Source organism: Oncorhynchus nerka, linkage group LG10, assembly GCF_034236695.1.
Source record: "Oncorhynchus nerka isolate Pitt River linkage group LG10, Oner_Uvic_2.0, whole genome shotgun sequence".
NCBI lineage: Eukaryota > Metazoa > Chordata > Actinopteri > Salmoniformes > Salmonidae > Oncorhynchus > Oncorhynchus nerka.
This window is the reverse complement of record NC_088405.1, coordinates 88,995,665-89,139,843: the sequence shown is the minus strand read 5'-3', so window position 1 is coordinate 89,139,843 and position 144,179 is coordinate 88,995,665. Positions and strand designations below refer to the sequence as shown.

The following is a 144,179-nucleotide window of genomic DNA, read 5'->3' as shown; positions in this document are numbered from 1 at the left end:
ATGGTGCCAGGTTTCCTCCAGACGTGACACTTGAGATTCAGGCCAAAGAGGTCAAAGAGCTTCCAAAGAGCTTCATCAGACCAGAGAACCTTGACAGGTGTGTGCCTTTCCAAATCATGTCCAATCAATAGAATTTACCACAGGTGGACTCCAATCAAGTTGTAGAAACATCTAAAGGATGATCAATGGAAACAGGATGCACCTGACCTCAATTTCGTGTCTCATAGCAAAGGGTCAGAATACTTATGTACATTTTAATTTAAAAAAAATATACATTTACTTAAGATTTCTAAAAACCTGTTTTCGCTTTGTCATTATGGGGTATTGTGTGTAAATTGCTGAGGATTTTTCTGTAACATATCAAAAATGTGGAAAAAGTCAAGGGGTCTGAATGCTTTCCGAAGGCGCTGTATATATTGTTAAATTGACCATGTTAAATTATCATTGTAATTGCACACACGTTGATGTCAGACATGCACCTACACCAATGCTCTGTTGCTAATGACTGGGATGAATGCAGGAGCAGTTTTCAGGAGCAGGTCAAGGCACCCTGTTTTTGACTGATGACAGATACAAGGGCCTATACGTGATAGGCCTATCTGGCTTATATGATTATGATGGTCATAATGCTTCTTGACAGTGTCATAAAGTGTATTTTCCTGTAGGTGTCATAACCAGCCATAAAATAAGACAATATATGTCAACACAGGTGTAAATAAATGGGTCATGACAGTGTTATGACCGTATTATGACAGGTTATGAGAAGTTATGTCAGCTGTTATGACATATTATGACAAGGTTATGACCGTGTAAAAATGTGTTATGACACTGGATGTCAAGGAAAAGTGTTACCTAGAAACGACTATTGTTTAATTGATACAATATTACGGCAATAACATATTGAGAATTCAGACTGTGGACACTATACTTTCCTTGTATTATTCAACAGGCAAAAGGCCAATGAGAATTTAGAATGGAGAGTGGTCCTAACTGCACAAACAGATGTGCTTCCTCCTTCTGTTCCCTGGGAGAGTTCAATGGTTCTAAGAGCACAGTGCTTTCCGGTGACAATGGCACTATGGTGACTGCATAATAGGCTATTCCGTTTTTCAAATGAGGTTTTACCGGTAACTGAATATAGAATGGATCTAATATAACTGTAATATTCATGAAATAATCTGCTACTGTAGCCTTCCCCCATTTCAACCCATGATTCTCTGTTTAATTTCTAGGGAATACGATCTTGCACACAGGATGCAACTCAATTAGAGGGAGTGGCTGACCAAGCACTTTATAATAACAACCTGTAATGAAGTATTTATAATGGATTAATAAATCGTCTATTCATAATTTATTCATCATTACTCATGCCAAATATTTTCAGGCTCCTGAGGGGGAATATGTTTTGTCGTGCCCTCTTCACGACTTTCTTGGTGTGCTTGTTAGTTTGTTGGACACCAAGGAACATGAAGCTCTCAACCTGCTCACCTGCAGCCCGGTCGATGAGAATGGGGGCGTGCTCAGTCATCGTTTTCCTGTAGTCCACAATCATCTCCTTTGTCTTGATCACATTGAGGGAGAGGTTGTTGTCCTGGCACCACACGGCCAGGTCTCTGACCTCCTCCCTATAGGCTGTCTCGTTGTTGTCAGGCCTACCACTGTTGTGTCATCGGCAAAATGAATGATGATGTTGGAGTCGTGCCTGGCCATGCAGTCATCAGTGAACAGGGAGTACAGGAGGGGGCTGAGCACGCACCCCTAAGGGGCCCCTGTGTTGAGGATCAGCAGGGCAGATGTGTTGTTACATACCCTTACCACCTGGGGATAGCCCGTCAGGAACTTCAGGATCCAGTTGCAGAGGGAGGTGTTTAGTCCCAGGGTCCTTAGCTTATTGATGAGCATTGAGGGCACTATGGTGTTGAACACTGTGCTGTAGTCAATGAATAGCATTCTCACATAAGTGTTCCTTTTGTACCGGTGGGAAAGTGCAGTGTGGAGTGCAATAGAGATTGCATCATATGTGGATCTGTTTGGGCAGTAAGCAAATTGGAGTGGGTCTAGGGTTTGATGTGAGCCATGACGAGCCTTTCAAAGCACTTCATGGCTACAGACGTGAATGTTATGGGTCGGTAGTCATTTAGGCAGGTTACCTAAGTGTTCTTGGGCGCAGGCACTATGGTGGTCTGCTTAAAACATGTTGGTATTACAGACTCGGACAGGGAGAGGTTGAACTTGCCAGTTGGTCATGCTCGCAGTACACATCCTAGTAATCCATCTAGCCCTGCTGCCTTGTGAATGTTGACCTGTTTAAAGGTCTTACTCACATTGTCTGTGGAGAGCGTGATCACACAGTCTTCCGGAACAGCTGGTGCTCTCATGCATGTTACAGTGCCATTTGCATCGAAGCAAGCATGGAAGTAGTTTACTCATCTGGTAGGCTCGTGTCACTGGGCAGCTCTCGGCTGTGCTTCCCTTTGTCGTCTGTAATGATTTGCCAGCTCTGCCACATCAACGAGCGTCAGAGCCGGTGTAGTATGATTCGATCTTAGTCCTGTACTGACGCTTTGCCTGTTTGATGGTTCGTCGCAGGGCATAGCGGGATTTCTTATAAGCTTCTGGGTTAGAGACCCGCTCCTTGAAAGCGGCAGCTCTACCCTTTAGCTCAGTGCGGATGTTGACTGTAATCCACTGCTTCTGGTTGGGGTATGTACGTAATGCTACTGCGGGGATGACGTCATCGATGCACTTACTGATGAAGCCAATGACTGATGTGGTGTACTCCTCAATGCCATCGGAGGAATCCCAGAACATATTCCAGTCTGTGCTAGCAAAACAGTCCTGTAGTTTAGCATCTCCTTCATCTGACCACTTTTTTATTGATCTAGTCACTGGTGCTTCCTGCTTTAATTTTAGCTTGTAAGCAGGAATCCGGGGGATAGAATTATGGTCAGATTTGCCAAATGGAGGGTGAGGGAGAGCTTTGTATGCGTCTCTGTGTATGGAGTAAAGGTGGTCCAATTTTTTTCCCCCTCTGGTTGGACATTTAACATGCTGATAGAAATTTGGTAAAACTGATTTAAGTTTTACCAAATTTTCTCTAGTGGATTTCTATTCCTTCATTATCCTTCAGTATTTGATTTTATTATGGATCCCCATTAGTTCCAGCCAAGGCAGCAGCTACTCTTCCTGGGGATCAGAAAAAGGAAGACGTTATATACAATCAAAAAAATATTACAATACATTTCACAACAAATTTCACAAATCATTAAGTGTGTAAAGTGTTACCAACAATTACTAGTGATATGTGACTGAGGTATAAATGTTACTCCAGTTGTTGTTACTCCAGAAATGTCAAAGACTCCAGTCACCCATGTCCTAGACTGTTCTCTCTGCTACTCCACGGCAAGTAGTACCGTAGCGCCAAGTCTAGGTCCAAAAGGCTCCTTAACAGCTTCTACCCCCAAGCCATAAGATTTTTTATTTTATTTAACCTTTATTTAACTAGGCAAGTCAGTTAAGAACAAATTCTTATTTTCAATTACAGCCTATGAACAGTGGGTTAACTGTCTTGTTCAGGGGCAGAACAACTGATTTTAATATTGTCAGCTCGGGGTTTCGATCTTGCAACTTTTCAGTTACTTGTCCAACGATCTAACCACTCTAACCACCTGCTGCCCCAATTGCTGAACAATTAATCAAATGTCCACCCGGACTATTTATATTCACCCCCCTGTTGTATTCGGCGCATGTGACAAATAAAAGTTGATTTGATTTGCAGGTAAAAAAATCTTACATGTATAACCTTTACATGCTTCCAGTATTTCAGGCTATTTTCACATTTAGCTTTGTTCGGAATAACTTTTACTGAGCCTTTAAAACTTCTTCGGGATAGGGTGCAGCATTTTCACTTTTGGATAAATAGCGTGTCCAAATTCAACCTCCTGCTACTCATCCCCAGAATATAAGATATGCATATCATTATTATATTTGGATAGTAACCACTCTGAAGTTTCTAAAACTGTTTGAATAATGTCTGTGAGTATAACAGAACTTATGTAGCAGGCAAAACCCCTCAAACCATTCAGATTTTTTTTTTGAGGTCACTGTCTATTCAACGAGGTTTCATTGGGAAACCTGATTTATAAGGGACTTGTTTGCAGTTTCTACCATTTCCACTGGATGTCACCAGTCTTTAGAAATTGGTAGAGGTTATTCCTTTGTGTAATGAAGAAGTACGGCCATCTTGAACAAGTGTCACATCATGTGTACTGTTTGATAGTTGCGCAAGACCAGAAAGCATGCTTGAGCTTGTTGTCTTCCTGTATTGAACACAGATCATCCCGTCTTCAATTTTATCGATTATTTACGTTCATAAATACCTAAAGTTGTATTACAAAAGTAGTTTGAAATGTTTTGGTAAAGTTTACAGGTAACTTTTGAGATATTTTGTAGTGACATGGTCAAGTTGGAACCAGTGTTTTTCTAGACCAAACACACAAAATAAATTGACATTTTGGACGGAATTAATCGAACAAAAGGACCATTTGGATGTTTATGGGACATATTGGAGTGCCAACATAAGAAGCTTATCAAAGGTAAGACATGATTTATATTTTATTTCTGTGTTTTGTGTCGCGCCTGCAGAGTTGAAATATGCTACTCTCTCATTGTTTACTGTTGTGCTATCATCAGATAATAGCATCTTATGCTTTCGCCAAAAAGCCTTTTTGAAATCTGACAAGTTGGCTGGATTCACAACGAGTGTAGATTTAATTTGGAATCTTACATGTGTGATTTGATGAAAGTTAGATTTTTATAGTATTTTATTTGAATTTGGCGCTCTGCATTTTCCCTGGCTATTGGCCTGTCCCAGAGAGGTTTTAACCCCTAACTCTTCTAAACCCAACCGTAACCTTAGCAAGCAGGTGCTTATCTACAGATAGCCTGTTGATAGTATGACCATCTCTAGAGCTTCTACAGATGGACTATCCAAATAAAGTGTGACCTATTTGCTTCCTTATCACTATAGACTGCTCTAATGAGTGACTGCAATCCACACCTTGGTTTAGGTAGAAAAGTCACTGGCAAGAAAGGCTTATGTTAGCATTTTCAGATGAATAAACATTACTCAGCATAGAGTGTGTCTGAAATTACACATCACACACTATTACTAGTGTGAATGTTTTTGAATAAAATTGTCAATATATTTTCTTAAATATCCTCTGTATTGTGTGCCTATTGTTTAACCATTGATGTTCTAGGGGCCATTTTGAGATGGAGCATCAGGTTCTGTTGGAATGTCTACCAATGGCATATCCATCTTTTTGTGAGAAATTACACTCGTCGTACATCTCATTCAAAAATCATGAACATTAATATGGAGTTTGTCCCGCTTTGCTGCCATGACAGCCTCCAATCTTTTGGGAAGGCTTTCCACTAGAAGTTGTAACATTGCTGGGGGGACTTGCTTCCATTCAGCCACAAGAGCATTAGTGAGGTCGGGCACTGATGTTGGGCTATTAGGCTTGACTCGCAGTCAGCGTTCCAATTCATCCCAAAGGTGTTCAATGGGGTTGAAGTCAGGACTCTGTGCAGGCCAGTCAAGTTCTTCCACACCGACAAACCATTTCTGTATGAACCTCACTTTGTACACGGGGGCATTGTCATACTGAAATAGGAAAGGGCCTTCCCCAAACTGTTGCCACAAAGTTGGAATTACAGAATCATCTAGAATGTCATTGTCTGCTGTAGAGTTATGATTTAACCTTCACTGGAACTAAGGGGCCTAGCCCGAACCATGAAAAACAACCCCAGACCATTATTCATCCTCATCCAAACTTTACAGTTGGCACTATGCATTGGGGCCATTCTACTGCCAATGTTTGTCTATGGAGATTACATGGATGTGTGCTTGATTTTATACATCTGTCAGCAATGGGTATGGCTGAAATAGCCAAATGCACTAATTTGAAGGGGTGTCCACATACTTTTGAATATGTGGTGTAGTTATAAAGTATAAAGAGCCCTCTTTCGATGAGGTCACATAAAAATAATTAACTAATGATTGGTAAAAGGTTTATAAGGTCCTATATAAACACCTTATGAAGGAATTATTTAAATGCTTTAAAAGTTGTTTATAAATGTGTAAATAACTAGCTTACTAACATTAACAGATGTGGGAGTAATGATTAATAAATTATGAATAAACTATTTATTAATCGATTAAATAAATGCTTTATTACAAGGTGTTGATATAAAGTCCTACCCTGTTATTCTCTCGGCTCTCACCACTCAGCTGGTGGAGGTCAGCTTACTGTTGTCTTTATACAAATGTAGATAACCTGTGACATTATTCCATAGTGAAATTAAACCCAGATTATAAAAACTGAATATTAATAAGGTTTATGTGGATTTCAGCTTGATGGTGATTTGGTGTCACGTACAAAGGGACAGAGTGTACGACCCTGGCTAAAACCTCTATTACAGTATACCTCCTGCCACTCCCACCCCTCCTCTCCAGGTCATCCACCTCTATTTCCATCTCTCTCCCCTCCATCCCCTCTACCTGGCTCGTCGTGACCTCTTGACACCTACGGCTGAAACTGGCTGAAACCTTTTGATCTGTGAGAGGCTGGACCATACCTCATTTCATCACAACTCCAGCTGTTCAGTATTACAGTGCATTTGGAAAGTATTCAGACCCCTTGACTTTTTCCACATTTTGTTACGTTACAGACTTTTTCTAAAATGGATTCAATTAACCTTTTTCTTCAGCAATCTACACACAATAATAATGAGAAAGTGAAAACAGGTTTTTAGACATTTTTGCAAATGTATAAAGAATAAATAAATATTTATTTGCTATGAGACTAAAAATGTAGCTCAGATACATCCTTGAGCTGTATCTACAACTTTATTGAATTTTTAAATGGAAGATTTTGGAACCACCAAGACCCTTCCTAGAGCTGGTCACTCAGCCAAACTGAGAAATCTGGGGAGAGGTATTTCAGACAAGATATTTCAGTTTTTCATTTTTGAAATACATTTGCAAAAACAAATTCACATATTTGTCATTATGGGGTATTGTGTGTAGATTTTAGAATAAAGCTGTAACGTAACAAAATGTGGAAACAGTCTGAAAACTTTACCAAGGCACCATATATCCCTCAATGTTGTGTATTAACTCTTACACTGTCTGGGGGAAAACACACTCAATCTTTAAGGGTAGATTCTTGGAACTAGAGCAAAGCATGTTTTAGGACAGTATGTTGATCTTTCAAATACATATGAGCAGGCATGGAATTTGCCCTAACATGGGCTTTATCTGCTTTATATCTTATATGACAGTGTTCTCAACACAGCACACACCCTCTTCACACACCCTCTATGGATGGACATCCCCACGGGCTAGCTGTCACAACATTACAGGATGATTTAAATTATATATTCAATGTCCTTTGTGGTTTTTCTACCGAGAAAATGTTTCTTGAGGTTTCCAAATTCGTCGCACTTTATAGCTCCGATTGGGACTGATGGGAGAACGACAACTGTGTCTTCATCACAGATGGGCTGGCTTTCACCCACACTGCAAGTGTCAAAATCCATTCCCATCTACTGTGTCTGGCCACAGAACTAAATAAATACCACTCAGTGCTCTATGTGAAGTATGCCACGTTGTGTGATTTATTGAGAGAGAAAGAGAGAACATTGTATGGAAACTGAAAGCACTCTGTTATACCTTTGTGTGGTATTTGTGAAGAAGATTTCCACGGTTGTTGGAGATGATTTATTTTCTCTGAGTGCTATCAGATGTATGATTTCACCCTACCTCTGGAAGCAATGAACCCTCGACATGCAGCACTCTTGGGGCCCGAGGATAACAATTTCTGATGCAGAAATCAATACTCCTTTCTCTAACGGAGGCTCTTCAGTGTTGCAGCACTCATGTGACATCCACCATCCCATTAGTTTGAAATAAAATATTGGCATTGCAATTCGTGTGAAAGGAGTCCACAAAACTACACTAGCTCATTAAATGTGTAGGCACATTCTCTCATGTCTCTCTCAGTCTCTGAGCGTAATGGTCTTTATAGTGCACAGTACACTGATGTTGTCAATGCATGGTGGTATTCACAGTGGTTTTAACTCTCCTATAGCTACCTATACAGCAGCAGCGTCAGTAGCAATAGAGAGACTCTTCCTTGATTAGGATTCTGCCAACTAAACCAATCAACTATGGTTTTGGCTACTGTGAGGATTAGGTGTTTTAATCGCACAAGAGCCCTATATTACGAATCTGGTTTTCAAGTGTCAAGTTTAAATGTCAAGTGCACAAGTACAGTGAAATGCCTTTCTTTACAGCTCTAAACCCAACAATGCAGTAATCAATATCAATGTAACACTAAAAATAACACAAGGTAGAACAAAAACACAGAATAAATAGAAATAAGAAGAACACAAGTAAGTAAGAAGCTATACTGTATATATACAGGCTCAGTTCCAATACCATAAGGTGCAGGGATACTGCGGAGGTAGAGGTAGATATGTATAGGGGTAAGCATACTATATATAGGCTTAGTTCCAATACCACAAGGTGCAGGGATACTGGAGTGGTAGAGGTAGATATGTATATAAGATAGTGTAGATATGTAAGATGACTAGGCATCTGGATGTATGATAAACAGAGTAGCAGCAGCGTAAATGAAGATTGTACTTGAGTGTGTGCGTGTGTTTAAAGTCAGTACAATGTTTATGCATGTTATGTGTGTGTTGGAGTGTCAGTGTGCGTGAGTGTGTCAAGTCCTGTGAAATAAATACAAGGGTCAACTCAGATAGTCCGTGTAGCAATTTTGTTAGCTATTTAGCAGTCTTATGGCTTGGAGATAGAAGCTGTTCAGGAACCTGTTGGTGTCAGACTTGATGTACTGTTTCTGCGGTGCTGATGCCATTCCAAGCAGTGATGCAACCAGTCAAGATGTTCTCAATGGTGCAGCTGTAGAACTTTTTGAGGATTTGAGAGCTCATGCCAAACTTTTTTAACCTCCTGAGGGGGGAAGAGGTGTTTGAGTTACCGAGGTAACTTTGGTCAACTCTGAGTTCAACTCCCAAGTGGTGCAGCGGTCTAAGGCACTGCATCTCAGTGCTAGAGGCTGTATCACATTTGGCCATGATTGGGAGTCCCGTAAGGTAGTGCACAATTGGCCCAGTGTCATCCGGTGTAGGCCGACATTGTAAATAAAAATGTGTTCTTAACTGACTTGCCTAGTTAAATAAATAAAAACTTGGGATAACTAATACCCAGTGGTGTAGTGGTGCCTGGAGAAGTAGGTATACTCTAATTTTGCAAATGTTTTTCCAAATGGCCTGAAGGAAAGGTGCCCTGTGTGAAAAATGCTGTTTTTATAATGTTTGAGTTGTCCTATAGGTTTTTTAAAAAGTTTTGACTCTCTCAAAAAATGTTGGTCTGGAAGAAAATATATATATATATATATTTTGGGGAGTTTGTAGTTGCCCTTTAATTCAATTGTGTACCTAGTAAGATACATTTGGATAGCAGTGTTTCTGTACTACAATGTAGGCCTACAGTGTAATGGCAGAGTTTGTAAAACAAATGCCATCCTGATTGATAGAAATCATCATGATATCATTGTCAATTGTCAATATTTAACTGGCTTTTTGGAAAGTCTTTAGAAATGTTAATTCCAACAGTGCATGATGACTGAAATGCACATAGTAAAGATTCAACCAAGACTTAAGTTCGGTGTAAAATAGTAAATATTGACTAATTCTCAGAGAGTTTTGAATTGTCAAGAGGAGTTAAACAAGGTTGTCCACTGTCACCATATCTATTCGTTATGGCCATCGAAATGCTAGCTGTTAAAATCAGATCAAATAATAACATTAGAGGATTAGAAATACAAGTCTTAAAAACAAAAATGTCCATGTATGCCGATGAATCAAGTTTTACATTAGGACCACAAGCTAGATCCCTGCAATGTCTCATTGAAGATCTAGATAACCTTTCTGTACTCTGAACTAACACCTAATTATGATAAGTGTACAATATTACGTATTGGATCTTTAAAAAAGACTACTTTTACACTACCCTGCAGTTTACCTATAAAATGAGCTGACGGTGAAGTAGACATACAGTACTTGGTATACATATCACAAATTATATAAATGAGCTCTCCTCAATGAATTTCAATAGAAAACTTAGACAAGATCCTGCAACCATGGAGAGGTAAATACCTGTCTATTTACGGAAAACTTGCCCTGATTAACTCCTTAGTCATATCTCAGTTTACTCACTTACTTATGGTGCTGCCTACTCCCGCTGATTCGTTTGTCAAATCATATGAGCAAAAAATATTTCGCTTTATCTGGTAAACCAGACAAGACAAAGTGTGCCTACTGTATCTATATAATGAATATGAATTGAGTAGGTTGACATTATTAAATATAAAAGCACTAAACCTCTCTCTACAAGCTTCACTCATCCAAACGTTTTACTTGAGAGACCTGTATGTCACGACTTCCACCGAAGGTGGCTCCTCTCCCTGTTCGGGCGGCGCTCGGAGGTTGTCGTCAGCGGACTACTAGCTGGCATCTTATCCCTTTTCCTTTTCTGTTTGGTTTTGTCTGTCTTGTGTTCACCTGTGTCTAGTTTAGTTCATCAGTGGGGTATTTAATCTACCCGCTAGGTTTTGTCTGTCTTGTGTTCACCTGTGTCTAGTTTAGTTCATCAGTGGGGTATTTAATCTACCCGCTAGGTTTTGTCTGTCTTGTGTTCACCTGTGTCTAGTTTAGTTCATCAGTGGGGTATTTAATCTACCCGCTAGGTTTTGTCTGTCTTGTGTTCACCTGTGTCTAGTTTAGTTCATCAGTGGGGTATTTAATCTACCCGCTAGGTTTTGTCTGTCTTGTGTTCACCTGTGTCTAGTTTAGTTCATCAGTGGGGTATTTCATCTACCCGCTAGGTTTTGTCTGTCTTGTGTTCACCTGTGTCTAGTTTAGTTCATCAGTGGGGTATTTAATCTACCCGCTAGGTTTTGTCTGTCTTGTGTTCACCTGTGTCTAGTTTAGTTCATCAGTGGGGTATTTAATCTACCCGCTAGGTTTTGTCTGTCTTGTGTTCACCTGTGTCTAGTTTAGTTCATCAGTGGGGTATTTAATCTACCCGCTAGGTTTTGTCTGTCTTGTGTTCACCTGTGTCTAGTTTAGTTCATCAGTGGGGTATTTAATCTACCCGCTAGGTTTTGTCTGTCTTGTGTTCACCTGTGTCTAGTTTAGTTCATCAGTGGGGTATTTCATCTACCCGCTAGGTTTTGTCTGTCTTGTGTTCACCTGTGTCTAGTTTAGTTCATCAGTGGGGTATTTAATCTACCCGCTAGGTTTTGTCTGTCTTGTGTTCACCTGTGTCTAGTTTAGTTCATCAGTGGGGTATTTAATCTACCCGCTAGGTTTTGTCTGTCTTGTGTTCACCTGTGTCTAGTTTAGTTCATCAGTGGGGTATTTAATCTACCCGCTAGGTTTTGTCTGTCTTGTGTTCACCTGTGTCTAGTTTAGTTCATCAGTGGGGTATTTAATCTACCCGCTAGGTTTTGTCTGTCTTGTGTTCACCTGTGTCTAGTTTAGTTCATCAGTGGGGTATTTAATCTACCCGCTAGGTTTTGTCTGTCTTGTGTTCACCTGTGTCTAGTTTAGTTCATCAGTGGGGTATTTCATCTACCCGCTAGGTTTTGTCTGTCTTGTGTTCACCTGTGTCTAGTTTAGTTAATCAGTGGGGTATTTCATCTACCCGCTAGGTTTTGTCTGTCTTGTGTTCACCTGTGTCTAGTTTAGTTAATCAGTGGGGTATTTCATCTACCCGCTAGGTTTTGTCTGTCTTGTGTTCACCTGTGTCTAGTTTAGTTCATCAGTGGGGTATTTAATCTACCCGCTAGGTTTTGTCTGTCTTGTGTTCACCTGTGTCTAGTTTAGTTCATCAGTGGGGTATTTAATCTACCCGCTAGGTTTTGTCTGTCTTGTGTTCACCTGTGTCTAGTTTAGTTCATCAGTGGGGTATTTAATCTACCCGCTAGGTTTTGTCTGTCTTGTGTTCACCTGTGTCTAGTTTAGTTCATCAGTGGGGTATTTCATCTACCCGCTAGGTTTTGTCTGTCTTGTGTTCACCTGTGTCTAGTTTAGTTCATCAGTGGGGTATTTAATCTACCCGCTAGGTTTTGTCTGTCTTGTGTTCACCTGTGTCTAGTTTAGTTCATCAGTGGGGTATTTAATCTACCCGCTAGGTTTTGTCTGTCTTGTGTTCACCTGTGTCTAGTTTAGTTCATCAGTGGGGTATTTCATCTACCCGCTAGGTTTTGTCTGTCTTGTGTTCACCTGTGTCTAGTTTAGTTCATCAGTGGGGTATTTCATCTACCCGCTAGGTTTTGTCTGTCTTGTGTTCACCTGTGTCTAGTTTAGTTCATCAGTGGGGTATTTCATCTACCCGCTAGGTTTTGTCTGTCTTGTGTTCACCTGTGTCTAGTTTAGTTCATCAGTGGGGTATTTCATCTACCCGCTAGGTTTTGTCTGTCTTGTGTTCACCTGTGTCTAGTTTAGTTCATCAGTGGGGTATTTCATCTACCCGCTAGGTTTTGTCTGTCTTGTGTTCACCTGTGTCTAGTTTAGTTCATCAGTGGGGTATTTCATCTACCCGCTAGGTTTTGTCTGTCTTGTGTTCACCTGTGTCTAGTTTAGTTCATCAGTGGGGTATTTCATCTACCCGCTAGGTTTTGTCTGTCTTGTGTTCACCTGTGTCTAGTTTAGTTCATCAGTGGGGTATTTCATCTACCCGCTAGGTTTTGTCTGTCTTGTGTTCACCTGTGTCTAGTTTAGTTCATCAGTGGGGTATTTCATCTACCCGCTAGGTTTTGTCTGTCTTGTGTTCACCTGTGTCTAGTTTAGTTCATCAGTGGGGTATTTCATCTACCCGCTAGGTTTTGTCTGTCTTGTGTTCACCTGTGTCTAGTTTAGTTCATCAGTGGGGTATTTCATCTACCCGCTAGGTTTTGTCTGTCTTGTGTTCACCTGTGTCTAGTTTAGTTCATCAGTGGGGTATTTCATCTACCCGCTAGGTTTTGTCTGTCTTGTGTTCACCTGTGTCTAGTTTAGTTCATCAGTGGGGTATTTCATCTACCCGCTAGGTTTTGTCTGTCTTGTGTTCACCTGTGTCTAGTTTAGTTCATCAGTGGGGTATTTCATCTACCCGCTAGGTTTTGTCTGTCTTGTGTTCACCTGTGTCTAGTTTAGTTCATCAGTGGGGTATTTCATCTACCCGCTAGGTTTTGTCTAGGTTTTGTCTGTCTTGTGTTCACCTGTGTCTAGTTTAGTTCATCAGTGGGGTATTTCATCTACCCGCTAGGTTTTGTCTGTCTTGTGTTCACCTGTGTCTAGTTTAGTTCATCAGTGGGGTATTTCATCTACCCGCTAGGTTTTGTCTGTCTTGTGTTCACCTGTGTCTAGTTTAGTTCATCAGTGGGGTATTTCATCTACCCGCTAGGTTTTGTCTGTCTTGTGTTCACCTGTGTCTAGTTTAGTTCATCAGTGGGGTATTTCATCTACCCGCTAGGTTTTGTCTGTCTTGTGTTCACCTGTGTCTAGTTTAGTTCATCAGTGGGGTATTTCATCTACCCGCTAGGTTTTGTCTGTCTTGTGTTCACCTGTGTCTAGTTTAGTTCATCAGTGGGGTATTTCATCTACCCGCTAGGTTTTGTCTGTCTTGTGTTCACCTGTGTCTAGTTTAGTTCATCAGTGGGGTATTTCATCTACCCGCTAGGTTTTGTCTGTCTTGTGTTCACCTGTGTCTAGTTTAGTTCATCAGTGGGGTATTTCATCTACCCGCTAGGTTTTGTCTGTCTTGTGTTCACCTGTGTCTAGTTTAGTTCATCAGTGGGGTATTTCATCTACCCGCTAGGTTTTGTCTGTCTTGTGTTCACCTGTGTCTAGTTTAGTTCATCAGTGGGGTATTTCATCTACCCGCTAGGTTTTGTCTGTCTTGTGTTCACCTGTGTCTAGTTTAGTTCATCAGTGGGGTATTTCATCTACCCGCTAGGTTTTGTCTGTCTTGTGTTCACCTGTGTCTAGTTTAGTTCATCAGTGGGGTATTTCATCTACCCGCTAGGTTTTGTCTGTCTTGTGTTCACCTGTGTCTAGTTTAGTTCATCAGTGGGGTATTTAATCTACCCGCTAGGTTTTGTCTGTCTTGTGTTCACCTGTGTCTAGTTTAGTTCATCAGTGGGGTATTTCATCTACCCGCTAGGTTTTGTCTGTCTTGTGTTCACCTGTGTCTAGTTTAGTTCATCAGTGGGGTATTTAATCTACCCGCTAGGTTTTGTCTGTCTTGTGTTCACCTGTGTCTAGTTTAGTTCATCAGTGGGGTATTTAATCTACCCGCTAGGTTTTGTCTGTCTTGTGTTCACCTGTGTCTAGTTTAGTTCATCAGTGGGGTTTTAATCTACCCGCTAGGTTTTGTCTGTCTTGTGTTCACCTGTGTCTAGTTTAGTTCATCAGTGGGGTATTTAATCTACCCGCTAGGTTTTGTCTGTCTTGTGTTCACCTGTGTCTAGTTTAGTTCATCAGTGGGGTATTTAATCTACCCGCTAGGTTTTGTCTAGTTTAGTTCATCAGTGGGGTATTTCATCTACCCGCTAGGTTTTGTCTGTCTTGTGTTCACCTGTGTCTAGTTTAGTTCATCAGTGGGGTATTTCATCTACCCGCTAGGTTTTGTCTGTCTTGTGTTCACCTGTGTCTAGTTTAGTTCATCAGTGGGGTATTTAATCTACCCGCTAGGTTTTGTCTGTCTTGTGTTCACCTGTGTCTAGTTTAGTTCATCAGTGGGGTATTTCATCTACCCGCTAGGTTTTGTCTGTCTTGTGTTCACCTGTGTCTAGTTTAGTTCATCAGTGGGGTATTTCATCTACCCGCTAGGTTTTGTGCGGGATTGTTTGTATTACTGTCGTTGGCTTGGGTTGCGTTTTTTTACTGTTTAGCAGGTGTATTTTCAAGGGACGGTTTGGCCCGCACGTTAGTTTAGCAGAGGAATGTTTCCTCCGTTTTGTTTACTAGACTGTGTTCTTGTGGCTACGTTTGTGGTCCTGTACCTGTTGTGTTGGTGGACAGTAATAAAACGCCCTTCTTGGATATTCTTGCTCTCCTGCGCCAGACTACACACCCACCTCTCCTACGGAGATTCTGACACTGTATTTATGGGAAAGGGTATTTTGTTTTTAAATTATATTGTAAATTGGAATGGTAGAGTTATGTATTGCATGGAGTTATCAGAATTGCATGGGAAGGTCTGCTCAATCCTAGATTACAACCAATTGATTACAGCATTACCCCAAAAATGGAGGAGGCAGGTGGCAGCAGGAGGAGGTAGGGAACTGGTCTGTCTGCCCAATATAAAGTATCAAAACTGTCAGAGGAATATAATAACATAAATAGGAAAGTTTCATTGGAGAACCAGGATGTTGACAGCTCTGCCATACAGATTGCAAAATATATGGAAAGAGATTGTTGATGTACCGATTCCATGGTACAGGGTGTATGAGTTGATATATAAAACGACGCAAGATTCAAGACTTCGTGCTTTTCAGCTAAAATTATTACATAGAATTCTTGCCACCAACAAAATGTTGAATATTTGGGGCATAAAAACATTGCAGCTCTGCAGATTTTGTTGCAAGAATACAGAATCAATAGACCATTAGTTTTGGTATTGCCCTCAGGTAGCCTGTTTCTGGTCTCAGGTTCAGGAATGGCTGAAAATGCATAACATTGATCTAAAATTGACCCTAGAAATAGTACTGTTGAGAGATCTAATCTAATCTTGGAGGGCTGGTGGCCTGGCGGTTGGGAGCTTGGGCCAGTGGCCGATGGATCGCTGGTTCGGGTCCCAGTTTTTGACCTTGTGGGAGATCTGTCGACGTCCCCTTGAGCAGCCCTGGTTGCTTCTGTGTGTCACTCTGGATGTCTGTTTGATGACTAATAGTTGTTCAATAAAAAAAAGTTTTAAATACCTGCCCACTGGGCACAGACCAACATCTAGCTTTGATTTACATTTGGTTGAGTTGTCAACTCATGTGAAATTAACAACAAATGTCACGATGTCATTTGATTTAGTCCAAACCCTAACCCGGATGACGCAGTGCCAATTGTGCGCCGCCCTATGGGCAAACAAATTTATTGAAATTTAAATGCAGAAATGTCTAATTTACATACGTTTTCACACCCCTGAGTAAATACTTTGTAGAAGCACCTTTGGCAGCGATTACAGCTGTGAGTCTTTCTGGGTAAGTCTCTAAGAGCTTTCCACAACTGGATTATGCAACATTTGCCCATATTGTTTTACAAAAATCTTCAAGCTCTGTCAAATTCTTTGTTGATCAATGCTAGACAACCATTTTCACATCTTGCCATAGATTTTCAAGTAGATTTAAGTCAAAACTGTAAATCTGTCACTCAGGAACATTCACTGTCTTCTTGGTAAGAAGGTCCAGTGTAGATTTGGCCTTGTGTTTAAGTCTATTGTCCTGCTGAAAGGTGAATTAATTTCCCAGTGTCTGGTGGAAAGCAACCAGGTTTTTCTCTAGGACTTTGCCTGTGCTTAGCTCCATTACATTATTTTTTTTTATCCTGAAAAACTCCCCAGTCCTTAACATGATGCAGCCACCACTCTGCTTGAAAATATGGAGAGTGGTACTCAGTAATGTCTTGTATTGGATTTGCCCCAAACATAACACTTTAAATTCAGGACAAAATGTTAATTGCTTTGCCACATTTTTTGCAGTATTAGTGCCATGTTGCAAACAGGATGCATGTTTTGGAATATTTGTTTTCTGTACAGGCCTATTTTTTTCAATCTGTCATTTAGTTAGTATTGTGGAGTAACTACAATAATGTTGAGCCATTTTCAGTTTTCTCCTATCCCAGCCATTAAACTCTGTTAACTGTTTAACTGTTTTAAAGTCACCTTTGGCCTCATGGTGAAATCCCTGAGTGGGTTCCTTTCTTTCCACCTACTGAGTTAGGAAGGACACATGTATCTGTGTAGTGACTGGGTGTATCGATGCACCATCCAAAGTGTAATTAATAACTTCACCATGGTCAAAGGGATATTCAATGTCTGCTTTGCTGGGCATTGGAAGACTTCCCTAGTTTTTGTGGCTGAATCTCTGTTTGAAATTCACTACTCTGCTGAGGAACCTTACAGATAACTAACTGTATGTCATTCAAAAAGGATGTTAAACATTATTATTGGACACATATTGAGTCCATGAAACTTATTTTGTATCTTGTTAAGCAATTATTTTCTCCTGAAATTATTTAGACTGACTCAAGACATTTCAGCTTTTCATTTAGAATTCATAAATATATATATATATATATATATATATATATATATATATATATATATATATATATATATATCAGGCTATAACAGAACAATGTGGAAAAGTCTAGGGGTGTGAATACTTTCTGAAGGCACTGTATATACTGTACCATTCAAAAGTTTGGACACACCTACTCATTCAAGTGTTTTTCATTATTTTGACTATTTTCTAAGCAGACATAGAATAATGGACATCAAAACTATGAAAGCTTTGCACACTCTTGCCATTCTCTCAACCAGCTTCATGCGGTAGTCACCTAGAATGCATTTCAATGAACAGGTGTGCCTTGTTAAAAGTTCATTTGTGGAATTTCTTTCCATAATGCGTTTGAACAAATCAGCTGTGTTGTGACAAGGTAGGGGGGGTATACAGAAGATAGCCCTATTTGGTTAAAGACCAAGTCTATATTATGTCAAGACCAACTCAAATAAGAAAAGAGATCAGTCAGTCAATCCGGAAAATTTCAAGAATTTTGAACGTTTCTTCAAGTGCAGTGGCAAAAACCATCAAGCGCTATGATGAAACTGGCACTCATGAGGACAGCCACAGGAAAGAAAGACCCAGAATTACCTCTGCTGCAGAAGATACATTCATTGAAGTTACCAGCCTCAGAAATTGCAGCCCAAATAAATGCGTATGTGTGCAAAGCTGTCATCAAGGTAAAGGGTGGGTGGCTACTTTGAGGAATCTCAAATATAAAATCTATTTTGATTTGTTTAACACTTTTTTGGTTACTACATGATTCCATATGTGTTATTTCATAGTTTTGATGTCTTCACTATTATTCTACAATGTAGAAAATAGTAAAAATAAAGAAAAACCCTTGAATGAGTAGGTGCGTCCTAACTTTTTGACTGGTACTGTATATATATATATATATACTGTGCATATACAGTATAACCATTTCGTCAGGTTTGTGTCACCAGGTGTTCGAACAAGCCTCAGCAACAATGATTAGATGTGTGAAATTGTCACCTCCATTGTTTCCCTCTGATGTCTTTACAATACAATGCCAAGAAACCAAACTCTGCCTGTCCCGGACCCTGAGCCTGCCTGCCGTTCTGTTCCTTTGTCCCACCTCCAGATTATTGACCTCTGCCTACCCTGACCCTGAGCCTGCCTGCCTTGACCTGTCGTTTGTCTGCCCCTGGTGCTACAATAAACATTGTTACTTCACACTGTCTGCACTTGGATCTTACCTTGATTCGTGATAAATTAGGCAAGTCAGTTAAGAACAAATTCTTATTTACAATGACGGCCTACCCCGGCCAAACCCTCAATTCTGCTTATATCACAATGTACCACAATAAACATAAAAGTTCAAATACAGAGACCATTGAATGCTTTTGAAGTGACAGGTTGACGGGAAATCTGCATCTCTGCTACGCTGTATCAGCACCATGGACAGCGCCCTACTCACTAAAGCAAGGCTCTTTTGACAATGAAAATATAAGTCATTGTTCCATTCCATTCCTTAGGCAGTGGCAGACTTATTTGTTTAATAATACATACATTGCTGTTATATTGCCTTCCTTCTCTGCTCGAGGCCACCCGATATGCGCTATTACAGCGGTTGTGAGAAACGGATTGGTTTCTGTTTTCTTCCTTCAAATTCGGTCCTAGCTTTTGAACGGTTGGGGCTATTAGCTATTACAACATGCCTGAAAGCTATGACTGTCAGAAACATGTATATTTCCCTCTACTACACTCACAAGCGGCACAGGACACATTAGAAGGAACTGTGACAAAAACGCCATAAAACTGAGAAGGCATAAGTTTCAACTGAGGGAGCAATGCCCCCTTTTTCCCCCTCGTGGTTCTGGGCTCGGGTGACACAATGATTCTGCCTATGACCCCCCCCCCCCCCCTCTATTCAGCTATCAATTCAGAAAACAGTCACTGTCAGTATAATTAATGCCAGTAGGCTTGAAATTAAAGGAGCTTGGATTTTACTCAGTGGAAAAATTAGAATGTAGAATGTCTATGTATAATTGTCTCTGTTCTGTTGCTTCCTTGCTGCCTGTGAATGGTTTCACACCAACAAAATGAAACTATCAGTGTTTTCAATTCATCAATTACAATGCTATATGTAACTTGCTACATCACATTGTCATACAAAGGTGCCATAAATAACTATATACAGGTTTCAGTATAAATGAGCCCTTGTGTGGTGTTCATGTTTTTGTTATTCACCCAAAGTTCACAGGTCTGATGGACCCACAACATTATTGGGTTGTTAAAACAATACAGCCATAACAATTTATGTAAAAATACTTCATACTTAGATGTTTACTGATATCAATTACAAGCAATATAGACAGCATACATGGTTAATATTTGACATTTACCTCTGCAAGATCACATTTATCAATTAAAGCGCTATTAGTTTATTTTATTTTATATATATTATCAAATGTTATCTTTGAAAACAAAAATCGATTATAATCAAGACATGGGTGCAATAAATCATGTTCATCTTGAACAAATATAAATGAAACAACGTTTTCCTCACCTCTGATGTTTATTGCTTGAACTGAACAAATTGGAAGGACACATTTTACATAGAGGATGAGCCCCATTGAACACAAATTAAGGCTGGTTTACACCACATGAGGGACAGAATTTTGCTGTGTGTGTTGAAAATGTATTTCTTGCACTTGATGCATGTGTACTGTGTCTTGCTACCCTTTTTGGGTCCACACACATCGCACAACTTCTTCTTGTTGCTACCGGCTACAATCTAGAATGAGGAAAACACTAAGTTCAGGAATTTTACTAACAATTCAATTCAATTCAAGGGCTTTATTGGCATGGGAAACATGTGTTAACATTGCCAAAGCAAGTGAGGTAGACAACATACAAAGTGAATATATAAGGTGAAAAACAACAAAAATGAACAGTAAACATTACACATACAGAAGTTTCAAAACATCTCACTCACATGTATAGTTACAGGAGGCCAAGGTAGGAGAGTCAGACACACACACACATGCAACAACATCACTCACACTTACTTCCGGTATTGGAGCTGTTGGTTCTGTGGGTCTCTCTCCAAAAAACACGTCTTCCCTCCAAATTAGTGCAGTCCAGAATGATTTTCTGGATGGTGTCTGAGATTAACATTTCAAAAGAAGACTTTATGTCCTGTACATGAGTAACCGCCATCCGTGTCGGCCCTGGTTGCATCCTTATCACATTGGCAGCCAATTTGTGGTGGCTCATTCCTTGGGCAAGAAGACCATTCAATTTCACAATTTTTTGACATCCATATTTCTCCTCCTGCAGGCTGCTGATGAGCTGGTTGCTGACGGGGGCTGGTTGCTGACGGGCTGGTCCTGGGGCTGGCTGCTGACAGGCTGGTCCTGGGGCTGGCTGCTGGCTGACGGACTGGTCCTGGGGCTGGCTGATGATGGGCTGGTCCTGGGGCTGGCTGCTGACGGACTGTTCCTGGGGCTGGCTGATGATGGGCTGGTCCTGGGGCTGGCTGATGATGGGCTGGTCCTGGGGCTGGCTGCTGATGGGCTGGTCCTGGGGCTGGCTGCTGATGGGCTGGTCCTGGGGCTGGCTGCTGACGGACTGGTCCTGGGGCTGGTTGCTGATGGGCTGGTCCTGGGGCTGGCTGATGATGGGCTGGTCCTGGGGTTGGCTGCTGATGGGCTGGTCCTGGGGCTGGCTGCTGACGGGCTGGTCCTGGGGCTGGCTGCTGACGGGCTGGTCCTGGGGCTGGCTGCTGATGGGCTGGTCCTGGGGCTGGCTGCTGACGGGCTGGTCCTGGGGCTGGCTGCTGATGGGCTGGTCCTGGGGCTGGCTGCTGATGGGCTGGTCCTGGGGCTGGCTGAGGGTCAATCTCATCCTCTTCTTCTAACTCACTGTCAGACTCCGAATTGACAGAGACCTGATCCTCATATTTGGAAAATTCTTAATTTTTCGCTCCTTCCACAATTTCTCCTACACAAACACTTTTCCACAATTTTATTACCCTCAAGTCCAGTGGCCTTGAACACCACATATGTTATGTAAATGTTTAGGGGGGTGCACAGTGCGCACTCAATGAAAATGTGTTCTTTTACATGTTCTTCACAGAAAAGGCCAATGAGTGTCAGGTTGAAAAAAGTATTAATTGTGTCATTTTTCTTTTAGTAAACATTGAAAATGGGTCCCACAAACCTGAACACCCCACAAGGGTGTGTTGTTTAGAGCAAGATATCCATTCAGTTATGATGTGGGGAGCAAATGGGACAATTTCATTGTCAGCGAATTCACATGGCTGTGAACAGACGTATCCATTTTGGTAGGTTTATACTGCCCTCTAATGTTGTAACTTTTAATAACTCAAAAGGAAAAACACTACTTCCAATGACAATGTTTTATTGTGGAGGGCTAATTATTTTATAAATAATTATTTATAATCTAATTGGCCCTTCATGATAAATAATTAAGTGAAACTAGAAAAGGTATATTTTCTGATTAAAGTCGCCTTAGATCTATATGGCTAGTAAACACACACCAGTGAGGAGATTTGATTAAGATGGCCCAGCTTTTTCTGGGGTGTAGATCAGCTTTAATATTGCAGATATGTTTTGGGTTGTATCAATTTAATTTTAATTAAATTGAATGCATAATTTCCAAAATCCCCCTTTTTTTTACCCTTACCACCCCTCCCATGATTAGAGTAAACTAACGGACAACAATACACCTACTGCTACTTACAGCTATTTTCACACATTTGTAAGGTACATGTAGTTAAATGATTATACATATATTCCTAATTTCCCCTTTCTTCAAGTGCTGAATTTTCACCCACAGTGACCAATTCACCATTCATTCTGATCTCCAACACTCCGATGTTCACAGATGATCCCATCTTTCTTGGTATAATACCATTTTGCTATTTCCTTTTGCAATACATCCCTTTTGTAATACACATATCTACTGATATTGCCCTAAAACTAAATACTTTGCCTATTAGTATAATAATATTTCTCATTGACTGATCGTGGGTTTTCAGATCCTCTAACAATCCGGTTTGCAGGTCCATCTGAACCCTTATATTATGACATAACATCCATTCCTGGACCTTAATTTCTTCTTTAAGTAACTGCCTCTTTCAATTTTGTTGCAGAGTTGCAATGATTTGGTTATAAATTTGTGTTGAGCATTCACCTCCAAGCCATAGGAGCAGTGGCGACCCGTCATTCAGGGCAGGTGGGGCAGAGGCACACCTGTTTTGAGCCCTGCCTGTTTAGCAATATATATATGTATGTACACAGTACCAGTCAAAAGTTTGGACACACCTACTCATTCATTCTACATTGTAGAATAATAGTGAAGACATCAAAACTTTGAAAAAACACATATGGAATCATGTACCAACAAAAAAAGTGTTCAACAAATTCTTCAAAGTAGCCACCCTTTGCCTTGATGAAATATTTACACACTCTTGGCATTCTCTCAACCAGCATCATGAGGTAGTCACCTGGAATGCATTTCAAGTAACAGATGTGCCTTGTTAAAAATGTATTTGTGGAATTTCTTTCCTTCTTAATGCGTTTGAGCCAATCAGTTGTGTTGTTTCAAGGTAAGGGTGGTATACAGAAGATAGCCCTGTTTGGTAAAAGACCAAGTCCATATTATGGCAAGAACAGCTCAAATAAGCAAAGAGAAACGACAGTCCATCATTACTTTAAGACATGAAAGTCAGTCAATACGTAAAAGTTCATGAACTTTGAAAGATGGTTGCAAAAACCATCAAGCCTATAATGAAACTGGCTCTCATGAGGACCGCCACAGGAAAGTTTGACCCAGAGTTACCTCTGCTGCAGAGGATAAATTCATTAGAGTTAACTGCACCTCAGATTACAGCCCAAATAAATGCTTTACTGTTTTCAAGTAAAAGAAACATCTCAACATCAACTGTTTAGAGACTGAGTGAATAAGGCCTTCATGGTCGAATTAACGCATAATTTATATATAAATGCCTGGATTACGTTAATTTTGTTGAATCTCTTATACAATGGGTTAAAGCTATGTAGAACAACCCCAGGTGTAAAATAGTAAATAATGAAAGTATTGAGCTTTTAAGAAGAGTAAAACAAGGTTGCACGTTGTCTCCATATCTATTTATTATGGCCATTGAAATGCTAACTATTACAATAAGATCCAACGAGAACATCAAAGGGGTTAGAAATCCAGGGGATAAAAACAAAAATGTTAATGTATGCTGATGACTCTATTTTTTTCTTAAGTCCGCAATCTGGATCCCTGCACAGTCTCATTGAAGATCTAGATCACTTTTCTAGCCTCTCTGGACTAAAACCTAATTATGATAAGTGTACCATATTACGTATTGGATTGTTAAAAGACATAGTGTTTACACTATCTTGTAGTTTACCAATAAAATGGGTGGATGGTGAAGTAGACATACTTGGTATTAATATCTCAAAAAACATCAATTCATTTACCACAATTCATTTCAATAGAAAGTTTGCAAAAATAGATACAATTCTGAAACCATGGAGAGGTTAAAACTATTTATGGAAAAATCACATTGATTAACTCTTTGGTCCTATCACGGTTTATTTACTTACTAATGGCATTGCCTACTCCAGACAACTCTTTATTTTAAATCATATGAGCAAAAAATATTTGGAATGCTAATCCAGAGAAAATTAAGCGTGCCTATTAATATAATGAATATGAGTTTGGGGGGGATAAAATTATTAAATATTATATCTTTAAACCTCTCACTAATAGCTTCACTCATACATGAGTTTTACTTAAAACCAAAATGGTTCTCCAGTAGAGTCCGTTGTTCAAAAACAGCTTTTTGCCTTTATACAGAGTACAACTTCTCATTTCCGACTAATTGACAATGACATTTTGTTTAAAGTATCACCCTTTCTTAAACAAGCCATTCAAAGCTGGTTACAATTTCTGTTTTATCCTCCAGAAAAGATAGAACAAATATTACAACAAATATTATGGGTAAAATCAAATATACTGATTAATAAAAATACATTCCTTATGGCTTTTTTTAATGGTATTGTATTTTTTAATGATATTGTGAATAGAAACGGTAGAGTTATGTTGCATATGCAGCTATCAAAAATATATGGGAATGTCTGCTCAACCAAACTTCTATCCAACTGAACTGCAGAATTACCACACAAAAAAATGGAGAAGGCAAGTGGAAGAGGGAGAAGGTAAGGAGCTTGTTTGTCTTCCATATATTAAAGGCACACATTGTCCGAAAAGAATTGGCATAAATAAAAAAATATACCAGTTTAATTTGAGTACAAAGATGTTGACAGCTGTGCCGTACAGGTTGCAAAATAAATGCAAAGAGATTTTCGATGGAACTGATTCCATGGCACATGGTTTATGAATTACAAAAAACAACACTTGATTCAACACTTCAAGTTTTTCAATTTAAATTATTATACAAAATTATTGCCACCAACAGACGGCTATATACAGTATATGGGGCATACAAAAATCTCAGCTCTGTAGATTTTGCTACGAAGAGACAGAATCACTAGATAATTTATTCTGATTTTGTCCCTATGTAGCTTGTTTCTGGTCACAGGTTCAGGAAAGCTTAACAATATCACAACATTCACTTAAAATTAACCTTACAAATAGCAGTGCTGGGTGATTTGGAAAGCCATAGTCAGTCAATAAATAATATAATAATACTTGTCGGAAAGGTTTTCAACTTTGACTCACAATCTGTGGATACTATACGATTAGAAAGGTTCAAAATGTATGTAAAACATCACAGCACAATTGAAAAATATACGGCACATGGAAACCAAACAAGGGTGGTCTATTGTGATAGTTGGGATGGGCTGAGCGTGGCTGAGGGGTAGGATTTATCTATTTATTTATACCTTTATTTAACCAGGCAAGTCAGTTAAGAACAAATTCTTATTTTCAATGACTGCCTAGGAACAGTGAGTTAACTGCCTGTTCAGGGGCAGAAGGAAAGATTTGTACCTTGTAGGCTCAGGGATTTGAACTTGCAACCTTTCGGTTGCTAGTCCAATGCTCTAACCACTAGGCTACGGAGCTTCTCTACAGAAATGCATTATTGTTATGTGATTGCTGTATAGAAAAGTTCCATATATGTAAAATGTGTATGTAAAATGTGTATGTAAAATGTGTGTGTAAAATGTGTGTGTAAAATGTGTATGTAAAATGTGTGTCAAATGTGTATGTAAAATGTGTATGTAAAATGTGTATGTAAAATGTATGTATATGTAGCAGAAAAGCTGTAAAAAGCTAAAAAGATGTGTCCTCTGAAGAGGATGGGTTAATATATATATTTTTAAAGTGTATGTTGTGTAGTAAACTGTTAGTACCCCATGTGCCTCTACCCTAATAAGTTGGTCCCTTGCCCCCTCATAACGTAGCCTACTGTTCTGACTTGCTTGTGCACAGGTAGCCTATAGCCTGTTTTAGAGAAATGTCATCAAATACTGTAAGAGCTTTCATTATCTGTTTATATGCCCCTTTTATTTATCCTATGGTTGTGACATGGTGTATAGGGAGAACACTGTAAGAACGGCCCATGTTCTGAATTCTGTCACTGTACTGTACATTTCAAAAGTGCTGAACAAATAGTTATATTGACTAGTCCGTCTTAGCTCGCTCATCAATGTATTAATCAAAATTACGTATTGCCTCTTAACCGCTCATCATTCCCTTATGCCATAGATTGTACAACTCAATTGTAGTAGAAACCATCTTTGTTTAAGCAAGTCAGCCATATTAGCTAGGCTTTTTTTAAAGACAGTAAATGAGGCTGAAGGAACTGTTTCGCTGCCAGACAAGGCTCCGCTGATAGCCAGGTGTAGCTGTGGTGAGGATTCACTTCATGGTGCTGAAAAGAAAGCTCTGCTCTGCTTTATGTAGGGCCTAGCAGTTTGTGGGAAATGTTTGTCATCGTTATAGTGCAATTAATGTATTGTGGCTTTGCTGGTATGCATAAGAAAAATGTTGGGTAGGCCCCGCCAAGATTTACATGATAAAATTGCCACTGATGCTTGCATATGCTCAATTACAGTATACAGCTTAAAATATTGTCAATCTACACAATCTAAGATGTGAGAAGTGTAGTGAGCCCTGTGCAGGTGTGCATTGTGTTGTTTTTTTCAGTATGCAATGCACACAACTACCTGAGTATACATGATGTATGCTTGATTGTTTAGTTAGTGGCCCAAACCTGACTCATCACTCTGAACAAGTGGTCACTTTGACCCTGGCCAATGGTAACCTGACTCATCACTTAGAACAAGAGGTCACTCTGACCCTGGCCAATGGTAACCTGACCCATCACTCAGAACAAGAGGTCACTCTGACCCTGGACAATGGTGACCTGACCTCTGATCTGGCCAGTCTCCATATCCCAGACTGTTGTCTCCACTTGCTTCAAGGTGTCCACCATTGTTCCTGTATCCAAGAAAGAGAAGGTAACTGAACTAAATGACTCTCGCCCCGTAGCATTCACTTCTGTCATCATGAAGTGATTTGAGAGGCTAGTTTAGGACCATATCACCTCCACCTTATCCTACACCCTAGATGACTACAATTCGCAAACCGCCCCAACAGATCCATGGACGATGCAATCGCCATTGCACTGTACACTGCCCTATCCCAACTGGACAAGAGAAGTACCTATGTAACAATGCTGTTCATCGACTACAGCTCAGCCTTGAACATCAACGTAGGGGCAGCAGGTAGCCTAGTGGTTAGAACGTTGGACTAGTAACCGAAAGGTTAAAGCTGACAAGGTAAAAAATATGTTGTTCTGCCCGTGAACAAGGCAGTTAACCCACTGTTCCTAGGCTGTCATTGAAAATAAGAATTTGTTCTTAACTGACTTGCCTAGTTAAAGCTCATCACTGAACCCCTCTCTGTGCAAATGTGTCCTTGACTTCCTGATGGGTCGACCCCAAGTGGTGTTGGTAGGCAACAACACCTCTGCCATGCTGATCCTCAACAGGGGGGCCCCACGGAAGTGTGTGCTCAGCCCCTTCTTGTACTCTCTGTTCATCCATGACTGCGTATCCACGCATGTCTCCAACTCAATCATTAAGTTCTCTGATGAGACAACAGTGTTAGGCCTGATTCCCAACAATGATGAGAAAGCCTACAGGGAGGAGGTGAGAGCCCTGACAGAAGTGGTACAAGGAAAATAACCTCACCCTCAACATCAACAAAATGAAGGAGATGATCGTGGACTACAGTAGACAGCAGAGAGCACATCCACATCGACGAGGCCGCAGTCGAGAGGGTCTAATGCTGGTAACTGACCTCTGGACCTGGCCAGTGGTAACTGACCTCTGACCTTGATTAGTGGTAACTGACCTCTGACCCTGGTTAGTGATAACGTGAGCCTGTGGACCTCCTTCCTTCTCTCAGATGGATAAAGAGGATCAGGTGAGGAAGATAAAGTCGGGCACAACGAGGATCTGGTGTCCCTGCTGGGTCACTTCCTTAAGAAGAGGGAGCTGGAGGACTGGATCCACACCAAGTTCAAAGAGATCAACTCCACCAGGGAGAAACTGGCCAAGCTCAAGTGAGTGCTTCTGTCACACACGGCCCGATTAACATCTGCACTCAGTCTGGTTGTGTTGTTGCAATACGGAGCTGCTGAAGTGTGTATGTGACTGTAATGTGCTTGCAGTAAATAGCTTGCGTTGGAGAGCAGAATACGCCATTGAGCCACTGTGCTGCAGAGATCAGAAGGAAGGAGCAGCAACTGTCCACCTACGAGGAAAATATGTTCAATGTGTGTGGCAGTCAGAACTTCCAGCGGGATCAAGCTACAGGACGACCTGGAGAAGACCTCCAAGCAGATAGGTACCACGAAATATGAGGTTTCATTTATACCTGAGGTATTGTAGCTTTCTTTGATGAAATCGATCTCCTGGGCCAGTGGAATTCAAACTTTTTCAGCGGGGACCACATTTTTTCCACCAGAATGTCTGGGGACCTGATAAGGAAATGTGTTTTAATAAATTATTAGAATGTTACAGTCCTGAAACCATAGGTCTGATACCATGTGATTGTTTGAAATTAATTTGAATCATTAGATTATTATAATACATGTGTGTAAGTGTTAGACTCATTCAATGAATATATTATAATACTGTGTGTGGTTTTAGTCAGAATCAACGTTTGGGAACAATGTGTTTTGAAAACAGACTATCTGTCTGAGCCAGATCCGGGGAGACCTTGGCTGGGACACTGAGAACTTCCCAGTCCCAGGTCTCTCCTTATCTTAGGGGAGGGTAGGAAGACACTATTCTCACGTACTCCCCTAGGCTCTATTGGCGGGCGGATTTAATGGTTGGTGTGGAAGTATGTGTGTCGCTATAAATTGAAGGTCCTGTACTGTACACGTCAGAACGTTCCCGTGAATAAACATTTAACCTCTTCAGTCGACCCTCTACTTTTTTGAACATTCTGTTAAAAATCGCGCAACATTTCAGCGCCCTGCTACTCATGCCAGGAATATAGTAAATGCATTTGCTTAGTCTGTGTGGATAGAAAACACTCAGACGTTTAAAAAACTGGTTAAATCACTGCTGTGGCTTTACCAGAACGGCATTTACATCGAAAAGCACAGGAAAAACTGATCACTGAAAATGGGGAAAATATATCCATGCGCTACTTGAACCCATTGATAAACGTGAACCACAATTAATTGCAGTACCTACAGCTTCCACAGGGTGTCTTGTCATTTCCCATCGAGTTTTTTCTTGGTCAAACACATACAGGACACCGTATCTAATCCGGTCTAGGACCGGAAATTTTCGTTGAGTTTCTAGCCGGACATTTTTCCAGACGGACAGCTAATGATCTTTACATCGCCTCCTGATGAATTTTATCGCTTATTAACGTTTACTAATACCTAAAGTTGCATTACAAACGTATTTCGAAGTGTTTTGTGAAAGTTTATCGTCGACTTTTTGAATTTTAAAAAATGACGTTACGTTTTGAAACGATGTTTTTTTCGTTTATCACACAGTCTACATATAACGATATCTAGGCTTTATATGGACCGATTTAATCGAAATAAAGACCCAAATAGTGTTTATGGGACATCTAGGAGTGCCAACAAAGAAGATGGTGAAAGGTAATGAATGTTTTCTATTTTATTGTGCGGTTTGTGTAACGCCGAAATGCTAATTATTTTGTTTACGTCCCCTGTGGGTCTTTTGGGGTGTTGCATGCTATCAGATAATAGCTTCTCATGCTTTCGCCGAAAAACATTTTAAAAATCTGACTTGTTGCCTGGATTCACAACGAGTGTAGCTTTAATTCGATACCCTGCATGTGTATTTTAATGAACTTTTGAGTTTTAACTAATACTATTAGCATTTAGCGTAGCGCATTTGCATTTCCAGAGCTCTAGTTGGGACGCAAGCGTCCAGAGTAGAAGCAACAGTAACTTTGGTAGACTGGGCCTCTGTCTGTTTTCGTTTCTATCAGTATCTTACATATCCTGATATAACAGACTGAGGGTAACATAATTTAATTGATAAATGAACAGGAGTATAGAATTCTCCTGACTGGACCCCATTTGTTTCTCAAGAATTTCTCTCAACCTCACCCCAAATCTAATGGCGCAACCTGTAAGGAATTGCTACTTCGTATGCAGGTGACTAACTTACTGCTAATTACATGGCTACAACTCACAGTAAAGCCTGTGGGGTCCCCTACAGGATAGCTCCCACATTACACACATAATCTCCTTTGTAACCGAACACTGTGTGCCCGAAGAAGATTCTACGATGACGGACAGACAACTGAGCCAATGGCGGAAGACTACAGACTACAACCAGCTGAACCAATCCGAAGATCCGATCTTCCTAGAGTCAACCTACTTCCTGTGACGTATATAAGGGCTGTGCTGACTGTTTACTCTCTCTTTTCCTGCTGTTCCGCCTGAACTAACGGAAGAGCCGTAATTACGCTGTACTACATATTTTCACTCTGAATAAACTGTTTACTTGTCATAAAATTTACCACTTAGTCTGAATCGATCCTTGACCCCCCACATCTACATATCCAATTGCCAACAAACCTCAAAATCAGTACATTTTGATTTTATATCAAACAACCTTCAATACATTACATTTTCATAAATACATTTACTCAAAATAATGTTTTTCAAATTATCTTTCTCAAAAACATTTATTGTCCCATACAATAATCTGTACTCTTAATTCTTTGTTCCTAAAAAAACAACTCCAACTTTGCATACCACTGCCTGGGCTGTGCACTACTGATAACCTGTGAGGTGTTTGTTGCTGGCAGTGGTGATATTTTTTGTAGAGTGTTTTTAGTCTGATCTGTTTTGAATAATGTCTGAGAAACTATTAACCTTATTTGTGTTTGCCCCTCTATGAGTGTGTGCTCAGCCATGTTGGAGGGTGACACGGCCGTGTGCACTCACAGAGGGTTTTCCCTGCTGCCCCGTGTGCCAGTGCATCTTCCCAGCGAGCAGGAACTGAAGATGAAGGAGAGGAGGAAGGATGACATGATGGCTCAAACCTGTCAGGTCAAAATGGATCAGGGAGTAATTCAGGTGCATTGTGTCATTGGAGATAATGGGCTGCAGTGGTGTAAAATACTCAAGTAAAAATACTTTGAAGTACTACTTAAGTAGTTCTTTAGGGTACCTGTACTTTACTATTTATATTTTTGACGACTTTTACTTTTACTCCACTACATTCCTAAAGAAAATAATGTACTTTTTACTCCTTACATTTTCCATGACACCCAAAAGTACTCATTACATTTTGAATGCTTAGCAGGACATAAACATGGTCTAATTCACACACTTATCAAGAGAACATCCCTGGTCATCCCTACTGCCTCTGATCTGGTGGACTCACTAAACACAACTGCTTAGTTTGTCAATTATGTCTGAGTGTTGATCTGTGCCCCTGGCTATCCGTAAATTTTAAAAACAAGACAATCGTGGTTTGCTTAATATTTGACAATTTTACTTTTTATACCTAAGTACGTTTAAAACCAAATACTTTTAGACTTTTATTCATGTAGTACTTTACTGGGTGACTTTCACTTTTACTTGAGTAATAAAAAATAAAAAAAAGTAATCTTTACTTTTCCTCAAGATTGAAAATTGGGTACTTTTTCGACCACTATTGTAATAGGTTGCAATTATAGTTTCCTTACACTAGATGGTAGTGGATGCTCGACTCACAAAGGGGCGACATGCTGCTCAGGCACCCATTGCACATAACCTGTAAGAGAGGGCCCGCTCTGCTACTAAAAACCATGTGATATGTCATTTTGTATGGCTTGTCGCTGTTTTAGTGGAGCAAAAATAACTGCTGTTGTTGCGGTCTGCTTCAATTGTCCTGCTTCACTGCTCATAGCCCTTTCTCTTAACCCTCTCTCCATATAAGGCATATTCTACTCTCTTCTCAGTTGATCTACATGAGTAGCAAACCCTGGTACTGTTCTCTGGTAACCACCAGGCAGTCTATTGCTGAGCTGCAGGAAAAGGAGCTTCCTGAGCTGAGGAACCGGCTACAGAAGGTGAACCGGAACATGGAGAGGCTGAAAGGGGATGTGGAGGAGCAGGAAACCCTGCTGTCCACACTGATGTCAGAGGAGGACACAGCCAAGACCTGCCTGCGGGACATCTCCTTCATGGACAGATATCAGGTCAGACCACACAATACAGTACACAACATAACACTGCTAGTGTGGTCTTCTTTCTTCATGTGGAGAAGAAGATAGCCCAGCAGGCTGCCAAGGTAATGGACCTGAGCCGCACCATCCAGCAGGTCAACCAGGAGAAACAGGAGACCCAGCACCGACTTGCTCAGTACGACCTGCCTGACTCTAATATTACTTTGATGTTACACTGAGGCATCCTCAGCTAGACCTTTTTACCAACTGTAAAATGTCCGATTGGAGTCTGGTCATTCATGTACATATTACATCTATGATGGCATGCTTAAAACCTCTTAAGGATACACTCCTTTTTTTAAATGTTCTCCTAAAATGACATACCCAAATTGAACTGACTGTAGCTCAGGACATGCATATTCTTGATACCATTTCAAAGGAAACACTTTCAAGTTTGTGGAAATGTGAAATTAATGTAGGAGAATATAACACAATAGATCTGGTAAAAGATAATACAAAGAAAAAACCAACCTTTTCTTGTATTTTATTTGTACCATTATCTTTGAAATGCAAGAGAAATGCCATAATGTATTATTCCAGCCCGGGGCAGTTCCGATTTTGGCCACTAGATGGCAGCAGTGTATGTGAATAGTTGTAGACTGATCCAATGCACCATTGTATTGCTGTTCCAAATTTTGTATAAAGACTGCCTGATGTATGTCCCCATCAGGTGAGAAGTATCTGGTTCTGATGAAGAGGCAGAAGCAAGACAGACAGGCAGACAGGCCAGCGTCTGGGACAGGCAGACAGGCCAGTCCTGCCATGGCCCTTGGCCTCAGCCCAGTGGGAAGGGTTGCGGGACTCATCTCTCTCCAGTCCGCAGAGGAAGTCAGACCCGCAGCCTAGCCTGGGAAAGAGGGCAGAGAAGATGACCCCGTGACATGGTGTGGAGGAAGCCCCAGCAATACTGTCAGAGCCAACCAAACAGGAACACAAGCCGGAGGTGGGTTTCGACTATGATCAGTTTTGACATTTTCAGTGGCTGCAAAAGTATTCACCCCCCTTGGCATTTTTCCTATTCTGTTGCCTTACAACCTGGAATTAAAATATTTTTTGGAGTGGTTTGTATCACTTGATTTACACAACATGCCTACCTCTTTGAAGATGTAAAATATGTTTTATTGTGAAATAAACAAGAAATAAGGCAAAAAAAAACTGAAAACTTGAGCGTGCATAACTATTCACCTCCTCAAAGTCAATACTTTGTAGAGCCACCTTTTGCAGCAATTACAGCTGTAAGTCTCTTGGGGTATGTCCCTATAAGCTTGGCACATCTAGCCACTGGGATTTTTGCCCATTCTTCAATGTAAAACTGCTCCAGCTCCTTCAAGTTGGATGGGTTCTGCTGGTGTAGAGCAATCATTAAGTCATACCACAGATTCTCAATAGGATTGAGGTCTGGGCTTTGACTAGGCCACTCCAAGACATTTAAGCAATAAGGCCAGAGGAGGTGTGGTATATGGCCAATATACCACGGCTAAGGGTTGTTCTTGTTTTTATTTTATTTATTTCACCTTTATTTAACCAGGTAGGCTAGTTGAGAACACGTTCTCATTTACAACTGCAACCTGGCCAAGATAAAGCAAAGCAGTGCGACACAAACAACAACACAGAGTTACACATGGAATAAACAAATGGAGAGTCAATAACACAATAGAAAAAATCTATATACAGTGTGTGCAAATGAGGTAAGATTAGGAAGGTAGGGCATTAAATAGGCCGAAGTGGCTAAGTAATTACAATTTAGAAATTAAACACCGGAGTCATAGAAGATTAATGTGCAAGTAGAGATACTGGGGTGCAAAGGAGCAAAAAAAACAAATGGGGATGAGGTAGTTGGAGAGAGGTTTTGTATCTAGAGACATCATTTAAACCAGGTGAGGTCACCGCGTGTGTGGGAGGTGAAACAAAAGGGCTAGCTAAGGCATATTGAGCAGGGCTGGAGTCTACAGTGAAATAAGACAATAATCACTAACCAAAACAGCAATGGACAAGACATTGATATTAGGGAGGGACATGTGTAGCCGAGTGATCATAGGGACCAGTGGGAAGCTAAGCGAGCTGGAGACACGGCAATTCAGACAGTTAGCAGGCTGTCTAGCAGGGGCTAGCAGGCTAGCAGAAGGGCCTTAGGGGGTAGTTCCAGGCTCACTGGTGCTTGCTTTGGGACAGAGACGTTAGCCAAGGGGTAGCCACTCGGATAGCAGCTAGCTAGCTGCGATGATGCAGGTGAAAGTTTCAGAGCTTGTGGTAGGAAACCGGAGATGTGGAGAAAAAGCAGTCCGGTATGCTCTGGGTTGAATCGTGCTATGCAGACTGGCAGGATTTGACCGGGCTAGGGTGAGCTTATGACTGCTAGCAGTGGCTAACTGACTACTAGCTAGTAGCTAGTTAGCTGGCTAGCTTCTGTTGGAGGTTCTGGTTCTAAAGTACAGAAAATAGCAGATCCATACCACATTGGGTGAGGCGGATTGCAGGAGAGTATTGTTGAAACTGAGGTTATAAATATAAAAATGCTAATTCTGCCGTAGTGCTAATGGAGAACTGCATATGGAGGACTAATGGAGAACTGCATATGGAGGACTAATGGAGGACTGCATATGGAGGACTAATGGAGGACTGCATATGGAGGACTAATGGAGGACTGCATATGGAGGACTAATGGAGAACTGCATATGGAGGACTGCATATGGAGGACTAATGGAGAACTGCATATGGAGGACTAATGGAGGACTAATGGAGGACTGCATATGGAGGACTAATGGAGGACTGCATATGGAGGACTAATGGAGAACTGCATATGGAGGACTAATGGAGGACTGCATATGGAGGACTAATGGAGGACTGCATATGGAGGACTAATGGAGGACTGAATATGGAGGACTAATGGAGGACTGCATATGGAGGACTAATGGAGAACTGCATATGGAGGACTAATGGAGAACTGCATATGGAGGACTAATGGAGAACTGCATATGGAGGACTAATGGAGGACTGCATATGGAGGACTAATGGAGAACTGCATATGGAGGACTAATGGAGGACTGCATATGGAGGACTAATGGAGAACTGCATATGGAGGACTAATGGAGGACTGCATATGGAGGACTAATGGAGAACTGCATATGGAGGACTAATGGAGAACTGCATATGGAGGACTAATGGAGAACTGCATATGGAGGACTAATGGAGAACTGCATATGGAGGACTAATGGAGAACTGCATATGGAGGACTAATTGAGAACTGCATATGGAGGACTAATGGAGAACTGCATATGGAGGACTAATGGAGGACTGCATATGGAGGACTAATGGAGAACCGCATTTAGTCTGAAAAAAAGTGTTCTTCCAGTCACTGGAACACTTCATTTCGATTGTCTACCTACCATGTCTCAATCACGTCAATGTTATTACTCTTTATATTTTAATGCATCACTTCTAATCACCTTTTCATTCCCTCCGTTCCAGATAAATAGCATCGAAGAACGAATGAAAAGCAAGACAGGTTTTGAAAGGGAGCTTATCAGATCCACAGAAGAGGGCAAGGATGACTACAGAGGTAAATATTGGTTCTGTTTGTTTTTCATCCTCATAAGCATTATCTTAATGTCTTTTGACACACGTTTGTCATGTGCTGTTTCTATTCAAGCAAAAAAGAAGGAGAGCTCCAACATGGCATTTCCTGTCTAAAGTTCTGCTCATCTGGCAACACTTGGTTTCAACACTTAATCTGATAAAGGAAACGGAAGGAACTGTACTTGCTGGTCTTACCAATAGTTTAGACATCAATGCCTGGATGTGACACTCTCACCTAAACTCACTATTCATTCTTGTGGGCGAATCATCCTACCACAACATTTCCAGTGTTTGACGTATCTGATTCTCTGCCTTCCCCTTCAAGATAATAATTGAATTTACAAGTTTACTTTATTTCAATAACTTTTCTATTTCACAACTACTGCATACTTTTGGTTTGTGAAATTGCAACAATACCTAGCAACAGGTGATTAGGCTACAAACATACAGTTCTTTCAGAAAGTATTCCTACACCTTGATTTATTCCACAATTTGTTGTTTTACAGTTTGAATTCAAAATGGATGAAATATATTTTACTCTCACCCATCTACACACAATACCCCATTATGGCAAAGTGAAAACATATTTTTAGAACATTTTTTATTAAAAATGCACACCTGCATTCTGAAATATTTGCATATTATTATTTAGAAAATACTTCAAGCTCTCCCATGTTGATTGTTGACCATTGCGATACAACCATTTTCACGTCTTGCCATAGATCTTCAAGTAGATTTAAATCAAAACTGTAACTAGGCCACTCAGGAACATTCAATGTCTTTGGTAAGCAACTCCAGTGTATATTTGGCCTTGTGTTTTAGGTTATTGTCCTGCTGAAAGACGAATTAGTCAAATCAAATCAAATTTTATTTGTCACATACACATGGTTAGCAGATGTTAATGCGAGTGTAGCGAAATGCTTGTGCTTCTAGTTCCGACAATACAGTAATAACCAACGAGTAATCTAACCTAACAATTCCACAACTACTACCTTATACACACAAGTGTAAAGGGAAGAAGAATATGTACAGTACATAAAGATATATGAATGAGTGATGGTACAGAACGGCATAGGCAAGATGCAGTAGATGATATAGAGTACAGTATATACGTGAGAAGAGTAATGTAGGGTATGTAAACATTATATAAAGTGGCATTGTTTAAAGTGTCTAGTGATACATTTTTTACATCAATTTTTCCAATATTAAAGTGGCTGGAGTTGAGTCAGTATGTTGGCAGCAGCCACTCAATGTTAGTGGTGGCTGTTTAACAGTCTGATGGCCTTGAGATAGAAGCTGTTTTTCAGTCTCTCGGTCCCTGCTTTGATGCTCCTGTTCTGACCTCGCCTTCTGGATGGTAGTGGGGTGAACAGGCAGTGGCTCGGGTGGTTGTTGTCCTTGATGATCTTTATGGCCATCCTGTGACATCGGGTGCTGTAGGTGTCCTGGAGGGCAGGTAGTTTGCCCCCGGTGATGCGTTGTGCAAGTGTCTGTTTGAAAGCAGACTTATAGCTGTTTGCTTATAGTTGTATTCCATATATTTTTATCCTAAAAAACTCCCTAGTCCTTGCCGATGACAAGTAGGCTTTGGCAGTTGTTAGAGGAAATGATGGTTGAAATGACTAATTATGTATACATTCCAATCAGAACTGACTAGTCCAAATGCTATAATGTACTGTACATATGAATTTTCTCTCTTGCTCCCATTCCCAATTGTATATAATGTAGTCATGAGTTTAGTAACAATGAAGGTCTGTTCCTTAGTTCATTCATTTGTACAATCTCCAGGTGGCAGGAACGGCCTATCTCCAGACTGTCTAGAATGCTGATTTATACTGACTGACCTTGACTTCAGGCATAGAGCGAAGGCTCGAGAGCTAGAGGGCCTCTCTACTGGTGAACGTTTAGAAAACGCTGACGTCATTTTCAGTTTATAACCTGTGGAAATATGTGTATGTGGTAGTACTCTCTTGAATTAAACGCTGTTACCTGGCTTTTAAGACTGGTCTCGATCTACTTCATGCATAATTAATGAATTACAAATCATTAATGAAATAGAAAGAGTGCGAATTTGGTTTTGGCTACCAAACATATAGGAATTTAAAATTCCACTAACAGCAGTATACCGTATATACCATACACCAGGATATTTGGAAATAGCCACCGTATGGTTTTTCAATAGATTTTAATATTTGTAGCTATTTATTAAGTAAATACCTGCAGTCAACTTTTGCAATGCGTTAGAATATAAAGCAGATTGCGTTCTTCATTTCAGCCTTCATGGAAATTTGATATTACTTATGCTAATTTTCTTAGCATTCTGATCATGTTCTTTGGCACCCCCTTGTGTACTAAGCCAGTAATACCGTAAATCCCAGGGTGAGAGAAGGACCGTATGAAAATCTGGATACCACCCAAAGCTAATTGTATTTATTTTAATGTTAATGTTTTACCTTTATTTAACTAGGCAAATCAGTTAAGAACAAATTCTTATTTTCAATTATGGCCTAGGAACAGTGGGTTAACTGCCTTGTTCAGGGGCAGAACGACAGATTTTTACGTTGTCAGCTCAGGTATTTGATCTTGCAACCTTCCGGTTACTAGTCCAACGCTCTAACCACTAGACTACCTGCTGCCACAATGACAAGCTAATGACAAGCATACCCATAACAAGATGCAGCCATCACCATGCTTGAACATGTTAAGAGCAGTACTCAGTGATGTGTTGTGTTGGATTTGCCCCAAACATAACGGTTTGTATTCAGGAAAAAAGTAAATTTCTTAGCCATTTTTTTATGCAGTTTTACTGAAGCGTCTTGTTGCAAACAGGATACATGTTTTGGAATATTTTTATTCTGTACAGGCTTCCTTATTTTCACTCTGTCATTTAGGTTACTATTGTGGAGTAATTACAATGTTATTGATCCATCCTCAGTTTTCTACTATCACAACCATTAAACTCTGTAACTGTTTTAAAATCACCATTGGCCTCATGGTGAAATCCCTGAGCATTTTCCTTCCTCTACAGCAGTGGTCCCCAAACTCTTTATAGTCCCGTACCCCTTCAAACATTCAACCTCCAGCTGCGTACCCCCTCTAGCACCAGGGTCAGCACACTCTCAAATGTTGTTTTTTGCTATCATTGTAAGCCTGCCACACACACACTATACAATACATTTATTAAACATAAGAATGAGTGTGAGTTTTTGCCACAACCCGACTCATGGGAAGTGATAAAGAGCTCCTATAGGACCAGGACACAAATAATAATATAATAATAATCAATCATTTTGCTCTTTACTTGTTCATCGAAAATTGTGAATAACTCACCACAGGTTAATGAGAAAGGGTGTGCTTGAAAGGATGCACATAACTCTGCAATGTTGGTTGTATTGGAGAGACTCTCCGTCTTAAATCATTTTCCACACATGCTAGTTTTAGAGTTTAGGTTTAGGTTTACATGCTAGTGAGGGCAGAGAATCCACTCTCACATTGGTACGTGGTTGCAAAGGGCATCGGTGTCTTAACAGTGCAATTTGCCAAAGCAGGATACTTTGAGCGCAGCCCAATTCAGAAATCTGGCAGTGGCTTCTGATAAAATTCAATTTTCACAGAACCGCTTGTTGCAATTTCGATGAGGCTCTCTTGTTCAGAAATTGATAAGTGGACTGGAGGCAGAGCATGAAAGGGATAATGAATCCAGTTGTTTGTGTCATCCGTTTCAGGAAAGTACCTGCGTAATTGCGCACCCAACTCAGGTGCTTCGCTATGTCACATTTAACGTTGTCCGTAAGCTTGAGTTCATTTGCACACAAATCATACAATGATGGAAAGACCTGTGTGTTGTCCTTGTTAATGCAGACAGAGAAGAGCTCCAACTTCTTAATCATAGACTCAATGTTGTCCCACACATTGAATATAGTTGCGGAGAGTCCCGGTAATCCTAGATTCAGATCATTCAGGCGAGAGAAAAACATCACCCAGACAGGCCAGTCGTGTGAGAAACTCGTCATCATGCAAGCGGTCAGACAAGTGAAAATGATGGTCAGTAAAGAAAATTTTAAGCTTGTCTCTCAATTTTTAAAAATGTGTCAATACTTTGCTCCTTGATAACCAGCACACTTCTGTATGTTGTAAAAGTGTTACATGGTCACTGCCCATATCATTGCATAGTGCAGAAAATACACGAGAGTTCAGGGGCCTTGCTTTTAAAAAAGTTAACCATTTTCACTGTAGTGTCCAAAAGGTCTTTCAAGCTGTCAAGCATTCCCTTGGCATCAAGAGCCTCTCGGTGGATGCTGCAGTGTACCCAAGTGGCGTTGGGAGCAACTGCTTGCACGTGCGTTCCCACTCCACTATGTCTCTCTGTTATGGATATTGAAACATCAGTACAGATACCAACATATCTTGACCACCAAAGTCCATTTTATGTCACAAAGCTGTCCAGTACTTTAAAAATATCCTCTCCTGTTGTCCTGGTTTCCAGTGGTTTGCAGAACAGGATGTCTTCCTTAATTGACCACCCATAAACGTAACGGACATATACCATGAGCTGTGTCAGGTGCGCCACGTCTGTTGACTCATCCAGCTGTAACGCATAGAATTTAGTGGCTTGTATGCGAAGCAATAATAGTTTCAAAACTTCTCCTGCCATGTCACTGATGCGTTGTGAAAGTGTTGTTTGATGAAGGCATTGTCTGTATTGTTTTTTGGGGCATTTTCCCCCAGCATTGTCCCAGCCATGTCGACGGCAGCAGGAAGATTTAAGTCCTCCACAATAGTGTGGGGCTTGCCTGTCCTAGCCACTCGGTAGCTCACCTTATAAGACGCTTCTAGCCCCTTCTTATTAAACATATCTGTTGCTGTTAAATCAAATCAAATGTATTTATAAAGCCCTTCGTACATCCGCTGATATCTCAAAGTGCTGTACAGAAACCCAGCCTAAAATCCTAAACAGCAAGCAATGCAGGTGTTGAAGCACGTTGGCTAGGAAAAACTCCCTAGACAGGTCAAAACCTAGGAAGAAACCTAGAGAGGAACCAGGCTATGAGGGGTGGCCAGTCCTCTTCTGGCTGTGCCGGGTGGAGATTATAACAGAACATGGCCAAGAAATTCAAATGTTCATAAATGACCAGCATGGTCAAATCATAGTTCTGGGACAGGTAGCACATCCGGTGAACAGGTCAGGATTCCATAGCCGCAGGCAGAACAGTTGAAACAGGAGCAGCAGCAAGGCCAGGTGGACTGGGGACAGCAAGGAGTCATCCTTCCAGGTAGTCCTGAGGCATGGTCCTAGGGCTCAGGTCCTCCGAGAGAAAGAAAGAGAGAAAGAGAGAATTAGAGAGAGCATACTTAAATTCACACAGGACACCGGATAAGACAGGAGAACTCCAGATATAACAAACTGACCCTAGCCCCCCGACACATAAACTACTGCAACATAAATACTGGAGGCTGAGACAGGAGGGGTCAGGAGACACTGTGGCCCCATCCGATGATACCCCCGGACAGGGCCAAACAGGAAGGATATAACCGCACCCACTTTGCCAAAGCACAGCCCCCACACCACTAGAGGGATATCTTCAACCACCGACTTACTATCCTGAGACAAGTCCGAGTATGGCCCACGGCACGAATCCAGGAAGATCACGTCAGTGACTCAAACCACTCAAGTGGCGCATTACATAATATCCTAGTCAATGTGTATTTGTGAGGGGTATTCGTTAGAAGAATGTCCAATAGCGTTGATTTGTTAGATTCTCTGGTCTTGTAGGCGCATTAATTAATTGCTCGGGATTCAGAGAGTCACACAGTTCTTTAAAAGAGTCCGATTCAGATGTAAGCATGTCCCAGTTCAAATGTCCTAAAATAATGAATTCAGAGTCATTTAGGTTGTGCAGGACATCAGAAAAAGAGTTTAGTGCGTCTCCCGAAGCCGAGGGCGGTCTGTAGCAGCCGACTACAGTGATGTGGGAGTCCTTATATACGTTCAATTTAACCGCAAGCAATCCAAAATGTTTGGCTTTGGTAATTGAAAGAATTTCAGAGGAGTTCAACTTTGATTTCACATAAATTGCAATCCCTTCTTCTTTACTCATCCAATCCGGTCTAAAAAACTGTGTACCCATCAATAGAAATCGAGTTATTTGACAGATTTCTTTAGCCAAGTTTCTGATAAAACCATGATGTCTGTATTTGTCGTATCTGCCCAAATTGTAAACATGTCTATTTTTGGAAATAGACTTCTGACATTAACATGCAAGAGGCCAAAGCCTGTTATGTTTTTTAAATCCTAGGGAGTCAGTAGAGATTGCATGGTATCTACCGGCCCAGGGTTTGGTCCCACATTACCAGAGATCAACAATAAAAGCATAACAATGTGTCTCAGTTGCCCAATGCGTGAGGAACAGGCAGAGCCAGCACCACTGTCAATAAAAATGAGCTGAGCCTTTTTCAGAAAAACTGCACCGTTGTGGAGAAGAGCCAATGCAACCAGGTGGAGCTCAGGAGACTACTGTCACGCCCTGGCCACAGAGAGGCTTTTTGTTCTCTATTTGGTTAGGCCAGGGTGTGACTAGGGTGGGCATTCTATGTTCATTTTCTATGTTTTTGATTTCTGTGTTGTTTGGCCGGGTGTGGTTCTCAATCAGGGACAGCTGTCTATCGTTGTCTCTGATTGAGAACCATACTTAGGCAGCCTGTTTTTCCTACTTGAGTTGTGGGTGATTATTTTCTGTTTAGTGTGGTTTGCACCTGACGGCGCTGTTTCGGTTGTTTCTTTTGTGCCTTGTTGTATTTAGTGGTCAGTTTATTAAAATAATGATGAATACTTACAGCGCTGCATCTTGGTCCTCACTTTCTTCCACCAACGGCCGTTACAACTACTCAACAACCTAAATGAATGTGGCCAGAAAATCTCTAACACCTGTTAACAATGTGAAAATTGTGATAAACAATATTTTTACAAAAATAAAATACAGCTAAATGTCATTTGTTTTCAACTTTAAAATCTAGTAGATATGTTTTCATTGACTTACATTAATTGTCAATGGACAGGTTAGACCGGTGCTTCCCACTGAGATCGCAAAAAAACGAATTATCCTTGTCTTCATCCACAATAAATGAAATCTAAACAGAAGACTACGGATTGCAAAACTGACATCTCACTCACATACACTTTAAATCACTATTACTTTGTGTTTGCTAGCAATGTTTTTAGATGCTCTGGGTCTGCCTGTAGTGGGCCTTACTGTAAATGCTGGGGCTGAAGAGCTTTTGGCGTGAACTTGCTTTGCCACTTTCCTCCTTCCCTGGACAATGTTCAAGTTTTGATTGGTCACATTTTCTTTTTCTTTTTTTATTTCACCTTTATTTAACCAGGTAGGCTAGTTGAGAACAAGTTCTCATTTGCAACTGCGACCTGGCCAAGATAAAGCATAGCAGTGTGAACAGACAACACAGAGTTACACATGGAGTAAACAATTAACAAGTCAATAACACAGTAGAAAAAAAATGGGCAGTCTATATACAATGTGTGCAAAAGGCATGAGGAGGTAGGCGAATAATACAATTTTGCAGATTAACACTGGGGTGATAAATGATCAGATGGTCATGTACAGGTAGAGATATTGGTGTGCAAAAGAGCAGAAAAGTAAATAAATAAATAAAAAAATAAAAAAAACAGTATAAAAACAGTATGGGAATGAGGTAGGTGAAAATGGGTGGGCTATTTACCAATAGACTATGTACAGCTGCAGCGATCGGTTAGCTGCTCGGATAGCTGATGTTTGAAGTTGGTGAGGGAGATAAAAGTCTCCAACGTCAGCGATTTTTGCAGTTCGTTCCAGTCACAGGCAGCAGAGTACTGGAACGAAAGGCGGCCAAATGAGGTGTTGGCTTTAGGGATGATCAGTGAGATACACCTGCTGGAGCGTGTGCTACGGATGGGTGTTGCCATCGTGACCAGTGAACTGAGATAAGGCGGAGCTTTACCTAGCATGGACTTGTAGATGACCTGTAGCCAGTGGGTCTGGCGACGAATATGTAGCGAGGGCCAGCCGACTAGAGCATACAAGTCGCAGTGGTGGGTGGTATAAGGTGCTTTGGTGACAAAACGGATGGCACTGTGATAGACTGCATCCAGTTTGCTGAGTAGAGTGTTGGAAGCCATTTTGTAGATGACATCGCCGAAATCGAGGATCGGTAGGATAGTCAGTTTTACTAGGGTAAGCTTGGCGGCGTGAGTGAAGGAGGCTTTGTTGCGGAATAGAAAGCCGACTCTTGATTTGATTTTCGATTGGAGATGTTTGATGTGAGTCTGGAAGGAGAGTTTGCAGTCTAGCCAGACACCTAGGTACTTATAGATGTCCACATATTCAAGGTCGGAACCATCCAGGGTGGTGATGCTAGTCGGGCATGCGGGTGCAGGCAGCGATCGGTTGAAAAGCATGCATTTGGTTTTACTCTCGTTTAAGAGCAGTTGGAGGCCACGGAAGGAGTGCTGTATGGCATTGAAGCTCGTTTGGAGGATACACATGGTATATCCACCGTTTAAGGAAATGCTGACTTGTAGGTTCCTTCCCGACAATGCAACAACAATAAGAAATATGAATAGGTAAGAATACGAACATAAAGTCAATGGACAATGTAAAGATCACTCAGTGACTTGATGCAAGGTGAGCTCTGAGTAGAGGCCATACAGTTGGAGCTTTTACTACTGGCTAGCATCCGTCCATCGCTGTATGTGCTATACCTTATCTCCCTCCTTTGCCATCAGAACCATTTTTATAGTGCAACACTGTACCCTGCTGGTGGTGCTTCTGCTCACCGGCCTATCAGCTCCTTAAGGCAGAGAGTATATGATTATTCATGGCGACGCTGAATTATTCAGCTTTATGCTTAATATTTCATTATTTATTCACGGTAAACATGGGTGAGCTAGATTTAGTTTGATATATTCTTGGGTGTTGCATGTCCTTGCCTGTCATTATTTCTATGTCTCAAGGAAACCTCTTAGAGATTTTGGTGTCTTCAATATCACATAAATAACAGGAGAAACTGCAGAAATATTATTTTTAGGGCCAAGGGTTGCATTGAATACTGTTGCAGATGGAAAGAATAGGAGGTAATGAAGGTTTCCGGTAACCCATCTCTCTATAGTACAGTTAGGAACCCATCATCAAGAGAATACCTTATTAAACATTAATGAGCTGATGCCTGGAGGCTATGGAATTTGCCCTTCCATTCAACTTGATCACACAGGCTTCCCCGATCACATCTGATCTGTGCAGGTAGAACCACAACCACATATAAAATCCCCTTGTAATTGTGCTCAGGAATACTATTTGTAAGCCTTAGCCAAATCCATTGGCAGGGTTTTTTAGCTTGTGATTTTGGGAGTTTAGCCCTAGGGCAGTCTTCAGGCCTGGGGAGCAGAAGGCCACTGGCTGCACCTGCTGTGGGACATCCAGGGGCCCCTCTATGGTCTCGCCCTGTTTTCATGTCTCTTCAAAAGCCAATCCATGGAGAGTGACAGAATTCAACTCCTGACAATAATGTGATTGCCCTGCAGCCCACTCTAGTGCTTTGGTCCGGATGCTTTCTATGGGCGCCTGTTGTCACAAGACCTTACTGTCAAACTCCACAGGTCATAAAGTGAACCCACCTGATGTGATCGACTTGGAAAAGTAGAGATGAAACAAGATGGCCGTACTATTTTGAATGCTTCCTACCTTTTCTCTTTCTCTCGGTTAACGTTTTGGATAAGGTTTCTAGAGACTGACGAGATGTGTTCGTATCGTTTCTGGTTTCACAAGCTCTTTTAAGTGCTTTTCTGTGGAAATCACGCCAGTGTGAGTTATTTCTGAGTGGGTTAATCTCATTTCTCATGGCACTTTTATAATGGAGCGTTGTTTAATTATGCATGTGGTGTATAATACTATTCTTGGGGGTGCTGAATTAAGCAGGTGACATCCCAGGCTGTATGTCCTAACAGTAGCCCTCCCTACCCTGACTCACTGTTTGAATTAGCTAGCACAGTGAGAAGACATTTTAGCAGTGTTTTATGCGCTTGACTGTAAAAAGAAAAAGAAAAAAGATGTTAAGAAAATATAGCAATGCTCTTGGATTTGCGCATATTTATCCTTAGTTTCATGTGAACTATAAAAACAGATTCATGATTTAAATATGCAACTTAAATAAGCTTAGTCTGTTTTCCATATTAACACAAATTGTATCTAAACAGCGACATTAACTACAGATTGCAAACAATTGCAGCAGCATACATTTGCATACAAGGTCAAATTGTGCAATTTGGGTGTCCGGACCGAGGGTAATCAGATACCTTAGTCAGGAGGACTATTGTGAGTCTCTCTGTTGTGCTCGTGCTGAAATGAAGAGCAGAGTGTCAGTATGGGAGGTCAAGGGACAAGCGGCCAGAAATAACCACTGACCCATGCATAATGCAGGGATACGCAATTCTGGTCCTAGAGTGCTGAAACACTTCTGGTTTTCATCTTCTCCTTCTAATAAGGGAATGATTCAGACCTGGGACACCAGGTATAAACAAAAACTAGAAGTGGTTTGGCCCTCCAGGACCGGAATTGAAAATACCCTGATTGTAGAGGCTATTGAATAGCCAGCTTTCCACACATCCCTTATTCTCTCAACGTAAGACCCTGCTGGACAGGCTGAGCATCCCCCATGCTCAGCATTCCCCATGCTCAGCATCCCCCATGCTCAGCATTCCCCATGCTCAGCATCCTCCATGCTCAGCATCCCCCATGCTCAGCATCCCCCATGCTCAGCATCCCCCATGCTCAGCATTCCCCATGCTCAGCATCCCCCATGCTCAGCATCCCCCATGCTCAGCATCCCCATGCTCAGCATTCCCCATGCTCAGCATTCCCCATGCTCAGCATCCCCCATGCTCAGCATCCCCCATGCTCAGCATTCCCCATGCTCAGCATCCCCCATGCTCAGCATCCCCCATGCTCAGCATCCCCCATGCTCAGCATCCCCCATGCTCAGCCTGTCCAGCAGTGGGAGTTACTAGGAGTGGAAGGTAGGAGTCAGGCGCAGAGAGCAGAGGGTTCAATGATAGATAATTTATTTCTCTGGCACAAAAACGGTCACACCAAACACAGGGAGCAGAAACACTGACACTGCCCAAACACACAGGGCAAAACGATCCGGAGAACAAAAATACATCCACAACCGACAGCGAACACAAAATAATCCTGCACAAACCTAAGCTGGCTTAACAGGCTTAAATAGACCAGAAATCAAAAAAAAAGAAAAGATACAGGTGCAACTAATAAGACTAAACCAACAGAAAAGGGAAAAGGGATCGGTGTTGGCTAGTAGACCGGCGACGACGACCGCCGAGCGCCGCCCGAACAGGCGGGGGAGCCACCTTCGGCGGGAGTCGTGACACTATATGGATAGACAGGTATTCTGGGCAGTTAGGTTTGGTTGTATTGTTTAGTATGAAGAGCGAGGAAAAGGGGCAGTGTAGTATTTGTTTGAAAAAAAAAAACATTTTCCCAAGCTCAGTTGAACAATGTTTAAAATACTTCTGTAACAAGGTTCCTCCCTTGTAAAGAGAGAGAGCCTAAAAGTGACAAAACAATCCCAACCTGGTGTCCATATGTATTCTACTGTATATAGAAATGTGTACAGATGTGATGGTAGTCAAGGTGGGAAAGATTATCAAAAGCAATGTTAGTAACTTATACTGGGTGGACAAAACATTAGGAACACCTGCTCTTTCCATGACATTGACTGACCAGGTGAATCCAGGTGAAAGCTATGATCCCTTATTGATATCACTTGTTAAATCCACTTCGATCAGCGTAGATAAAGGGGAGGAGACAATTGAGACATGGATTGTGTATGTGTGCCATTCAGAAGGTGAATGGGCAAGACAAAATATTTAAGTGCCTTGGAACGGTGTATGGTAGTAGGTGCCAGGCCCACCGGTTTGTGTCAAGAACCGAAATGCAGCTGGGTTTTTCATGTTCAACAGTTTCCCTTGTGAATCAGCAATGGTCCACCAAACAAAGGATATCCAGTCAACTTGACACAACTGTGAGAAGCATTGGTGGTGTCTTGCAAAAAGTGCAACTCAATATTAGGAAGGTGTTCGTACTGTTTTGTACACTCAGTGTTTACGGTAGCAGTGGCAAGTATCCATTGTCATACAGACACACCTCTGTCACTTTTGTTGATAAACATATCGATTAAGATTCATCACCAGAGAGAAAAGACAAGTAAAACAAAAGTGGGGGTGGAGAGAAAGAGAGGAAGGAAACAGGAGGAATAGAGGACGCTCGAAGTTCACGTTTGAAGGGTGGCTAGCCTCATGTTTCCCAGTAACAGAATCCCTCTGGATGGGATGACTCGGTGACATGCTGGGGAGGAGCTGAGGCCTGGAATGGCTTGGCATGTGACGATAATAAGAGAAGACTAACAAAACGCACAGAGGTAGCTGTCTGCCTCCACATTGGTCACATTCTCATTTGTTGCTGCTGGCACTTTATGAATAATTGAGATGGTGGTGTCTTGGTTCTGCCATCGCCCCTACCTCCCCCTCGCTCTCCTCACAGGGACTGCTGAACACTGAACAACCACCCAGGGTAGGCAAAGGGGAGGGGAGGGGAAGGGAGGGGTGTGGGGTGCAGAACACTGTCCTGGATGCAGTCTGCAGCAATTAAACAGTGCTCTCATCCCCATTCTGTCAAGCACTGCCTCTCTCCACTCCATGAAAACATCTCAAGCAAACGTAACTTTCTCCTTCTCCCTCTCCTTCTCCCTCTCTCTCTACCCCTCTCTCTTCTCTTTCTCTCAAACACTCACACCCACAAATACAGACATATCAAGGCCACCACCCAAAAAGACTTGACAACCAAAATGCATCTTATTCTTCAATATTTTACGAAAGAAAATGACTCCCCATAAGTCATGTTTGGTTATTATATTTGTATGTCCTTAATTTTGCAATACCTAAAATGTACCATTCTTGTGGCTGGCTTAACATTTTCTCCCCCAAATATTGTTAATTGACTTGAAAAATACTCAATCTAATACTTAGATTTCAGAGCCTTATTTCAGTCATATTTTGCCGCAATTTTGCAAATGAACTGAAGTGAAAATGCACGTAATAATGTTTAATAAATACAGGTTCCACAGAGCCGATGCAGCTCAATAATTGCAATGCGAAATTGCAATACCTTTCAACTGGGAATGAATAATAGAACAGGACTCACTCGCCACACGCTCCTTGTCTGCGCTAACCTTTAGCTCAACTTACCTCATAGCAATAGAGGGTTATGAATCATGATATCAATAGAGCTATTACAGCAATCAATAATTTACACGGCTTCCTGGCCGAAAAAAGATTTAACCGTCCTCTCCAAGTCATTTATTTAACATTAATATGGTCAAATTGTCCAAACAACTTAAATCAGTGTTGGGGAGATAAAATACATTCAGAAAATGCTCTAGTCTAAAGTTTGTAAAACGTCAACAGAAACACATGCAAACAACGCTAACAAAACAGTTCAATTGAATGATATGAGCGTTTAACTTTTTTGTGAATCTTATTTCAAGGTCCAGTGCAGTCAAAAATGTGATTTTCCTGTGTTTTATATACATTACCAGTCAAAAAGTTTGGACACACCTAGTCATTCAAAGATTTTTTTCTTATTTGAACTATTTTCTACATAACACAGATAAAATCATTTAGTAACCAAAAAAGTGTTTTAAAAAATCTAAATATATTTTATATTTGAGATTCTTCAAAGGAGCCACCCTTTGCCTTGACGACAGCTTTGCACACTCTTGGCATTCTCTCAACCAGCATCATGAGGTAGTCACTTGGAATGCATTTCAATGAACAGGTGTGCCTTGTTAAAAGTTGATTTGTGGAATGTCTTTCCTGCTTAATGCGTTTGAGCCAATCAGTTATGTTGAGTCAAGGTAGGGGTGTCCATATTATGGCAAGAACAGCTCAAACAAGCAAAGAGAAACGACAGTCCATCATTACTTTATGACATGAAGGTCAGTCAATTTCAAGGACTTTGAAAGTTTATTCAAGTGCAGTCACAAAAACCGTCAAGCGCTATGATGAAACTGGCTCTCATGAGGACCACCACAGGAAAGAAATACCCAAAGTTACCTCTGCTGCAGAAAATAAGTTCATTAGAGTTAACTGCACCTCAGATTGCAGCCTAAATAAAAGCTTCACAGAGTTCAAGTAACAGACACATCTCAACATCAACTGTTCAGAGGAGACTGAGTGAATCCGGCCTTGATGTTCGAATTGCTGCAAAGAGACCACTACTAAAAAACACTAATAAGAAAAAGAGACTTGCTTGTGCCAAGAAACACAAGCAAGGGACATTAGACTGGTGGAAATCTGTCCTTTGGTCTGATGAGTCCGGACTTGAGATTTTTGGTTCCAACCGCCGTGTCTTTGTGAGACGCAGAATGGGTGAACGGATGATCTCCACATGTGTGGTTCCCACCGTGAAGCATGGAGGAGGAGGTGTGATGGTGTGGGAGTGTTTTGCTGGTGACACTGAGGGTGATTTATTTAGAATTCAAGGCACACTTAAGCAGCATGGCTACCCCAGCATTCTGCAGCGATACACCATCCCATCTGGTTTGCGCTTAGTGGGACTATCATTTGTTTTTCAATAGGACAATGACCCAACACACATCCAGGCTGTGTAAGGGCTATTTGATCTAGAAGGAGAGTGATGGAGTGCTGCATCCGATGACCTGGCCTTCACAATCACCCAACCTCAACCCAATTGAGGGGGTTTGGGATGAGATGGACCGCAGAGTGAAGGAAAAGCAGCCAAAAAGTGCTCAGCATGTGGGAACTCCTCAAGACTGTTGGAAAAGCATTCCTCATGAAGCTGGTTGAGAGAATGCCAAGAGTTTGCAAAGCTGTCTTCAAGGCAAAGGGTGGCTACTTTGAAGAATCTATAATATAAAATATATTTTCATTTGATTAACACTGTTTGGGTTACTACATGATTCCATGTGTCTTATTTCATAGTTCTGATATCTTCACTATTATTCTACAATGTAGAAAATAGTAAAAACAAAGAAAAACCCTTGAATGAGTAGGTATGTCCAAACTTTCTCCAGACTGGTACTGCATATTTCCACGCTATGAGGTTGGAATAATACTGTGAAATTGTGGAAATTTTGATAATGCCCTTTCAATGTCAGAGACGTTTGAAAAGATCACCTGCAATTTCAGCCTGATTGGGTGGAATGGAGATTTGACCTGCCTTTTCCACATTTTGTTACATTACAGCCTTATTCTAAAATAGATTAAATAAAAAATTAAAACATCTTCAATTTACACACAACACCCCATCATGTTTGCTGTTTTAAGTTTGCAAAACAATAATATATACAAAATACCTTAGTTACATAAGTAGTCAGACCCTTTACTATGACATTTAACATTTACATTTAAGTCATTTAGCAGACGCTCTTATCCAGAGCGACTTACAGATTGGTGCTTTCACCTTATGACATCCAGTGGAACAGCCACTTTACAAGTGAGACTCGATATTTAGCTCAGGTGGATCCTGTTTCCATTGATCATTCTTGAGATGTATCTACAACTTGATTGGAGTCCAACTGTGGTAAATTCAATTGATTTGACATGATTTGGAAAGCCACAAACCTGTCTGTATAAGGTCCTACAGTTGACAGAGCATGTCAGAGCAAAAACCAAGCCACGAGGTCAAAGTAATTGTCCGTATAGCTCCGAGACAGGATTGTGTCGAGGCACAGATCTGGGGAAGGGTACCAAAAATTGTCTGCAGCATTGAAAGTCCCCAAGAACACAGCGGCCTCCATCATTCATAAATGGAAGAAGTTTGGAAACACCAAGACTCTTCTTAGAGCTGGCCGCCTGGCCAAACTGAGCAATCCAAGACTTGTCCTGAAGCCACTCCAACGTTGTCTTGGCTGCGTGCATAGGGTCGTTGTCCTATTGGAAGGTGAATCTTCACCCCAGTATGAGGTCCTGAGTGCACTGGAGCAGGTTTTCATCAAGGATCTCTCTGTTCAAAATGTGGAAAATGTCAAGGGGTGTGAATTCTTTCCGAATGCACTGTAATGGGATTTTCCTCTTTTGCACACAACTGTGAATATATTTTTAAACAAAGTTCAGCTAGTTCACAAAGAGAGCACATTCATTTGCAATATGTATTTTAAGGGGGTGTGTTTTACACCTGTAGAGTGAAAACACATTCATTCCCATCCTATACAAATATGAATCCAAACCGTCTGAGACATAAACGTGAAAATGTTGGTGTAATTAATGAAATTGTCCAAACAACTAACTGGACTTGAGCATTGATCTCACATGATATAGACATGCCATTTTCTATAGGTCTATTTGTTATAGTTCTGTGATAGCTGTGCAGTGACGTCTCCTCTTCCAACCTAACAAAGCTTGAGCGCGTATCTGCAGAGGTGAATGGGAGAAACTCCCCAAATACAGGTGTGCCAAGCTTGTAGCGTCATATCCAAGAAGTCTTGGGGATGTAATCGCTGCCAAAGGTGGTTCAACAAAGTTATTTTTATTTCATTTTTATTTCACCTTTATTTAACCAGGTAGGCCAGTTGAGAACAAGTTCTCATTTACAACTGTGACCTGGCCAAGATAAAGCAGAGCCGTGTGACAAAAACAACAACACAGAGTTACACATAAACAAACGTACAGTCAATAACACAATAGAAAAATATATGTGTGAGTGAGTGCAAATGCAGAAGAGTAGAGAGGTAAGGCAACAAATAGGCCATGGAGACAAAATAATTACAATTTAGCATTAACACTGGAGTGATAGATGTGCAGATGATGATGTGTAAGTAGAGATACTGGGGTGTAAAAGAGCAAGAGGATGTCACGGTTCATGAATCCACTGCCTCCTTTTCCTTTTCTCTCTCTCTCTCTCTCTCTCTCTCTCTCTCTCCCGTGTTTGTGTGGGCGTGGTTCCCAATCTCGGCCTGATTGTCTGCGCCAGCTGGAATCACTTATCTTCCCTTTATATGTTCTGTAACCAGTGTTTCTTGTTGTCAGATCGTTGTTACGTCCCTGAGGTTGTGTCGTGTGTCCGTGCTCATCTCTCGCCGCCCTTGTGTGGATTATCTGCTGTGCTCCTTCCTACCCATCCGGACACTCTCCCCTGGGTTTCTCAGCACGCTCACATAGGAGGATGCGCCCTAGTCCCTGGGTCGGATTCCGTCTGAGTACAGTCTGTCTGTCCTGTTGCTGCTGTAACCTGTATTCATTAAACCATCGTTGCTTGCATCTTGCATCCGCCTCTGTATTGTTATAGAACGATCTGACCAGACCATGGATGCAGCGAGTTCAACGAGTCTGACCGAATTCATTTCCCGTAGTATCACGAGAATGGATCAACAAGAGGAGAACATCTCCAGCACAGGTCGGGCAGTACAAGCCATTGCGACGCAGGTATCCCAGCTGACCCAACAATTACAACATCTGAGGGGTCTCGCTGCGCCACCTACACCGGCAGTTCAACCCGCCCCGCCAGAGCCGGATTCCCAGCTAGAGCCACGGCTACCGACACCAGAGGGTTATTCAGGTGATCCTGACTATTGCAGAGCTTTTCTTACGAGATGTTCCATGCATTTCTCGTTGCAGCCACGGACCTTCAACCGTGAACAGTCTAAGGTAGCATTCGTACTCACACTGCTATCAGGCAAAGCGGCTCTTTGGGGAACGGCGGTGTGGGCGAACCAGGACCCATGCTGCACCTCTTTCCAGACACTCTCCGAGGAGATGAGAAGGGTCTTCGATCGGGCCGTGGCGGGTAGGGAGGCGGCCAGACTACTCGCTGACCTTCGCCAAGGAGACCGTTCAGTATCGGAATACTCCATCCAATTCCGCACTCTGGCCGCAGAGTGTCAGTGGAACGAGGAGGCGCAGTGGGACATGTTCCTGCATGGGCTGGAGGACCGGATCCAGAAGGAGATTTATGTTCTGGACCTTCCCAGGAGTTTAAATGGACTAGTGGAACTAGCCTTGAGGGTCGACGCTCGTCTGAGTCGTGTTGGCCGCCGAGCATGCCCTAACAGACCGTATAACGACACGGAGGGCTGGCATGCCAGCGGCGGGAACACGGCCAGTTCAGCCTCCGCTCACGAACCCATGCAGCTGGGAGAGCTCGCCTCCCCGGGAAGAGAGGGAGAGGCGGAGATCCCAAGGGCTCTGTCTCTACTGTGGTAGAGCGGGCCACTTTATCCACTCCTGCCCGGTAAAAGATTAGGCCCGGTAGTAAGAATGAGGCTACTATCGGGTGGTGTCACCACAGAGAAGACCTCATCATCTACTCTCCTCCCGGTAAGACTAAGATGGGCCAACCACACGCACGACACCCAAGCCTTACTGGACTCAGGAGCAGAGGGTAATTTCATGGACTTCAAGCTCGCTCACAAACTCCAGATTCCTATCACCTCACTCACGCACAAGATATCCGTCAACGCTCTCAATGGTCAAGAACTACCCAACATTTCTCACACCACTGAACCTATCACACTCATCACTTCTGGCAATCACACTGAGACACTATCATTTCTACTCATGGACTCACCCCTTGCACCATTAGTTCTCGGCCACCCTTGGCTCACCCAACACAACCCCAGAGTTGACTGGGGTCATAACTCTATATCCATGTGGAGTAACAAATGTCTTGAGTCCTGTTTAGTGTCTGCTTGTTCGTCTGTGTCTGATTCTGTGTTTCTAGAGGAGGCAGTGGATTTGTCTAACGTGCCCGTTGAATACCTCGACCTGAAGGAGGTGTTCAGTAAGTCCCGTGCTGCTTCTCTTCCTCCGCATCGTCCCTATGACTGTGCAATAGAATTATTGCCAGGTGAGTCTCCGCCTAAAGGCAAGTTATATTCACTCTCTGTTCCTGAGAGGGAGGCTATGGAGAGATACATCTCTGGTTCTCTGGCATCTGGATTCATTCGTCCTTCCTCTTCTCCAGCGGGGCGGGGTTCTTCTTTGTGGAGAAGAAGGACGGATCTCTGCGTCCTTGCATTGATTACCGTGGGTTGAATAACATCACAGTGAAGAATACCTATCCCTTACCGTTGATGTCCTCAGCCTTTGAAAGGTTACAGGGAGCATCCGTGTTCACTAAGTTGGATTTACGTAATGCATATCATTTGGTTCGCATAAGGGGGGACGAATGGAAAACCGCGTTAACACCCCCAGAGGGCACTTCGAATATTTGGTCATGCCTTTTGGGCTATCCAACTCCCCAGCGGTTTTCCAGGCACTCGTAAATGACGTGCTGAGAGATATGATTGATCAGTTCATATATGTTTACCTGGATGACATACTGATTTTTCTTCTTCTCTCCAGGAACACGTTCAGCACGTCAGACGAGTGCTTCAGAGGTTGTTGGAGAATGGACTTTTTGTCAAGGCGGAGAAATGCATTTTTCATGCACAATCCGTTCCATTCCTAGGTTACATCGTCTCGACTGAAGGTATTCGCATGGATCCTGACAAGGTTAAGGCTGTGGTGGATTGGCCAAGCCCAGATTCCCGTAAGGCCCTACAGAGGTTTCTGGGATTCGCCAATTTCTACCGGCGTTTCGTTCGCAACTTTAGCCAGATAGTCGCTCCTCTTACCGCCTTAACCTCCCCAGAGTGACGTTCAGGTGGTCCGATACAGCCGAGGCTGCATTCGTCAAACTCAAGAGCCGCTTTGTTTCGGCTCCCATCCTCATAGCTCCCGATCCCTCGCGTCAGTTCGTGGTGGAGGTGGACGCTTCAGAGGTGGGGGTAGGTGCGGTACTTTCCCAACGTTCCTCTTCTGACGACAAGATGCACCCTTGCGCGTTCCTTTCCCATCGGTTATCACCTGCGGAACGCAACTACGACATTGGCAACAGAGAGTTGTTGGCAGTGAAGTTAGCACTGGAGGAGTGGCGCCATTGGTTAGAGGGTTCGGGGGTACCTTTTATAGTTTGGACCGATCACAAACATTTGGAATATATCAGAACCGCCAAGCGACTCAACTCCAGGCAGGCGCGGTGGGCACTCTTTTCGGACGTTTTGACTTCTCTCTCTCGTATCGCCCGGGTTCCAAGAATGTCAAACCCGATTCCCTTTCTCGCATTTTTGACCATTCCGAACGCCCATCCACTCCCGAGTGCATCCTACCCGGGACCCTAGTGGTCTCCACACTCACATGGGAGGTTGAATCGAGGGTCAAAACGGCCTTAGAAGGGGTAACGCCTCCGCCCGGTTGCCCGCCTAATCGGTTGTTTGTGCCGGAGGGGTGTCGGTCCGATGTTATTCGGTGGGGGCATTGCTCCAACGTAGCGTGTCATCCAGGAGTCAGTCGCACTAGCTTTTGGTTAAGCAACGCTTTTGGTGGCCACTGATGGCTCGTGACATTCACAGTTTTGTCTTGGCTTGCTCGGTTTGTGCCACTGGGAAGACTTCTAATCGACCCCAGATGGGTTACTCCAACCGCTGTCGGTCCCTTCGAGACCCTGGTCCCACATCGCGCTAGATTTTGTTACCGCCCTCCCGCCCTCCCAGGGCAAGACTGTTGTTTTGACCGTGGTGGACCGGTTCTCGAAGGCGGCTCATTTTATTCCCTTGCCTAAATTACCATCTGCCAAGGAGACAGCGGTAACTGTCGTGGATCACGTCTTTCGCTTACATGGTCTGCCGATGGACGTAGTTTCTGACAGGGGGCCCCAATTTGTGTCCAAGTTTTGGCAAGAGTTTTGTAGGTTACTGGGAGCGAGTGTCAGCCTGTCTTCAGGGTTTCATCCCCAGAGCAACGGTCAAGCGGAGAGGGCCAACCAAGATTTGGAGAGAGTGTTGCGATGTTTGGTTTCTAAGAATCCCTCTTCCTGGAGTCAACAACTCTCTATGGTTGAGTACGCTCACAATTCGTTGCCAGTGGCAGCCACGGGTCTCTCTTCGTTTGAGTGTAGTTTAGGTTACCAGCCACCTATCTTTCCCAGTACGGAGTCCGAGGTGTCTGTTCCCTCCGCTCACGCTTTCATCCAGAGGTGCCGTCGCGCATGGAGCAGAGCCCGTGAGACTCTTCTCCGGGTGGGGGCGCACCAAGACTAAGGCCGATCGCCACCGGTCGAAGCCTCCGGTATACGTCGTTGGCCAAAGAGTGTGGCTTTCTACTAAGAACATTCCACTCCGATCCGTTTCGAACAAGCTTGCCCCCAAATTTATCGGCCCGTTCAAAGTCACCAGGATCATTAGTCCGGTGGCGGTCCGGCTCCAGCTTCCTCCGGCGTATAGGAGAATTCATCCTACCTTTCATGTGTCTAAAATAAAACCTGTGTTTCAGGCACGCATTAACCCACCGGTCCCGGTTCCCCCGCCGCCACGACTTGTTGATGGGGAACCCACCTTTTCTGTCAATCGTATTTTGGACTCTAGAAGGAGGGGACGCGGATTCCAGTACCTGGTGGACTGGGAGGGTTACGGCCCGGAGGAGAGAAGTTGGGTACCTGCTAGGGACATTCTGGATCACTCCCTTATCGATGATTTCAATCGACAGGTAAATTCGCCTGGGAACGCCAAGAGGCGTTCCTAGGGGGGTATTGTCACGGTTCATGAATCCACTGCCTCCTTTTCCTTTTCTCTCTCTCTCTCTCTCTCTCTCTCTCCGTGTTTGTGTGGGCGTGGTTCCCAATCTCGGCCTGATTGTCTGCACCAGCTGGAATCACTTATCTTCCCTTTATATGTTCTGTAACCAGTGTTTCTTGTTGTCAGATCGTTGTTACTTCCCTGAGGTTGTGTCGTGTGTCCGTGCTCATCTCTCGCCGCCCTTGTGTGGATTATCTGCTGTGCTCCTTCCTACCCATCCGGACACTCTCCCCTGGGTTTCTCAGCACGCTCACATAGGAGGATGCGCCCTAGTCCCTGGGTCGGATTCCGTCTGAGTACAGTCTGTCTGTCCTGTTGCTGCTGTAACCTGTATTCATTAAACCATCGTTGCTTGCATCTTGCATCCGCCTCTGTATTGTTACAGAGGATAAGTAACAATATTGGGTGTGCTATTTACAGATTGGCTGTGTACAGCTACAGTGATCGGAAAGCTGCTCTGACAGCTGATGCTTAAAGTTAGAGAGGGAGATATAAGTCATTGGCAGCAGAGAACTGGAAGGAAAGGCGCCCAAAGGACATGTTGGCTTTGGGGATGAACAGTGAAATATACCTGCTGGAGCACGTGCTACGGGTGGGTGTTGCTACGGTGACCAGTGAGCTGAGATAAGGTGGGGCTTTACCTAGCAAAGAGTTATAGATGACCTGGAGCCAGTGGGTTTGGTGACAAATATGTAGTGATGCCCAGCCAACGAGAGCATACAGGTCGCAGTGGTGGGTAGTATATGGGGCTTTGGTGACAAAAACGGATGGTACTGTGATAGACTACATCTAGTTTGCTGAGTAGAGTGTTGGAGACTATTTTGTAAATGACATCACCGAAGTAAAGGATCGGTAGGATAGTCAGTTTTACGAGGGTATGTTTGGCAGCATGAGTGAAGAAGGCTTTGACTCGATTCTAGATTTAATTTTAGATTGGAGATGCTTAATGTGAGTCTGGAAGGAGAGTTTACAGTCTAACCAGACACCTAGGTATTTATAGTTGTCCACATATTCTAAGTCAGAACCGTCCAGAGTAGTGATGCTAGTCGGGAGGGTGCCGGCAGCAGTCGGTTGAAGAGCATGAATTTAGTTTTACTAGCATTTAAGAACAGTTGGAGGCCACGGAAGGAGTGTTGTATGGCATTGAAGCTTGTTTGGAGGTTTGTTAGCACAGTGTCCAAAGAAGGGCCAGATGTATACAGAATGGTGACGTCTGATTTTTTTTTCTTCTAAAAGCCTATTTTTGCTTTGTCATTATGGGCTATTGTGTGTAGTTTAAAACTATTTCATCCATTTTATAATAAGGCTGTTGTAACAGTTTTCTTCCGTTGAAGGAGAGGAGGACCAAAATGCAGCGTGGTAGTGTTCAACATGTTTAATAACGACAATAAACGTGAACACTATAAAATACAAAACAACAAATGTGCCCAAACTGAAACAGTCCTGTCTGGTGCATAGACACCAAGACAGAAGACAACCACCCACAAAGTACCCACAGAATATGGCTGCCTAAATATGGTTCCCAATCAGAGACAACGATAGACAGCTGCCTCTAATTGAGAACCAATCTAGGCAACCATAGACATACAAACTACCTAGAAAGGAAACAGCCCCATAAACATACAAAACCCCTAGACCAGACAAAACACATAAATCCCCCATGTCACACCCTGACCTAACCAAAATAATAAAGAAAACAAAGATAACTAAGGCCAGGGCGTGACAGTTGTAATGTAACAAAATGTGTAAAAAGTCAACGGGTCTGTCTGTGTACTTTCAGTATGCACTGTAAGTTTATAGACCAATAACAAAGAGAGTTGAAAACCTCTCTGCCAATAACAGCTCGTTTTTAAGTTACAGATCCCTCCCATTAGCCTCAACCAATTAGGCCCATCATGCAGACCACTCACAGACACTCTTAGCTAAATTCTTGCTTGAGAAATAGCTCTTTGCTAAGAAGCTATTTTTGTTTCTTTTTGACCATTTTAATAAAATACAATAAATAACACTAAGGTACTTAATTGTTACCAAGAATTGATTTGATATTGAGATAAAAGCGTCTACAATACTCCTTTAACCTGATTTAAAACAGTCTCTGTAGTAGCCACATATCACATGAGCCCAAGACATAGAAAAAGAGAGAGAATTGTGTCCATTAGGTTATCATAATGAACAAGCAGACGATTATATATTTGCATTGCTTTTGCCACTCTTTCAAATTCCTCTTTATCGCCGTAAATTATACATTGCCTAAGCAATTAATTATATCTCAAGATCAAAGAGAATATATTTCATTTGCAAAATATTGATCCTCGGGCTAAAATATCCAGGAGAGAGCCTTGATCACACTTGGGAAAATAGCATAACTGCAGGTTATATTGACATATAACATAGGGTGAATTCAGAAACTGGGGCAGCTTAATCTTGAAGTGTTTATTTCTTGGTCTGACAAGAGAAAATCTAAACTATTGTTACTAAGCCCTTGCAGAGAAACCACATGATCAAAATCTCATCAGCTCATTTGTGTGACATCATAGAGGAGCACAGAGTAAGCTTCAAACAGGAAGCTCACTCCACAAAGCACGTGGTAAGATCAGTGACATATATTTCCTTCTGTATTGATGTTTAGGTTATGAAACTGTAATAAATAATTCACTGTGCCAAATTGTGATGTAAATGTGTATTACTATCTACTGGTGCATCAAAATACAGAAACAAGTTGCCAATGTTGTTTACATTTTGTAATTCAGTCTTTTTTTTATCACGCTTTACCAACTATAGCTAGATAAAGTGGGACAATATGGAATACTAAAGTGTGGTGTAAAGTGGGACAACATGCTGTAGCTAATGTATGTTGTAAAGTGGGACCACATGGAATACTAAAGTGTGGTGTAAAGTGGGACAACATGCTGTAGCTAATGTATGTTGTAAAGTGGGACCACATGGAATACTAGAGTGTGGTGTAAAGTGGGACAACATGGAGTAGCTAAAGTGTGTTGTAAAGTGGGACAACATGGAGTAGCTAATGTATGTTGTAAAGGGGACAACATGGAGTAGCTAAAGTGTGTTGTAAAGGGGACAACATGGAGTATCTAAAGTGTGTTGTCAAATGGGACAACATGGAGTAGCTAAAGTGTGTTGTAGAGTGGGACAACATGGAATACTAGAGTGGGTGCTTCTACACCTGCTTTGCTTGCTGTTTGGGGTTTTAAGATGGGTTTTTGTACAGCACTTTGAGATATCAGCTGATGTAAGAAGGGCTATATAAATAAAGTTGATTTGATTTGATTTGACAGCATGGAGTAGCTAAAGTGTGTTGTCAAAGGGGACAACATGGAGTAGCTAAAGTGTGTTGTAAAGTGGGACAACATGGAGTAGCTAAAGTGGGACAGCATGGAGTAGCTAAAGTGTGTTGTAAAGTGGGACAACATGGAGTAGCTAAAGTGTGTTGTAAAGTGGGACAGCATGGAGTAGCTAAAGTGTGTTGTAAAGTGTGACAACGTGGAGTAGCTAAAGTGTGTTGTAAAGTGTGACAACGTGGAGTAGCTAAAGTGTGTTGTAAAGTGTGACAACGTGGAGTAGCTAAAGTGTGACAACGTGGAGTAGCTAAAGTGTGACAACATGGAGTAGCTAAAGTGTGTTGTAAAGTGGGACAACATGGAGTAGCTAAAGTGGGACAACATGGAGTAGCTAATGTGTGACAACATGGAGTAGCTAAAGTGTGGTGTAAAGTGGGACAACATGGAGTAGCTAAAGTGGGACAACATGGAGTAGCTAAAGTGTGGTGTAAAGTGGGACAACATGGAGTAGCTAAAGTGGGACAACATGGAGTAGCTAAAGTGTGTTGTAAAGTGGGACAACGTGGAGTAGCTAAAGTGTGGTGTAAAGTGGGACAACATGGAGTAGCTAAAGTGGGACAACATGGAGTAGCTAAAGTGTGTTGTAAAGTGGGACAACGTGGAGTAGCTAAAGTGTGGTGTAAAGTGGGACAACATGGAGTAGCTAATGTGTGACAACATGGAGTAGCTAAAGTGTGTTGTAAAGTGGGACAACATGGAGTAGCTAAAGTGGGACAACATGGAGTAGCTAAAGTGTGTTGTAAAGTGGGACAACGTGGAGTAGCTAAAGTGTGGTGTAAAGTGGGACAACATGGAGTAGCTAATGTGTGACAACATGGAGTAGCTAAAGTGTGTTGTAAAGTGGGACAACATGGAGTAGCTAAAGTGGGACAACATGGAGTAGCTAAAGTGTGTTGTAAAGTGGGACAACATGGAGTAGCTAAAGTGGGACAACATGGAGTAGCTAAAGTGTGACAACATGGAGTAGCTAATGTGTGACAACATGGAGTTGCTAAAGTGTGTTGTAAAGTGGGACACTGTGTTGTAAAGTGAGACCTACTGTCTCAAGCTATAAACTGCAGTCCCAAGTTATTACCTGCTGTCCCAAGTTATAACCTGCTGTCCCAAACTATAACCTGCTGTCCCAAGTTATTACCTGCTTTCCCAAGTTATTATCTGCTGTCCCAAGTTATAACCTGCTGTCCCAAATTATAACCTGCTGTCCCAAATTATAACTTGCTGTCCCAAATTATAACCTGCTGTCCCACGTTATAACCTGCTGTCCCAGTTTAAAGTTCTGTCCGAAGTTATAACCTGCTGTCCCAAATTATAACCTGCTGTCCCAAATTATAACCTGCTGTCCCAAATTATAACCTGCTGTCCCAAGTTATAACCTGCTGTCTCAAGTTATAACCTACTGTCCCAGTTTAAAGTTCTGTCCCAAGTTATAACCTGCTGTCCCAAGTTATAACCTACCAAATGAGAACTGAAAATACGGTTTTGACTCAGTGTACACACATGGGTGTGTCATGCCTCTTGTCAATATGCTTTGTGTGTGTGTGTGTGTGTGTGTGTGTGTGTGTGTGTGTGTGTGTGTGTGTGTGTGTGTGTGTGTGTGTGTGTGTGTGAGATTAGGACACATCTTGAGGATTTCAGAAATGTATCATGTGTTGGGCTAATATGTTGAATAGACGTTGAAAGAGGTTACAGAATACGAAAGTGTCCCACTTATTCCTAATTCACCCTACAGTATATTGTTTTCTATTTTCATCAACAATATTTTGTTTTTGTTTTCACTTCCCCTTAATACATGCATCGAATTTACACAAATCGAACCAAATTTGTATTTATTTAAAGCCTACAGACCTCCTGCTCCACTTTTACCAAAAAATATCCAATACTAAATTACTCATACAGCAGTACTTATTAATCACGAAGAGATTAAATACAATTACAATGAAGTGAGTTATTATTGTTATTAGTTTAAATAATACTAATAACAGATTGACAAACTATTTCAGAATTCTATTGTTGCATTTTTATTCGTATAATAACAGGTTCAACTTGAGTCCAAAAACTCCTTTATAAAAAGATTTTAAAAAACATCGAAACGATTGGAGAAAAAAAACATAGCTATACCCTTAATAGTCAGTTAGATAATCACACATTTAAAATGACGGGGTAAAAAACCTACACAGTACACACAGATGAAAGGGGTGAAAAAAAATCTGTTATTTTCGCACGGGTTTAAAAGATAAATAGAAGTCTTCAAATCCTTACCTGAAATTGTGAGAGTCACAAGCCTCTATCCTTCGAGTCACGAGCTCCCACACTCTCAGCCCTCCGCACAGCAACAATCCTCATTTTATGCCTATATAATTAATATTGCATCTTCATTATTTAATCATTTGAAAACCCACGATATACTCCAGTAACACACGGGCATTCGTTATTTAAACAGATCTAATTAGGACCAAGATCCTGGTAACAGTGCGTCAAAGAAAAGGAAAACACAAAGTGTGTCTCTTATTGTTATTGTTGCGTGGTGTTACATGGTGTTTGACTTTGGTTTATAAATTCAGCACTGAAAATATTTTTTTCTTCTTCTATATTTATGTGCTATATGATTCCTTTTAAATCGTAGCAGAGCATTGGGAATTCATAAATACAACACGTCAAGTTCTCTGTGAAACTCAAGGTTATACAATGATTTTATTGCCCATCTGTATCTTGAGGCATGATTTATTCAAAGACCACGGAAGAACAAACCCTGAGTCAATATTCCCTTACTCCAACCCCAGAAACGAAAGAGATATTGTATTTAACATAGACTCACACAAATAGCAAAATTACTTTAAGCCTAGGTAAACTTTTTCTTCCTGTCTTTAAATTAAGTGATAATGCTAGGTCTAATTATCTACAACTGAAAAAAACACAAATTAAGCATGTACAATGTAATCAAAATAATCAATTGCTGATTCAATTGAATTGTATAAAATATTCAATGATTTATTCATTCATTTTCAACTTCACACATTTTGTCAAGTAAAATTCAAGAGTGAAGAAAAATACTAACAATATTTCAGTGATACTCCAAACTGTTTTACATGTTCACATCAAAATACGTAATGTCAAAATATAGCAGCTTTCCCATGCCCGTTTGACGTGTCTTAGTTAAAATAGTGACATTTTGAAAATGACTAAAGAAAATCAACTCGTGTTGTGTCGTTAATATTGTGAAATGTGATTTTCCTCTTTTGCACACAACTGTGAATTAATTTGTCAACGAAGTTCAGCTAGTTCACAAAGAGAGCATATTAATTTGCAATATGTTTTTAAGGGGGGGTGTTACACCGATAGAGTGAAAACACATTAATTTCCATCCTATACAAGTATGAATCCAAACAGTCCGAGACATACAGTAAACGTGAAAATGTTGGTGTCATTGATTAAATTGTCCAAACAACTAAACGAACTTACGAGAATTCAACAGGACATCTCACATGATAGAGATAGGTCATTTTCTATAGGCCTATTTGTTATAGTTATGTGATTGAAGAGAGTTGTGATATGCAGTCAAGTAAAAGCAACAACAACGAAAACTTAATCCAAGAGACCTTTAGCACAACACGTTTCATTCCAATCTACAACATAAAATGTGCCCGTTAGAGGACAAAAAAGTCAACGAGACAACATAATAATAATTGAAATAAATGTATAGAGTCTCGGTTGTAAATTCCAGTCGGACATGATGAAATGTTGATAGATCCCTGTTATCTCTTCAAAATGTCGTATTTTATGCATAATGTTAATTAACTAATGCACAGCAGAATATTTCATCCTTTTCTGTTTTTGCCTTTGGTTGCAAAACCACACACGAACCACGTTTTTTTTAAGGTCCAGCTTTTCAGCAATTGCAGCAATTTTTTCCGACGATGGACGGGGCTGGATCGCAAAATATGCCTCCAACGAGCGCTTCTCAGGTGCGGCTATCGAAGTGCGTTTTCGTTTCCTTTCGTTACCATTAAAAAGATCTGGCTTGCTGTTTTTCTCCCGGTAAGCAGCCTCGGCCTCCTCGAGCCAGGCTTGGAGGACAGGTTTTAGCGCAATCATATTATTGTGAGAGAGGGTGAGGGACTCAAACCTGCAGATAGTACTCTGGCTGAGAGAGCCCACCCCTGGTATCTTCAGGTTGGCGAGGGCTGAGCCAACGTCCGCCTGGGTCACCCCGAGCTTTATCCTCCTTTGTTTGAATCGCTCAGCAAAGGCTTCCAGCTCCCTAGGATCTGACTCCACGTCGTTGACACACGACATTCCGTTGTGCACAGATAGAGAGTGCGGATGACCCATGGCCATAGCCTGGTGGAGATGACCCATGGTCTGGAGGTGGTGCTGGTGCGTGGTAATCATAGAGGAATCCGGAGCCCCCATCCCGCTCACTGAGAGACTGGACGAGATGTGATCCAGAAGATCCCCCTCTAAGCTCTGGTTGAGGTGGTGGTGGTGGTGGTGTTGGTGAGAGGTCAGGGTGGAAGGATGGGAGATGGGCACCGTAGAGGAGTTGGAGGTGCAGGGGACACTACTCATGGTATGGTAAGTCACGTCTGGCTTGAAATGGTGACTCTTGCCGTGAGAGACTATGTCAGCAGCCGCCAGAGCTTCCGCGCGTGCCAGTAGACTCTCATCAAAGCCACCGAAGATATTGCCCTGGAGCTGGAAGCAAGAGTGCGCATACTGGAATCAGTGGGGAATTCTGTCAACTCATGATTCAAATAAATGTTAAGCACAGGGAGAACCCTCCTCAAAGCACAGGTCATAAACATTAATATGAAAGCAGCAGCTTTGCTTGAATAGACGAGATGATGAGAGAGCGAAAGAGAGGGAGGGGGAGTGGTTGTGAGGGAGAACGAAAGAAATAACGAGTACGAGAGTGGATAAAACAAAGTCCTTTCTGATCCACTTAAAACGTCTTAAATTGATATTTGTTCATACATTTGTGCCTCAAATAATTGACTGAGAAACATACCTGCGGGGCAGGCAGACAAACTCTGCGCATGCCTTCCGAACTCGCGTGCAGGCCAGAGTATTTGGGCTCCTGCAGCACCGGGTGCATAGAGAAATGTTGCTTTCCGTTCATGGTCATCATCTTCGATGCGCACCTTGCAGGTAAGTGGCCCTGACATAGAGGCAGGCTCGGTTCTCTGGCTCGTTGCTGTTAGTGAGCTATTTCCATTGGCAGCGCCTCCCGTTCTGCCTCTCTCACCCCACCTGCTCCTTTACTCAACTTACAAGTTACAAGTCATGGGAATGGGCTGGGTGCTGTGCGCAAGCGTGATGCACGGTTGAAAGTGAACGCAATTAAATTGCCCATGAAACTAAAAACAATGAGGCTCATTATCAGCTATACATAACATGTGATAATGGATTATAAATATGATTAGGCCTATACATTTGCTTGTTCATATTCTCAATAAACTACTCTAGGCCTATATATTTCTGCTGCATTAACGTGTGGTTCCAGACGTAATATAATGAACACAGATCATGTGTGCAGTCTATTTTTATTAATTTGTCATGTTTTTTAGCAGTTTTATCATCATCAAGGGTAAAACAGGAGCGTGGTTAGCTTCAGCAGCATGGACAGCTCCAGTATTGGCTTCTCGAGGCGACAGGTGATTCTCACACAGTTAAATGAGGGAACCGTGCTTCGACCAGTCTTCAACAATCAGAGGGTGTGGCAAATGAATAGCATACGTGAAATCTAATTCCACACAAATTCTATACCATTAATGAAATTATAAAATGTGTAGATGAAATATACCAATAGATTCATTCCCTTCAATCCAGTCAATGTATGCTTAGAATATGAAACCACTCTTGATTTATGTACAAACATTTTTTCAAGAGGCAAAAAAGAAACAAAGGTAGCTCAAAAAGAAACAGAAATAAATAAAAACTTGGTCATATTAAAAATAAAATTCCTTGAAAAATGATCAACATTAAGTAACGTTATAGGCCTACATTGATTTAAAAATGTATAGATAAAGAACTAGCGTACTTCATACTTTATCAAAAACGAAAGAGCAATCTATAATAAGATTTCTCTTGAAAATATGATTTGGGTAATTTATTAATTCCATGTCTATCTCTCGAGCAATTACTGATAAATAAAAAATATTAAAACGATTAGTTAAGACCTCCCGAGTGGCGCAGCAGTCTAAAGGCGTCAGTGCAGATCCGGGTTCGATACCGGACTGTGTCTCAGCTGGCCGCGACCGGGAGAACATGAAGCGGCGCATAATTAGCCCAGCGTCGTCCGGGTTAGGGGAGGGTTTGGTAGGCGGGGATGTCCTTGTCCCATCGCGCTCTAGCGACTCCTGTGGCGGGACGGGCGCATGCATGTTCACGCAGTCGCCAGGTGTACTGTGTTTCCTCCGACACATAGGTGTGGCTGGCTTCCGGGTTAAGCGGACAGTGTGTCAAGAAGCAGTGCGGTTTGGCGGGTTGTGTTTCGGAGGAAGCATGGCTCTGGACCTTCACCTCTCCCGATGGGACAAGACTGTAACTACCAATTGGGCAGAAAAAGGGGTAAAAGTAAAAAATTGTTTTTATTAGTAATGAAAAAATATGATTGTCAAAATTATTCTAAAACTGCGGCTTATATGCCCCATATAGCACCAGGCTAAAGCCAAAAGTATGTTAGTTGAATCTGGACTGACTGAAATAGGGATCACTTTAATGCTGCACATCCAAAACGACAAACTTGTTATTTACAGGTATTCCTGATCTTAATCCTTCCCATCATTGCATTGGGATAGGGTCAGTTCAAGATGATCGATTTTGGCCAAATCTGATTACAGGATCTTGTAGATAAAACACCTACAGTACACACAACAGCAATATTGGCTGAATATAATTGGAGCAGGTCAGGGCAGGGCCTTGCTCTCATCTCCCTCCCCATGCAGGTGAACAGAGCACCTGTCCTCAGTGCATTAGATCTCATGTGGCAGGCTGAATGCCTCTCCCAGCAGTAGAAAGAGGAGCCAGGCAGGCCAGTGACACAGCGCTTCCATCTGATCCTGGCCACCTCTCCTCCGGTTCCTCAGACAGTGAATAATTCAGCAGCATGGTGGCAGGCATCCATTACCACGTTGGCATGTCCTTATTCATTATAGAGATTAAAACAGGCAAGGTCTTTTCTCACCACTGGACCTGTTGAGTGAGTGAGAGAGACAACATCTTGTCAGGGTAGACTTTTTGTATACTGTACAGTAGGCCTATACTTTAAAGGAAGTCCGACTCATTGCCTGGCTGGGCTGCAAAGATGTTCAGAACTGAGAAACAAACTATGTCATGTATTATTCCATTCAATACTTTACCCTGAATTAAGTATAATGTCCTTCTCTCTCTTGCTCACATGAACTCTTTATTCTTAGACTTCTTAATAACAGTATGTATAATTCAGTGGTCATTGTTGGCTTGTCATCTGTGTGCATTCCCATTCTGAAGATTGCATCTGACATGTTTTATGGATTTGTTTGTATCGAGATGTGACAGCAGCACTCATCTCCCTAGCCTGTGTACAGCTCATAAGGTTTCCTTCACCAAATGACCCTCCAATTGTTGTCTGTCTCCACTTTGGGATCTGTGGCGCGTGCACGTAGTGCTCATCACCTGGGCGACAGGGGATGTGAGGACGAGTGGCTGTGGTTGACATTTCGTCCCACGGGTAACCCAACAGCGCTTGCATTAAATCAAATAGACTCTTGAGTGTTTTTCACTTCACTTCCTAAAGTAAGGAATGTTCATGCATTATTTATCAACATTTGAATATGTCAAAGTCACTGAAGCCAATTTAAGTTCCTCTCTGTGTTGGAATTCTGTTTTGGTGGGTGGGATGGGTGCCATGGAGGAAGCCCACCCGAGAATGACCCTGTTTTGGTGGGTGCCATGGAGGAAGCCCACCCGAGAATGACCCTGTTTTCCCATCATCATACAAATAAAACTGTGTGCCGGTACAGCTCCTCTCCATATGTATTTGGACAGTGAAGCAATTAAAACATTTTGTGGCTCTACACTCCAGCATTTTGGATTTGAGATCAAATGTTTCATGAGGTAACAGTACAGAATGTAACCTTTTATTTGAGGGTATTTTCATACATCTGATTTAGCGTGAATAAATGAAAGCACTTTATATATCTAGTACCCCGATTTGAAGATGTCACAAGTATTTGGACAAATTTCACTTAGTGTATTCAAGTTGGAGAAAGTTGAGTATTTGGTCACATATTTCTTGCACACAAACTTGTTGGATGCATTTACAGCTTGTTTTGGTTGTGTTTCGGATGATGTTTTCTACAATAGGAAGTGAATGGTGAATAATGTATCGTGTCATTTAGGAATGACTTTTGTCAACACTTTTACACGAATGCGGGTGCTAACATAATTATGGATAATCATGAATGATGGGTGAAAAAGTTAGTAAGACATTACTAAAGGAATGACAACACAGGTTTTGAAGTTAATATTCTTTTGGAATGTTCTCCCACCCAGGTAGAAATTTGAATGTCATTTTTTTTTTTTTTTGCTGGTGTCAAATTCAAATTGTTTATATTTTGTATTTTGTTTCTCTTCCAAGCTCCCCATTCCTCCATCTTTATTGGTAAAAGCAAACATGCTAGTGAGTTAGAAATCCATTTTACAAACAGAATAAATCAAAAATACACCCACATCCCGCAAATATAAACAGTAACAAATCCCCAAATGATTCTTCCAATAAATGAGTTGCATTTTACACTACGATGTCACAGTAGCATCCACGTTGCAGTACAAACAAGTGTACAAGTTTCTCAAAGCAATTTCTGAAATCCTACTTTGACATGTAATAGACCTGTCCATAAATGACATTTAAGAAAATGACTGTTCATAAAAGCACATAGCAAAACAAGTGTGAGGGTTACTGTGCAGTGATAAAGATCTTATTCTTTTGCCTTTTCCTTCTGGTCTTCCATCCCTTTCTCCCATTTCAATGGGCATTTTATTTATTTCCAAAACTAAATATAGATATAAGTGTCATGCTGATGTCTGTTACATGGTTACACCAAGCCTCACTGATGGAGATGAGGCAAAGTCTAGGAGTCCAAGAGTAAGCCTCCAACTTTCCACATCTCTAATCTAACTTTCAATAGGACTGCAAAATGAACAGGGATCAAAAATCTGTTAGGGCTACGGCAACATAAAACTGTTTTTCCTTTGCACTCAACGTTGAATTAAATGGTCTAGTCTAGAGTTAGAGAGAAACTGGCCAAATATGAAAGAAGAACATGCTTTAGAGTTCAATATCTGTAGATCAGCAGCAGCAATACAGGACTCGTTTTTTCCTCTCCTGACTAAATGTAAATACAGTATGTAAGGACAAATAATACACACGTTTTTTCATCAAGTATACACATTCAAAAGAGGATGTTACTTTGCTCATTTCATAGCTACCAACACAATGCTTCTTGACTTGCAGGGAGTCCTCACTCATTAACACTAAGTGCCTCACACCGAATGGATTAAACTGCTGCCGAATATTGCTACTGTAAAATAAGATCAGAAACTGTGCATGGAGAAATCTGTTACAAATGTCTGGTTTACTTGTCAGCTCTCAAAACCATGCAGCTAAATCCTGGTAAGAATGTGTTGTGAAGTGACGCCACAAGGGTTGGTTTAACACAAACCTACCTTAAGTAGGGGACATTAAGTACTCTTGCTTGAAAATAAAATGGGCCCTCTTTTCCTGACAACTTCAACATTCATTCAAATGACAAACTGAAAAAATATCAACAAAGTAATTCCTATTGCAAGAAAAATAACAAATCTCATAAAAACGCAGCCTTCTGATTATGTAAGGCAAAATTATATATAAAACCAAATGCTCAGTATACATTCAAACACCATTGTCTACAGATCTCAAACAAATTTGACAATAGATGACTAGATCCTCATCCAAAGATGTCTTTGGTCTCAGATGACAGAAGAGATGACTTGGGAAAAGAGAAAATAGAGTTGTTAAACACCATCTCAAAAGTGCGTAACATTAGTCTTGGTGTTCATATGTGCATAAAGTGGCACCACACATTTAGTCAACAACAAAATACTCAGTGAAATATCAAGTGTCTCTCTTTGAATCCAAGATGGAGGCTGTATCTAATTTACATTTCAACAGGGGATGCTGATTCTGTAATCTGTAGCTGTGACAGCATAGCCATCCCTGGACCTTGAGCCTCGTAATTATAGACAACATCAGTCAAATAAGAGAGGATGAAACCATAGCTTAAATATTTATAAAAATACCTATTCACAGTAGTCATAAATGTTGTACTGATATTATCTGGTAACCACATCGAAACATACATTTATTTATAACGGTTTAGATTTCTCAGCAAAAGTGAGATTTTAATAATTATTCAGATGTTTCAAGAGAAAACAGTCTGCCCTTTCAAGCTTCACACGTATCATTAAAGTATAGACTCTCATATTAGTCCTTATTTCTTCAGTCTCAAAATACTGGAAGCTGGTCTAAAAAAACCTAAAGAAGTGATTTCCGTCAAATCTGCTTGAATTAGTTTAAAAAATATATCAATGTCCTTCCCACGAAAAAGTGTGACGTTCGTATTGCCTTCATCGCCTCCATGAACGACTCTCATACTCGTCATCCTCATCGTCGTCTTCCTCCTCTTCCATAAGCAGGTAGGGGCTGACTTCCTCCTGGAGGAATCAAATGAAATAATCATCTTTAGATCAAGCGGTTCATTGCGTGATGATTTTACATGGTTTTCCAAAATGCTATAAGAAAACAGGAAATAGGGAGAGAAGTACAGTAACTTACCGCATTGACCTCTTCCTTCGAGTCCTCCTCCTCAGGTTCTGTGGATACGGATGGTGTCTTCGGCTTGAACCATGCAATCTGTAGAACGCGACCTTTGAACTTTGCTCCTTGGTTTGCAGCCTATAACGTGAAAATGATCGTGAATGGTAAAATTAAATTAAAACTTGAGAACTTTCTCGGTTATAAAGGAATCAAAATGTTACTGTATGCATGCCATCTGCAGGACATACATTCTCCGCGTCGCTCCGGGTCTTGAACGTCATGACAACACTGGTAGCATCCTGATCACGGAGCTCCTCTATCTCACCAAATTTCTGTGACAAGGACGAGAATACAGAAACAGCCGTAAGTACCTGTAGAAACTCCTTTACACATCTCTCTGGTGGAAGCACTGTTTTTACAACTATAATGATTCATGCTTTGTACCACTTGAGTTCTAGCACAGACCTTTCAATATTCAAATAAGACGTTTTGGGAAAATTATACAACTAGCTGGATTTGATAAGGGTGTATTTCCTTACCACAAAGTGAGGCATCAGCTCCTCCTTCTCTTCCTGTGTGACTCCCAGGATGGCGATGGCTCGGGGCCTGTGGTCCACCACCATGTGATTGCCACCTCCTCTGCCACCTCCTCTGTGTCCCCGTCCCCTGCCCCTTCCTCGGCCCCTGCCCCTGACGCCTGCTGCGTCGCCCACCTTCCCACGCCCGGTTGGTATCAGGCCCAACCGGGTGGCCTGGGGGAACACAATCAACAAGGTCATCAGATCCACAACTAACTTCCATTTCTCAACAACACACAGCATGAGGTGCCAGCTGACACTAAGGTGATGCCACAGATCCACATGTGGAACCAAGACAGCTGGCCGTGTCACCAGACCCCAAACCAAGGTGGTGGAGATGGTGCTACCTGGCATGTCCCCACCAAACAGTGCCAGGCATCAGTATCCAGGAAGAAAATGTAGTGCTACTGAGAACCAGTGTCCCCACAGGCTTGGTATCCATATTTAATGTGTCCAAGGGAACATGTACCAGCAGACTGACTGTGGTGGCCCTGATGGCTTGGAGCAGAGCACCAACACTCCTCCTCATCCTAATTGTCATCCCTCCACTTTCTTACAAGGAACACAATCTCAAACTTTAATGACATCAGATGCATCAATGTAGGATCTCTGTTTGGTTAGGATTCATTAGTGGGTGTCCTCTGGGCTTGGTAAGTGCCTGCAGTTTAATGTGCAGAAGAGGGGTAAAGCCATGCATATTTCATGGGGGCTAATTTAAGCACACCATGCTGGAAAAGCAATGCAGAGGGCTGTTAACAAAAATACATTTCTTGTTTTCAGCCTGATCCTCTAACATCAACTATGACATAATGTGACTAGCGACAGACAGAACAGCTGTGGGACAAGGAATATGTTCACTTCCAAGGTGATGCCTTTCTGCTTACTTCAGACCATTCTTGAAAAGGTTGCATTTTAACCAACAGTACACATGTTCTGGAGGTGCTGAGGCTGCCACTCCTCCTTCAGTATGCCAGAAGACTGCCACATTCCAGACATGTTCATTAATGCTAGAGAGCACTTCCCAAATGATGGATGCCCTGTGTACCCACCTCAACCTGCAGCTGACCCAGTCTCCTCTTCAGGTCGGTCGTGTCCTCTCCAGAACTCATCTTCTTGTGGAAATCAAGCTCTGCGTCCAAAAGCTCCTTTTGTGCCTGAGGGAGAGCACCATTATTTTGGGATTTCCAAAATGCATGCTCCATAGAAATAGAATGAATACTCCCAGTTGGTATTAGTCCGAATGTTCTGGCCCACTGCTGTGGGGGAAAACAACCTGAGGTTACCTTGGTTACCCCACTGGCTCACAGCAAAAACTTTACCCTTTTCAAAACAATGTTCTTGTTGTCTACTTTTTTTAGTCAATTGCAAAAATACATTTAGGAAAAGTACAACATGTCTAAAGATTACTTTCAACATTGCCTGCTCCAGAGTGTTCTCACTACTTAGAAAAAGCGTAATATTAAAGGGCTTCCCTCATGCCACCTTTTAAATGAAGCTAGTAGCCACATGAGGGCTCTTCTGACAGGCTTCCCTACATGCAGTCGGATTTTTGACCAGGTTACATGTATATTGAACACCACATCTTTGTCATGTTTTGTTGTTTCTGTAGAACTAAACATTTTTATTTATTTATATATTTTTAAATCGACAATATAGGTGACTCTTTTACAATGGGGGTCAATGGGAAATAATGATTGTTCTCCCCAATTTGTGGGCGTGGTCAAGGGGAATTCCTTCTTATGACGTAAATAGACAGAGTACAGAAGGGGCTTGGAGCCTCTGAAACCCAGTTTCCTAGGTTGGGCTGGCCTTGGTGGGCTAGCTCAAATTGCGTTTCCAGTGCCTCCAGGAATTAGAAATGTCATGTTGCTGGGTAGCCAATTTGTGACTGTGCAGGTGGCTTTTGCTAATGTTGCTAGCAATCTTGCACCCCATACTCCTGCCAGTGCCAGCTAGAATCATAGCCATGTATTTAATTTCGCTACCAAAACGGTTAGTGTAGTCGCTAGCATTACAAGCTAGCTAGCTTAATTGCTACCTTGCTTGCCATGACATTGGTTATTAGCTAGCTAGCTAACCAAGCAAACCGGACGACAGGTTTGATGCGAAGCTAGATTTTAATGACCTGGCCAGATAACAGGAATTGTATCTTGCTAGCTTGTTTCAACTGATTTGCTAGCTAACGTTTGGTAGCTAGCATTAGAAGGCTAACTGTTCTTATAAAAAAGTTTGTGTAGCGCCAAAATGAATGAAGGATCCAGCTATGGTGGTAATTTGTGTAATGTCTGACTGTTACAATACTGCTTGTTGCTGTTAGCTAGCGCATGGACAGCCCAGATGAGCTAGCTAAATGTGTCAGCATCCTGCAGTGATTAATTAGCTATCTGGTGGTTGCATAGTAACGTCGTCACCAGCTCGAACTCTAATAGAACTGGCACCAGTTGTGAAACTGGGGGGCGCTGGCCCGGGTTTCCCTCGACCCAGCTCGAATTTGAGAATTCCATTCGAGCCATCTCAAATATGCCCTAATTTTAAGTGCCAGTGGACATAGAGCTTAATTAACCCTGACAATTTGACTGGTCAACTCATGGGTTTACAATGGCTGCCTGGTATTGTGATGCAATAATTTCCATGTTAATGTTCATTCACATTTTGTAACTGACCAAGCGCATGCAATGGAATGTAATTTTTGTAATGTCAGTTGAGTTGATTCAACAAATCACAGAATATGATATGGTAGGTAGACTTACATCGGTCTTAGTCTTGGACTGAGCCGTGTTGGCTGTGGAATGAGAGGCTGGGTTCATCTCGTTCTGAAGCTGGGAGATCTTGTCGGTCAGATCCTTCAGAGTCTTCATAATGTTGGCCCTCTCCTCTGGCTTCAATGTGGCCCTGTTCTTTTCAAGTCTGTTGATCAGAGCCTATAGGAGGGAGGACATGAGATTAACTGACTAATCAATGTAAGACGAGCAGGGTGTCCAGGACAACACCCAGGGTCTCTTGGTCTAGAGGTGTCCTTGTTTTGATAGTGAAAGGACAACACGATGATCACAGCATGTGGTTTATTTGCGACTAAAATGAAAGGTGGTGATGGTGGCATCCTTTAAATTAAGTCGGAAGTTTACATAAACCTTAGCCAAATACATTCAAACTCAGTTTCACAATTCCTGACATTTAATCAGAGTAAAAAATTAATGTCTTAGGTCAGTTAGGATCACCACTTCATTTTAAGAATGTGAAATATCAGAATAATAGTAGAGAGAATGATTTATTTCAGCTTTTATTTATTTAATCACATTCCCAGTGGGTCAGAAGTTTACATACATTCATTAGTATTTGGTAGCATTGCCTTTAAATTGTTTAACTTGGGTCAAACGTTTTGGGTAGCCTTCCACAAGCTTCCCACAATAAGTTGGGTGAATTTTGGCCCATTCCTACTGACAGAGCTGGTGTAACTGAGTCAGGTTGTCGGCCTCCTTGCTCGCACACGCTTTTTCAGTTCTGCCCAAAAAAATTCTATAGGATTGAGGCCAGGGCTTTGATGGCCACTCCAATACCTTGACTTTGTTGTCCTTAAGCCATTTTGCCACAACTTTGGAAGTATGCTTGGGGTCACCCAAAGTATGCTTGGGGTCGTCCCATTTGCGACCAAGCTTTAACTTCCTGACTGATGTCTTGAGATGTTGCTTCAATATATCCACATAATTTTCCTACCTTATGATGCCAGCACCCCCACAACATGATGCTGCCACTCCCATGTTTCACGGTTGGGATGGTGTTCTTCGGCTTGCAAGCATCCCCTCAAACAGTTCTATTTTTGTTTCATCAGCCCAGAGGACATTTCTCCAAAATGTACAATCTTTGTCCCCATGTGCAGTTGCAAACCGTAGTCTGGCTTTTTTGTGTTGGTTTTGGAGCAGTGGCTTCTTCTTTGCTGAGCGGCCTTTCAAGTTATGTCGATATAGGACTTGTTTTACTGTGGATATAGATACTTTTGTACCCATTTCCTCCAGCATCTTCACAAGGTCCTTTGCTGTTATTCTGGGATTGATTTGCACTTTTCGCAACAAAGTACGTTCATGTCTAGGAGACAGAACGTGTCTCCTTCCTGAGTGCTATGACGGCTGCGTGGTCCCATGGTGTTTATACTTGCGTACTATTGTTTGTAAAGATGAACATGGTACCTTCAGGTGTTTGGAAATTTCTCTCAATAACTAATCAGACTTGTGGAGGTCTACAATTTATTTTATGAGGTCTTGGTTGATTTCTTTTGATTTTCCCATGATGTCAAGCAAAAAGGCACTGTCGGCCTTGAAATACATCCACAGGTACACCTCCAATTGACTCAAATTATGTCAATTAGCCTATCAAAAGCTTCTAAAGCCATGACATAATTTTCTGGAATTTTCCAAGCTGTTTAAAGGCACAGTCAACTTAGTGTATGTAAACTTCTGACCCACTGGAATTGTGATAGTGAAATAATCTGACTAAGGCAATTGTTAGAAAAATGACTTGTGTTATGCACAAAGTTGATGTCCTAACCGACTTGCCAAAACCATAGTTTGTTAACAAGAAATTTGTGGAGTGGTTGAAAAACAAGTTAATGACTCCAACCTAAGTGTATGTAAACTTCCGACTTCAACTGTATGTAGTATAAGCAACCATCATACCTTTTGACATTCAATCTGCTTTTCTAGCATCTCCTGCTTCTTTTTTCTCATGTCCTGCTGCAACTTCAATGTCTCCTGAAACAAGAATAAAACAATTATTTATAGTGTAATTTTGATTTGTGTATAAAAAGGTAATGACTGACTATGAAAGTCATTCAACATGACGCTGGCAAAAATTACTTGCCTGCTTCTTTTTCAAGATCTCCTGTGCTTCAAGTGCTTTGGCAGTTTTACCAAGTGACTTGGACGCTCCCTTGTGGACTGTGGAGTTATAGGGCCCCTTCTGAAGGGCCACAGAAGTAGAGAAGAGTGCCTAGGACAGGAAGAGACAGACAGACCCTTTGATTACTACCTGACCCCGTCTACTCTCTTTGCCATCATACAACACCATGCTGTAACTCTGCATAGGGGCACTCTCAGAGCATAGGAGCTGACGGCTTACCGCTGCAGGGTCTGCGCTGGGGTGCGAGACGTCCAGTTTGCCTCCGGCCACAGCCCCAACACCAAGGCCATGTTTGGACAACGTCTTATTATTCAGCACATAGGCTCCGGGATTGTGTTGCTTGATCACCTGCTGGTTTATACAGAGATACATAAGAGTCATGAAAGAAATGTTGATCACATCTAACCTGGAACTTAGAACCTCTCCATTCAAAATCAAAACTACTGTTTGAACGAATAAATGCTTGGCCAGCTAAAAAGGTTTTAGCAGTAGTCAGAAGTGCTCTGTCCACCTTATGAACGCTGGGGTGCTGCTGCCCCATAGCAGAGCTCTGTCCGTGTCCGTCCCCCTGGCCCTGACCCATGCCCTGTCCCTGCTGGTTGTTGGCCTCACGGTGCCAGTACACACGGATGAAGCGGTTGTTGAGCACCGCCTCAGTGCTGGAGATGGCCTGCCGTGCCTCCTCATTGGCTGTGTACTGGATCAGCGCTGCCTCGGGGTCGCCACCAAATACCACCTATTGGAGGAGACAGGTCAGAAAGTAGTAAACAGGAAGGCCAGAAGTTATGTCCCTTATTCACCCTCCAAAGTAAAATGCATGTACACGCCCTAACATTTATTGATCTAAGACATTTTTGTAGTGGTACACATGGTTTCAAGGAATTGTCAGATTTCTTACCTGAATGTTTACGATGGTACCAAACTTGCTAAAGTGCTCATTCAATTTGGTGATGTTGTTGAGATCTCGGGGGATTTTGCGAACTTCAAGCTTAGTGTTGACGTAGTGATTCTTCTTGGGGAAGCCCCCGTGTTGGGGCTTGTTGTTGGGGAAGTTGAGCTGGTTGTTGGCCTGGTAGTTGGGCCTGGAAGAGAATGAGTTATTCGTCTCTTACATTTTTTAAAATAGGTATTTTCTTAAAACTGTATTGTTGGTGAAGGGCTTGTAAGAAAGCATTTCACTGTAAGGTACAATTTTACAATGTTCTTACTTGTCCATCCAGGGTTTTTTGGGCGGTGGACCCTCTGTGGGCCCCAGGGGCCTCTTCCTACCCTCATGCTCTGTGCTGCTGTAGCGACACACACTGCTGGGGACACTGGCCACTGCCGGCTCTGTCTGGATCACGATGTTAGCCGCTGGGACAGGAGAAACACATTGTCAGTCATAATGACAGCTCGATATCTGGACCGCTGTGTCTGGATGAGACGGAGGATACGTAAAGGCAGGATTCATACACATTTTGACAGATGGTATTGCGACTTTTCACCAAATTCCCCATGACCAACAATTGGTGTAGTCTACATACGTATATTAAAAAAAAGCATGAGTGACTGCTCTCTGATGCTATGTACCATCTCCTGTCGTTGTGCAAGGCAATTAAACACCACCCCCCGCCACAAAGTAGAATACCTGTTAGGCAACTGTATATAAAAAATTTAAAAAGTGATCAACCCTCAGTCTGGAGAGCTTCTTCGTGAGCAGGCTTTGGTCCAGCCCTGCTCTGACAGAGTCAGTTTATCAAGGTTTGGTTGAGCAGCTCATTTCTAAAATGTGGGTAGTTTAAAGGGGGACTGGAATAAAAGCCTGGAGGATGGTTAACCACCATTTATGTAAAACATTGCAACATTACATTAGCTCATTCAAAAATATCAAAGATCAAATGGCTATGGTAGTGGGGCTGGGCGATATGGAAAAAAATACCATATTTTTCAAATTTGATGTTTTTGAATAATAAAGGTTTATATGCTTTGAGTATCTTGGTCTGGGGTTGTGAGGCCGGTTGAACTTACTGCCAAATTCTCTAACATTACGTTTGTAGAGAAAAAATATATATGTTTGTAGCCCTTTATTGTCCCCAGCACAAGCTACACCTGTGTAATGATGATGCTGTTTAACCAGCTTCTTGATATACCACACCTGTCAGGTGGATGGATTATCCTGGCAAAGGAGAAATGCTCATTAACAGGGATATAAACAAATTTGGGCACAAAATATGAGCGAAATAAGCTTTTTGTGCATATGGAGATTTTTTTCTTTCTTTTTTTTCAGCTCATGAAACATGGGACCAGCACTTTACATGTTGCATTTATATACTTGTTCAGTTTAAATGTATTGAACATGAATTAATTTGCCCAAGTTTATCACAAGACATGAATAGAACGCATCAGTAATTCGCATTTCCTGCAACTTTCTGAAGAGCAAAAAGAATGCCACTGTGTCTGTGTGGTGCACACCTCTGCCACTGTGTAGCTGTTAGCGATGATGCTAGCTAATGAAAATCTTCTGGTTGATGGAAAGGCTTTCCCAAAAACCTTCTCACAATTAAATGCTAATGACAAACTTCAGGATATAATTGCATAATTTCACAAGGCCCCCTGGAAGAATTATATCAGGATTATGTTAATCAGTCCAGTAGGTATTTGTTTTGAAAACTCTACCATCACATGGGCGCTATAAAAAAAAAAAACACTAAACAGCCTCTTGGATAGGTGCACAATTCAATTACAGTAACTACACCCCAAAATCTAATATTTTACCCTGACCTCAAAAGTGGTCTACGGATATGATTTAAGCATTGCTGTGGACTTAGAACATCCTATTTAGTTTTGGGAAAATCTAAATGGAATCAGGTAAAAAAAAGAAAATAAAAAAAAGAAGATTTCATAGCACCCTAAATACAGAAGTCCTCATGTTTACTATAGGTTAGGATCAGAAAGAAAGCCCAAACTAAACCACCAAAGTATGACCCACATGTGATACCTCTGGATCCCTGGCCATCCCCGGAGGTGAGGCCGATCAGGTTGGGCCTCTGGGTCTGGATGCGGGGGATGAACTGCCTGTACTGGGGCCGGCCGGCTGCTGTCATGCCTGGAGACTCTGGGTTGTAACCCTCTGGGTCATAATTATCTGGCCACACAAGGGAGAACAGACAAACATTAGAAGAAGTCAGTGTTTTACACAGTGAGAATACCCAAATAGGCCTATCCATCACAACACCTACTTTAACTATATGGCTACACTACAACTACAGGGAGAAAGAAAATACAGTTCTAGTATTGAACTCAATATTATACCGTCTGCTTTTGCTCTATAATGTTCAATGGCTTGGGACTCAATAATGCATGCACTAAACTAGAGCAACTAAAAATAACATTTCAATTGAGAAGTGAAACACACTGCATTTTAATTTCCTCTCTTATGTGGGCAGGAAACTAAAATAGAGTTTTTGCACTGTCTAATGTGCAGCTTACAGGAACAGTGGACTTAAATTCATCAACAGTGCAACCCTCTGGTGAAAAGATGCTACTGCACCCTAAAGAAACGACTAGATCATGCAGGCCAGGCAGTAGCACAAAATCAAAACTAACACCCTCACTCAAAAAGGAAATAATTTGCAACACATGAATGAACCATGTGAACATAAATACTTTAAGACAAACAGCATTTCTATGTCCTTCCTCACTACAGTCAAACAATACCATTTTGTTCACATGGATTTGAAAGTCAGTGCATGTCAAATAAAACAAATTGACAAAAATGTGAACAATATGGGAGCTATGCTCATAAAAGTACCACTTTGCCAAACTTATTGAGAAAAGCATAGTTGCTTACATTCTGACTGAGAATATTGGGGGTGTAGAGAGACAGAAGAGGGAGGTGGTGGTGGTGGAGGAAGAGGAGGAGGTCCCACTCCAGGCAGTCCTAGAGAGGACGCAGAACTCGTCCCTGAGTGGTTGGGAGTTTCTATCCCACTTGTTGGTATCAATGGGGGCCCTATGGGAGATAAAATTCCAAGCTGAACCCAGTAGATAAAAGCCACTGGTAATTTACTTAATAAACTCCTTAACAGAATAGGCTAGGTAAAGTACTACAGACATAAAAATTAAGTATAGGGTGAGTACTAGTGAGGGTAAGACAACAAAGACAGACGTTTCCCTGAGGTGTGTTTCTATGTAGCACAACAGTCCTTATAACATGCTATTTCTCCATGGAACAGGCCAGCCTTGAACAGGGAAACAGCTTTCTTCTCATTGATACAAACACATCCATGCACCCTAAAATGACTCATCCATAGAACTTGTCTTTATAACATGTGACAGCATGGGCAGTGCGCCATTGAGGCTACAACCCATAGGAATCCCCACCTAGTTGACTACTTTAAAAATGGTGGAAGCCCTCAATGGCAATGTCCACGCTAAAACGGCTTATATCCATGATGTGTCCTCCATCTCTAGGCTCTCACCACATCAGGAACTAAAGCTAGGGCCCTGGGTTTTTCTTAATCACGTGGACTGACCAGGAAAAACTATTGGCCTTAGCCTATGTCAAACAATGACTGGTGAGCATTCCGGGTTGAGTTCCTAATTGGAGACACATGAGAACATTACTCACCAGGAGGCGGCATAGGGAAGATGCCCGGTGGGGGTGGCTGGCCATGGAGGGGCATTGGCATCCTGATGGCCGGGGGTGGCTGGCCGTGGGGGGGCATGGCCATGCGGGCCGGTGGAGGCATGCCAGGTGGAGGAAACGGAATCATGGCGGGCAGCGTGACGTCGTCCACGATCAGAGGATCATTGCCATGGTCAAAGGGACAGAGGTCACCACGCACACAGAAACCTTTTTCTGTGGAAGACAAGAGACTGATCAAAATTCCATAAAAATAAAAAAATGAATTCCTTTCTTACTGTAAATGCACTCAGCAAGATGCTTGCCAATAATAGCTTTAAAAAATAAATCAGCTCAAATGAGATTATCGGTTTGGCAACCTTGACACTTTGTTTACAGTTCCTGACAAGATCCAGGCTCATCTCTGAACCCTCAAGGTGGGGTGGAGTGAAATGTCATTGCTGTTGAGACTGTTGGATGAATATAAACAGTGTCCCTCAGGGGAAAGATGTTCAACTTGGGTCATTAGCGCTGCTTTAAACCAGGCAAACACCCTACTGAGGGTTGGAATATCACACAACCGATTGCATTTAATCCATAAAGAAAACACGATCGACTGGTATTTTACTAAATATTTGTACAATTTGAATAGAGTAGACATAAGCTTAACGGTCAACAGATATGAACTCTGAAGCACACAATGACTAGAAGGCCATGCGAGGCCACCTGCTTCCATATTCAACATCCTTTTACACATTTTTGCAAGTACATAGATTACATTAGAACTTATTTTGGTTATGGATAAGTGCCTTTCAGTAACAAAAAGATAAAGCTGATTAGCTACGTAACAAAAATGGTTATTGTAAAAGAGAAAGTGTCCTGAACGACTAACCTGACAAAAATAAAACCCAGATATTGTTGCTAGATTTACAGCAAATCTGTAACATCTTGTATCATAATATAGACCAGACTGAAATTAGACCATTTTAGTTAGCCCTTACCGTCATAGTCACGGCAGCGGTGCTTGACTGAAGTGACCTTGTTGAACGGCTTGCCCTCCCTGTGATTAGAGTAGTAATTAGACCAGCTCTCTGTAGTGCTGTCGGGCAAGTGAGCGGGTGCTACCACGGTAACAGAGTTGGGGACTGCTTGGCCCCCGGAGGAGGGAAATGGGTGCTGCTGGGGGGTAGGTAGGAGGGGCGGAGGGTGCTGGTGGGTTACCAGGGACCCAGAGGTGGAGTTGAAACTCTCGGGCTCCTTTCTCTCCACTTCAAACTTTGACCTGTAATCTGTTTAACATACACAGACACACAGAAAAGCTTAACCTAAAAGGACACAAAATGCAACATAACACAGGAAAAAAATACCCACTTTAGGAAACATTCTCACCACAGGGGGCATTTAAGGATCCCCGAGTAAAAGTCCAATAAATACACTAATGTCTTTTGCTTGTTCTTAGCAAAGATTTGTTTTCAACCTGTCAGGTTAAACATTTGAAGTAAAGCAAATGTCCATGTCCGTGCCCCTGTGAGTCTCACCTCTCCCTCGGCTGTGCTCCTTGTCCCTGCTCTTGCCTCGGCTCCCACTTCGGCTCCTGCTGCGACTGTAGCTGCGCCCACGAGAGTTGCCTCCGTGCCGGTCATGCCTCTCCCGGTGGGAATCGGTGCTTTTACCGTGGCGGTCCATGTCACGCCGCTTGCGGTCGTCTCGTCTGCGGTCACCACGTCCCCTGTGAGGTCAGGTATGTAGGTTGGTCATTTAGCAGCACCTTTAATACAGCACCGGAACTCAAGGAGTTTCCTGTCTTTGTGGTAATCTGTACTATTGATGTGACTAGCATTTCAACAACAATAACTAAATTATGTGTCAAAGGTGCAGTCCATTAAAAGGGCTCAAGGGCCTAATCAAACTAACACCTTGACCCCAGAGAGCTACATCACTGTCAAGAGGAACTCAATTGAGAACACCAGGAAACAACAAAACATATACATTCCAGCCTCACCTTGATTCGTTTAAGTCAGAGCGGTTTCTCAGTGGACTTCTCCGCCTCCTGTTATCCCCCCTATCCTCTTCTACATGTTCAGCCTTAAGAAAACAACAATAGTTAGATAGGTATATCCCCACTATCAAATACTGACATAATAAGACAGAGGAAGCTCAAAAAAAGCCTTACCTCCACAGCCTGCTGTTTTAACACGGGGAGTTTGGGCTCCTCTTTGGGAACTTCCTTAGGAGGTGGATTCCCCAAGTAGTTTTTGGTGGTCAAACATTCAAAGAGCTTATCAACAAAACCAGTGGTTTCTGCAATAGGGAAAGCATCGAGGCATAAGACCTTTATAAAAATTTCTCTCAAATGATTTCACAGTCAGTCAACTACATGTTTACGCAACGAAAATACTAACATTAGTTGGTGAGATGCAAACCAACACTGACATTAAGGAGTTACGTAGCCTACCTTTTTGTAAAAAGACATCCAGTTGATCTGCACAAAGTGCTTTCAACTCTTTCTCAGGTTTGTCCTTCTTTACCAAAGCCACAACATAGTTGGCTAAAGCAGAGGGGTCGGCCTCACAGCTGCAAAAGCAAACATTATCCATATTACTCAACAGGGTTTGCATAGTTCCCAACCAGAGATACTAGGATACCTGTGTGTACTTTCCCTATCCACATGGGGTACATTAGAAGACCATAGGATACTTGTAAAATGCCCATGTGGGGTACTCCGGACAGAGCAAAATTCAGTGGGTGGTGCAGTAACCGAAAAAGGTTGGGAAACACTGCATTAGACAATATCTAGCTAGAATCATTCATTTGTAACCAAGAGAGTTGTAAGGAAAAAGTTGAGGTTAGACCCTAATCTGATGCAACATAACACATATGCTTCAAATGACAACACACACGTAGTTACATCAACTTGGATGACATGCTTCTTAATTAACTGGTTAGCTAGCTGGTTGGCTAAATGCTAGACGTCACTGCTAGCGCTGTCTAAGGCCGGGTAGATGCAGCTAACTTAGCCACTAAATTTATGATAGGATGTTAAACAAACTGAGTAGACTAAGTAGTTACCCATTCATCACAAGCCAAACGTGATGTGCAGCCATTAATATAAATAATTCACCTTGATTGGGACGATGTTGATTGAGTTGAGCAAGCTAGCTTTTAGTTAGATGGCCAAATTAACTACTGTAACGTTAGCTACTTAAATAGCCAGCTAAATTGCGGCAGCGACAGCAAAACACATATCTAAAATGTCATAATCAGATTAGTGTCTGCAATTTATCCAACAAATCCGATATGCAGAATGTGTAACGTCGCATAATTGACAGAACAAACGTTAAATGTGTATTTTTATTGCCATATAACGAGCTAACGTTAGCGGTGGCGTAGCTAGTGCTAACTCGTGCAATCTAGCTAAATGTCATTTCAATTCATCAACACTCACATTGGCTCCAGGAGTTTTGCCAGCCAAGACTTCAAAGCTTCCACATTTTCTATGATCATCATGAAAACGACTTAACAATACTGACTACAAGTTCAATGTGCGTTGTGATATTCCTCCTTTCATCGTCTATAAATGTATATTAGGCTTAGCTAGGCCTTCAATAGTCACTCCACTTGCAGGTCGGACGAATTGCTTTACGTTCAAACACAGGCATGGCAACTTAACTGGCAATGTCGTAAACCGATCAGCTGGCCACACTAAGATTGGGGTTTAGTGCTATCCGGGATCCTTAAGACGTCCCTACCCCCAATTGAAGTTTATATTTAAAATGTTAAGGTACTTTTTCTTTTTATATATTTTTTAACCTTTATTTAACTGGGCAAGGTTAATGTTAGGGTTTAGGGTAGGGACGTCCCAAGGAATCCCGATAGCACTGACCCTAAGTAACCAGTAACCAATCACCCTGAAACTGAATCCCGAGACTCTGGTTTTGCAGCTCTACTTAACATTTTAATTAATGTCGAAGTTTCAATATTCTATGAACAAACTTCAGGCAAGGGTTGACTCTTAACTAAAATCTTATATCAAATCTTTTTTTTTCACTCCTTTAAAAAATCTAAACAATGTAAATTATAACCTATAAACCTATAAATATAACCTATAAATATATATTTCCAATGATAGGTATATGAAGTATATTTCACTGGTCATCTCCAAAGCCAACACCCCCTTTGGCCACCTTTACTTCCAGTTCTCTGCTGCCAATGATTGGAACGAATTGCAAAAATCACTGAAGTAGGAGACTTACTTAGGGAGACCTCACTAACTTTAAGCGTCAGCTGTCAGGGCAGTTTACCGATCGCTGCAGCTGTATACAGCCCATCTGTAAATAGCCCATCCAACCAACTACCTATCTCATCCCCATATTTGTTTTTCTGCTCTTTTGCACACCAGTATTTCTACTTGCACATCCTCATCTGCACATATAACAAATTACTTCGCCACTATTGGCCTATTTATTGGCTTACCTCCTTACTTCATTTGCACACACTGTATACAGCTTTTTTTATTGTGTTATTGACTGTACGTTTGTTTATCCGATGTGTAACTCTGTGTTGTTGTTTTCTCAACTGGCCTACCTGGTTAAATAAAGGTTAAATTAAAAATTAAAAATATTGGTGTGGAATATTCTGATTGTGTTTTTGTACTCCAGAGAAAGTACAGTAGGCTGCTTTCTTCTGCTGCGAAAGAGGTTCATGGCCAGAAGAAATCCAGTTTTTGACAAATTAATGTCAGATTGGACTTTTCGTAGCAGGTTAGGAGAAATTACGCAGCAGGTTAGGGTAATTAACGTAGCAGGTCAAGAGAATGAAGTTAAGATTAGCTAAATGCAAACCATTTTTTTTACATTCATTTGACAAAAGCTGTTCCCTTCTAGCCCTGACCGTGAAAGAGCCCCTCACTTATACTACATTTCCCAGAAGTCTACGTTGTGTGAATGAGCTGTAGATGTCAACAGCTAAGTGCTGAAGGTTCGTTTTACTCCAATGTTTATAAACAAAGTAAATCTAAACATATACTATATAGCCTCAAAACATGGTTAAAACTATCATTTAGATGGTCAGCCCTTGCATCCATAGGCCTGTCTATGAATATGAGTGGCTACATTTCTCCAGCCCCACATCTCTTACCTTTTTTACCTGGGAATGATCTTTGTTATTGTTTAAACTGCTGATTGCAGCAATAATGATGAGGAACGAGGATGTTGTTGTTCTTCAATCTAAACAAATTATACATATTAATTTTAGGAGCGAAACGGAACAGCAAAGTTGGACTTTCTAAAAAGATAGAGGGGGGAATCCAACAGAAATGGGAGAAGGAAAGAAGGCGTGATTGTGACTCACCCACCACTATTTGTGAAAGCACATTGTAAGTCTACTTGGACCGTTAATATGATTATCCATGCCCTACTTTAGTTTTCACGGCCACTTTTCCCAACCTAATGTACCACCCTTTCATTCACAGCAAAAACAAGTACTTTGTCACCCACCCCTACTTGAATGGAAGGCTGCATCTCAGTCATACTTTCTGCCTTTCGAAGTAAGATATATAGAGATTTGACTTGTAGATGTACTAAGTAAGTGTAGGTCTTATTACATTCAAGATCCTCTGTGAAAAATGTATTTTACACATTGCTCTTTATTTCGTTGTAGTTTGCTGTTGGTTTCCATTGCTTGAAAGGGAAGCAATGCCTATTTCCATTTGGGTTGCATTGTACAGGAAGCTTGCTGTGCACATCATACATGATCAGCTGTTATTTAAGTAGGTTACATTCATCTTAATTCACAGGCCTGTGCAAGCAAGCTGAAGTGAGAGATGGAGGTTCCCTGATGAGGAGGAAGAGAACCCCAAGTTTGCAGATGAGTTCATGTTTAAAGACAAATCTAAGGGCATAGAGGTGAACACTTTATGCAAATATCAATTGATCCTCTGCACTACTTGTAAGCTTGGGGAAAATGGTTTCCTTTAATGCACAATTCAAAATGTAACTTATCTCTTGTGTGTGATCTTCAGAGCAAAGCAGTGGCAAAGGCTGTAGAGTCCAAGTTCCAATGGGACATTATGTGGTCTCTGGGGTTGAGTGACAAGGAGATGGTGTCGTTTGCCAACATGGGAACACTGCCTGGAGAACTTCTCACCCCAGGCCGCGAAAGACCAAAAGAGGATGGGTGTATAGGTGACTGATTATGACAAGAAACCATCAAACTGAGCTTGTTTCTTAATTTGATCTTATTCAGTACCAGGAAGCCTGATGTTAACCAATAGACATACATTTGTTTCATGAGATCTGATTCCTAACTCGATATCTGTGCTAATAACTTACATTTTCTTGCAAATCTCGCATTTACATCACTGTATAATTCTAAGTTAAGTGTGTGGATCTCAAGTTAAGATTCAGACCTGAATGTGCAGAGCAACAACCATGCTTTAGTTCACTTTCAAAAAAGAATTTCAGGTGCTGACAATGTTTTAAAAAAAAGGTGATTATATCACAGGTGGTACTGGCGACGCGCCTTCATCACACCGTTGTGAAGCCTTTCTACAACTCCTTTGTGAGGTGGCAGTTTAAAAAAGGCCCTAAATGAGAGGAATAAATTAAAGTTTGGTAAAAGGTAAGCTGTTGGAAATGGTTGTAAATATCCCTGCATTTTCCATGTAGCATTATTACATTGTCATGCCATTACGTTTTGCAGGTCTTTCATCTAATCACCGAAAGATGGAAAGCTGTGTATGGACCACGACAGGCAGACTGGAGAGGTAAAATGTTTTTACCACTACATAATCTCAATGAGTTGTGTGACTACAGCTCTGCAGCTTTTGTCATCAAAGCCCCATATACTACCCACCACGGCTACCTGTATGCTCTCGTTGGCTGGTCCTCACTACATAGTCGTTGCCAAACCCACTGGCTCCAGGTCATCTATAAGTCTTTTCTAGGTAAACCTCCGCCTTAGCTCACTGGTCACCATAGCAACACCCACCCATAGCACACGCTCCAGCAGGTATATTTCACTGGTCATCTCCAAAGCCAACTCCCTCTTTAGCTGCCTTTCCTTCCAGTTCTCTGCTGCCAATGACTGGAACGAATTGCAAAAATCACTGAAGTTGGAGACTTGTATCTCCCTCACTAACTATAAGCATCAGCTGTCAGAGCAACTTACCGATCGCTTCAGCTGTAAACAGCCCATCTGTAAATAGCCCATCCAACCAACTACCTACCTCATCCCCATATTTGTTTTTGTTTTGTTTTTCTGCGCTTTTGTACACCAGTATTTCTACTTGCACATCCGCATCTGCACATATATCACTCCAGTGTAAATTGCTAAATTGTAATTACTTAGCCACTATTGGACTATTTATTGCCTAACCTCATTACTTAATTTACACACACTGTATACAGATTTTTCTATTGTGTTATTGACTGTACGATTGTTTATTCCATGTGTAACTCTGTGTTGTTTTTGTTACGCTGCTTTGCTTTATCTTGTCCAGGTCGCAGTTGAAATGAGAACTTGTTCTCAACTTGCCTACCTGGTTAAATACAGGTGAAGTAAAAAATAAAATCATCATATTTTTACATTCTAGGGATCCACAGGGTTACACCCTCATTAAGATGAAGGTTGTCGAGCCCTACCCTGCAAACTAAGTTACTACTCTATGTGAACCCGACACACTGTATTTTATTTAGTAGCATGAGACTCGGAACAACTTTTTCATTGATGTAACCAATCAATTTTGTGTTGTTAATTGTGACATAAGGTGCAAGTTGGTTGTCCTAATAGCAGGTTATAGCAGATTATTGCAGGGTGCTGCTTGAGAATACAATAATTGTTTTGCACTCGTCTGAACACTTATTTTCCTGGTAACCCTAACCCTGGAGTGCCCTTAATAATCAGAGCATCTTCTTGGTGGTAGCTACTCTCAGACCAGAGAGCATGTTTGGCCAGACTAACTGCTGGGTCCATCCTGACATCAAGTACCTAGCCTTCGAGACGGCCAGTGGAGACGTGTTCATCAACACACAGAGGTCTACTAGGAACATGTCTTACCAGGGCTTCACGAAGAAGAACGGCAAGGTCACAGGGATCATGGATGTTCTGGGTGAAGAGATGTACATTTAAATGACATCCTTATGTTTAAGTATTTGCACATACACTTACACACTGCAACTTATGTGAGCCTGACACATACACACACACACACACTACATCTCATGTGACCACACAAACTCACGTTTAACTCTCTCCGTAGGATATTCTTGGATGTGCTCTTAGTGCCCCGCTGCCATCTTACCAGACCATCTATGCTCTGCCTACGCTCACCATCAAGCAGGACAATGGCATTGGAATAGTCAAGAATGCTCCAAATACCACTTAATTGCTTCCATGATGTCTCTGCTCCAGCACGTCAAGATCGGGCTTGAGGCCTTCCTCCTTTTGAAGAGCTAAAGTGAGGGAGGCATAAGTCATTGTAGAGCAAGTAAAAAGATGATGGTTACTGATTTAGGACCTGAGGGGATGCTACACACAACTCCCACAGCATTGCCTCTTTTGCTATGAGTCATTACAGTGAATTATTTTGGTCTGTTTTGCTCCAGGGGTTTACATCTGCATTGAAATGGTCTGACTAAATTGAAACGTCAGAATGCAGATGTCTATGGCTTTGTTCTCTCGCTGATGCACAATGTCCTGTGTTTGGTAGAGAAGGCAATGAGGGAAAACATTCTCAGAGGACACCGCAGGGGAATTTTTGTGCCTCTGGGTGTTGGTTGTGTTTCTCATGTGACTTTGGTCTACTTGCTTTGTGACACCCAGGCACTGGAATTGTCACCAGCGTTCCGTCCGATGCACCCAATGACATCGCTGCCCTGAGGGATATAAAAAAGAAACAGGTGATGCTTTAACTGTACTACTTAATTATTTACTTTGTGCTTGTTTGTGGCTTCTGGTCTATATTAGCTAATCTATGCATCGCAAAATATGTTTTGGTCAATGAAGTAATTGGAGATCACTTGGATTCCTCTTATAGGTCCTGAGAGAAAAATGTGGAATCAAATACAAGATGGTCTTACCTTTTGAGCTGGTAAGCTGCCTCTCGCAACCTTTATTTGGTTATAAATGTCCAGACAGTGTACTGTGTGCCTTGTACTCACGCTGCTCTACTCCATCTGCCCATCATTGAGATCCCTGGCTATGGGAACCTGTCGGCTCCTCCAGTTCTGTGACCAGTTGACGACCCCGAGCCAGAATGACCTTGATAAGCTGGCAGAGGCCAAGGAAAGGTTCTACCTTGAGGGCTTCTATGAAGGAGTGAGTCCTAATGGCTACACATAACATCTCAACTATGCATACATGTATTACAATACCACTTTATTTATCCTCGTAGGACAGCTATGGCTAAAGAGGTGCAGCAGACCTATACAACAATCTAGAATAATATTTTTAAAAGTCAACAACATAGTTTGTAATGAACTGTCCTCTTTTCTCAGATCATGCAGGTTGAAGACTAGAAGGGCCGAAAAATTGCAGGACGTCAATAAATAAACCCATCCAGAAGACAATGATGGAGGAGAAGGTACCCTGGTTGAAATCCATTATTTGATACTGTCGGGAAGAGAGGGGTGTGCCCGACTACACAAGTGGAAAAGGAGTAAACACACAACAACAGAGTTCAAGGTTCATAAGCTTTTACTATAGCTTTCAGTGTCTCTGGAGTTCTTGTCCACAAGCCGTTCAGGCAAAGAGGGTGGTTAAATATGGCGGCCACCTGTAGCCTCTTGCGGCGATGTGGCCTCACTGGCAGAGTCTGTGGCTGGAGAGCGAAAACACAGTGTGAGTAGGCTGGCTGTCTTCCTAACTGCTCCAGCTGAGTGAGGTCCAGCCTGCGCTCTTGTGCCAGTCAGTTGATTAAGGAATGCCTTGCAGGTGTGCTGATTAGTAATCTTGTACCATGTATGTTGGGTGAGAGGAGTTGTGGAGCTGTCTTTGGCTGGCCTGGTTTTGAACGTAGTGCAGTCTTCCGCAGTGCTGAACTGAGTGCTGCTGTCCATGGTGCTGTACTGGGACTCCTTCACCTATGCCCATGCTTCTCACGCTGCCACAGATACGACACCAATCTATATTTATTGTGTTCATGTTTATGCTTTTTAACTATATTGTTTGTTTACACTGTGTTCATGCAGCTACGGTTGTTGACGTGGGCTCTTTGCTACGGTTGTTGACGTGGGCTCTTTGCTACGGTTGTTGACGTGGGCTCTTTGCTACGGTTGTTGACGTGGGCTCTTTGCTACGGTTGTTGACGTGGGCTGTTTGCTACGGTTGTTGCCGTGGGCTCTTTGCTACGGTTGTTGACGTGGGCTCTTTGCTACGGTTGTTGACGTGGGCTCTTTGCTACGGTTGTTGACGTGGGCTGTTTGCTACGGTTGTTGCCGTGGGCTCTTTGCTACGGTTGTTGATGTGGGCTCTTTGCTACGGTTGTTGACGTGGGCTTTTGCTACGGTTGTTGACGTGGGCTGTTTGCTACGGTTGTTGACGTGGGCTTTTTGCTACGGTTGTTGACGTGGGCTCTTTGCTACGGTTGTTGACGTGGGCTGTTTGCTACGGTTGTTGACGTGGGCTGTTTGCTACGGTTGTTGACGTGGGCTCTTTGCTACGGTTGTTGACGTGGGCTCTTTGCTCTTTGCTACGGTTGTTGACGTGGGCTCTTTGCTACGGTTGTTGACGTGGGCTGTTTGCTACGGTTGTTGACGTGGGCTGTTTGCTACGGTTGTTGACGTGGGCTGTTTGCTACGGTTGTTGACGTGGGCTGTTTGCTACGGTTGTTGACGTGGGCTGTTTGCTACGGTTGTTGACGTGGGCTGTTTGCTACGGTTGTTGACGTGGGCTTTTTGCTACGGTTGTTGAAGTGGGCTGTTTGCTACTGTTGTTGACGTGGGCTGTTTGCTACTGTTGTTGACGTGGGCTGTTTGCTACTGTTGTTGACGTGGGCTGTTTGCTACTGTTGTTGACGTGGGCTGTTTGCTACTGTTGTTGACGTGGGCTCTTCATTGATGTGTTTGATACGTTTCTTTGTTGTGCATTAGTGTGTTCTAACCTGGACCTCTACTAATGTTCCAGGGCCAAGCTTTGATCTCTATGGAGCCAGAGAAGCAGGTGATGGTGAGCTCTGGCACTCTGTGACCACACACTCTTTAGGTTCTGTGATGAGATCAGGAAGAACTTTGAGGCCACTCTGAACTGGCTCCAGGAGCACGCATGCTCTCGTACTTATGCCCTGGGTAAGGAGGGGGACAGGCATATGGGGCAGGATCAGTGGAGTTAGTTTGGACAGGGGACATGGGACAGGATCAGTGGAGTTAGTTTGGACAGGGGACACGGGACAGGATCAGTGGAGTTAGTTTGGACAGGGGACACGGGACAGGATCAGTGGAGTTAGTTTGGACAGGGGACACGGGACAGGATCAGTGGAGTTAGTTTGGACATGGGACATGGGACAGGATCAGTGGAGTTAGTTTGGACAGGGGACATGGGACAGGATCAGTGGAGTTAGTTTGGACAGGGGACATGGGACAGGATCAGTGGAGTTAGTTTGGACAGGGGACATGGGGCAGGATCAGTGGAGTTAGTTTGGACAGGGGACATGGGACAGGATCAGTGGAGTTAGTTTGGACAGGGGACATGGGGCAGGATCAGTGGAGTTAGTTTGGACAGGGGACATGGGACAGGATCAGTGGAGTTAGTTTGGACAGGGGACATGGGGCAGGATCAGTGGAGTTAGTTTGGACAGGGGACATGGGGCAGGATCAGTGGAGTTAGTTTGGACATGGGACATGGGGCAGGATCAGTGGATTTAGTTTGGTCATGGGGCAGGATCAGTGGAGTTAGTTTGGACAGGGAACATGGGACAGGATCAGTGGAGTTAGTTTGGACAGGGGACATGGGGCAGGATCAGTGGAGTTAGTTTGGACAGGGGACATGGGACAGGATCAGTGGATTTAGTTTGGACATGGGGCAGGATCAGTGGAGTTAGTTTGGACAGGGGACATGGGACAGGATCAGTGGAGTTAGTTTGGACAGGGGACATGGGGAAGGATCAGTGGAGTTAGTTTGGACAGGGGACATGGGGCAGGATCAGTGGAGTTAGTTTGGTCATGGGGCAGGATCAGTGGAGTTAGTTTGGACATGGGACATGGGACAGGATCAGTGGAGTTAGTTTGGACATGGGACATGAGGCAGGATCAGTGGATTTAGTTTGGACATGGGACATGGGGCAGGATCAGTGGAGTTAGTTTGGACAGGGGACATGGGACAGGATCAGTGGATTTAGTTTGGACATGGGGCAGGATCAGTGGAGTTAGTTTGGACATGGGACATGGGACAGGATCAGTGGATTTAGTTTGGACATGGGACATGGGGCAGGATCAGTGGAGTTAGTTTGGACATGGGACATGGGGCAGGATCAGTGGAGTTAGTTTGGTCATGGGGCAGGATCAGTGGAGTTAGTTTGGACATGGGACATGGGACAGGATCAGTGGATTTAGTTTGGTCATGGGGCAGGATCAGTGGAGTTAGTTTGGACAGGGGACATGGGACAGGATCAGTGGAGTTAGTTTGGACATGGGACATGGGACAGGATCAGTGGAGTTAGTTTGGACAGGGGACATGGGACAGGATCAGTGGAGTTAGTTTGGACAGGGGACATGGGACAGGATCAGTGGAGTTAGTTTGGACAGGGGACATGGGACAGGATCAGTGGAGTTAGTTTGGACAGGGGACATGGGACAGGATCAGTGGAGTTAGTTTGGACAGGGGACATGGGACAGGATCAGTGGAGTTAGTTTGGACAGGGGACATGGGACAGGATCAGTGGAGTTAGTTTGGACAGGGGACATGGGACAGGATCAGTGGAGTTAGTTTGGACAGGGGACATGGGACAGGATCAGTGGAGTTAGTTTGGACAGGGGACATGGGACAGGATCAGTGGAGTTAGTTTGGACAGGGGACATGGGGCCGGATCACTGGAGTTAGTTTGGACAGGGGACATGGGGCAGGATCAGTGGAGTTAGTTTGGACAGGGGACATGGGGCAGGATCAGTGGAGTTAGTTTGGACAGGGGACATGGGACAGGATCAGTGGAGTTAGTTTGGACAGGGGACATGGGACAGAATCAGTGGATTTAGTTTGGTCATGGGACAGGATCAGTGGAGTTAGTTTGGACAGGGGACATGGGACAGGATCAGTGGAGTTAGTTTGGACAGGGGACATGGGACAGGATCAGTGGAGTTAGTTTGGACATGGGACATGGGACAGGATCAGTGGAGTTAGTTTGGACAGGGGACATGGGGCAGGATCAGTGGAGTTAGTTTGGTGTCACAGCAAAGCATATCCTGTGCAGGGCCAGGATTTTTACTGACCATGTGACCTGACAACTCTTGGCGTAGTTCTACCAGTAACATACAGTCTGACTAAACTCTGGGCCTAGTTCTACCTATAACATACAGTCTGACTAAACTCTGGGCCTAGTTCTACCTATAACATACAGTCTGACTAAACTCTGGGCCTAGTTCTACCAATAACATACAGTCTGACTAAACTCTGGGCCCGAAAGGTAACTTCGTCAGGTCAAACATCCCAAAATATATCAATTCCACCTCACATGACCATTACGGACATGACGCATGGTGGGTGCAAAAACATGTGTATATCTCTAATAATTAGATGACAATGAGATGGGGGCTTGTAATGGTTCCAGAACATAACCTCTCACGTCCGGGAACACATCTTTTGAGACCAGAGGCATTGGGGAATTTTGGGATGGTGTAAAATTTGCTTGGAGGCAAAATACCCAAAATAAGGAAGCATGTTTTAGTAGATAATGTGCCAAACTACAGGAAGGAAACATGTTTCACATGCTTAATGATCAGTTTTCCATTTCAATGGAGGACCCAGCGTGTAAAACCACAGTAATTATATGATAAGCATATCCCTTACCGTTCACACTAGAAGGTGGTTGATTGTTTTTCTTTCTTGGTCTTTTTTTTTGTCCGGTGTGCTTGTTGCTATAGGAACAAGGTTGCCATGGGACCAGCAGTGGCTAATGGAGTCCCTGTCTTTACATGGCCTACGACACCGTGGCTCACTTCCTCCAGGGGGAGTGCTCAACGGACAGGGACCGTCGCCTCAAGGGATCAAGTATGCACCATTCTCTACTCTCACATGGTCATTTCATTTATTGGGAATAGGCTTCTGTAGATGCAGACTGAGGGCTTTATAACTCCTTAATAGGACCTTTTCAACAGCAATATAGAAAGTTTGTAATGTAATGGTTGGAGATATGATTATAATGTACTATTTTGCACATGCATATACAGTTGAAGTCGGAAGTTTACATACACCTTAGCCAAATAGATTTAAATTCAGTTTTTCAGAATTCCTGACATTTAATCCTAGTAGAGATTCCCTGTCTTAGGTCAGTTAGGATCATCACTTCATTTTAAGAATGTGAAATGTCAGAATAATAGAATAATGATTTATTTCAGCTTTTATTTATTTCATTATATTCCCAGTGGGTCAGAGGTTTACAGTGCCTTGCGAAAGTATTCGGCCCCCTTGAACTTTGCGACCTTTTGCCAGATTTCAGGCTTCAAACATAAAGATATAAAACTGTATTTTTTTGTGAAGAATCAACAACAAGTGGGACAGAATCATGAAGTGGAACGACATTTATTGGATATTTCAAACTTTTTTAACAAATCCAAAACTGAAAAATTGGGCGTGCAAAATTATTCAGCCCCTTTACTTTCAGTGCAGCAAACTCTCTCCAGAAGTTCAGTGAGGATCTCTGAATGATCCAATGTTGACCTAAATGACGAATGATGATAAATACAATCCACCTGTGTGTAATCAAGTCTCCGTATAAATGCACCTGCACTGTGATAGTCTCAGAGGTCCGTTAAAAGCGCAGATAGCATCATGAAGAAAAGGAACACACCAGGCAGGTCCGAGATACTGTTGTGAAGAAGTTTAAAGCCGGATTTGGATACAAAAAGATTTCCCAAGCTTTAAACATCCCAAGGAGCACTGTGCAAGCGATACTATTGAAATGGAAGGAGTATCAGACCACTGCAAATCTACCAAGACCTGGCCATCCCTCTAAACTTTCAGCTCATACAAGGAGAATACTGATCAGAGATGCAGCCAAGAGGCCCATGATCACTCTGGATGAACTGCAGAGATCTACAGCTGAGGTGGGAGACTCTGTCCATAGGACAACAATCAGTCGTATATTGCACAAATCTGGCCTTTATGGAAGAGTGGCAAGAAGAAAGCCATTTCTTAAAGATATCCATAAAAAGTGTTGTTTAAAGTTTGCCACAAGCCACCTGGGAGACACACCAAACATGTGGAAGAAGGTGCTCTGGTCAGATGAAACCAAAATTGAACTTTTTGGCAACAATGCAAAACGTTATGTTTGGCGTAAAAGCAACACAGCTCATCACCCTGAACACACCATCCCCACTGTCAAACATGGTGGTGGCAGCATCATGGTTTGGGCCTGCTTTTCTTCAGCAGGGACAGGGAAGATGGTTCAAATTGATGGGAAGATGGATGGAGCCAAATACAGGACCATTCTGGAAGAAAACCTGATGGAGTCTGCAAAAGACCTGAGACTGGGACGGAGATTTGTCTTCCAACAAGACAATGATCCAAAACATAAAGCAAAATCTACAATGGAATGGTTCAAAAATAAACATATCCAGGTGTTAGAATGGCCAAGTCAAAGTCCAGACCTGAATCCAATCGAGAATCTGTGGAAAGAACTGAAAACTGCTGTTCACAAATGCTCTCCATCCAACCTCACTGAGCTTGAGCTGTTTTGCAAGGAGGAATGGGAAAAAAATTCAGTCTCTCGATGTGCAAAACTGATAGAGACATACCCCAAGCGACTTACAGCTGTAATCGCAGCAAAAGGTGGCGCTACAAAGTATTAACTTAAGGGGGCTGAATAATTTTGCACGCCCAATTTTTCAGTTTTTGATTTGTTAAAAAAGTTTGAAATATCCAATAAATGTCGTTCCACTTCATGATTGTGTCCCACTTGTTGTTGATTCTTCACAAAAAATACAGTTTTATATCTTTATGTTTGAAGCCTGAAATGTGGCAAAAGGTTGCAAAGTTCAAGGGGGCCGAATACTTTCGCAAGGCACTGTACATACACTCAAATAGTATTTGGTAGTATTGCCTTTAAATTGATTAACTTGGGTAAAACGTTTCGGGTAGCCTTCCACAAGCTTCCCACAATACGTTGCGTGAATTTTGGCCAATTCCTCCTGATAGAGCTGGTGTAACTGAGGCAGGTTTGTAGGCCTCCTTGCTCGCACATGCTTTTTCAGTTCTGCCCACACATTTTCTATAGGATTGAGGTCAGGGCCTTGTGATGGCAACTCCAATACGTTGACTTTGTTGTCCTTAAGCCATTTTGCCACTTTGGAAGTATTCTTGAGGTCATTGTACATCTGGAAGAGCCATTTGCGACCAAGCTTTAACTTCCTGACTGATGTCTTGAGATGTTGCTTCACGATATCCACAGAATTTTCCTACCTCATGATGCCATCTATTTTGTGAAGTGCTCCAGTCCCTCCTGCAGCAAAGCACCCCCACAACATGATGCTGCCACCCACTGTCACGCCCTGGTCGAAGTATTTTGTGTTTCTTCATTTATTTGGTCAGGCCAGGGTGTGACATGGGTTTATTGTGGTGTGTTTTGTCTTGGGGTTTTGTGGGGTGTTGGGTGTGTGGCTTAGTGGGGTTATCTAGCAAAGTCTATGGCTGTCTGGAGTGGTTCTCAATCAGAGGCAGGTGTGTATCGTTGTCTCTGATTGGGAACCATATTTAGGCAGCCATATTCTTTGAGTGTTTCGTGGGTGATTGTCCTTAGTGTCCTGATGTCCTTGGTCTGTGTTAGTTTACACAAGTATAGGCTGTTTTGGTTTTTGTTAAGTTTATTGTTTTGTAGTGTTTGTGTTTAGTGTGTTTTTTCATTAAACATGAATCGTAATCTACACGCCGCATTTTGGTCTGACTTTCCTTCACCACAAGAGAACCGTTACACCCACGTGCTTCACGGTTGGGATGATGTTCTTCGGCTTGCAAGCCTTCCCCTTTTTCCTCCAAACATAACAATGGTCATTATGGCCAAACAATTCTATTTTTGTTTCATCAGCCCAGAGGATGTTTCTCCAAAAAGTACAGTCTTTGTCCCCATGTGCAGTTGCAAACCGTAGTCTTGCTTTTTTACGGCGGATTTGGAGCAGTGGCTTCTTCCTTGCTGAGCGACCTTTCAGGTTATGTTGACATAGGACTTGTTTTACTGTGGATATAGATACTTTTGTACCTGTTTCCTCCAGCATCTTCACAAGGTCCTTTGCTGCTGTTCTGGGATTGATATGCACTTTTCCCCCCAAAGTATGTCCATCTCTAGGAGACAGAACGCATCTTCCTTCCTGAACATATGACGGCTGCGTGGTCCAATGGTGTTTATACTTGCGTACTATTGTTTGTACAGATGAACGTGGTACCTTCAGGTGTTTGGAAGATGCTCCCAAAAATGAACCAGACTTGTGGAGGTCTACAATTATTTTTCTGAGGTCTTGGCCGAGTTTTTTTTTTATTTTCCCATGATGTCAAGCAAAGAGGCACTGAGTTTGAAGGTAGGCCTTGAAATATATCCATAGCTACGCATCCAATTGACTGAAATTATGTCAATTAGCCTGTCAGAAACTTCTAAAGCCATTACATAATTTTCTGGAATTTTCCAAGCTGTTTAAAGGCACAGTCAACTTGTAAACTTCTTACCCACGGGAATTGTGATACAGTGAAATAAACTGTGTAAACAGTTGTTGAAAAAATTACTTGTGTCATGCACAAAGTAGATGTCCTAACCGACTTGCCAAAACTATAGTTCGTTAACAAGAAATTTGTGGAGTGGTTGATAAATGAGTTTTATTGACTCCAACCTAAGTGTATGTAAACTTTCGACTTCAACCTTATTTTGTGGAAGAGGAAGAAAGCAGTGCGCCAGAGCTTTTAAAATCCCAATAGTTGGTTATGGATATATATAGTGGAGCCACTTTACAATCTGAGTCTCTGTGTCTGTGCTCTCTCTGTCTCCCTTTGTCTGTCTGTCAGGCCAGAACAGATGAGCAGGGAGGTGTGGGACTTCATCTTCTTTAAGAGCTCTCTCTTCCCCGAAGATGGAGATCCCCAAAGAACACCTGCAGAGGCTGAGGGGGTTTGAGTACTTGTACCCCATGGGTGCCCTGTGTCTGGGAATGACCTGGTGCCCAACCACCTGTACAACCACGTGGCCGTGTGGCCCAATGCCAGGTGAGATGAACCTCCAGCCTGGCTACCTGCCTGTCTGCCGGGCCTGCCTCTCTACGGTGCTAGGGCTGCTACAGGGATACAAGCTATTTGGGCTTTATGGGAATGTTGTTTTGCTATGTTGAATGCTGGAATGCTGTATTGATTGAGTTAATTGAGCCTTAATTATATGATGAAATGGGTGCGAGTGCTGTATATTAAAGATATCTGGAAGTGGTTTGTTTGTCTTTTCTGATTTATGCAGTTTTGGGTGAACTTGTACGTCCTATTCTGGTCATACTATAAGACTAATGTCCACATACATTAGATACAGCTGGTGTCCTTACAAGTGTAGAATAATTATGCAGTTCCATACCTATATTATTGGAAAGGATTGTCAGGATAAGCCTAATTACTGCAGGGTGTAACCAGTTATGGGATAAGGCACTGTGCAGATGGTACGGATGGGAAGACAACCCCTCTGGAGATTCTCATGTTTTGAAGGAGATTATCTTTGTGTACACAGCAGAAAATGGCTGCAGGCAGTCCGGATGAATGGTCACCTGTTACTCAACTCTGAAAAGGCATGTTTTCCCTTCTCTGAAAGAGGTTTTGTTAACTACAAACAAGTCACCGATGCACTGAAATTTCTCTGTCGCCTGCTCTGGCATCATGGGACCTTTGTGTTTGATATGGTCTGAAGACGCCAAGGGTCATGCACAAATACTGTGTGTGTGTGTGTTTGGGGGCGATCCTACTGACAGTCTTTGTTCATATTCATCAGATGGCAACATCTTCATTCTGAGTATCGCCATCTCCAAGTTCTCTGCTAACGGTAAGTAGGGCCCTATAAGCCTTCCAGTCTCTTAACTCAACATCTCCTAATTACTAGGAAGCTTTATGAGAGGAACAGTCATTATTTTACAGGCCTTTTCTCCAGAAGTTATTAGCATAATCAATTAGTCATTCTTTACTTCTTGATGGCTAAAAGTTTCCTGCTATTTCTCCTCTGATGGAAGGGTGGGTTTGCTTTATTTGGGAAACAGAAATAGAATTGGAAGGGGTAGCAGAGCATTGAGATAGCGTTTCCTGCATTCCTTCCGACCACCTCTTCCTACTTGGAGAGTAGAAATAAACACCATGGTCTGGCCCAGAGTGGTGGTAGTAAATTAGTCATGCTGATTTGATGCCATTCCTCTGGCTGATTGCTTCCTTCTGGTTATTTATGAAGAAGTGGGACTGCCTAAATGCAGTGTTCTCTTCACATACTTTTGTAGAAGACAGGAGGGGGGATGGAGGAGGGATTATGTAAGGCTGTCATTATGCATCATTATACTAATTGTTTCTACCAGTGCCACTGTAATATGGTGTGTGTGTGTCCTGAGTGTTAAACAGAGCCTTACCATGTTGTCTGTGTCCTGAGTGTTAAACAGAGCCTTACCATGTTGTCTGTGTCCTGAGTGTTAAACAGAGCCTTACCATGTTGTCTGTGTCCTGAGTGTTAAACAGAGCCTTACCATGTTGTCTGTGTCCTGAGTGTTAAACAGAGCCTTACCATGTTGTCTGTGTCCTGAGTGTTAAACAGAGCCTTACCATGTTGTCTGTGTCCTGAGTGTAAAACACAGCCTTACCATGTTGTGTGTGTCCTGAGTGTAAAACACAGCCTTACCATGTTGTCTGTGTCCTGAGTGTAAAACACAGCCTTACCATGTTGTCTGTGTCCTGAGTGTAAAACACAGCCTTACCATGTTGAGTGTCCTGACCATGTAAAACACAGCCTTACCATGTTGTCTGTGTCCTGAGTGTAAAACACAGCTTTACCATGTTGTCTGTGTCCTGAGTGTAAAACACAGCTTTACCATGTTGTCTGTGTCCTGAGTGTAAAACACAGCTTTACCATGTTGTCTGTGTCCTGAGTGTAAAACACAGCTTTACCATGTTGTCTGTGTCCTGAGTGTAAAACACAGCCTTACCATGTTGTGTCCTGAGTGTTAAACACAGCCTTACCATGTTGTCTGTGTCCTGAGTGTAAAACACAGCCTTACCATGTTGTGTCCTGAGTGTTAAACACAGCCTTACCATGTTGTCTGTGTCCTGAGTGTAAAACACAGCCTTACCATGTTGTGTCCTGAGTGTTAAACACAGCCTTACCATGTTGTCTGTGTCCTGAGTGTAAAACACAGCCTTACCATGTTGTCTGTGTCCTTGCCCATGGATGTCCAGAGGACAGAGTGGAAGACGTTAACTTTGTGGAGGCCATGGCCGATGCTGGCGTCCTGCACCTCTACACCTGGGTGGAGTGTTTCAAGGAGATGATAGCCAATCAGAACAACCTGAGGACAGGGCCAGCTTTCGCCAGGTAGTTTGCAATGTCCAGTGAGATAATTGAATGTAACAGAGTGTGGAATCATCATCCAAGCGAAATGCTTGTGCTTCTAGTTCCGACAATGCAGTAATAACCAACGAGTAATCTAACCTAACAATTTCACAACAACTACCTTATGCACGCAAGTGTAAATAAAGGGATGAAGAATATGTACATAAAAATATATGAATGAGTGATGGTATAGGCAAGATGCAGTAGATGGTATCGAGTACAGTATATACATATGAGATGAGTAATGTAGGTTTAAAGTGGCTAGTGATACATTTTTTACATACATTTTTCCATTATTAAAGTGGCTGGAGTTGAGTCATTATGTTGGCAGCAGCCACTCAATGTTAGTGGTGGCTGTTTAACAGTCTGATGGCCTTGAGATAGAAGCTGTTTTTAAGTCTCTCGGGCCCTGCTTTGATGCACCTGTACTGACCTCGCCTTCTGGATGATAGCGGGGTGAACAGGCAGTGGCTCGGGTGGTTGTTATCTTTGATGATCTTTATGGCCTACCTGTGACATCGGGTGGTCTAGGTGTCTTGGGGGGCAGGTCATTTGCTCCCAGTGATGCGTTGTGCAGACCTCACTACCCTCTGGAGAGCCTTACGGTTGTGGGTGGAGCAGTTGCCGTACCAGGCGGTGATACAGCCCGACAGGATGCTCTCGATTGTGCATCTGTAAAAGTTTGTGAATGTTTTAGGTGACAAGCCAAATTTCTTGAGCCTGCTGAGGTTGAAGAGGCACTGCTGCGCCTTCTTCACCACGCTGTCTGTGTGGGTGGACCAATTCAGTTTGTCCGTGATGTGTACGCCGGGGAACTTAAACTTACTACCCTCTCCACTACTGTCCCGTCGATGTGGATAGGGGGGTGCTCCCTCTGCTGTTTCCTGAAGTCCACGATCATCTCCTTTGTTTTGATGACGTTCAGTGTAAGGTTACTTTCCTGACACCACACTCAAGTGCCCTCACCTCCTCCCTGTAGGCCGTCTCGTCGTTGTTGGTAATCAAGCCTACCACTGTAGTGTCGTCTGCAAACTTGATGATTGAGTTGGAGGCATGCATGGTCACGCAGTCATGGGTGAACAGGGAGTACAGGAGAGGGCTCAAAACGCACCCTTGTGGGGCCCCAGTCTTAAGGATCAGCGGGGTAGAGATGATGTTACCTACCCTCACCACCTGGGGGCGGCCCATCAGGAAGTCCAGTACCCAGTTGCACTGGACTTTCTGACGGGCCGCCCCCCAGGTGGTGAGGGTAGGTAACAACATCTCACACTCATAAGAATGAGTGTGAGTTTTTGTCACAACCTTACTCGTGGGAAGTGACAAAGAGCTCTTATAGGACCAGGGCATAAATAATAATATAAAAATAATCAATAATTTTCCTCTTTATTTAACCGTCTTACATATAAAACTTTATTTGTTCATCGATTGTGAATTGTGAATAACTCACCACAGGTTAATGAGAAAGGGTGTGCTTGAAAGGATGCACATAACTCTGCAATGTTGGGTTGTATTGGAGAGAGTCTCAGTCTTAAATCATTTTCCACACACAGTTTGTGCCTGTATTTAGTTTTCATGCTAGTGAGGGCCGAGAATCCACTCTCACATTAGTACGTGGTTGCAGAAGGCATCAGTGTTTTAACAGCGTGATTTGCCAAGGCAGGATACTCTGAGCGCAGCCCAATTCAGAAATCTGGCAGTGGCTTCTGATTAAATTCAGTTTCCACATAACTGCTTGTTGCAATTTCTTTTGTTCAGATATTGTTATGTGGACTGGAGGCAGGGCATGAAAGGGATACTGAATCCAGTTGTTTGTGTCATCCATTTCGGGAAAGTACCTGTGTAATTGCACTCCCAACTTACTCAGGTCCTTCGCTATATCACATTTAACATTGTCCGTAAGCTTGAGTTCATTTGCACACAAACAAATCATACAATGATGGAAAGACCTGTGTGTTGTCCTTGCAACTTCTTAATCCTAGCCTTAATTTTGAACCTCACATTGAATATAGTTGCGGAGAGTCCCTGTAATCCTAGATTCAGATCATTCAGGCAAGAAAAAACATCACCCAGAAAGGCCAGTCGTGTAAGAAACTCATCATCATGCAAGCAGTCAGACAAGTGAAAATTATGGTCAGTAATGAAAACTTTAAGCTCGTCTCTCAATTTAAAAAAGCTTGTCAATACTTTTCCCCTTGAAAACCAGCGCACTTCTGTATGTTGTAAAAACATTACATGGTCACTGTCCATATCATTGCATAGTGCAGAAAATACACGAGAGTTCAGGGGCCTTGCTTCAATTAACAAAGTTAACCATTTTCATTGTAGTGTCCAAAACGTCTTTCAAGCTGTCAGGCATTCTCTTGGCAGCAAGAGCCTCTAGGTGGATGCTGCAGTGTACCCAAGTGGTGTCGGGAGCAACTGCTTGCACGCATATTACCACTCCACTATGTCACCCCTGTCATGGCTTTTGCGCCATCAGTACAGATACCAACACATCTTGACTACCAAAGTCCAGTACTTTAAAAATATCCTCTCCTGTTGTCCTGGTTTCCAGTGGTTTGCAGAAGAGGATGTCTTCCTTAATTGAACCCCTGTAAACGTAACGGAGGTATACCAGGGCTGTGCCAGTTCTGCCATGTCTGTTAACTCATCCAGCTGTAACGCATAGAATTCATTGGCTTGTATGTGATGCGGTAATGGTTTCAAAACATCTCCTGCCATGTCACTGATGCATTGTGAAACAGTGTTGTTTGATGAAGTCATTGTCTATATAGTTTTTTTGGCCTTTTCCCCCAGCATTGTTCCAGCCATATCGCGGCAGCAGGAAGAATGAAGTCCTCCACAATAGTATGGGCTTGTCTGTCTAGCCACTCGGTAGCTCACCATATACGACGCTTCTAGCCCCTTCTTATTAATGGTATCTGTTGCTTTCATACATGTCTTACAACTCGAAAGTCTTCTTAATTCTCGCTCAAAAAACTCCTGTGGCTTATTTTTCAAATTGGCATGTTTTGTTTCTAAATGTCTGTGCAAGAGTAAAGGTTTCATTGAGATGTGAGATAGTACTTTTGAACATATAACACACTGTGGCTGAGGAAAGGCAATACTCCCAATATAAGTGAACCCCAAATCAATGTAGTTCTCATATTTTTGCCTTTTCGATGGTCTAACGTCCCTGTCTGTTGTTCGGTGCTTTTCCGGGTAAGTGGGCAGTAGCTCTTCGGCTGCATCAGATTCACAGCTGTCAGTATCCATGCTAGCTGGGCTAACAAAAAATGTAGAATTACTGATGCTAGCATTGGATATGCTCGTGGATATAGAAGCTTATACAGTTGAAGTCAGAAGTTTACATACACTTAGGTTGGAGTCATTAAAAAGGCGTCCCGTTAGCGGGACAACTTCTGGTGAAGCTGGAGGGCGCGCAATTCAAATAAATAATCATAATTGTGGATATTAAACATTTAGGTACATACAAGTGTCTTATATCGGTTGAAAGCTTAAATTCGTGTTAATCTAACCGCACTGTGCGATTTACAGTAGGCTTTACAGCGAAAGCTGAAAATATTTTGTCCATCGGCAAAGGTTTCATAAATTCACAAATAGAGATTAAATATTCACTTACTTTTTGAAAATCTTCCTCTGATTTGTCATCCAAAGGGTCCCAGCTATAACATGTAGTGTCGTTTTGTTAGAATAAATCCTTCTTTATATCCCAAAAAGTCTGTTTATTTGGTGCCATCGATTTCAGGGATCCACTCATTCAACGTGACAAGATAGGAGTCCGAAAATCTACCCCTAAACTTTGTTTCAACAAGTCAAAATATGTTTCTAATTAATCCTCAAATACCCTAAAATGTAATCAAACTATAATTTTTCATATGGAAATAAGTATGTCAATAGGAAAGCGATATTAGCAGGTGCACGTTGTCTTCATGGTGCGTGGTCACACGAATTTCCAAGCAGATGTCATTGTACTAAAACTCATTATTCTTACTCGTCTTACTCCGTTGTAAGAGCATGGGCTCTCTCTCAAAATAAATTCTGGCTGATTTTTCTTTGGATTTTCTCCTACCATATCTATCGTGTTATAGTCTCCTACATTATTTTGACATTTCCGCAAACTTCAGAGTGTGAATGTTTTCTTTCCAATGGTACCAATTATATGCATATCCCAGCTTCAGGGCCTGAGCAACAGGCAGTTTACTTTGCTCCATTTTCAACTGTTCTGTCTTATTATTATTCGACTATGCTGGTCATTTATGAACATTTGAACATCTTGGCAATGTTCTGTTATAATCTCCACCCGGCACAGCCAGAAGAGGACTGGCCACCCCACATATGCTCTCTCTAATTCTCTCTTTCTTTCTCTCTCTCTCGGAGGACCTGAGCCCTAGGACCATGCCCCAGGACTACCTGACATGATGACTCCTTGCTGTCCCCAGTCCACCTGGCCGTGCTGCTGCTCCAGTTTCAACTGTTCTGCCTTATTATTATTCGACCATGCTGGTCATTTATGAACATTTTAACATCTTGGCCATGTTCTGTTATAATCTCCACCCGGCACAGCCAGAAGAGGACTGGCCACCCCACATAGCCTGGTTCCTCTCTAGGTTTCTTCCTAGGTTTTGGCCTTTCTAGGGAGTTTTTCCTAGCCACCGTGCTTCTACACCTGCATTGCTTGCTGTTTGGGGTTTTAGGCTGGGTTTCTGTACAGCACTTTGAGATATCAGCTGATGTACGAAGGGCTATATAAAAACATTTGATTTGATTTTGACTTGACTTTGGGCACATCAGTCAGGCGGAAATTGAGAAAAAACTATTCTCTTCTGAATAAGTTAAAACCCGTTTATCAACCACTCCACAAACTTCTTGCTAACAAACTATAGTTTTGCCAAGTCGGTTAGGACATCTACTTTGTGCATGACACAAGTCATTCTTCCAACAACTGTTTACAGACAGATTATTTCACTTAGAATGAACTGTATCACAATTCCAATGGGTCAGAAATGTACATACGCTAAGTTGACTGTGCCTTTAAACAGATTGGAAAATTCCATAACATTATGTCATGTCTTTAGAAGCTTCTGATAGACGAATTGACATCATTTGAGTCCATTGGGGGTGTACCTGTGGATGTATTTCAAGGCCTTCCTTCAATCTCAGTGCCTTTTTGCTTGACATCATGGGAAAATCTAAATATATCAGCCAAGACCTCAGAAAATAAATTGTAGACCTCCACAAGTCTGGTTCATCCTTGGGAGCAATTTCCAAATGCTTAAGGTACGACGTTCATCTGTACAAACAATAGTACGCAAGTATTCCGCGACGCATATAAGGCCCTGCCCCGCCCCCCTTTCGGAAAAGCTGACCACGACTCCATTTTGTTGATCCCTGCCTACAGGCAGAAACTTAAACAAGAGGCTCCTACGCTGAGGTCTGTCCAACGCTGGTCAGACCAAGCTGACTCCACACTCCAAGACTGCTTCCATCACGTGGACTGGGACATGTTTCGTATTGCGTCAGATAAAAATATTGACGAATACGCTGATTCGGTGTGCGAGTTCATTAGAACGTGCGTTGAAGATGTCGTTCCCATAGCAACGATAAAAACATTCCCTAACCAGAAACCGTGGATTGATGGCAGCATTCGCGTGAAACTGAAAGCGCGAACCACTGCTTTTAATCAGGGCAAGGTGTCTGGCAACATGACCGAATACAAACAGTGCAGCTATTCCCTCCGCAAGGCTATTAAACAAGCTAAGCGTCAGTACAGAGACAAAGTAGAATCTCAATTCAACGGCTCAGACACAAGAGGCATGTGGCAGGGTCTACAGTCAATCACGGACTACAAGAAGAAACCCAGCCCAGTCACGGACCAGGATGTCTTGCTCCCAGGCAGACTAAATAACTTTTTGCCCGCTTTGAGGACAATACAGTGCCACTGACACGGCCTGCAACGAAAACATGCGGTCTCTCCTTCACTGCAGCCGAGGTGAGTAAGACATTTAAACGTGTTAACCCTCGCAAGGCTGCAGGCCCAGACGGCATCCCCAGCCACGCCCTCAGAGCATGCGCAGACCAGCTGGCCGGTGTGTTTACGGACATATTCAATCAATCCCTATACCAGTCTGCTGTTCCCACATGCTTCAAGAGGGCCACCATTGTTCCTGTTCCCAAGAAAGCTAAGGTAACTGAGCTAAACGACTACCGCCCGTAGCACTCACTTCCGTCATCATGAAGTGCTTTGAGAGACTAGTCAAGGACCATATCACCTCCACCCTACCTGACACCCTAGACCCACTCCAATTTGCTTACCGCCCAAATAGGTCCACAGACGATGCAATCTCAACCACACTGCACACTGCCCTAACCCACCTGGACAAGAGGAATACCTATGTGAGAATGCTGTTCATCGACTACAGCTCAGCATTCAACACCATAGTACCCTCCAAGCTCGTCATCAAGCTCGAGACCCTGGGTCTCGACCCCGCCCTGTGCAACTGGGTACTGGACTTCCTGACGGGCCGCCCCCAGGTGGTGAGGGTAGGCAACAACATCTCCTCCCCGCTGATCCTCAACACGGGGGCCCCACAAGGGTGCGTTCTGAGCCCTCTCCTGTACTCCCTGTTCACCCACGACTGTGTGGCCACGCACGCCTCCAACTCAATCATCAAGTTTGCGGACGACACAACAGTGGTAGGCTTGATTACCAACAATGACGAGACGGCCTACAGGGAGGAGGTGAGGGCCCTCGGAGTGTGGTGTCAGGAAAATAACCTCACACTCAACGTCAACAAAACTAAGGAGATGATTGTGGACTTCAGGAAACAGCAGAGGGAACACCCCCTATCCACATCGATGGAACAGTAGTGGAGAGGGTAGCAAGTTTTAAGTTCCTCGGCATACACATCACAGACAAACTGAATTGGTCCACTCACACTGACAGCGTCGTGAAGAAGGCGCAGCAGCGCCTCTTCAACCTCAGGAGGCTGAAGAAATTCGGCTTGTCACCAAAAGCACTCACAAACTTCTACAGATGCACAATCGAGAGCATCCTGGCGGGCTGTATCACCGCCTGGTACGGCAACTGCTCCGCCCTCAACCGTAAGGCTCTCCAGAGGGTAGTGAGGTCTGCACAACGCATCACCGGGGGCAAACTACCTGCCCTCCAGGACACCTACACCACCCGATGTTACAGGAAGGCCATAAAGATCATCAAGGACGTCAACCACCCGATCCACTGCCTGTTCACCCCGCTATCATCCAGAAGGCGAGGTCAGTACAGGTGCATCAAAGCTGGGACTGAGAGACTGAAAAACAGCTTCTATCTCAAGGCTATCAGACTGTTAAACAGCCACCATTGAGTGGCTGCTGCCAACACACTGTCATTGACACTGACCCAACTCCAGCCACTTTAATAATGGGAATTGATGGGAAATGATGTAAATATATCACTAGCCACTTTAAACAATGCTACCTTATATAATGTTACTTACCCTACATTATTCATCTCATATGCATACGTATATACTGTACTCTACATCATCGACTGCATCCTTATGTAATACATGTATCACTAGCCACTTTAACTATGCCACTTTGTTTACTTTGTCTACATACTCATCTCATATGTATATACTGTACTCGATACCATCTACTGTATGCTGCTCTGTACCATCACTCACTCATATATCCTTATGTACATATTCTTTATCCCCTTACACTGTGTATAAGACAGTAGTTTTAGAATTGTTAGTTAGATTACTTGTTGGTTATCACTGCATTGTCGGAACTAGAAGCACAAGCATTTCGCTACACTCGCATTAACATCTGCTAACCATGTGTATGTGACAAATAAAATTTGATTTGATTTGATTGATTTGATTTTATAAACACCATGGGACCACACAGCCGTCATACCGCTCAGGAAGGAGACGCGTTTTGTCTCCTAGAGATGAACATACTTTGGTGCAAAAAGTGCAAATCAATCCCAGAATAACAGCAAAGGACCTTGTGAAGTTGCTGGAAGAAACCGGGTACAAAAGTTTCTATATCCACAGTTAAATGAGTCCTATATCGACATAACCTCAAAGGCCGCTCAGCAAGGAAGAAGCCACTGCTCCAAAACAGCCATTAAAAAGCCAGACTACAGTTTGCAACTGCACATGGGGACAAAGATCGTACTTTTTGTCCTCTGTGCTGATGAAACAAAAATAGAATTATTTGGCCATAATGACCATCGTTATGTTTGGAGGAAAAAGGGGGAACTTGCAAGCAGAAGAACACCATCCCAACCGTTAAGCACGGGAGTGGCAGCATCATGTTGTGGGGGTGCTTTGTTGCAGGAGGGACTGGTGCACTTCACAAAATAGATGGCACCATGAGGAGGGAAAATAATGTGGATATATTGAAGCAAAATCTCAAGACATCAGTCAGGAAGTTAAAGCTTGGTCGCAAATGGGTCGCAAATGGTCTTCCAAATGGACATTGACCCCAAGCATACTTCCAAAGTTGTGGCAAAATGGCTTAAGGACAACAATGCCAAGGTATTGGAGTGGCCATCACAAAGCCCTGACCTCAATCCTATTGAACATTTGTGGGCAGATCTGAAAAAGCATGTACGAGCAAGGATGCCTACAAACCTGACTTAGTTACACCTGCTCTGTCAGGAGAAATGGGCCAAAATTCACCTAACTTCTTTTGGGAAGCTCGTGAAAGGCTACTCGAAACATTTGACCCAAGTTAAACAATTTAAAAGCAATGCTACCAAATACTAATTGAGTGTATGTAAACTTCTGACCCACTGGGAATGTGATGAAGGAAATTAAAGCTGAAAAAAATAATTCTCTCTATTATTAATCTGACATTTCACATTCTTAAAATAAAGTGGTGATCTTAATTGACCTAAAACAGGGAATGCTTACTTGGATTATTTTTATTTTTTATTTATTTCACCTTTATTTAACCAGGTAGGCTAGTTGAGAACAAGTTCTCATTTGCAACTGCGACCTGGCCAAGATAAAGCATAGCAGTGTGAACAGACAACACAGAGTTACACATGGAGTAAACAATTAACAAGTCAATAACACAGTAGAAAAAAAAATGGGCAGTCTATATACAATGTGTGCAAAAGGCATGAGGAGGTAGGCGAATAATAACATTTTGCAGATTAACACTGGGGTGATAAATGATCAGATGGTCATGTACAGGTAGAGATATTGGTGTGCAAAAGAGCAGAAAAGTAAATAAAAAAATAAAAAAAACAGTATAAAAACAGTATGGGAATGAGGTAGGTGAAAATGTCAGGAATTGTGAAAAACTGAATTTAAATGTATTTGGGTTAGGTGTGTGTAAACTTCCGACTTCAACTGCAGTTTAAGACTCTTCTTTGAGTCATAAAAGTGCATTGAAATTACTTAGGAGCTGTGCACACTTTGGAGAGGTGTGTGGCCACTTGGAGACACCAGTAGTCCTCTCACTCAAACCCTTGTCATTTTTTTGTCTTATGTTGCACCTAAACCACATTTTCCAGGATATATATTTTTTACCCCCCTTTTTTCTTCCCAATTTCATGGTATCCAATTGGTTAGTTATAGTCTTGTCTCATCACTGCGACTCCCGTACGGACTCGGAAGAGGCGAAGGTTGAGATCCATGCGTCCTCCGAAACACAACCCAACCAAGCCACACTGCTTCTTGACACAATGCACATCCAACCGCATCAATGTGTCAGAGGAAACACCGTACACCTGGCAACCTGGTCAGCGTGCACTGCGCCCGGCCCGACACAGGAGTCACTAGTGCGCGATCAGACTAGGATATTCCTGCCGGACAAACCCTGCCTAACCCGTATGACGCCGGGCCAATTGTGAGCCTCCCCATGGGCCTCCCGGTCGCGGCCGGCTGAGACAGAGCCTGGGCCCGAACCCAGAATCAGCCTTACACCACTGCGCCACCCGGGAGGCTTCCAGGAATATTCTTATCAGGTTACTGAATGTATCCAGAGTATTTTCTGATTTCGTTATCAACAAATGTGGGCGAAAAGTACAATAAATTTCAAATGCACACCAAATCAACAGTGTCTTGTTTGGATTCAGTCTTCTGTCAGGGGAACTTCTGTGTCCTAAACTTTGGTCTAATAATTTCATCATAATCTCCAAACTGTTCCCTTTCAATTGCTACCACAGTTGTGCAAATGCTTTTCATATTTCTTCTGTAAGAAACATTTCAAATTAGCTCTCTCCATTTAGGCCAATTCCCTACGAGTATAAAGGATTAATGGAGCTGAACTAAGTTTGAAATGTACCTTTGTGGTCAATGTTGATGAATAGCTTAATTGTTAGATGGGACATAATGGTCCTGCGGAATCCTCTCCCTTTCACACAGCACAGTGAGCCAGAAAACTAGTCTCTTCATTAAACCCTGAAAATACCAAGCAGCCTTGCATACAGACATATGTCACTAAGTTGTTCAGCAATTACCCAATGGTGACATTTAGGTCTCATTGTATTCTAATGTTATCACAGAGACCAATGAGTTCTCAGTCAAGTGGCTGGGGTCCTAGATAGAAGTTAAAATACTACTCTGATCTTGTAGCCTATCTTGTGTACATCTCCATAGATGGTTCCATATGTAATTCTAAGGCAAGGAGTGTATTGACAACGTGAGGCTGTATTCTGCCAGCTTCGGCAGATGGCTCTTCAGTCACTGTCTATATATTTTGGTGCATGTAGTAAAGAGAAATGATTTTGTTCCATAGAAAACATAGACACGGCTATAACACATCCCCTATGAGTAGGATAGTTGGTAACAGTCAGTGAAAACAGCTCTTCTTCAAAGAGACCTATTTACACACCATTAGCCTAGCTGTAGCTTTCTGCCATAGGGACTAGACAGCATCTTTAATGTATGGCTCACACACCCTCCACTACTCTGAGAAGAGAGAAAAATGAACGTGGCAGCAGTGTCCCGTGTGGTAACTGGAAGAGAGTCGACAGCTGTCATGTTAAATGAGTTCACGGATGCCCAGCTCCACTTGGCACTGAGACTAGTTCACACAGTAGCTCTTAGAGGGGGGACAATGAATACTCATCCTCCAGATAGGTTTAGGATCTTATATAACACAGTAGACTTGGCAGCATTAACTAGAGAGTGACATTTCTCAGTCATGTCATGTTAGCCCAGGTGCTAATGGACGTCTGGCTGGGTCAGGACTTCCTCCTCTGATGAGCATCACAGCCGGGCTAACACTACTGCTGTGCTAGCAGGCTGCAGACTTACTGATCTCTCTATTGTCTGTCTGTTTCTCTGTCTGTTACTCCGTCTCCCTCCCTCCCTTTACAGAAGGGTGATGTGAAACCCCCAGCCAAGCCCTTCTACTGCACCATCCACATGGTCAAGACATACCCCTCCTGGCAGCACAATGCCTTCTCTCTGCTGGGAAAACACTACAAGGCAAGTACTAACCCCCAGGAATCTGCTTGGTTGGGAATCAGACCGGGAAGACCGAGTGAGCCTATGAACTTGACTCTATGTCCCAAATAGCACTATATAGGGAATAGGGTGCTATAGGGCTCTGGTCAAACGTAGTGCACAATGGCTGAATTTATTGCTGTGCTTATTTTGCCAAATTATTGACTGAAGAGCTGATCTAATTGGTCAATAAATAGCTTGGGAATAGAGTGCAATTTGAGACACAGAAATAGATGGTTCTGAAACGTATCTGTATTTCAGCTTGTCCCCCCTGTTGTTTTGGGGAGGAGCGGCTACAGAATATAGAGACCCTACTGTGAGCTGTGATCCGCCCACAGGCAGAGAAAGTCGCTATGCTGCTGACGGCCTGGAATCCCCCTGATGATAGACTGACACTCCCACGTGTAGTGTGTGTGTGTATGTGTGTGTGGGTGGGGGGGGGTGTTGTTCTTCCCTGGATATGTGTTCTCAGAGCAACAAGGGCACTCTGCCTGATACCAAGGTCATTGCCATGGAGCTGGGTGCCCTGCCGGAGCTCTAGAAACAGATGGAGAGAGGTATACTGTTCCTTGCTGTGATCAAGGTGAGGCTGAGGACAGGCGAGTTGGCCCCTCTCCACCCCCCAGGGCCCTGGTCTGTCTCTGTGGTGGGGGCCAGGGCCTCACTATAACACAACCCTTGGCTGACCTCTGCTAGGCTCTCTGCATTCTTTTGAAAAACATATATGGCTCTGTACAGTTGGTAAGCATATTGAGGACAGTGTTTCCGTCATTAGATCACTTGTATTTCTACAGTCCATATTCACTACCTGGCCAGCACGACCCATATTCACCAACGGGCCAGCACAACCCATATTCACTACATGGCCAGCACGACCCATATTCACTACCTGGCCAGCACGACCCATATTCACTACCTGGCCAGCACAACCCATATTCATCAACGGGCCAGCACAACCCATATTCACCAACGGGCCAGCACGACCCATATTCACCAACGGGCCAGCACGACCCATATTCACCAACGGGCCAGCACGACCCATATTCACCAACGGGCCAGCACGACCCATATTCACTACCTGGCCAGCACAACCCATATTCACCAACGGGCCAGCACAACCCATATTCACCAACGGGCCAGCACGACCCATATTCACCAACGGGCCAGCACGACCCATATTCACCAACGGGCCAGCACGACCCATATTCACCAACGGGCCAGCACGACCCATATTCACCAACAGGCCAGCACGACCCATATTCACTACCTGGCCAGCACGACCCATATTCACTATCTGGCCAGCACGACCCATATTCACTACCTGGCCAGCACAACCCATATTCACTACCTGGCCAGCACAACCCATATTCACCAACGGGCCAGCACAACCCATATTCACTACCTGGCCAGCACAACCCATATTCACCAACGGGCCAGCACAACCCATATTCACTACCTGGCCAGCACAACCCATATTCACCAACGGGCCAGCACAACCCATATTCACTACCTGGCCAGCACAACCCATATTCACCAACGGGCCAGCACAACCCATATTCACTACCTGGCCAGCACAACCCATATTCACCAACGGGCCAGCACAACCCATATTCACTACCTGGCCAGCACAACCCATATTCACCAACGGGCCAGCACAACCCATATTCACCAACGGGCCAGCACAACCCATATTCACTACCTGGCCAGCACAACCCATATTCACCAACGGGCCAGCACAACCCATATTCACCAACGGGCCAGCACAACCCATATTCACTACCTGGCCAGCACAACCCATATTCACCAACGGGCCAGCACAACCCATATTCACCAACGGGCCAGCACAACCCATACATTTACATTTACATTTAAGTCATTTAGCAGACGCTCTTATCCAGAGCGACTTACAAGTTGGTGCTTTCACCTTATGACATCCAGTGGAACAGCCACTTTACAATAGTGCATCTAGGTCTTTTAAGGGGGGGGGGGGAGAAGGATTACTTTATCCTATCCTAGGTATTCCTTAAAGAGGTGGGGTTTCAGGTGTCTCCGGAAGGTGGTGAATGACTCCGCTGTCCTGGCGTCGTGAGGGAGTTTGTTCCACCATTGGGGGGCCAGAGCAGCGAACAGTTTTGACTGGGCTGAGCGGGAACTGTACTTCCTCAGTGGTAGGGAGGCGAGCAGGCCAGAGGTGGATGAACGCAGTGCCCTTGTTTGGGTGTAGGGCCTGATCAGAGCCTGGAGGTAGTGAGGTGCCGTTCCCCTCACAGCTCCGTAGGCAAGCACCATGGTCTTGTAGCGGATGCGAGCTTCAACTGGAAGCCAGTGGAGAGAGCGGAGGAGCGGGGTGACGTGAGAGAGAACTTGGGAAGGTTGAACACCAGACGGGCTGCGGCGTTCTGGATGAGTTGTAGGGGTTTAATGGCACAGGCAGGGAGCCCAGCCAACAGCGAGTTGCAGTAATCCAGACGGGAGATGACAAGTGCCTGGATTAGGACCTGCGCCGCTTCCTGTGTGAGGCAGGGTCGTACTCTGCGGATGTTGTAGAGCATGAACCTACAGGAACGGGCCACCGCCTTGATGTTATTTGAGAACGACAGGGTGTTGTCCAGGATCACGCCAAGGTTCTTAGCGCTCTGGGACGAGGACACAATGGAGTTGTCAACCGTGATGGCGAGATCATGGAACGGGCAGTCCTTCCCGGGAGGAAGAGCAGCTCCGTCTTGCCGAGGTTCAGCTTGAGGTGATGATCCGTCATCCACACTGATATGTCTGCCAGACATGCAGAGATGCGATTCGCCACCTGGTCGTCAGAAGGGGGAAAGGAGAAGATTAATTGTGTGTCGTCTGCATAGCAATGATAGGAGAGACCATGTGAGGTTATGACAGAGCCAAGTGACTTGGTGTATAGCGAGAATAGGAGAGGGCCTAGAACAGAGCCCTGGGGGACACCAGTGGTGAGAGCACGTGGTGAGGAGACGGATTCTCGCCACGCCACCTGGTAGGAGCGACCTGTCAGGTAGGACGCAATCCAAGCGTGGGCCGCGCCGGAGATGCCCAACTCGGAGAGGGTGGAGAGGAGGATCTGATGGTTCACAGTATCGAAGGCAGCCGATAGGTCTAGAAGGATGAGAGCAGAGGAGAGAGAGTTAGCTTTAGCAGTGCGGAGCGCCTCCGTGATACAGAGAAGAGCAGTCTCAGTTGAATGACTAGTCTTGAAACCTGACTGATTTGGATCAAGAAGGTCATTCTGAGAGAGATAGCGGGAGAGCTGGCCAAGGACGGCACGTTCAAGAGTTTTGGAGAGAAAAGAAAGAAGGGATACTGGTCTGTAGTTGTTGACATCGGAGGGATCGAGTGTAGGTTTTTTCAGAAGGGGTGCAACTCTCGCTCTCTTGAAGACGGGAAGGACGTAGCCAGCGGTCAGGGATGAGTTGATGAGCGAGGTGAGGTAAGGGAGAAGGTCACCGGAGATGGTCTGGAGAAGAGAGGAGGGGATAGGGTCAAGCGGGCAGGTTGTTGGGACGCGAGATGTCATCTGGAGAGAGAGGGGAGAAAGAGGTCAGAGCACAGGGTAGGGCAGTGTGAGCAGAACCAGCGGTGTCGTTTGACTTAGCAAACGAGGATCGGATGTCGTCGACCTTCTTTTCAAAATGGTTGACGAAGTCATCTGCAGAGAGGGAGGAGGGGGAGGGGGAGGAGGATTCAAGAGGGAGGAGAAGGTGGCAAAGAGCTTCCTAGGGTTAGAGGCAGATGCTTGGAATTTAGAGTGGTAGAAAGTGGCTTTAGCAGCAGAGACAGAGGAGGAAAATGTAGAGAGGAGGGAGTGAAAGGATGCCAGGTCCGCAGGGAGGCGAGTTTTCCTCCATTTCCGCTCGGCTGCCCGGAGCCCTGTTCTGTGAGCTCGCAATGAGTCGTCGAGCCACGGAGCGGGAGGGGAGGACCGAGCCGGCCTGGAGGATAGGGACATAGAGAGTCAAAGGATGCAGAAAGGGAGGAGAGGAGGGTTGAGGAGGCAGAATCAGGAGATAGGTTGGAGAAGGTTTGAGCAGAGGGAAGAGATGATAGGATGGAAGAGGAGAGAGTAGCGGGGAGAGAGAGCGAAGGTTGGGACGGCGCGATACCATCCGAGTAGGGGCAGTGTGGGAAGTGTTGGATGAGAGCGAGAGGGAAAAGGATACAAGGTAGTGGTCGGAGACTTGGAGGAGTTGCAATGAGGTTAGTGGAGGAACAGCATCTAGTAAAGATGAGGTCGAGCGTATTGCCTGCCTTGTGAGTAGGGGGGAAGGTGAGAGGGTGAGGTCAAAAGAGGAGAGGAGTGGAAAGAAGGAGGCAGAGAGGAATGAGTCAAAGGTAGACGTGGGGAGGTTAAAGTCGCCCAGAACTGTGAGAGGTGAGCCGTCCTCAGGAAAGGAGCTTATCAAGGCATCAAGCTCATTGATGAACTCTCCGAGGGAACCTGGAGGGCGATAAATGATAAGGATGTTAAGCTTGAAAGGGCTGGTAACTGTGACAGCATGGAATTCAAAGGAGGCGATAGACAGATGGGTAAGGGGAGAAAGAGAGAATGACCACTTGGGAGAGATGAGGATCCCGGTGCCACCACCCCGCTGACCAGAAGCTCTCGGGTGTGCGAGAGCACGTGGGCGGACGAAGAGAGAGCAGTAGGAGTAGCGGTGTTGTCTGTGGTGATCCATGTTTCCGTCAGAGCCAAGAAGTCGAGGGACTGGAGGGAGGCATAGGCTGAGATGAACTCTGCCTTGTTGGCCGCAGATCGGCAGTTCCAGAGGCTACCGGAGACCTGGAACTCCACGTGGGTCGTGCGCGCTGGGACCACCAGATTAGGGTGGCTGCGGCCACGCGGTGTGGAGCGTTTGTATGGTCTGTGCAAGAGGAGAGAACAGGGATAGACAGACACATAGTTGACAGGCTAGAGAAGAGGCTACGCTAATGCAGAGGAGATTGGAATGACAAGTGGACTACACGTCTCGAATGTTCAGAAAGTTAAGCTTACGTAGCAAGAATCTAATTGACTAAAATGATTAAAATGATAGAGTACTGCTGGGGTAGGCTAGCTGCGTTGTTGACACTACCCTAATCAAGTCGTACCGTTGAGTGTGAAGTTTCTACAATGCTGCTTATCGGGAGCTAGCTGGCTAGCTAGCAGTGTTGGTTACGTTACGTTGCGTTAGGAGAACGACAATAGCTGGCTAGCTAACCTAGAAAATCGCTCTAGACTACACGATTATCTTTGAAACAAAGACGGCTATGTAGCTAGCTATGTAGCTAGCTACGATCAAACAAATCACACCGTTGGGACTGTAATGAAATGAAATGAAAAAGTGATACTACCTGTGGAGCGACGCGGAATGCGACCGGAATGCGAAAGTTCTATTCAGTAGACGTTGGCTGGCTATTGGCTAGCTAGGAGTGTCTCCTACGTTAAGGACGACAAAATAGCTGGCTAGCTAACCTCGGTGAATTAAGATAATCACTCTAAGACTACACACTCTAAACTACACAATTATCTTGGATACGAAGACAGCAAAGACAACTATGTAGCTATCTAATACTACACTAATCAAGTCGTTCGGTTGAGTGTGATAGTTACTACAGTGCTACGGTAGCCGGTGAACGTATGCTAGCTGGCTAGCTGCTAGGCAACCCATATTCACTACCGGGCCAGCACGACCCATATTCACTACCGGGCCAGCACGACCCATATTCACTACCGGGCCAGCATGACCCATAGTCACTACCGGGCCAGCACGACCCATATTCACTACCGGGCCAGCACGACCCATATTCACTACCTGGCCATTGCGACCCATATTCACTACCGGGCCAGCACCACAGTGATCAATATTGGATAGCCTTTCTCAGTGGTTCAGAGCTTAGCATGGGTATTGCTAGAGGTATGACTGCATCAATGTGATCAAATATCCAACAAACAATATATTCCAAGCCAGATGATTGCCTGTGTTGGGACTGTAAAACCCTACTGTATAGGTCCAATCTAAATAGCTGTGAACATAAAGGCTCTTCGGCCAATGTGTGTGTGTTTGTGTGTGTGTGTGTGTGTGTAAAAACTATTGGTCTCTAAATCAGGAGAAATGGCGGACCATGTGAAACTATTGGTCACTAAATCCGGCTAGAAAGACCATGTAAAAATTTTGGTATGCCCTCACCCGTCTGAGCGGTCGGCTGTGAATGCCCTCACCCGTCTGAGCGGTCGGCTGTGAATGCCCTCACCCGTCTGAGCGGTCGGCTGTGAATGCCCTCACCCGTCTGAGCGGTCGGCTGTGAATGCCCTCACCCGTCTGAGCGGTCGGCTGTGAATGCCCTCACCCGTCTGAGCGGTCGGCTGTGAATGCCCTCACCCGTCTGAGCGGTCGGCTGTGAATGCCCTCACCCGTCTGAGCGGTCGGCTGTGAATGCTCTCACCCGTCTGAGAGGTCGGCTGTGAATGCCCTCACCCGTCTGAGCGGTCGGCTGTGAATGCCCTCACCCGTCTGAGCGGTCGGCTGTGAATGCCCTCACCCGTCTGAGCGGTCGGCTGTGAATGCTCTCACCCGTCTGAGCGGTCGGCTGTGAATGCTCTCACCCGTCTGAGAGGTCGGCTGTGAATGCCCTCACCCGTCTGAGCGGTCGGCTGTGAATGCCCTCACCCGTCTGAGCGGTCGGCTGTGAATGCCCTCACCCGTCTGAGCGGTCGGCTGTGAATGCTCTCACCCGTCTGAGTGGTCGGCTGTGAATGCCCTCCCCCACTATATAGTTATTGGTTTGGTTTAGCCCACTATGGTGCTGTCCGGTCAGAACATGATGTTGAGGACCTTCACTGTACTCTTGAAAGTCACTACCACACACACAGACACAGCTGTTTCCATTTGAATATGTTTATATGATTTTGGTAAATCTGAATTACTTGGAAATCTTATTGTTGTGGTTCTATAAGGAAAATATATGGACACATTTAAACAGTAAGGGTTATCAATATGAAATATACATATATGTACATTAATAAATGACAAATGGCATTACAATTACAACAAGTCTACAAAAGGGCTATAAACAGAGCATCAATATAAAGATATACTTAAATATTCACCTCTTGGAGAGAGAGATAAACAAATTACTTGGATTGACAAAGGGTCAATATTTATGACACCCTCTCTCTGCCAGGCTGAGCTCTTATCAGAAATGTCTTGGCACCACAGGGTCGTATGAGCAAGCTCCAAGAACCCTCTGGTATGACTCTAGAAGCTCGCACATGGCAGCCCAATAAAACACCTTAATAAAAGCCACTATGGAAAACACTGTGGTAGCGTGTGCATGCAAAATACTATGTTTACCAATACAACAATTCATTTTTTACATTTTATTTCACCTTTATTTAACCTGGTAGGCCAGTTGAGAGCAAATTCTCATTTACAACTGTGACCTGGCCAAGATAAAGCAAAGCACTGCGTCAAAAACAACAACACAGTTTCCACATGGGGTAAACAAACATACAGCCAATAACACAATAGAAAAATCTATGTTGTAAGATTAGGGAGGTAAGGCAATACATAGGCCATAGAGGCGAAATAATTACAATTTAGCATTAACACTGGAGTGATATATGTGCAGATGATGATGTACAAGTAGAGATACTTCTGTGCAAAAGAGAGAAAAGAAATGACCTACTTGTGCAACTAATGGAATAATAACGCTTATGGCAGTATAGAATAATACTACATAGATAAACAATAAGCAGAGCAGTATTGGCAAATCTAACATGAATGAGAATAGCAACAGCCATACAGCCATACAGCCCCCCGCACAACATTCAGACATTGGTGTTAATGTCGACAATAAAAAGTCCTGAGAAATGCACGTCTTCTTCCTACGGACGATGAGAACATTCTGCCCTGAATGGCCGGGTGCAGTGCTCCTGGAGAACATAGTTTGACAAACTCTCTGGAGGTAACTACACCAAACACTCTTCCCTCACTTTCTCCCAGCTATGCATGTTTCATGGAATGAGTTGTGAAGGATAGGCTCTACAACCTGCCATTCATTCTCTTAACTCCGCCCCCTGGTAATCTCTGAAACATCTATCAAGCGTTTCTTTTTTTTTTACATGCCTTCTCCCAATTGACTGTTTTCAGTTTGACATACAGTTTGTCCTCCACCTCCAGAGTTGAATGCAGCTATTTTCTATCTGTTTAAGAGCACTATTGTCCATCTATACAACCCAATGTGTTTTATTCATCTCACCTATGTTATTAGTTCTGTGATATTATACCATGGCTCTATGCTTTCTCTGGAAAATAATGCAACTCCATGGAAGGTACTCTGCTAAAACATCTTGGAACACACTTTCCACGTCGTTCATTATTTACCATAGAACGCATAGCCCCTTGTTGATTATCCCTTACACAACTCCCATAGCGACCATAGTGATTCAGCCAGCCTGTGATGTTTATTTGGGGCATTTGCTGGCACACCAGGCCTGTCTAACTAACTGTATCTAGTTTCTAATACCCTCTCTAACCAGTCTTAATTATACTGAAACAACAACAGTTGCCTTGAATGTGTAATGTGGGTAACTTTTCAGCAGCACCAATCGCATGAGGATTTCAGGCTAATGCCAACCATCTCCCCTGTTCCCCACAGTATGAATTCACAATGCTCCAAACACTCTGCATGTCACACTGGCCCTATCAAATATTAAACTACTGTGTTAATGGTTTCTCCCTCAATCTTTCTCCCTATCTCTCTCTCCCTCTCCTCCCTGTCCTACATCTCCTCCTACTCTTCCTCCTACTCTTCCTCCTCCTTCTTCCTTCTTCTTCTTCTTCTTTTTCTTCTTCTTCTTCTTCTTCTTCTCCCCAGCTTGATCAGATAGATGCTGTGTTCACATCAGAGAGATGACACAATAAAGGAGGACTGTTGCCTTGGGAAACCGTTCAGTGTCTTCAGATCCGAGGAAGACGGACAGACACATCCTTTTGTTTGAGCTGCCATTCTGCCACAAAGACGCGCCTGTCGGTTGTTTCACTAGTTTGTCTTTCTGCTTGATCAGCCCCCCACAGAGAGAAACAGACAGGACATTTTAGATGCTATTAGAATAATTATAGTAACAGCAACATAGTTTCCAGAGAGACCTCTTTATTATTCATTATTTTATCTTGAAAACACTGATACCACTAAACGTGTTCAATCAGTCCATGTTAAATGTTTACTTAAACATTTTCAAAGCGATGATAAATAAAAACTTGACACTTGACACAACATATTATTTACGACAACATGTATGTCTGTCTGTGAAATGATTTGAACACTTTATGAATTATGAGTATAGTTCAGACCAGTGAGCTGTGTGTGTGTCTCCTAGCTTGGTGTGGCAGTGTTCCTGGTCAACCCCCATCCATCCAACGGTCTCTTTACCATCACCATCAACATCTGACAGGGCGACAGCAGAGACGACATCATCTGCAGACTATCCAAAGCCATCAGGCTAATTAAAGGTATATTTCTAATCCCCTAAAGACCTTGCGACTTCAATGCTTTCCTATTGATAGCATATAATTTAACCATATTTGATCATGTTTTTTGAATTGCTTGCCTTGGCCTATTGCCATTCCCTTAGTTAAATGTAAAAGTTTGTTTTACTGAGGGTTGTATTTAAGATGTACAAATAGTTTGTGTCTAGTAGTCATTTAGATGAGTACTCTGCTCTTAGTTTTCACACAGTAACTTTTGATCATACAGTTAGCAGAATGATGTTGTTTTAGGCTGCAGTTCAGACCTGACTGAAGTGAGGCATCTACAAGGTTATTGTTGTTTAACCCTGCAATGTAACCATGGTGCCTGACCTCCTACATGTCCCCTCGGTCCCCATGCAGACCTGTCCAAAGTGGAGCTGATGTGCTTTGAGGACCCTGTCCTGGGGCATTGCCAGGTGCCCAAACTGGGGAGGGAGGAGCAGGGTAAGCTGCCCATCTCTGACAAGTCTTCCTTCAGCATCAGCCTGGCCAACCGGAAGGTCCTCATGACAGACAATGGCCTCAGCGTGGGTATAGGAGACACCCTGATTTACCTGCTACAATAGCACAGGTCTGAGGCCTGTTTTACTACTTCTATCACTGGTCTGACAAGGGATCATCTAGTCTCATAGATATCAGTGATTACCTTCTAGGAAGGTAGGAAGGATGCATGTTAACAGTATTTGAACAGGGCCCTGCTCTCTGTGTAGACGGGTGGGACTGAACCGCTGGGGCTGTAGCAGAATGACAAGACACTATTTTCCTGCTGAGTCTGAGGTCTATGTAGATAACATGCACAGCTCTGTGACGTATAGCCAGGCTGTCAGAATGTGTGCGTCTGGTAGCGAAGTCAGGTGCAGCAGAGCAGAGAATTGTGAACAGGTGCACACTTTATTTAGGCAAAAGTGAAAAACGGCCAAAACAGTAAAAAAAAAAGAGGAAAGTTTAACAATAAACATCTTCATGAAAAATAACCTGGAAAAACAAGCCAGTCTGGCGCGTCAACAATACACACGTAACACAAACAAAGACATTATGGGGAACAGAGGAATAAATACATGTAGATTGATTGGGGAATGAAAACCAGGTGTGCAGGGAACAAGACAAAACAAATGGATATATGAAAAATGGAGCGGCGATGGCTAGAAAGCAGGTGACGTCGACCGCCGAACGCCACTCGAACAAGGAGAGGAGCCGACTTCGGCGGAAGTCGTGACACAGGCACAAGTCCTTTGCCTTTACCTTTTCTATTGAAGTGGTTGTACAATAGAATGTGTACCTTCGTCCTCTCATCTTATGTGAAATGAAATGTAATTATGTTGTTTCAGCGGCTCAGTGTCTGCCATTATGTGCTAAAGTACAGACGGAATAAAGCTTCTCTACCTGTACAGCCCTCTGCCTACGGTCTCTTTCCACTAGGTACAAGACATATATTTTGTATTCATATGTTGAGGGGTTCCAGGCAAAGGTGTCTTCTGAACATCTCTTCAGCGGTACTTATATGTCCAGTAACTACCGTATACAATTAATAATTTCCACAAATGTGTCAACAAAACAAAAAATATTCTGGCATAATTGTCAAAGTTTGAATAAACTCATTTCTATGTATTTGGGTGGTGCATTTCTTTCTTTTCATTCATATTACGACATAGGGCCACATTAAACTCCCTCTGCAGTGGTCTTCTAGGTTACCAGTTTGGCGTGAATCACATGAAAAACATCTCTGTAATGGACTGTAGCCATCTACTGGCAGTATGAGCACTGCTAATTAAATCCCCCTTGGAAATCAGTCATGCAGTTGAAACCCAGTCTGCCTCTGTTTCCATAAACACTACACAATAGATGTTCTGCATTTTGCTCTCCCTCAGCAAGAAATGTCCTCGGCTGTTCAGAGAAACCGGGTGAGATGTTTCTTATTTTACCACAAGCCTCCCCCAGCCAATTCTCATACCAACACTGTGCACCAAAAAGCAGAAGTGATCTGGAGGATGTGTGCCAGACAGCTCACTTGTGTCCAGGACTAAGCGGTAGCACTTTGCTGTTGTCTGTGATTCGGGTAAGTGTTGCCTCTTAATTTGACAATGATTTTCTCGTTGTCACTGCTGCCCGTTTATGCATGTGTTGGGAGTATGAACTTACTGATCCGCTGGCTTGCCTTGGCCTTGGCCCCTACACTGTGGAAATGTGGCATTTGCGCTGTGAATTAGAGGCTCCATTCCAGACAGTCTTGAACAGGCCGGCTCTGTCTTTGTTTGCTGTGGCAGCGCACATGCTGTCCTAAGAGGGTGTTATGAGCCCCTAGAAGAGGAGGCCCAAAATGTCTTATCTTCCCAGAGCAGCCGCTGAGCTCCAGCCCTCTCTGGAGTAGTACACCCCGTCTCAGTGGGAAACTTAACCAGTCTCCCCTTCCTTCCCTGGCTGGGAGCAGCCGTCAGCATGGAGGATACCACAGCCATAGTCACCACAGTCCAGTAAGTGTTAGGCCCTTATCAGTAGAGATCACCATTGTTGGGTGTAATGAATCATTCCAACATGTTCTTAAGCCTGATGTTCTTAAGCAGCATTGCAACACAGCTAAGCCTACATTCACTTCTACATTTTATAGTTCCTTTCTTGTTTATCTCAGTTGTGCAACAGTCACCAAAGCTGCAAAGCAGCAGGCCCCAGGTGATGAGGAGGACGAGGAAGCCGGGGGCTGGGACATAGGAACAGAAAGCTGGAACACACAGAGTGCCGCTTCTGCTGCGATGAAACTCCCTGTGCTCACGCAGCCTGGCCTGGGGGTAACCACGACAACAGTGACCACCATCACTCAGACGGGAGGGGATTGGAGCAGCAGTCTGTTCAACGTGTGTGGAGACAGGACCACATGTGAGGCAGACACAGCATGGGGATTATTACACTGCATTGTACACACTCAAGTGTAAAAGTCACAGTTGTCAGTTTGAGTAACTGAAATAGTCAGGTGGTGGATGGCTATCCTGCTATCTTACATTCTTACGCTCTACCTATGTTAATTAAGGACATTCAATGTTACCCAATGTTAAACAGAGGATACTTTGTAAAGATGATGATTCTCTTGCATAATACCATATCAATCTACAATACTCTGTAGGGTTGCTAAACATGTATTCAAATTGGAAACGTTTTCCATAACCGACTGCTACTATCTTGTGGAGAATTAGTTTTCCTAAGCCCTGTATCGCTCTCATTTTTCCCAGGTCTCTTAGGGGCCTTTGTGCCCTGTTGCTTGGACCTGAGTCTGGCCCACCAGTACGGGGAGTGTCTGTGTCTGCCCCTGCTCCCTGGCTCCACATTCGCCATGCGGGTGGGCATCAGGGAGAGATACAAGATACAGGTGAGGATTGTTACGCAATAATGACGGGGGTTAATGGGTGTTATTAGAATCCATTAACGACCTGCTGGTGTCATGGGGACCAAAGCAGTGTTCTCTCAGAGCAATTCGGTATCACAATTTTTTTCAAGAGATGTAGGTTGCACATCATGTACAACAAATTATTGGACAACAAATTATGTGTCACTCACTCCCTCACATTTACTTTCCTCCTGTCTACGCAGCCGTGGCTGTACACCATATTTTATTTTGTATTGCATGCGGGGGGATTTTTTTTTCTGATTTGTTATGTAAAGACTCATTCTGATTTGTAATGTAAAGACTCATTCTGATTTGTTATGTAAAGACTCATTTTGATTTGTTATGTAAAGACTCATTCTGATTTGTTATGTAAAGACTCATTCTGTTTTGTTATGTAAAGACTCATTCTGATTTGTTATCTAAAGACTCATTCTGATTTGTTACGTAAAGACTCATTCTGATTTGTTATGTAAAGACGCATTCTGATTTGTTATCTAAAGACTCATTCTGATTTGTTATGTAAAGACTCATTCTGATTTGTTATGTAAAGATGCATTTCAATGTTTTTATGTAAAGACGCATTCTGATTTGTTATGTAAAGACTCATTCTGATTTGTTATCTAAAGACTCATTCTGATTTGTTATGTAAAGACTCATTCTGATTTGTTATGTGAAGACTTATTCTGATTTGTTATCTAAAGACTCATTCTGATTTGTTATGTAAAGACTCATTCTGATTTGTTATCGAAAGACTCATTCTGATTTGTTATGTAAAGATGCATTTAGATGTTTTTATGTAAAGACGCATTCTGATTTGTTCTCTAGACTCATTCTGATTTGTTATCTAAAGACTCATTCTGATTTGTTCTCTAAAGACTCATTCTGATTTGTTATCTAAAGACGCATTCTGATTTGTTATGTAAAGACTCATTCTGATTTGTTATGTAAAGACTCATTCTGATTTGTTATGTAAAGACTCATTCTGATTTGTTATGTAAAGACTAATTCTTATTTGTTATGTAAAGACTCATTCTGATTTGTTATGTAAAGACTCATTCTGATTTGTTATGTAAAGACTCATTCTGATTTGTTATGTAAAGACTCATTCTGATTTGTTATCTAAAGACTCATTCTGATTTGTTATGTAAAGACTAATTCTGATTTGTTATGTAAAGACTCATTTTGTTTTGTTAAGTAAAGACTCATTCTGATTTGTTATGTAAAGACGCATTCTGATTTGTTATGTAAAGACTCATTCTGATTTGTTATGTAAAGATGCATTTCGATGTTTTTATGTAAAGACGCATTCTGATTTGTTCTCTAAAGACTCATTCTGATTTGTTATCTAAAGACGCATTCTGATTTGTTATGTAAAGACTCATTCTGATTTTTATGTAAAGATGCATTTCGATGTTTTTATGTAAAGACGCATTCTGATTTGTTATGTAAAGACTCATTCTGATTTGTTATGTAAAGACTCATTCTGATTTGTTATGTAAAGACTCATTCTGATTTTTTATGTAAAGACGCATTCTGATTTGTTGTCTAAAGACTCATTCTGATTTGTTATGTAAAGACTCATTCTGATTTGTTATGTAAAGACTCATTCTGATTTTTTATGTAAAGACGCATTCTGATTTGTTGTCTAAAGACTCATTCTGATTTGTTATGTAAAGACTCATTCTGATTTGTTATGTAAAGACTCATTCTGATATTTTATGTAAAGACTAATTTAGTTCAGCAGCCAAGCTTCAGATAGAAATATAGACTGGTCTGAGACCAGATGTGAACTTTCCCCTGTTGTGTGCTGTGTGTGTGTGTGTGCGTGTGTGTGTGTGTGTTCGTGTGCGCGCAGGGCAGCGTCTGTGAGGACTGGACTACAGTGTATTGCTGCTACCCCCTGGCCATCTGTCAGATGATCCGAGAGATGAAGAGGAGGATGAAGAGCCAAACCTACAAGGTATCCACTGCACTAGAGTGTTCCTGACAACATGGCTGTCTGTGTGTTTGATTCATTCATCCAGGTCAGGACCACATCTTATTCATATTACAATATTCATGATCTAACCTTGGTACCAAACTTGGCTTGTGTATAGAACCTTCAGAGGCTCATGTCATTTCATTGGTGCATCACTGATGTCTACATATTACTATGTCACAGATGGATGATTACTATGTCACAGATGGATGATTACTATGTCACAGATGGATGGATGATTACTATGTCACAGATGGATGGATGATTACTATGTCACAGATGGATGGATGATTACTATGTCACAGATGGATGGATGATTACTATTTCACAGATGGATGTTTACTATGTCACAAATGGATGGATGATTACTATGTCACAGATGGATGGATGATTACTATGTCACAGATGGATGGATGATTACTATGTCACAGGTGGATGATTACTATGTCACAGATGGATGGATGATTACTATGTCACAGATGGATAGATGATTACTATTACAGATTACTGTCACATCCGTCTAAATGGTGATTATTACAGGTCTCTATGGGGGTCTTCATACTACAGGTTCCCGTTTGATGTCTTATGGGAGGCCTAGTGATCATTCTAGGGTTTCTGAGGACATCCCTGTTTAAGATGAGTCGGCATATGTAAAATAAAGTTATTTAAGTTAAGAATGAAGTTAAGAATGTATTTGGGGATGGGGACTTAGGCTTAGTATTTGAGCCTGTGTAGGATGTGGAACATCAGTGATACTTTACCAGACAATGTTTCATAAATGTTTGTAAAGTAAAATAAAATTCCTAACCAATTGTATGAAACAGTCCATGTAGGCTAAGCCATTAAATAATAAAACCTATTTGCATATTTGTATTATTATTGTATTATTCTATTTCTGACCTTACCCTGCGGCTGACAATCACGGTAAGCTAATTTTGCACGTCCCTCTCTGAACCGCAAATGCCAACCAACACCAAGCCAGGATGTATCCAAAGGCTGAATATGCAATTTGTTAACTGCTGTTTATTGCTTAATTCAGCATTGTACATCAAATACGGAACACAGTTTTTTTTAGAGTCTATACTAGAAGCACATTGATCCAACTGAGTGAGTTCATAAGAGGTAGTGTGAGTTTCCAACAATCCTTCACATTTAATCTCCCTGTTGTAGAACAGCAGTCCTTGCTTGACCCCTTGACCCCTTGACCCCTGACTTGTGTATGCTGTATGATCCCAGATGAAACAAGCATGAATGACAACCTGTGAAGAGGGTGGCTAGCTAGGAGCATGGTGATAGTAGCTTGATGATAGTAGCATGGTAGCTAATACAGTATTATGATTTCATCAGAATGTATCCTCTAATAACAATCAGCATCATGCTCTCATTATGGAAAAAGATTTATGTCTAATGGCAATCTGGTTCTAACCAGAGGGACAGCCTTAGTGACCGTGTCATCAGCCCAGCTCCATTTACATATATATACCAGTAGATGGCAGTGTTGCCTGAACTGCAGTACTGCTGCTCTGCTGCCTCCTGGGCTTCTGCAGGGACCAGAATGCTGCTTGCGTGTTCCTCCCGCCTGGTGCACCAGGTGTGCAGATGATGCTGTTGGTCTGTGGTGAGACCCCCTCGGGGGCGGGACTGCTGGAGCCAAACCACTGCAGAGCCCAGGATATGATGAGAGGGAGGGAGGAGAAGAGAGAGGGAGGAGAGGAAAGGGGTTAAAAACAACAACAGTGGTGATACTGTAGATGCATACCCAGCCTGCCTGTGTATTCTTCTCATACATTCACACTGTGGTAGGTTTGTTAAGTAATGAGTTTTATATTTTACACACACTGTCTCATTGTTTCCCTTCCATGCAGTGAAGCCATTGTGACGGCTTCTGTTGTTGGCATAACCGTTCCAGCTTCTAGGTATTCAGTTTAAAGGATGCTTTAAGAGGAGTTGGCCCCTGGATTTATTGACATTTCTTACACTCCTCTTGTCTGCCATACCATCCCTCCTACAGAGCATGTCTCAGTCGCTCAGCCTCTCACAAGCGTATGACGTGGGAAGAAAAGGAGGTGTGGTGCAGGGGGACCTAGGAAGTTGTCCCCTTGGTGATAACTCTGTCCAGGACAACAACGGCCACCTGGGGCTTACATAACAGAGTTCGCTTCCCAGGCAGATTCACACACACACACACACGCACACGCACACGCACACGCACACGCACACACACACACACACACACACACACACACACACACACACACACACACACACACACACACACACACACACACACACACACACACACACACACACACACACACGAAGGACTGTTCAGATGTTAAGAGCCTGGCAGCCAGCAACTTCTCTATACTGTATACATGGCAAGAGGAGTGGAGAGGGATTTAAATTGGTCGAATATTTTGGGGTGTGTGTGTATAGTCTAGTGATGCATGTATAGTCAGTCACAGCCGCCCCAAGGGAGTTAGGGGGTGATGGTCATTATTTAGTCTATTTACCGCTGGCCTGCTTTTTGAGGGCTAGTCCTCTGTGTTCCTCTGCCATGGTCCACTGCATCAGTCTTGGCTAGGGGCATGACTTTGCTGCTTCCCTGTGGAATCCATTTCCTCTGGTTCCTCTCCCCTCCTCCAGCCTTACGAAGGGATTGGAGAACAGGCATGGCTACAGTAGTTGGTTAGAAAGGACCCCATCTGTCTATCCCTTCTCTGCATCATCTTGTCTCACACCTCCAAGCTGAAGTGTGTTTTTTATTTAGCTCTACATACAGGATTCATAAGGTCCTGGTCCCGTTGATGTTGCTGCTCTTTTGTCCGACATGGCATGGTGTCTCTTGTTGTTGGGTGTTAAGAGGCTTTCACTGTGGCAAGATGTGGTGAATGGCATTGATGCTGTGTGTGTGTGTGTGTGTGTGTGTGTGTGTGTGTGTGTGTGTGTGTGTGTGTGTGGCACTGATGCAGAGCAGCAGAGTATAGATCTTAGCACATCTATCATAGCTCCTCTCTTTGTGAATATTTGCTCCTCATCTCCCTGGCTTGGGTATGTTCTGGCTTTGAATGTGGTCCAAGGAGGTTTGTTACTATAAACAGATGAGAACCCCCCCCACCAATCTCTCACTTAATCATAAGGACCACACATGACCCCTCACACTCAGCATACTGCTCTGTTTGGGACAGTTTGATGTCATAGCACAAGTATAAAGAACCTAAAGATGGCACAGCACAAGACGTGCACGTGATGGTGCACACGCAGACACACACACAGACACACACGCAGACACACACGCAGACACACACGCAGACACACACACACACGCAGACACACACGCAGACACACACACAGACACACACACACGCAGACACACACACACAGACACAGAACAACAGATGCACCAGTTTTCTGTAGAACATCAAAACAAACCACTCTATGGAGCTCATTAAAACACGATCAGACTCCTCGAATAATGCATATTTATCCAACTGTGCCCCGCACGCACGCACACACACACACACACACACACACACACACACACACACACACACACACACACACACACACACACACACACACACACACACACACACACACACGTCCCCTCACTGTGACACTGTAACTGTCCTACAAACATTTTACAACAGATGGACTAACACACCTCGGCTCCATTGAGATCCTTTCAACAAAGAAATTAAAGTAGAATCTTCCCTGTTGAGGGAGTGGAACTAACTCCATCTGGGAGTTATCTCAATGGCCACAGCACTGAACAGCCATCTCATTCTGTACATGGCTGCATACATTTGTTGTCACTCTAATCCCAGCATTTCTCACCAAACTCATTACCCATACCAAGTCATTATTTCCCCTTCATTAATAAGACGGATAGTATCTCAGGCGGGTATTTTCATCCTTCTCTTCGTCTGGAGGGGAATAGAGATTGAGAGGAGTGGGAAGGTGGGTCAGACCACCTTTCATCCAATGTTCTCTGTACACAGAACGGGAGGGCTCATCAAGCCACTATTACATCAGCATCTGATTTAGGACCTGTTAAAAAAAAGGGTTGAGGGAAATTTCAATCAATGAAGACTTGAAGTAAAGTAATGTACTGGGCGGCAGCAGGAGTGGGGGGGGAGGCTATTAATAACTCTCTCAGACGTAGGAGATGCAAGGCTGGTTTTCATACTGTGCATTTTATACCTAATGAAATAAAGGACTTAGCTTATCCCTGAGCTCCATGTATGGTCCCATGACTGAGGATTCTCCTGGCAGGCTGGGGGTCCGCTTGAAGCTTTCGCTGTGGAGGAGACTGCTTCTCATATTTCCTGCAATGGAATGCCAGCCACAGCCACTAGGTCAATCAGTGGAATAGAAAGCAGGTGTCAGCAAAGAACCTTTGACATTTATTGTTCCAGAAACATAACTATAATTTTCAGATTCATTCCAGTAAATCAGACTGATGATACAGGCAGGTCTAGATAGAAAATGAAAATAATTTTAAATTTGGGAATTTTATTTTCTGTTTGTCCAGAGACGAGAGTAGGAGCCTCATAGTTTCACAAGAGTAACCTTATTTGAAGAAGCACGGCTCTTGTCAACTGATCACCATTCCCCCGTCAGAGAGTTGTACTTTCCTAGAACTCTAAAAAGTATGAAGCGAAAAAAATATATACGAGTGCTGTCTGTCTTCAAATAGACTACAAGATCGTAGAAGCATGTCCAATCTAGGCATGTGAGCGGCTTAAACATATTTTGTGGATGACATGTCACTCAAGTCAACAGAGTACAAGGGAGGGTGATGAAGCATGTCTGACTGTTTGAGTTTGCAATAGCTCATTGCTTCACTCAGCCCACACACACACACCCGTTTCTGCCTGCTGCCGCATACACACACACATAGACACAGGCAGAGCCGAAATGGAAACTTCTAGAAAAGGAGACTGGAGAGAGAGATGGGGAAGAGTGAGAGTGGCATCAGGGATTCAATTATACCATATGTGTGCTGGCGCCCACTCTGACGTACGTCAGCAGACATCAGCCTGTCAGAGGAGAGAGCAGAGCATTACAGAGCAGGACCTCTCACACAGCACTCCATGACAAATACACACAAAGTTGTGTGTGTGTGTTTCTGCATGCAAGTCAGTGCAAGTGGGTGCAGAACCTTGACGGAGACTAAGGTAATGTGGGCTTTGTCTATGCAGTACTTCAGGAAGACCTAACTTCAGATGTATGCCCCGTCTATACTTCGGGATAGCCGCGGGAAGTAGGGATGCTGAGGGTGCTGCAGCACCCCCTGAAAAATCATAATAATATGGAAATTGATGGAATGGAAATTGATGGAAATTGATGGATTGATGGAAATTGATGGAAAAATATATCACTAGCCACTTTAAACAATGCTACTTAATATAATGTTTACATATCCTACATTACTCATCTCATATGTATATACTTTACTCGATACCATCTACTGCATCTTGCCTATGCCGTTCTGTACCATCACTCATTCATATATCTTTATGTACATATTCTTTATCCCTTTACACTTGTGTGTATAAGGTAGTAGTTTTGGAATTGTTAGGTTAGATTACTCGTTGGTTATTACTGCATTGTCGGAACTAGAAGCACAAGCATTTCGCTACACTCGCATTAACATCTGCTAACCATGTGTATGTGACAAATAACATTTGATTTGATTTGATTTAATAATATATATATTTATAAGTCCTGTATTAGCTGATAAAACAAAGCTCAACATTCACTCAATGCACTCGGGGTAAACCTCTCACTGTCAACTGCGTTAATTTTCAGCCAACAACATGTGTAAATATTTGTATGAACGTAACAAGATTCAACAACTGAGGCATAAAGTGAACAAGTTCCAAAGACATGTGACTAACAGAAATGGAATAATATGTCCCTGAACAAAGGGGGGTGAAAATCTAATGTAGTAGTCCGTATCGGGAGTGGTCACCAGCTGCATTAAATACGGCAGTTCATCTACCCCTCATGGACTAGCACCAGATTTGCCAGTTCTTGCTGTGAAAATTGTTACCCCACTCGTCCACCAAAGCACCTGCAAGTTCCCGGACATTTCTGGGGGGAATGGCCCTAGCCCTCACCCTCCGATCCAACAGGTCCCAGACGTGCTCAATGGGATTGAGATCCGGGCTCTTCGCTGGCCAACACTGACATTCCTGTCTTGCAGGAAATCACGAACAGGATGAGCAGTATGGCTGGTGGCATTGTCATGCTGGAGGGTCATGTCAGGATGAGCCTGCAGGAAGGGTACCACATCAAGAATGTTTTCCTTGTAACGCACATCGTTGAGATTGCCTGCAATGACAACAAGCTCAGTCCAATGATGCTGTGACACACCACCCCAGACCATGACGGACCCTCCACCACCAAATTGATCCCACTCCAGAGTACAGGCCTCGGTGTAACGCTCATTCCTTCAACGATAATCGCGAATCCGACCATCACGCCTGTTGAGACAAAACCGCACCTGGTCAGTGAAGAGCACTTCTTGCCAGTCCAGCGACGGTGGGTTTGTGCCCATAGGCGACGTTGTTGCCGGTGTTGTCTAGTGAGGACCTGCCTTACAACAGGCCTACAAGCCCTCAGTCCAGTCTCTCTCAGCCTATTGTGGACAGTCTGAGCACTGTTGGAGGGATTGTGCGTTCCTGGTGTAACTCGGGCAGTTGTTGTTGCCATCCTGTACCTATCCCGCAGGTGTGATGTTCGGATGTACCGATCCTGTGCAGGTGTTATTACACATCGCCACTGCGAGGACGATCAGCTGTCCGTCGTGTCTCCCTGTAGCACTGTCTTAGGCGTCTCACAGTACGGACATTGCAATGTATTGCCCTGGCCACATCTGAGGTCCTCATTCCCCTTGCAGGATTCCTAAGGCACGTTCACACAGATGAGCAAGGACTCTGGGCATCTTTCTTTTGGTGTTTTTCAGAGTCAGTAGAAAGGCCTCTTTAGTGTCCTAAGTTCTCATAACTGTGACCTTAATTGTCTACCGTCTGTAAGCTGTCAGTGTCTTAATGACTGTTCCACAGGTGCATGTTCATGAATTGTTTATGGTTCATTGAACAAGCATGGGAAACAGTGTTTAAACCCTTTACAATGAAGATCTGTGAAGTTATTTGGATTTTTATGAATTATCTTTGAAAGACAGGGTCCTGAAATATACCTACTTACATTTTGGAAGCTAATATGTTGTAAAAAGCACTTCTCTTTTTCTGCTAGCACCGACTTTGCTGATAATGCCTTGTTGAGGGGAAATGTACTTGATCCGATTATCTGGTCTTCCTAGCTATCTTAAGATGAATGCACTAATTTTAAGTCACTCTGGATAAGAGCATCTGCTAAATGGCTCAAATGTAAAAATAATTAAAATAATTGTAATAAGAAGATGCTGTTAACATGTAAATATTATTGGTAACAGAAGAAATAGCAGAAGAATAACTGATCAGGAAGACCCAGCTTCCGATGTGGGCCTTGTCTATACTTCAGGTAGACCTAGCTTCAGATATGGGCCTCGTCTAAAGATCAGGTAGAGCTAGCTTCAGATGTGGGCCTCGTCTATAACTCAGGTAGAGCTAGCTTCAGATATAGGCCTCGTCTATAACTCAGGTAGAGCTAGCTTCAGATGTAGGCCTCGGCAATAATTCAGGTAGAGCTAGCTTCTAATGTAGGCCTCGGCAATAATTCAGGTAGAGCTAGCTTCAGGCATGCATGGAGGATAATAAGAGAACAGCCAAAGTCTGCGTCATTCATCGTTTCAGCAACCCAGAGGGAGAGGAATAATTGGGGCAGTGTAGGTGTGGAGGACTTTAATATCTTAGGGAAATTGTATTTTTAAAAGTAGGGGGAAAAAACAAGTTAATTGTGGAGAATAATGGCCTGGGTGGACTGACCCACAAATGACCCACATAAAATCAGTAGTCCACATCTTATTTGTCACATATACATGTTTAGCAATGTTATTGCGGGTGTATCGAAATGCTTGTGTTTCGCTACACCCGCAATAACATCTGCTAAGCATGTGTAAGTGACAAATAACATTTGATTTGATTAGCCTCCCTTGATTTGTAAAAAAGCCTCGCTCAAATTACACACAATTACATCTAACAACACAAGCAGATCACATGATTTCAAAAAAGTTAGTAACTAATGATCAACATTATCTCTGAAGTTGCCCTGAAAAAGTAAAGAGATAAAGAAACCCCAAGGTTGTCTAACAGCCTGTTCAGAACATATCTGTGGAGCAGTGTTTGTTTGAGTTGGGTGCAGTGGTTATTGCTGTATGCCAAACAGAGAAACGACTGAAAGCGATAGATGACCATCTTATTGTGTTTAGTGCCGTGATAGATACTCACATGTTTATCCCCACAGGTATTCTGAACACAACACCACCTGGCAGCTATTTATAGATAAAAAGAGCAGAATTTCCGCCTCTCTTCAGACTGCTACCTACAGTAAGGCAAGGTGATCTTACTGAGTAGTCCATAAAGCTGTGGTAACTTTGAAACTCCAAACAGTGTGTCCTTTTCACCCTTAGCTGTTCCACCAACAATGCTTTTTCACAAACATGTCTTTGTCTCTGCATGACAGTGCTTTCGTCCATTTCCAATGCTTTCATATACAAAGAACGTTAATAGTCTATCTATGATAGCCCTATGCACGTTTGTTGGACACTATGTCATTTGCTTGGTTACTATAATAGGAAAAAGGATCACCAGGGGTCATTTTAAAAGAGGACAAATCACTTTCAGTGAAGCCTTAATCTGCTTTGCTATTGGAAAAGGTCAGATATCATTTATAGACCTCTATATTTTCAATGCCTGCTTCACCCATGCATGGAAATCAGGTTGACAGGCATCTGTAATTGAAGCTGCTTATGTGGTGAAAAAGAGAGGGTTCACTGCTCCACCAAGTGGAATGAGTTTTACTAGCGATAAGAGTGTGACCATTGCGTAACTTGCACAAGTGTGGAGTGTGAGTCACGGCCATGTGTGGATTGGACTGACTAAGTTCGGTGGCGGGGGAGCCTAGTGCTTAGAGCGTTGGGTCAGTGACCGAAAGGTTGCTGGATCTAATCCCCGAGCTGACAAGATAAAAATCTGTCATTCTGCCCCTGAACAAGGCAGTTAACCCACTGTTTCCCGGTAGGCTGTCATTGTAAATAAGAATTTGTTCTTAATTGACTAGTTAAATAAAGGTTCAATAAAAATCAAATAAAAATAAGAGTGGAGTGGAGAGACTTGGACCACTCGAGAAGTCTCCCCTCCCTCCCACCACAGCACTAACTACATTGTCCTGTCTCTTAATTCCACAAACACGGAGCCACATGCTATATTTTTAATCATTTAATTTACTGTTATACCCGTGCTTCCGTGTTTGCAGCCTGGGATGACACGTTGAGGCTCTTCACGGCCCTGCACCGCTCGTCTATGAGCATCCTGTGTATGTGCAGTGAAGGGCTTTGCTCCAAAGCCAAAGGGATGGATGACTTTTTATCTCCCTCACCAATTTCAAACATCTGCTATCTGAGCAGCTAACCAATCGCTGCAGCTGTACATAGTCTATCGGTAAATAGCCCACCCAATTTTACCTACCTCATTCCCATACTGTTTTTATTTATTTACTTTTCTGCTCTTTTGCACACCAATATTTCTACCTGTACATGACCATCTGATCATTTATCACTCCAGTGTTAATCTGCAAAATTGTAATTATTCACCTACCTCCTCATGCCTTTTGCACACATTGTATATAGACTCTCTTTTTTTCTACTGTGTTATTGACTTGTTAATTGTTTACTCCATGTGTAACTCTGTGTTGTCTGTTCACACTGCCATGCTTTATCTTGGCCAGGTCGCAGTTGCAAATGAGAACTTGTTCTCAACTAGCCTACCTGGTTAAATAAAGGTGAAATAAAATAAATAAAATAAAACTTTGTCTCTGCCTATAAGGTGAGGTGTTTCATTACGATGAAGTGGAAAAACAACCTTTAGTCATGTTGACCTTACTACCAGACTCTACCAGTTGCAGGCCTTGTAGAATTTCTCCTTTTTCATCGACTTGTTATATGTAATGCCTCTATGTACATGCACATTTCCCGAGGTAGTTAAGGCCCTGTAACTATGAGGGCATGCATTCTAGAGACCTTACACACTCCACTGTGCCTGTTGTGGGTAATTTACATTGATGTTAAAATGTCATCCATTCGCCTGTGAACAAACGAATAGCACCACTTTCAGCCTCTCTCCAGTGGCGTGCCATGCTTTTCATGGGGCGCTGGTCTGAATGCTGCAGAGCAGGAGCCAGAGCAGAGAGGGGAAAACCTGGGTAGGGATGGGACTGCTGAATTATTCAGAGTTTGAGGCATGAGTTCTAGGCAGGTCATAAATGGCTTATCCATATCCTGGCCTGCATCGCTACAGGTTCTCAGAGCTGGTGCCTGCAGGACGTCTTAATACCACTGATAAAACCCAATGAGCTCACAGCGTGACTGTCTCTGTTTCCTGTCATAAGACTTGTTCATTGTAACAGTGGTCTGGGTCGATGTGGGCCTGGAGAGAAACATATGTGAAGTCAGCAACAGTGGACCTGACACACACACACACACAATCAGAATTACCCTACTTGTTCTCTCCCAATAAGTGTCATATGAAGGTTCCGTTTCAGCCACAGGACGCCATCACTCAAAAGACAGGTCCACCTCCTTCGGAATTCTATGATCGAGTGTCCATCACCTGTACTGCTAAAACAAACAGGCATGGCTAGTCAGTAATGTACAGAACTGTACTGCTAAAACAAACAGGCATGGCTAGTCAGTAATGTACAGAACTGTACTGCTAAAACAAACAGGCATGGCTAGTCAATAATGTACATCCATGTACTGCTAAAATAAACAGGCATGGCTAGTCAGTAATGTACATCCATGTACTGCTAAAATAAACAGGCATGGCTAGTCAATAATGTACATCCATGTACTGCTAAAACAAACAGGCATGGCTAGTCAGTAATGTACATCCATGTACTGCTAAAACAAACAGGCATAGCTAGTCAGTAATTTACAGAACTGTACTGCTAAAACAAACAGGCATGGCTAGTCAGTAATGTACAGAACTGTACTGCTAAAACAAACAGGCATAGCTAGTCAGTAATTTACAGAACTGCATGAGAAGTGGGTGAGACGACTCAGTGTGGGTCCCAAAGGTAGTTGCGCAGTATCTTCCAAATCACTGACCCAACTCAACTGCCATAGGCCAGATTCTGCCCTCAACTTCCTGAAACTTGGAATAGTTTATTTCAGAGGTTCAGTTCTTATTTTAGTTTGAACTTGGCTCCAGCCAGGTGTAGAGCGAAGTGATATGAAAGACAGAAGTCTCAAAGAGTCTGAAAGACACTTCTCCTGCTTGACTTCCCTCTTTCCTGGGCGCTTTACCTGGCAGGTGTGGGTTCAGCTCCTCACTCGGGTTTTAGCTAGATGTCCTGTGTTCTTTCCCTTTATCTTACAGCATGCAGGAAGCCTAAAGACTGTTGTGGTTAGGTGCAGGAAGGCTCAAGAATGGACACAACTTTGCCAAGACATACAGGCTGGGATAATGCGTCCCAGTAATGTGTTAGAGAACCACTGAGAGGGAAAGGCCATCAGCGTCTTAACGCTCTGTTAGTCTTCACCAGTCAAGCGTCATGGGCTCAGAGTGAGGTTCACCACCACCAGAAGAAGCGTGTGATTCAGTCAGACACAGGTTGCATCCCAAAGGGCTCTGGTCAAAAGCAGTGCACTATGTAGGGAATAGGGTGCAATTTGGGAGTCATCCACCGTCTTATCTGATATTGGCAGCTGCCATTTAATCGATAATCCATTCAAACAGCTAGTCAGAGCTTTTTTTTAAAAGAGATTATTCCTTGGGAGCTTTAGCACCAAGGAAATAAACTTCTGAGTTTGCTTCCCACAGACTAAAGCTTGTCACCTAAAAAAACGATGCTTTGTACTTATTATCCGACAGAATCTAGTGGAATGTGTCAAACTATAGATAACCTCCCTCAGCTCTGCTCTTTCGAGCTGCAACTTCTCAGTTGGCCTCTTAAGGAGTTATCTGTGGGTCTTCTTGATGCAAAAATACTAACTGCTCATTTTGCACCCAGATGCACACGGGCAGTGAAAACACAAAAACTGAATCTCCCTGAAAAAATGATTACTCTTATTTTTTCACTAAAATAATACATGTAAACAGAACATTTTAAATTGGTCTAAGAAACAGCGAGCGATGTGCCTTGACTCCGCATTCTAAATTAAGCACTGTTGGGTTTGCACTAAAAGAGCTCCTTGATGAATAATGGAAATTAGTGATAGTTTAAAGCACTTCTATTATACTGAATACACTAACTGAGTGGTAACAGTGGGCTCCCAGCCGCCTATCATTAGGGCAATTAAAATGAGAATGAAGAAGGAAAACATATTCCTAACTCACTGCTGGTAATATGATAGAAAACATCTACAGTATATTGCTAAAGTTATCCTCTTTAGTTCTAGCAGGTTACATTCTGATGGCATTCAAGCCAAAGTGTAAGATATTGAGGCAGTGAAAGTGCCAATAGGGCATCACATGGAATCACATTCAACATTCATAATTCCTTGATTCTCCACCTGGTCTGTAAAACAAGTGACTGACAGTGCATAGCTCCAGGAATGATTATATTGTCAGTTGGATAACCTCAATGTTTTACTTTTTCTACACCTTACTTGATATGCTCTTGTCCAAGTACATACTGCATTTTGTCACAATAGGCATCTGCCTCTACCTATATGTTGCCCTCTTACCAGCAGCAGCCTCTTGTCCAAACAGCAGCCTCTGGGTGTCTTCTCTGCCTATGGCATCAGGCCTGGCACTGTGCTCTGTGAGGCATCAGGCCTGGCACTGTGTTCTGTGAGTCATCAGACTTGGCACTGGGCACTGTGAGGCATCAGGCCTGGCACTGTGCTCTTATATTAATGTGCTCTTATATTACCACATTTGGTCATTTGATAGATGTTGTAATTAAGATAATTATGTTTGTTCAATACTTTACTATTTGTTGAATACCAGCCTAATAGATCACCTACCCTGTAAAAATGGTATGTTTGAGCTTTGTCCTTGCTCAACAGATTCCTTCAACACATCTGAAACTCCTGAATCATCTATGTGTCTGTTTGCCAAATAAAATCCATTGTGCTGCAATAAATGCTATTCAAATGTCGGACTCCAGGAAGAGAGGCTGCTGCTTTTGCAACAGCTAATTGGGATCCTAATAAAATACCAATACCAAAATATCAAATCCCAGTCCAAAATAATGATGTATTGAATCAGTTTGCCAGTCATTTAAGACAGACATGAATATTGCATGCTCATCTGTATCGTTCCTTCTTGTCAGAGGAGGCTGGAGTGTGATGACAAAGTCAAAAAGTACAACTTCACTTCCATGTGCAGGACGGTAATAGACCCGTAATGTCTGCCTGGAACAAATCACCTGCAATGCATTATGGATGAGATTCTAAAAGGGAACTATATTGGCTGTCTTTCAGAAATGGTCTTTTCTTGGGCTGGACTCACGAAAGCCTATTGAAGTCATCTTACAAAGAGGAGCTTTTCCTCAGTAACTCTGGTAGGGCTCTCTCAGTAACTTTGCCCCTGTTTTTAGTAGTGTAAAACCTTGTAAAGGCCTTCAAAAATAGTTCAGAAAAACATTTTAGATAGTCATGACTACATTTTTTGTGTGTTTTTTAAGCCATATACAATTTATTATTTAGCCCAGACATGGAATATATTCAAGTCTTTATTGTATCTGCAAGCGCATGCTGAAGACAAGCAGAGGTATACTTTGCAGGATGTGTACCTGAAAACTGTTATTTATTATGGCCTTATTAGATGAACATATATGAAATGCATCATTTGAGTGCTAAAAGGAATATTATAAACCGGGTGGTTCCAGCACTGAATACTGACTGGCTGACAGCCGTGGTATATCAGACCTTATACCACCAGTATGACAAAAATTGATTTTTACTGCTCTAATTACGTTGGTAACCAGTTTACAATAGCATTAAGGCACATCAGTGGGTATGGTATATGGCCTATACACCATGGCTAAGGGCTGCGTCGTGCATAAGAAAATCCCTTAGCTGTGGTATATTTGCCATATACCACCCCCCCTTGTGTCTTATTGCTTTAATAATATACATCATAGCCTACATGTAGATTACAGTGTCAATCATTTCAACCAAACCAGTAGGATTCCTGACACTTTAAGTTATTCCTTTACTGAGAAGCACCCAAAACAATTTATTGCATGAACGAGCCCTCAGTTGTAGCGCAAACAGATTACACAGACTTGGACTGGGTAAAAGGAAACAAAAGGGGATTAATCTAAGCATAATACAATAACAGTCCTCCGTGGAGATAATTGCAAGATTGATTTAGACATGCATGGGGGTTAATGGCAGCCATTGATTAGATTAGTGGGCCTATCTAAAATGGCTCTCCACAGGCATTAAGCCCCAACCCGAAAAGTTACTAATGCCATTTGAGATTTCTAAACTGAGATATTAACACACTCCATGGGAGCATGATAGTCTGAATATTTATGGCTATGTTTACACAGGCAGCACAATTCTGATATTTTTTTTGACCAATCAGATCAGCTTTTGTTGCCAATAATTTCTCAAGATGATGACTGAACACAGCGGTGCAGATCGCCTCAAGATAAAAACATAATATTCAATGTCAGTAAATTGGACTAAATATTAGCACTTCATATACTTGTAGTCAATAACCTTCAATCTGGATAACAACAGAAAACAAATCATAAGACAAGAGAAAAGTATCAACAAATATTAAGAAAACAAGCAACACTCAAACATGACAGAGAGTAAACGAGGAGAATCAATCTTCCCCCAAAAAACGCGGCTCCTCGACGGATACAGACGATTTATGCTTTTCACCACCGGGACTGGTAAGGGTGGAAAGCGATCTGTTAAAGTTGATAAATGACAAACTGGGCATACTTCAGTAAGGACAGGGTTGGGGAGCAATGGATTACATGTAATTCGTTACATGTAAGGAATGGCATAGCAGTCAGACGTCTTTGTCTTTTGTCCTGTCGTGTTCCTTGTATATATATTTTTACATCTTTTTCTTCGCATATATTTTAAAAATATTTTCCTAAACCTCAACTTCTAAATACCCTCCTGCAATTCGCCTCACCCGATGTGGCGTGGATCTGCTGTTTTCGAAAGTATTTATATTTACTTCGGATCTGGAATCCCTCAACTGAAGCTAGCCAGCTAACTACCTACCAGCTATCAATTA

At 42.9% G+C, this 144,179-nt stretch overlaps 5 protein-coding genes across 10 annotated transcripts; 3 read left to right on the top strand and 2 right to left on the bottom strand.

Annotated features, from left to right (window-relative positions):
* The first annotated feature begins 31,712 nt into the window (after window positions 1-31,712).
* On the top strand, window positions 31,713-42,579 carry LOC115136233 (DNA repair protein RAD50-like). The gene is made up of 4 exons (XM_029671814.2): window positions 31,713-32,141; window positions 32,839-33,111; window positions 35,637-35,727; window positions 35,818-42,579. Exons 1-2 carry the CDS (start codon window positions 31,911-31,913, stop codon window positions 32,857-32,859), a joined length of 252 nt encoding a protein of 83 aa, XP_029527674.1. The 5' UTR covers window positions 31,713-31,910; the 3' UTR covers window positions 32,860-33,111; window positions 35,637-35,727; window positions 35,818-42,579.
* Window positions 42,580-63,499: 20,920 nt separating this feature from the next.
* On the bottom strand, window positions 63,500-66,042 carry LOC115136225 (POU domain, class 4, transcription factor 3). Its single transcript, XM_029671798.2, has 2 exons — window positions 65,802-66,042; window positions 63,500-65,488 (listed from the first exon to the last, which is right to left on the bottom strand). Exons 1-2 carry the CDS (start codon window positions 65,919-65,921, stop codon window positions 64,592-64,594), a joined length of 1,017 nt encoding a protein of 338 aa, XP_029527658.1. The 5' UTR covers window positions 65,922-66,042; the 3' UTR covers window positions 63,500-64,591.
* A 3,246-nt stretch (window positions 66,043-69,288) lies between these two features.
* LOC115136212 (RNA-binding protein 27-like) lies at window positions 69,289-85,370 on the bottom strand. Of its 4 annotated transcripts, none has more exons than XM_029671782.2 (21): window positions 85,150-85,370; window positions 84,160-84,278; window positions 83,878-84,005; window positions 83,707-83,789; window positions 83,243-83,433; window positions 82,706-82,993; window positions 81,711-81,941; window positions 80,931-81,092; window positions 80,070-80,225; window positions 78,310-78,454; window positions 78,000-78,183; window positions 77,613-77,837; window positions 77,321-77,452; window positions 77,063-77,191; window positions 76,879-76,953; window positions 74,959-75,129; window positions 73,258-73,362; window positions 72,170-72,382; window positions 71,879-71,962; window positions 71,649-71,768; window positions 69,289-71,527 (listed from the first exon to the last, which is right to left on the bottom strand). In XM_029671782.2, exons 1-21 carry the CDS (start codon window positions 85,209-85,211, stop codon window positions 71,441-71,443), a joined length of 3,090 nt encoding a protein of 1,029 aa, XP_029527642.1. In that variant the 5' UTR covers window positions 85,212-85,370; the 3' UTR covers window positions 69,289-71,440. The 4 variants fall into 4 exon arrangements, with proteins under 4 accessions (XP_029527642.1, XP_029527643.1, XP_029527644.1 ...); XM_029671783.2 differs by having other exon boundaries at window positions 77,321-77,449; XM_029671784.2 differs by having other exon boundaries at window positions 80,079-80,225.
* A 1,326-nt stretch (window positions 85,371-86,696) lies between these two features.
* On the top strand, window positions 86,697-125,013 carry lars1b (leucyl-tRNA synthetase 1b). The gene is given in 36 exon segments (XM_065023400.1): window positions 86,697-86,711; window positions 86,958-86,988; window positions 86,991-87,078; window positions 87,175-87,249; window positions 87,314-87,320; window positions 87,363-87,432; window positions 87,476-87,533; window positions 87,535-87,607; window positions 87,724-87,825; window positions 87,827-87,880; window positions 88,981-89,024; window positions 89,296-89,352; window positions 89,585-89,814; window positions 89,960-90,049; window positions 90,525-90,601; window positions 90,739-90,793; window positions 90,879-90,928; window positions 90,930-91,019; window positions 91,199-91,237; window positions 91,240-91,284; window positions 92,826-92,875; window positions 92,877-92,986; window positions 95,774-95,819; window positions 95,821-95,852; window positions 95,855-95,900; window positions 99,897-99,954; window positions 99,956-100,025; window positions 100,028-100,094; window positions 100,597-100,679; window positions 100,855-100,905; window positions 102,294-102,429; window positions 121,847-121,883; window positions 122,796-122,827; window positions 122,829-122,913; window positions 123,298-123,430; window positions 123,809-125,013. Coding segments are annotated over 36 exon segments (2,592 nt in total). The 3' UTR covers window positions 124,015-125,013.
* A 369-nt stretch (window positions 125,014-125,382) lies between these two features.
* plac8l1 (PLAC8 like 1) lies at window positions 125,383-129,675 on the top strand. 3 transcript variants are annotated; one of them, XM_029671812.2, is made up of 5 exons: window positions 125,383-125,504; window positions 125,877-125,919; window positions 126,075-126,319; window positions 126,670-126,806; window positions 128,680-129,675. In XM_029671812.2, exons 2-5 carry the CDS (start codon window positions 125,885-125,887, stop codon window positions 128,809-128,811), a joined length of 549 nt encoding a protein of 182 aa, XP_029527672.1. In that variant the 5' UTR covers window positions 125,383-125,504; window positions 125,877-125,884; the 3' UTR covers window positions 128,812-129,675. The 3 variants fall into 3 exon arrangements, with proteins under 3 accessions (XP_029527672.1, XP_029527671.1, XP_029527670.1); XM_029671811.2 differs by having other exon boundaries at window positions 125,386-125,504; window positions 125,788-125,919; XM_029671810.2 differs by having other exon boundaries at window positions 125,386-125,504; window positions 125,713-125,919.
* Window positions 129,676-144,179: the final 14,504 nt, after the last annotated feature.

What these genes read in the sequence shown, in the direction of transcription:
- plac8l1 (XM_029671812.2), top strand. Translation starts at nt 125,885, where the DNA reads ATGGAGGATACCACAGCCATAGTCACCACAGTCCA. An exon ending in GCCATAGTCACCACAGTCCA is followed by an intron (nt 125,920 to 126,074) that starts GTAAGTGTTAGG and finishes TGTTTATCTCAG; the next exon opens with TTGTGCAACAGTCACCAAAG. An exon ending in GGGAGAGATACAAGATACAG is followed by an intron (nt 126,807 to 128,679) that starts GTGAGGATTGTT and finishes GTGTGCGCGCAG; the next exon opens with GGCAGCGTCTGTGAGGACTG.
- LOC115136225 (XM_029671798.2), bottom strand. Translation starts at nt 65,921, where the DNA reads ATGATGACCATGAACGGAAAGCAACATTTCTCTATGCACCCGGTGCTG. An exon ending in TTTGTCTGCCTGCCCCGCAG is followed by an intron (nt 65,489 to 65,801) that starts GTATGTTTCTCA and finishes TCTTGCTTCCAG; the next exon opens with CTCCAGGGCAATATCTTCGG.
- LOC115136233 (XM_029671814.2), top strand. Translation starts at nt 31,911, where the DNA reads ATGAGTAGCAAACCCTGGTACTGTTCTCTGGTAACCACCAGGCAGTCT. An exon ending in CCTTCATGGACAGATATCAG is followed by an intron (nt 32,142 to 32,838) that starts GTCAGACCACAC and finishes TGTCCCCATCAG; the next exon opens with GTGAGAAGTATCTGGTTCTG.
- LOC115136212 (XM_029671782.2), bottom strand. Translation starts at nt 85,211, where the DNA reads ATGATGATCATAGAAAATGTGGAAGCTTTGAAGTCTTGGCTGGCAAAA. An exon ending in TAAAACAGCAGGCTGTGGAG is followed by an intron (nt 83,790 to 83,877) that starts GTAAGGCTTTTT and finishes TGTTTTCTTAAG; the next exon opens with GCTGAACATGTAGAAGAGGA. An exon ending in CGAAGGAAGAGGTCAATGCG is followed by an intron (nt 71,528 to 71,648) that starts GTAAGTTACTGT and finishes TGATTCCTCCAG; the next exon opens with GAGGAAGTCAGCCCCTACCT.